Consider the following 131,858-nt stretch of genomic DNA (forward strand, 5'->3'; position numbering starts at 1 on the left):
CAGTAACCAGCGCTCTAGTGTGGCTTTATTTTACGTTGAAAAAGCCTGGTAAAACTGCAACCCACCATTGAATCAAAATAAAACGTTCCTCTTATTTGTGAAATAAGCATGTGACCCGTTTCAACTCCACCCCTCAAAGAATCGGAATCAATAAGAACAGGAATCAAAAGGAAGAATCGGGATTGGAATCAGAATCGTAAAAATCCAAACCAGTGGCGTAACGAGCCAACACCAGACCCCTATGCAGATTATCAAGGTGGGCCCCCCTTCTACAGCAGGTGATGACAGTGCAATGTCCATGAGTAGGCTACCATGAATAGGACAGGATAGGATCATAGAGACACAACAAGTCCTGTTTTTCACCTTTATGAGAAAAAACAAAACAAAAAACGTTCTGTGGCAGGTGGATTTAAAAATGCCACAGTGGCTGGTGGTCAAAAAAGTTAACTTCATGCCCTGTGTGTATATATATATATATATATATATAGTATTTTGTCTCAGACCCACCAAAGCACCATCACACCTTACCTTAATGATGAATTAATTACCAAGACCAATAATTGCAATTTTTATTTTGTCTTCTTTTTTTCTTGAAATGCATTACACATCAGAAAAAACATTCCTTCAGCAGTTCAAACTCTAATGTTAACTCACATAATTTGGCAGTTTGGGCAGTAGCTTGCACAACAGTGAGTTGTGAGAAGCACAAACACTGTGTTGTGGTCATGCTGGCACTTCCTGTCCAGCCTGTCAGGGCTTGTTGTTGTTTCGTAACATAAAGCATTTCTCTTCTCATTTTTTAACATAATAAAATCAAAATCACTACATATCTCATTACATATACAACACATACCCACAAAGCTAGTTAGATGGTTTCTGAAGGACAGTTTAATGCTGACTGTGACCTCTCATTCAATTCCTCCTCAGATTTTTTCCCAGTGAGTTTTAGCACCCTCTTGTATTTTGCTAACACTCTGGTTTTCTTGACATTACAACACTACTGCATGAGACAGCGAGAGAGGTCTCATACCCAGAAATCCAAGAGCCATGAGCAAAGGTGAATAAAGTGTATGAGTGATGCAGCCGCCACATTCTTTACATTGAACTACTGACATGGTCTCTAAAGAATTTCGGAGAAATAGGTATAACAACTCCACATATATCTGGATTGTATATTGAAAAAATCTAAATCTGTCCCTATAAAACCAAGTTGAATTAAATAAATACTTATTCTGAAGAGAACCATTGTATATTGTCTCAAGGCCTATGAAGTGATAGTGTTATCTGACATCTTCTATCATAAAAGGACATTCACAAATGATGACAGGAATCACAAAGAAACATAATTTGTTGTTGGTTTATTGTGGCATGCAATTTCGTGTGCCTTTTTCATAATTCCATCTCTCAGTGCAACACAGAAGCAGTAAGCTGCTCAGCCAAGCTGTCTGTAAGTCAGTCAGTGTAATACAGATGAATTAGCTAGAAAATGCACAGAAGAGTCAGTCAGTCTAACAATACTCAAACCGTTTCATCAATCAGGAATAGCACATAAATCATTATCATCTTAGGTTTGACTTACTCCAGTCCTGCATTACCATACAATCAGTAAAAGGGAAACCTTTCACAATGTGATATTTCCATGGAAATAAATGGAATACGTAACAGTATTATTCATTATGGGGACATTTTCAATATGCTGTCTCTGAGGAGTTTATTTTCCTCATTCTGAAACATTACACAGCTGCCCCAATGACTTAAACATTTAAATATATCTGATTATCACAGGTTGTATAAATGAGCGTCTATACTATAAATCCATCTAATGATGGTGCCTGTATACAATGACGGATGTGTACCATCTCTTAATAGTTCATTTACATTTCAATCGAACAATAGATTCGCAAATAAAATGTCTAATACAGACATGAATAGTCAGAAAACATCATCATCATCATATGTTTCACAATCAACAAACAGGCTTTTTTCCATATAATATAGAATAACGAGACACTTTCTTGTCTAATAAAAAATGTCAGCAAATTCTCAAATTCAAAACAAAGAAGCTGACTTACCGAGATATACCAAGAAGGAAAAATACCACAACAACCCAAATGTGGTAAAAGCAATAATAGTCATAATAATAATAATATAATCTCTATCAAACCAGAATTAATTTTCATGAGCAAACAAGTAAAATGCTGCAAGCAAACTTCAGCACTTGAAGTGGCCACACAGTGGGCATGTGCAGAACTCTTACAGCGCTGGGTGTGTTGTATCACAACTACAGAATCATCAATACTCCTCCGCCATCACAAGAGGGACTATATCGCATGCATGACGCAGGATGCAGGGAGGATAGGGTGGTGGTGGGGTGGCAGAGTGCACCTGCTGGCAGTGACGGGGTGGGAATTAGTGCAGTGCAATTAGCCACTACAGAAGTGCTCTATAGACACTTTAAAGGAAAATGGGAGAATCACTTTGACGTTAGTTCAATACTCACAATACTGTTTTTACATACAGTAGCGCCCAGCCCTTTCCAATGGGAACAGGAATAGCAAAGCCAATATTGATATTGAGAGGCAAAAGTAAACACTGGCAAACAATATAATCTCTGACAAATGTATAGTTTGGGTGAAAGGGTCAGTTATCAGCAAGTAAAATCCAGGCAAATACTTCCACAGAATATTTAAGTGATGAATATAGAAAAAGCCAAAGTAGCTGAGCAACTTAAGTCTTCCCTGAGCAATTCAGACAGATCTAGCCTCCTCTAATGGAACAAAGCAGAACTACACAAGAAGTATCTCACTCCTTAACACGACTGAGCCTTTCCCTCCTCAAATAGTTTACAGTTGAAGAATATGAAAAGCTGTAGGAAAATTGCAGGAATTGGTTGTACTGTACTGTACACAACATGGCACTTAACGTTACATGACTTCCAAGGTGAAGTTGTAAACAGATGTGGAGCGACAGTAGGTAGCTGAGCTAATTTCATGACTTGGAGCAGCAAAATCCCTGTGCCAGCTCTTGCCTTTTCATCTCAGAAATTCAGTTTTCAAAAGAGTATTACACTGAATTGTTCAGTCCAATTCTTCACTTTGTCTCCCTGCTTCGCCCAGCATATGTTGGGTGGAAGATAAGAGAGAAACCCCAAAAAGGTTACCAGTCCACTATTTCATTGTTCATTCGGGTTAATAAAGTAATCCTCACACGTACAGCCATTCTGCCATCCTCTAAAATTAGATTTGATATATAATCTGAGAGGAATATTTTTGAAAAGGTACAGTAATTTAGGTGAGAGGAAATGAAAGAGGAAGCTGGAAAGAATAAAATATTAGTCAGCCCTCCTCTTCTCATTCTACACAAATCTAATAAGATTTAGAATAGGGTGTAAACAAACTCATGACTTTAAATCCTGTATAATGGGTTAATGTTTTCACGTTATTTATTAAAGTCATTAAGAGCCACACATGGCAAGATGCCTCATATCTACTGTATAAAAGGGAGTGAGGCAAGGCTGGGCTGTATGGAAATCGCCAACACTGCACAAAATTACAGTGAACTAGACAGCGTACTGATGACAGCACATCTGATGGCCGGAAAACAGGGAAAAACATTAGACAAGACGATCAATTTACTGTGATGTATAATATAGCAAACAAAACAAGAGTAACAAAGATCCTGATACAAAATACCCCGACAAACAACTTCACAGAAGTTAGCAATGCATCAAATAAAAGAAACCAAAACTTAAAAAAAAAAAAAAAAAAAAAAAAAAAAAAAAAAGTTAAACAAAGATACAGCGTGACGAAACACAAGTAGTGGTGTCCCTCACTTTTGTAGGCTTCAGCTTGAAACATCATGCATGAATATTGTTAACTGTACATTGTACATAAAGGTGACCGGACTGGAAAGCACAGAAAATGCCATTAGCTTACAAAAATCACATGAAAGATAACACCTCTGAAACATGACAGGAGTCTGTCAGTGGGCATGGACAAAAGTCACTGTAGAGCCCAATGTTTAGGTCTGTATATCACCAAGGAGAGAAAGGCCACTGTATTGAATGTTTGTGTCGACTGTGTACGAATGACAGCACACATGTACTGTTTGTTTGTGTGTGTGTGTGTGCGTGCGTGTGTGTGTGTGTGCGTGTGTGTGTGTGTGTGTGTGAGAGAGAGAGAGCAGTGAGATAAATGCTACAGGCACACAAAGATGAAACAATAGTTTTCAAGATTGATAGATGTGGCTCGTATAGAAATCTACTAAATTAGCTCCATCTGCAGCTCGAAATACTATTTCTGTCCCACACTTGGTAATTGGTATTCTTTAGTTATGCAGTACAAGTCACCTTTAATAAAGGTAGTATGGTATGGACTGAAACATGTATACATATCTTTGTTTTGTTGTCATCCCTTCTGACATCCAGTGAGTATGTGTCTTGCACTGATTTCAATGATCATTAACACATTCAGTTTATGACTGTGTCATTGTGTTCTGTGATCTCATGACAGTCGAGGAAATTCAGTCAACATATGACTCATAAAAGATAGAGGTTATTTGAGTATCAGCATACTGAAGACCCCTGTTTTCGGCTGGTTGTTGTATGTGTCTCAGTATTATTACGTCTATCTCTTGATTTTTCAGGGAATACTTATAAAAAATATGTTATGCAGCAATACAACAAAGGCTATACACTAAATCAGGAGCACTGAGCTAAATGAGGGCATTACCATGTATGGGAGCTTACGGAAACAAATGCCTTGACATGTAAAGAGATTGCACAACTTGAAAAATAATTGTCAGATATTCATGAGGTTTTGTTTAATGTACCTTTTGATAGCTAAGTGTCTCTAAACCAGTGCCTGTCTTGGAGGAAACAGACAAAAGCAAGAGAGCAATTACATACAGTAAATTATATTTATTAAAATAATAAAGCAAATTACTTGATGTTGTAATATTTACTATCACAGATACCAAACCTCAGTCCTGGGAGCAAGGCAGAATTTGGTAGGAAATGTTGGAATCTCAGTCCCTGCTGTCAATTCACACTACATATAAAACATGAAGAATAAATAAAGGAAAATTTTAACATAGAAAAGTGGCACCTACTGTATAGGCTTTTGCTGTGTGATGGACCATGTGAAATGATGTGAAAAAAGACCTATCGAACATAAGTGTGTCTCTGTCATGTTGAATGCTAACTAGATGATGTAAACATCAGCAGTGTAATGTCATGTAAAATGAGCAATCATGTGGTGTAGATGGTGTAAGATCTCCAACCTTTCTTCTAAATGTGACCCGGGATTGAAACTGCTAACATGGACGCAAGTCCAGCATCTACTAGAAGGGCAAACTGGACATGTGCCTTACTGGGCATAAACGGTAAACTAAATTCTCTGTGGAGCTACACACACACAAAATCTCCACTCAGGAGGCAGGACAATGTGTTTTTCCTTGCCCCTTACAACGTGGCGCAGCACAGACTGTTGACCCATATCTGTCAAGTTTTATTTAGGCAGCTGATTGACATATATAAAGGCTAAAATGAAATGGTATTCCCTTTAACCAGGATCTGGTTGTAGGCTCAGCTCTAGCTTGCCACAGGTCATTGTTTGACTTTGTGTCCCTTTAGCTTCCATTGAGTAGCATCTCTGTCCCGGGCATTTTAGGACAAGCCCGGGTGGAAGTGTCCCCCAGTCGAGGAGGTCCAGTCCGCAGCACAAGCTTGCCGACACCCAGACCTCCTGAAACTAACCCTCCAGGAGACAGAGACTTCCTGGAAAACAAAAAGAGAGCAAGGAAGGAAGAATGGAATGAAAGAGGCCAAGAAATCAAAGTCAAGTCAAAGTCGACTGAGGGAGGGTGATCCTGTGAAACACCAGTTACCATGGTAATTCACCTGAAGGCCATCTTTTTAAGCAGGTGAGCATCCATCTTTTCTGTCGAAGAACACTCCGTTTGGGACTGCTCCTCCACAGGAGAAGAGAGGAGGGGAGAGGAGCAGGGTGGTGGGCGGAGATGGGAAGCATCCTGAGACTGTGGGGTGGCCAGGTCTAAAGACTCCTGAGAGGCAAAGATGATAAAGAGGTATGGTTCAACTTGAATAGGTTAATATTGTTATTTACAATATAGAAGTCTTTCACTCAAAATGTTTAGACTGAAGTCGGGCAAATTGAACTCTTAGCTTCGAAACATCCCTTCAGAAATAATCCAGCAACATGTGTTTTAACTGTATATGCGCCATCACTCTGGTGTGATTTACATCATTATACCAACCGGAGACTTGATGTCCTGGGGGTCTGAATCCTCCAAGTCAAGAGCGCACAGTTCGAGCTCAATATCTCGATCTGGGTCCGGTTCGCTCTCGGCCTGGCCCCGATCCCGGCTGTAGGCGGTCTGACAAACTTGCAGATCAGACACGATTTTCTCTCCACTGCTTATTGAGGTTCGACAGCAGTGATGTTCTGATGCACAAAGCTGCTCACTAAAACACATGCAGATACAGAGAATTATTCCCTTTTTTTCCAAGTTTAGCACATTCAAATTGTACATTTCTTGGTATCAATATCGTGGGAATAATTAAGGTAAAATAAAATACATTGTGTGTTAATGGCCTGATAATGGTTATTAAAATCACATGTGAGTGAATTGGAAAATATTTTGTTTATAAGAGGCATCAGTGTTTCTTGGCTGCCCAGTGGGTTTTTAACCAACCAGCTAGCAGCAATATTTTTAGTCTGACCACAGAGAGGAAACAACTGTAGCACAGCGAGATAAGAGAGAGGGTTGAGAGAGGACGAGTGAGAGTAAATGTGTTACAAATAATAAGGAGTGAACTTCCATGTGTGCCCAGGGAGTTTTAGCAGATAGAAGTCTAACCAATACTGGGAAATTGCCTTCATCATGCTCACATAATTTTCTGTAGCACATTGTGAACTTTAAGATGGTTTACTGATCAATTTCTCCGTTCTTTCCATGTGGAGTTTGTGTGTTTCCCCATAGTTCAACGAAGGAAAAGTGTGTGTGAACGTGTTGTACCTCTCTAGGAAACTGGAGTGGCTGGAAGAGTCTGATCCTCTGGAGCTCCACCTGTAGTCACTGTGATCTAAGTGGTGGTTGTAATCTAAAACAAATAAATAAAATGTAAACAATGGAGACATCAAAGCAACATTTACCTTATAATAATAATAAAAACATATGTGTCACGTTTTATGCATCTGTATAATTAACAGTTTGCAAAGGGCTTTACAGATATAGGACAGTTCTTAGTAAACCAGATGCATTCTAGTAACAGGATGAGATATTCAACTTTAATATAGAGACTTAAAAATAAACAAGACAAAAACAGATTAAAGCTATAGTGCGCGACTGTTTTATATTAATGAACGTCTAATTCAAACAATTGCCAAATGAGTTGATACAAAGCTAATTAAGCCTATCAGCTTCACAAAATTATTTCTGTATTTCTCTCAGTATGGCTATGTTTACAAAATGGTGTCGTCCGGCCACATTCGCTCGTAGAAGCTCGAGTGATGCGTTTTACATCACAGCTGAGAAAGGACAACAGCAGCATTACGCTTCGGAGACAAAGAGGACATAAAAATCACAAGATAATTACCTCTTCTGAAGAGCCCATCATGCTTTTTTTATCGTCTGTGTTGCCCTTGATTTAATGAGATAAACGTGGAGGAGGGGTGGGGGCGCGATCAGCGAAGGCTTGCGTCACGTGGATGCGCCAACAGTGTTGTTGTCATTACTTAGAATTCCTCACGAGGGTGACAGAAGCTATGCACTATAGCTTTAAATAAAATAAATAAATCCAAATAAAAAACATCATCATGGTGACATATGAATAATAAAGGGCTTTTATCCCTCCTAACCTTTGAAGTTGATGGGTGTGGTGTTGGCGCTGCCCTGGCAGGCCGTGGCTTGGATAGGTTCGGTGGTGTGGTAGCCCGTGCGAGATGCCCTGGATATGGCACCCCACTTGGAGATAATGGGCCCCTCACTAAAGGGAATGATCGGATCCTCGTCTTTCAAGCGCCGGTAGTGATCCAAGGATTGCAGCCATCGCTTCCCGACACCACTACTACTGCCACCGCCTCCGCCACCACCAGCTTCATTACTGTCCGACTCCTGCATGAGAAAAACATGGCTCCTTTCAAACTGAAATACTGAAATGAAAAATGGAATTTGTCTTCAGATGTGTGTCTGCGCCTACTTCTGGGTGTGAAAAGAGTCTCACCGAGTGCTCTGAGCAGGAGTGAGCCGAGGTGTGCGCGAGCGTTTCCGGCTCAAAGGAGCCGAGGCAGGGGCCGATGGTACCACAGGACCACGGAGAGTAGTGCGCTAAACTTTCTTCGCCTCTGAACCTGCACCCCACACACTGGCCTCCACTGCTCTCCACACGCTGAAAGAGAGAGAGACATTTAATAATGATGGTGAGACACACTGCTGTTTGCTCAATACATGGGGCACTATAGGATCATTTTTGCTCTAAATTGCCCACAGGTTTGAATGATGAGTCTTTATGGTTCTCAATGTCACATGAGAAAGGATTATTAAACTTAAGGTGTAAGTTTTAAAGGTCCCGTATCATGCTAATGTTCATGTTCATACTTGTATTTTGGGTTTCTACTAGAACAAGTTTACATGTTTTTTTTCTCATGCTGTCTGTCTGAATAGAGCTGTATTTATCCTGTCTGTACGCTCCGTTTTAGCACCTGTCTCTTTAAGCCCCCCTCCCAAAACGGAGGTCCTGACAGCTCATTTAAAGGCCCAGTTTCTGAATACGGGCTGTGTGCATTTCTCTGTGGATTGAGCGTTTTGATACTTTTACAGTATTTATATGGCACCTCGACCTGCTTTACCATCAAAACAGACATGGTGATCACTCTTTTTGACATACGGGGCCTTTAAAAGGGCTCATACACCTCATACCGATGCCAACTAATTTGAGTTTATTCTCTCACTGCCAGTGCTGACTTGCTGCCACTTTGCTGCCATCCCCGTGGCGAGCCCTGGATATCATATAAAAAAAAAGTATTTTTCACCGACGGTCTTGTTTGCTTATGCTTGTTATGCAGAGGCATCAAAATCATTTCTAAAGCGGACGTCTTCACGAACACATATCTGACGTGCTGTTAAACAAAGCTTTACTTTGCTAAAGGCCTGAGTCACTGCTTGTTAAAGTCTCTCCCCTCACTTTCTCTTTTTCTCTCGCTCACATACACACCCACCCACACATGCACATACACCGCAATTGTGCATCGCTGTGATGTCTCCCTCCACAGTTGCTAAGCAACTATCTCCCCCCTTAAATAGCAATGGGGGACAGCTGAGGTGGAAGCTTTTAGGATAAGAATTAAATCCTACATATTTTAAAAATTTCACACAGTTTCAGGTGTCTGCAGTGACACTATTAACAAACTGGTCATGGTGGCATTTAAATTGTCATCCTTAAAACGCTTTCTGTGTTCATGTGCATAAATATGTTGTCTCTCTTATTTATCTTCTACCTCAGTTCCAAAATCGATGGTGAAGATGGGGGAGGACTGGGAGGGCCTATTGGCATTGTGATGATGGTGATGATGAGCCCACTGTTCCTGCTTCCTTCTGAACAGATCCTCGTAGCCGAGAGGAACACGGCCATAATCCTGACAACAGAGCGTTGGACAAGACAGAATGAACAGATAATTAATATAATATTTACATCATAATATATTTAAACATTTTACATAATTAACAGTTTAGTGACGATGCCATTAGGTAGCAAACACATCTGACTAGTTGACATTATTGACAACTACAATTCACAACCAAATCAGACTGCTAGCAGATACATTACTAATACAGCACTTTGAGTTTTCAGTTGAATCAGATTTGTAATCAATCTTCTCCCACTCTGTTTAGGTGATCTGATTGCATTTCATGTTTGGTGTAGATCTATACATCGGGGCAGACAGACAAGCTTTTTTTGAAGATGTGGGGGGAACAATAAAAAAGCTGGTCAATATAATGCAATACAACAACTCTCCAATAAACAAATTGTCAAGCTTCTGATGTTCCCTTTTTATTTAGAAGCTAGAGAGCTGTTTATTAAAAGAATAAAACTTCCTGTAGTCGTTAGTTGTTTTGTATTAGCTTGTTGTATAATGTAACTTTGTCTTTCCCACCATATACTGTACATATACAGGTGGTGGACACAAAAGGTACAGTATATTGAATATTTTCATTGCAGCACTATTGCGCTGCATTGCATTGCAATGTATAGGTGTTACTATAATAAAATGTTTGTTTTCTCGTGCACAACTAAGAAAAATGTCTTGCTGCAAATATTTAAAAATGGGACTGGGCGATATGGAGAAAATCAAATATCACAACGTTTTTTGACCAAATACCTCGTTATCGATACCGCAACGATATTGTAGTGTTGACTATCGGTGCTTTCACAAAATATTTACACAATGAGGTTTGTGATAAATAATCATCAGTAATGTGGATACAATGACTAAGTGGGTAAATGAAAATAATAAAAGAACAGTAACAACAGTCTGGTAAGTTCAGAAAATGACATCACTTTACTGTAATGCAGCCTTTAAAACCAGTAAAAGACAACACGCCATATTACGTTATCCAAAATCTAAGACAATATCTAGTCTCATATCACGATATATTGATATAATATCAATATATTGCCCAGCTCTACCAGACAGCATTGTAAAATATACTGTAGAACTGCAGAAGTCATACTGGTAATGATATATGATGATGTGAGAAGGAGAGAACAGAGTGGGGGAGGCAGAAACATATTTGGGTGAGAAGTGGGAGGACTACAGAGGATGTTGAAGCTACATACTGCAGCTCTGTGGCTGGCAGGGAAGGTAGAGGTGAGATGATATGTGGGTGTAAAAAGAGAAACCGAAGGAAAGGAAATGTTGCTGAGAATGCAGCAATAAATCTTTAAAAAGTAAGATAAACCAACATTGATTAAAACAGATCTTCAGCAGAGAGCATTATTTTTTAATTATTGCATGGCTCAGAGTGGATTATCTCTCTTATAGTATGACCACTTAATAATTAAAATTACGCTATTATGCTCTTGAAATAGATGCTGTGCTTGCACTGCTACGAACGTTGCAATAAACATCACTCAAACAAGTGGGAGAAGCTGTAGCTAATTAACAGCTGGTTGGTACAGGTTTTGAACGACTATGTGTCGTTAGTGAGTATTCCCCACGGCCAAGACATTGCATTATTTGACCTACCCTGTGTAGCCCTGCGCGGTGTTCAGCTCCGGAGCAGTAGTTGCTGTCTAGAGAGTTGAATCTCTCCCTGAGTGGAGGCTGGTAGACAGAGGAATGCAGCACCTCTGGAGGCAGTGAGTTACTCCTGGCATCCTCTCTGTGGTACAGCTGTTAATGATAAAAAAAAATCATCATTACCAGTGTAAGTTACAGAATGATCAAATTAACAGCAATATGATAATTATCAGAAGGCTCACCTGAGGCCTCCATACTCTCCTGCTGTCATAGAGGGGAGCATAAACACCATGAGCAGGAGCCAGAGGCCCATACTGAGGCTGCCCCGGGTGGTGATGGAAGGCAGTAGGTCCCATCCGATCTCTAGGCGGGTGTGGCGGGTACCCTGAAGAAGAGGAGGAAGGTGGGTGTGGCGCTTGAGGGTCACTGGGGTAGGAAGATGATGGAGGGCCAATCGAGGGCGGCAGAGAGGATTCTGGGACGTTGGTGGATCGAAGAAAGCGAGCCATGCAGGGTTTATGAGGAGGATGAATAGTAGATTGGTAGTAGGAACCTGCTGGAGAGGAGGAGGAGGAGGAAAGAGAAGAGAAGAGAAGAGAAGAGAAGAGAAGAGAAGAGAAGAGAAATTTTCAAATTTCTCAAGACAACAATCAAGGTTTTTTTTAAGCTTTTATTTAAAAATTGACTCACAGGTTGGTTGATAATGGGGTGACTCGTATGCGTGGGGCTCCTGATAGTACAGCTCTGACGCCTGAGAAGGATGTGGTGCACGCAGCACGAACTGACCATGTTTGGGCATAAGAGTGCCACCATCACCCCGCCCAACTGTTGTCAAAGGAGACGATGCTGAGGAGTGGCTGACTGGAGTCCTGGGAGGTGAAATGGGCTTCCTGATAAACAGAATGACAACATAAAGAGAAAGAATGAACATATGAATGAGTTGGACATACCTAAGGTCAGACTGTCCCCACATCACTTCTCTCACAAAATCATATGCAAAATATCCAATGTGTGCAGATCCACATATCAGGTGACTTGTAAATGTGTATTTGACTAGATTCATTCAAATGCAAAGAAAATCACATGTTTTGACACACAAATAATCATTTATATTTTGTTTATTTTTATATTGCTTAATAACTTATTGCGATCTGACTCGACAATAACAGTAATGCTAAACTGGACTAATATTCGGCTGGTCAAAGGGTTAAAAGCCAACCAGAGCAAGCATCAGAGAATAAGTCGATGAATAGTCTTACTGTTCAGTGGACCCTGATGAGTTTCTGGTAGTTAGCCCGTTGCACCCTTTAGCATCATTGGATCCATTTGGCACCGCTCTGTTCATTTCCTCCATCATGTCAGCCCCTCTGGAGATCAGTTGGGCGTGAGTCAGGCCGGGCATTCCCTCTGTCAGGGAGTCTGTGTTCTCCCCTGTGCCTTTGAGCCCCTGCCCCATGCCTGCAGACACATCTGAGTGGATGCTGCCCTCCATGGTGAAGGTTTTACCCATAACCCCAGGTGCTAATGGGAATACGCGGCCTACGCTGCTGCTCTTCTTGTTTCTCAGTCTAAATCTGTAAAGAGAATAAGGGACAACGCAAAATTCAGTACAATGGGGAAGGTTATGTTTTGCTCAAAGGAGAACATCTTAATAAACATGTTGTGATTGCATATTCCCACAGGACCTCCTGTAAATCCTCTTGTAAATACATTTATGATTAGATAAATAAAATCTAATTAAAAAGGGGACTTTGGGAATGCTGTGTAGAAACAGAGAGCGGAGAGAAGACAAACTCTAAAGGCCTTTTTACAGGGCAGAGTAAGTGAATCTTGGGCTACAAACCCTTAATGTAATTTGTTTCATTTTATTCAATTTAAGATTCTTCCTCATATACAGATACTTTAGTTAATAGGTTGTCATTTTGCAGTTATAAAACCTAGAATAACTACCACGGTTGGACAAGCAGACTTCTGTCAAACTTTTCTTTTTTTTTCTTTTTTTATATAACTATAAATGCAAATGTTTCTATCTTGAATACAGTGAGTCTTTCGGAGTGTATGTGAGTGTGCACTCACTTCTCCAGCTCATCCTGTGTGTGTGCAAATGTACAGTTGGTTCCTCTGGGACAGCCTCCCTGCTGACGAAGGTCTCGGCACATGCTGGTCTTGTACTTGCTGTTGGCCTGAGGCTGCAAAATGCACAGATACAATGCACATTAACTGTAAAATAAAACTAATGCATGCAAGTCATTGATAAATGACTAAGATTAACTTATGACTCTTAGTCTAAAGTTGTAAGTTGGGATAGTTATAAAACATGGATAATACTAAATAATGATCAGTTATACAGTAAGTGTAAAGTTCAAGTCAAGATGATAGCTAATGTTTACTCTTAACCCCTAATTAACTATATCCATGGTGATTCAATGTTTTTTTGCAGACTGTTACAACTCATCACTGTAGATGTTGAAAGGGAAAAGTCTCAAAATTTCAAGATGGAAGTCAAACAAATGTCAAAGACAATGTGCTGGCACAAATGAATGATGTCACTTCACACATCAAACTCCACAGACAGGTGTGGACAGAACACCATTAAAATAAATAATATATGATATTTGACCTTTATAATCACCTTTGTGGTACACAGTGTTTTTACTGTAGCTGTATTAAAAAAGCCAAAAAACAAAAAGAAAACCATATATATTCTGAATGTAGGCCTGCTCATATATAGCTTGCAATAATCTGGATTTCTTGCATTTAATGTTTGTTTTAAACTTCATTCTCTGTTTATTGTTTGACAAGAGCTGATACTGACAAACAGGAGCGCTTCAGCCACTATTCACTCCACTATACTGTATGTACTGTTAGTGACCAGTTTCAGTCTTTGTAGCTGCATTATCTGACAATACCATTAAAGACAGCAACATGATGTTTTGAGAAGGGATAATTGTGAATTCTTGAAGATATGTAGTGAGTTAGTAGTACTTATCCCCTTTACTTTTCTGCACTTTTCCACTGGGCAAATATTATGTTTATGATCTCCCACATTTCCTTCAGCTCCTCACATTTCTTGCATTGTTTTGTTGTCTATTTTAAATAACATAACTGTAACAATCTCGTCCTATCAGTGTACCTGGGGAGCATCATGGCTCTTCTTGCTGAAGTTCTGTATGAATTCCACTAGTCCATGAACCACCAACTTTACAGCCAGCATCACACTTTCCAGCTCCTCCCATGATGGTGCCGGGGCATCTGCACACAGATCAATAACAGAGTCTGTTAATAAGAGATTCTTATCACTGTACAGGGTCTCATAAAGGCTTAGACCTAGACAGAATTTTACATGTATCTGACATAAATTGAGATTAGACTTCCTGATACCATTAAATCAGGGCAAACTCTCTATCTGACGCACAGGGCACACACACGTTTGTCATTATATCCATTATACAGTATGCTAACTAAAAAGCAAAAGCAAAGCAAAAGAAGAGTATGTATATGATGGTGCCCCCCGTATGAATAAAGGTTAAAATACTGCAGTGCTTTGAGCTAAACTCTAACATTAGCATGCTAACATGCTGCTCACAATGACAATGCTGTAACATGCCTATGTTTAGGTGGTGGTTTACCATGTTCACCATCTTAGTTTACCATGTTAGCATGCTAATGTTTGCTAAATAGCGCTTAACACAAAGTACAGCTGAGGCTGATCAAAATGTAGATTGGCTCATAATACAAATTAGCCTACTGGACAAATTTTACCAGAGGGGCTACATGAAAAGGGCAACATGGCAATCCATCCAATAGTTGTTTCATGACAATATAATAATTAAGTTTAACCAAGAAACTACAATTCAGAATACATTTCTGAGTGTCATAAGATTTTAAACTCAAACACCCTGCTGTCATTGTACTTTTTTTTTTTAAATAAATATTTAACACACAAAATAAATCTGTATATTTAATCTTCTCTTTTTGCTTGTTAATTGCATTTTGGTATTAAGTGCCACAGCGTGCCTATTTTCTTCACTTTTCAATCTCATTAATGATCTTTGTTTAACAGAACAAGCCCTTTTAAGTGTGAATCATTCAGATTCATTCGCATGCATTCAGATGAATACAGTTAAACAAACAGAATTACCTGGGTTGTGGTCTATATTGGCTAGTAGCTCTAGGTGTGGTCTAAGGCTGGTGAGGTTGGCTGGGTCTCCCGTCCTCTGCAAAACGATCGTCAGCTCCTGAACGCTCTTTGCAAACGACTCTGGAGACTGCAACTGGAGCAGAAAATAGAAGCGGAGAGTGAGTTTTCAAAAAATAAATAAAGAAAAGACGAATGTATTTGCCCTGTGCCTTCATTCTCTAGAGGCTTGTTATACCCACCGTGTAAAATTTCCAAATTGAGTTCATCAATAATGAATGCTGAAACTTATATGGCAAGTGGAATGACAGCCTAACTGGCATATGAATCATACTGGCACCTTGTCAATAATGGACTGCATATGTGACTTGTGGACCAGGTCTCCATACAGCAGAGAAGACCACTGCTCAGGTGAAATTCGTAGGCCTGCCTCCATGGCGATGTGGACGATCTGAGTGTCATGTTCTCTCCGGAGAGCCTCGTACGTTCGAAACTCTTCTTTCAGCTGCATCAGTGAGGAGTCTTCATCACGCTTAGTCACCTGACAGACGATGGACGGAGAGAGAATAAGGAAGAGGGGGAATTGAGAGACAGGAGAGTGTGAAGAAAGACGAGGAAGAGAAGGAGGGTATGGATGGATTATTATCTTTTGTAAGACCTTTGTCTTTGATACAGATTCAGAACCAATAAAAGAATCTTTCACTTCACCCCAAAATGAAACTTCACTCCTTCTTGTACAATACACGACTGATAATTGTACATTTTGGCATATTGGCTGGCATGAAAAGTTAGATTATGTTTTGGGCATTTTTAGGCCTTTATTTGACAGGGCTGAAGACATGAAAGGGGAGAGAGCGGGGGAATAACATGCAGCAAAGGGCCGCAAGTCAGAGTCAGTCGAGTAGTAAACCTCTATATATCGGCGCCCGCTCTACCAACCAAGCTATCCTGGTGCCAGAAGGTAGATGATTTCTTTTTATTCTATTCAAGAAAGTATTTGTTTCTTTGGGCAGAAAATCAGATTTGTTATCTGAGAATATCTACTTATAATGTACTTTTCAAAAATGAATAGGGTGCAGAACTTGTTTGCATTTTGCCCTCAGTGTGTATTACATTACAGCGTTAACCAGTGACATTGGAGTAACTAATGGTATAATGAAATATTCATTTTGAGGTGACTTATTCCTGTAAAATAAAACTTTGGTATGGGAGGCTAAGAGTCATCCTTGCAATTTTCCAAATAAATGTAACCAAATTTACCGACCAGTCAGATTGTACATATGTGGTGTCTTCAGACTCACAAACTCAAATTGAGATCAGACAAAGGGATTCCCCCCTGCTCAGAATCTGCCCTATGAGCAATCATCATAAGACACCAACACACACAACCAGCTGCTGTATCACTTACAGATCTGTTACATTCAAAACCACAACCCAACAGAATCAGATTTCATCATTATTGGAGCTCTTGCTGCTGTCCATCCTCTGTCTGTTTTCTCTCTGTATTCATGCACTATCTTTCTCTGCATCTCTGAGCTGTCTGTCTCTGTCCTGCAAGGCGGGGCAACAAGAGCAAATATAGACTGCTGTTACATCAGGAGCAGATAGCTGGCATTTCTGCCCTACCAGCAATGTCCGTAATCAGATAACAGGCACAGAAATACACACATGCATGCATGGAAAATATATCCACAGATGCTTATGTCCTCGTTACAGTTATGACTTTTATGCAATATATGATATCAGTATGGGCAACACATATATATATGTATAATACTTTAATGTCAAACAGGGTCATGTTAAGAGCTCAATCCACATTTTAAAAGGGTTTTTTCGAAACTCACTCAGACACTTTGACTAATTTTGAGTTTATTAAGTGGAAACTATTATATGTAAACTGACAAGAATAAAAGTTTTGAAAAACTGCTGACATAAAAAAGGTATTCATTTGAAGCACTATCTCTGCAGTAAAGGGATATGTGGTGGTAAATGAGGATCTATTTAAATACCCTTCTTTTAATCAGGTCATTTATTATGGCTTGGGTTCTTGGGACAGCAGCAAACTGAGGTTCTTTTGTTCAGTTTGACGTAGATTACATTTCAAAGAGCTGTGGTTAGCTTCTTTTTTTCATGAAGATTTTAATAGTGCAGCTTGCTCACATGTCGGTGCATGTGCACATATGTACAGTATTTGTTTGATGTGTTTCTATGTATGTATGCTCATTCATGTAGCACGTACCTTAAAGCAGGAAGCCCTGTAGAGAAGCTGCACCACGTGCCCTATGCTGGTTTTGGAGGCCTGGGGGAACCGAGCCTCGAGTTTTTGGACTACAAACAATACCAACACCTTCCTGGACAAAGCTGAGCCATCCTCCAGAGCCAGTAAAACTAGCTTCAGAGCATCTTCTTGCATAGCTGTTGAGGAAGAGATGTAGGGATACAGCAGATGGCAGGGAGAGGTGACAATGGTGGGAGGAGGTGAGAATACAATACATATTTTAATCAACATATCAATCAAACAGCCATCTTAGAACCAGGTGTCCTCAGAAACTAATTGTTATCATGAAGAAAAACAGTTTCCCAGTCAGAATCTACCCTATGAGTAATCATCACAGGACACTGGGTACCAGCACCAGCAGTCAGTTTGATGAGGCAATCTACTGTAAACAGGCAATTTAAAATGCAACCAAATTACATTAGATCATTACAGCAAAAATATCCAAATCAAAGCAATATGGAAATTAACAATGACGTAATACTAGTGTGAATTATATTCTTTGTATTTAAAGGTTCTCTCTACAAGAAATAAATAAAAGCAAGATGACACTTTGTTGTTCTCAAACCTGTCACACAGCTATTATCTGTACATTTTACAGGCTACAAAAGTCAGCATCAAGTGACATCTTTTAAATGATAGTGCCTCAAAAAATTCACAACAGCATGCATCACCTTTTTGTTTGTTTTTTAAAATAATTTTTTGGGCCTTTTTCCACCTTTAATGGACAGGACAGGTGAAAAGGGGGGGGAGAGGGAGAAGACATGCAGGAAATCGTCACAGGTCGAAGTCGAACCCTGGACCTCTGCGTCAAGGCATAAACCTTCAAATATATGTGCGCCTGCTCTACCCACTGACCCAACCCGGCCACTACAGCATGCATCACCTTTAAGGTCGAGACACACTGACCAGACGGCCGACCCTTGGCAGAAAAGGCAGTTGGGCTGATCAGTCTCCCCGAGTTGGTCAAAAAAGTGCCTCGAAACACACCAAAGAGACGAGATGTAATACGTCTCCATAACAGCAGGCGGTGCTAATCTGTATTGTCCCCATAGACTGTATATTGATTGTCGCCCAAAAATGAAAACCGGCAGCTGATTGGACAAACGCTTCACGTGGGTCTGGTTTCTCCGGAAATTCAAAGACAGACTGTCATGGCGGCTTGTTCAGAATACGATCTCATATTTTACTAAAATAGTTCACCAAAACGTGTTTCTGAAAACATTTTAAGCGAGAAACAGGCCATGCAGTTGCTGAATCTGTCTTCATTTCAGATCGACAAAGGTCAGTTTAAACAATTTTTGTCAGATTGTAAGATGCTCATTCAGCTCCCCGTTTCCGGGTTACCACTCTACCAGTCAGATGGGTCATTTGAGTCCGACTGCCGGCAGTGCCCGCCCCGCCGATTATACATGTCAATCGGCCACAATGAAGGCTGACAGGTCCTCTGACGGACGATGGCACGGAAAACACCGAACAGACTCGAGTCACTGACCTCGCCAGACTGTCCAACGGACGACTATCAACTTTGTGTGTCTGGACCTTTAGACACACGTGTAATCTGCCTAAAAATTCATTTGTTACATTCAAATGTCTTACAAATCACATGTATTGCCTTGCCTCACACATCTATGTCTTGGAGCAAGATGTTCATATCACTGAACGGTGTATGCTGTATGTCATTCACACCTACCAGGTCCCAGGAACTGGCAGCCCCGCGCCCTCACTGCTGCCCAGAGGTTGGCAGAGAGCTGCTGGGGGTTCTGGTGTTGCAGGATGAGCTCGGTTACGGTTCGTTCCCCCAGCGACCGGCCTGCCCGCACTGCCCGCACACGGCCCTCCTCCTCCACCAGCTGGCAGTTCACCAAGGTCACCAGCTTCCTCTGCATTGGCCGGCTGAGCACGCTCTGACTCAGATTCGCCACACCTGCAAATGGTGACAGCTCTGTGGTAAAACAATGTGGAACTTCAACACAATTATAACATTTACTTTAGTTATGAGTCATTCTTTTCATTTATTTAATTGATTTAGTCTTAAATTAACTCTTAGTTAAAATCTGTTACAACCAGCTCCGTATGTGGATTTAAAGCCTCTTCATGGAATGGATAATGTTCATCATGCATCTAATCTCCCACCAGTGATTTATGTTTCTTATGGAAACAGAGCATGACAAAGTGTTAATTGCCCAAATGATCGAAATCGCCAAAAACAATGAATGCTACCACAGCACCGTCACCCAGAATTGTCTGATTGAACAACTGGAAACAACTGGTCAATTTCAGGGAAGTAAATCTTTCTTGTCTGGTTACACAGAGAGCTGAACATTCTCTCAGTGCCATACAAATACAGCTTTCAGGCATCATGAGAAATGTGAGAAACATGAAAGCCAAGTTGCACAGGCAGCTTAACTGCGGCCCACGCACATTCAGTACGAAGTGTTTCATTCTCTTTCACAGAGGCAACGAGTCTGAAACTCTAAAGTGTACCATTTAAAACACAAAAACAGGCATACATAACTGCACACACACACACACACACACACACACACACACAAACAAACCTTTTGCTCCGCTGATAGGTTTTAAGTAGAGAGCCAGCTCTTCCACGCACACCTTGCACACCTCGTAGTTCTCAACTTCTGCTGCACTGCTCAGGCTCACCGGCTGCACATCTGGGACCTGAGACACACATGTCATGAGCACACACAAGACGGATACACCCAAAGAATGTTTTGACAATTCTTTCCTCTCAACTCACTTGAGCACCAACCAGCTGCAGCAGGGCACAGTTGACTGGCAGCAGGTCGATATCGGTGCTGATTGGCGTCTGATCGAAGGGGCAGGCCTTGCGGTGCAGTTTGTGTAGGCAGGTCTTACACACCGTGTGGGAGCAGCCCAGGCTGATGGGCTGGTGGTCGCTGCTGTCAAACTCATTGTAGCAGATGGGACAGGACAGGAACTCTGTCCACTGGGCCGCCTGCACTGGCATCCTGACACCACACCACCGAGGGAGGCGTCGCTGAGCTCAGGGGGAGTGCATGTCAACGAGCCCCGACAACAGCTCCTGCTCACCAGTGCCGACGATGACTGTGAGGAATAGGACATAAAGTTATGTAGCAGTGATTTTGTAAAGACACATGTTGACACATTACTGTAAAATGTAGAGCTTGACTAATACGTATATAACCAATTTGTTAATAATAAAAACGCTTGTTCAAATTTTGAAAGCTGATTCTGACAGTTTACTACTTCATTGATCGACAAATTCTTTTAGCATTAACCTGTCATAATAAAGCACTTTAGATAATCCACCACATGGCATGACTGAACATATTAAGAGTCATCACAGTGTGCTTGTCATTACAATAACATAATTTCAATTATAGCTACACTACAAAAGAAAAGCATTACACTTTGGAATTGGCAAAAAAAACATCAAATTTAAATAATGGGAGGAAAATAGAAGAATGTGAAACATAGAATGCGTAAACCTCCACAATTACAACTTAAAATGTAACAATTATAGGGCCCATTAGAATTCATTATGTGCATGTGCACTCTGTTTGTATTTATATTCAGTTGCTTGCCATAAAAGATTTGTCGCTTGCCACCATAGCTTTAAATATCAACAATACTTTTGCTATGATGCATTATCAAGTAGACAAAAGCTATAGGATCTACATTAGAAAATATATACAATTTATACAAATATATGCAGACAGTAAGTGGTAAGGACTTTGTAAAAGCTAAAAGACAATGAAATGGTATCCAGCAAATAAAGGAGTAGCATACACATCATTATTCAAATGCAATAAGCATTGAGCTGAGCTAAGTACAGAGGCAATCTTCAGCCTCTCTCGCCATAAAAGTCATACATTTATTTAATCTGATGTAGGCAATAAAAGTGCTCTCTCCCTCTCCTAAAATAATGAATTGCCAAGTCTCAACACATATTACATTTAAAGGCCTTGCTGTGAACACAATTCGTACAATATTAAGTCCAGGTCTATATTTCTCTCATCTCATTAGCAACTTGGATGGGACACTAGTTAAACATCATAAAAGATCACAATAACAATAAAAGTTTGTAGAAAAACAAAATGTATTTTATAACACTTAATTAAATTACAGTAAACAAAATATTTGAGAGTTGTTGTCTTTCTAGAATGCATAGAGTAATAGATTATTCAAGAATAGTGGTGGAGACAATAGTCCAAAGTTTTTGTTCATGTCAAATGTTCCCAAATATCTTTTACAACTAAAGCTCTCATTCAGTTTTTTATTTATTTTGGTGAGCAGTTTGCAAGACTGTATCGACCTGGGCACAATGCCACACAGTAAGACAGACAAGCTGAAATAAAGATACACAACACTACTTTTAGGAGCTTATTTATAGTAGCATCAAAACGTAAACTTCCATGTGGAAGAAGGAAATGCTAATAAGCAAAGTGAAGTGGGAAAAAAGTATGACAATAATGGGTACGACAAAGGATCCACTGAACAAACAAATGCACAGACAGATATGTGGGAGAAGTTAACATTATAAGATCTAAATCGGCTCCCTTCATGCTTTACTAAGATTGTGAACTTTCTCATTTCTTGCCACTTTTACTCAAATATTCCACTTTGTACATTTTTGAAAATATTTCATACCAGCAAAGGTTCTTCATCTTACATAACAGCGCTGTACAATACGATATTTTTATACTTTTTCCATGACCTCCTGTATGCTATTTGATGCATCATCCAATTAACCAAAAGGAAAACCTTACATAAAATACACACAAACATAAAAAAACATCCTTCTGACTCCATTATGCAAAGTGTTTTACACACAGCGTGCAGACAGGCAACACCTGTTGCTTTTAGAGTCTGTTGCATCTGTTCAGACTGCTCACCGAAATGACAGATGGTGCCCTCAAAGAACAGGCGCCATAATAAACTGGAAAAAAATCTGTTCAAATGGGTTTAGAGATACAGTGAAATACACACACACACACACACACACACACACACACACACACACACACAGTTAGAGTATAAAGGAGATTATTGTCCTAGGACAAAAGGAACTCAGGTAACTGACTACCAGTTCTGAAAATATTCTGCAAACAGTGTGCTTGCGTGTGTGTGTGTGTGTGTGTGTGTGTGTGTGTGTGTGTGTGTGTGTGTGTGTGTCTGTGTGTGTGTATGTGATTCTGACAGCCTGTGCAGCCATGTATCAACATGTGCACAAACTCCCCTCCAACATCTGGAAAGAACAACCTTTTATGACAAATAGATCACATATCTCAAAATATATGAACATGCTAGCAGTCTAATGGAAAAAGTATACACATAAACCCAGGACTTCACAACAACATGCATTTTAATGTGATTTAAATCATAATATGTAGCCAGTTATAATGCCAGTTTTACGCACCTTCCAGACTGCCCACAGCACGCGGTGACCCCCTTGCCGCGTGGACAGCTCCGCTCTGTCCTCGAGCGTCATATTTCCTTCCGCGAGGAGCCCAAATATAACACCGATTATGGCTATTGTAGCCCACAAACTGCCGAACCACCGTCTGAGTAAGAGTGAGGGAATGCTCGATTGAGGAAAGGGGTTCAGGCGAAGTTTGGAGACGATGAAGATGGGAAGTTTTATCTTGGCGTGTAAGCCCGGATAAAACTCTCTTCCTCTGTGTGTGCGCAGATTAGCGAGTGGTGCAAACTCTGGGGGCAACTGTTCACCGTGATTCACTGGCTGTAGTCACGTTAACAGCCACCTGTTCCTGCTCTGAGCAACTGCTCCATCCTGTTTTTTACAGAGAGTCCCTGGCAGAATACACGAGGACTTGACTGGACTGAGTTTGTGCAGAAATTATTCCTGCACACATGGCTGGATTCAAGTCTGTGCATTGTCTCACCACAATTAGATTCATGATATGCATAAGTAGCTCACAGCACGGGAGTTCATAATATCATGATGCACACAAGACTTCCATTACTTGCATGAATGGACCATTACACGTGTATGTAGGCCTATGCAAGCATGCCACACACAAAAAGCCCCCACAGTCATGAATAAGTCTGTTCTTGTGACGGGAGACCTCAACTTCCTCTTCAGGCTCCTCTCCCTGACTGATGAGGAAATAAACCTATGAGCTTTGTTTTTATTCTTTCATGCCTGCAATTCAGGTTGCGTGGTTTTTAGTGTAGGAAAACTTGAGGATGTGCCATTTTCAACACACCCAGGCATCAAGAAAGATGCAGTATATTCAAAATATCCCTAAATTGTTGAAGGAAGGCTTTGTAGACTTAAGCAGTGGCCAGTTGAGCCACCCACTCTACTGAGCGGAGGATGAGAAGTACATTTTGTCTTTACAGCCAACAGTTGGCGAGTTATCATCTGGCTCAGGACAGTGAGTCCTCACTTGGCCCCCTCTGAGTTGGGGAGGGCATCTGGAGTTTCCTTTGGCATGTCTCATAAAGACAGAGTGGGACAGAAAGAGAGAGATTGTCTCAAGAGAGTGATTTTCAGAACATTGAGGTAAGAACATTTTCACAATAGGACGATATTTGGCACATCCTCACTTTTCAAGGGTATTTGGACTTTGGTTTAGGCTTAAGTCACTATCTATCGCCGAATGAGGTAACAAAATTAATGGTGATTGAGCATATGGCCTACTGATGAAAGCCCTTACACGCACAGTTTTACAAACTGGGTTTCTTTGGCGACACAGTATGTGACACGCTTCCCGTCACCCAGCAGTGGTTGGTTCACCAGACACGGCAGACGGAGCTAACGTCAGTCAACTGACTGACGTCTCCAACGAGGACAAAATGGAGATCTTGGAGATTATAACTAAAAGGGTAATGGTTGATGTTCTCACATTGCCAGCAAAAAGTAAGGTAGAAATAAATTAGGTAGACTCATGCTGTCACAGGCTAAGAGCACTACAGTGCCTGCAAAATATCACGCCCGGGGGTAAACATCTTTCACATGGCTATTGTGCAACGATAGCAGTTTTCATTAGCATGACATGTTTGTGAGTTTGAGTCCTTGCAATTAGGGGTGGGAATCACAAGAGGCTCCGTGATACGATATTATCACAATAGTTATGTCACAATACGATATTATTGCGATTTTAAACAATAGTGATATTCTGTGATATGTTGCAATTTATTACCTTTTTCCAACTTCAAATTATGTCCCCAAAGGAAAACTTTGTCAACATTTGTTTAATCTAAAAAGATAAATGTCTCTGTTCATCTCACTTCCATTCTGTTATTAATTTGTGGTTACCACCAGTGGATCGAAAAAGCAATTGATTTTCATTATTCTAGTACCAAAAATAAAATGATCATGTGCAATTTATATAATAAAAGATGGATACTTGGCGTCCGTGTATCGATGCAGAATTGCCATGAAAAATATTGCGATACTATGCTGTATCGATTTTCCCCCCACCCCTACTTGTCATGGCTGTCTCCCACAGAAACAGGGACTCTGAAAACAGCAATGCAACTGAAAGGGAGAGTACAAGGAAGCAGAATATAGCAGTCAGCCAGTGGGAGTCTCATCTAAGTAGTACACACCCTCATGCAGGGTTAGGTTATGGTTGGAGTAAGAGCTAAAGTTAGGCATGTAGTAGTCTATATCCTCAACGTTCCACTTCCGGGAATGCTCTGGAGCTGCAGGAAATTCCGCCGGATGCATGTCTTTTCCCTGTTTCCTTCCGCTTTCTTTGTGTGGGGATTTTAATCTCCGGTGGTTTTATGAGGACTATGGTTAACTGCTCCTCAGATCTCTGCAGGGTAAATTGAGAAAGCTAGCTAGACTATCTATCCAATCTGAGTTTTCTCTCGCACGACTATAACAACTTTTGGACGTACACATGTTCCACCAAAACAAGTTCCTTCCTGAGGCTGTTTTGCAGCGGCTCCGTGCGGAGCTTAGCGCCGCCCATGACGATTGTGATTGGTTTAAAGACATTCCAATAATGGTGTGTGGAGGAACGTCTTGCAAAGCGAGACTATGCATGTAGTAATGATGGATTGATGTGGCTGTGTGTATGGGGTTGTCACACTTAACATGCGTGTGTATGTTGCATTGGTTTCTGATTGTGCTGCTGTGTCATGATGACATTTAACTGTCAGTCATTGTGCAACTCCAGATTGAGTATTTCTGTATGCCCAGTGGAGTGAGCTCGCATAGTTTCTGTACCTCTATCGTACCCCAGTATCTGTAGAGAGACACGTCAGGGAAAGATCCGCCAAATTAACCTGTGTGTAGAGAAGGTGACTAATGGTTCTGTGTTATGCGGAAGGCAGAGCAATTTTAAGCCAAACAATAATCAGTTTATGAAGCTATAGCATGACAAGCATAAGTAGGAAGCATAAGCATATATTCAGTCAGGAAGACTATACTTTTGCATGCTTAGGTCTTCTTTATTTTTCACGCATCTAAATTTAATCCTCACACACATGCTCACAAATTTTTCCTTTCCGTCCTGTCCTGCTCTCCTCAGCTGGTCACATCAGCTGATCTCATCTATCCAATAGCTCAGCGACACACCTACATTGTAAGCCTATCATCCTGCTGCTGCCTCCTTTAAATATGATTCTCTCTCTGCCTTTAGTACATTCATGCTGCTGAATGCGGAATGTTTACGGCTGTTACACCATTTAAATTTCTTTCTCCTCTCAGTTGTTGTCAGCTGTCATTTCAGTGCAAATCATTCAAATGGCAATGCGCTCCTCCACCTCCCAATCACCGCCAGGCTTTGCAGATTCTTTAGCTCCATCAGCTCAGACAACAGAATAATCAGCCACCATCACCACCAGTGTCTGGACTCCAGGGCAGACGCCACTGCGTTACAAATCTCCCTCTAGACTCTAAGCGCCAAAGACTTTCTGCCAAGAAATATCACATATCTGTTAGAAATAAATATTCATCTTTACTTCATTGACTTGTCTCTTCTGATTGAAAAACAAAATGGGAAACTTACTAAGCTGTTATGATGTGTTTGACAAACTGACATCATGTATTAGCTCTGACAACTATGCGTTTGGGGACTCGTCATGCCCTAGTGGTTTAAAACACATTCTGACATGAGGATCTGTGTTGCATGTCATTCCCTCTTTCTCTCTCCTGCCAATGTTAACTATCAACTATACCAAATAAAGGCAAGAAAACATTTTAAATAAAGAATCTAAAAGTTAGTTTTGGTTTTAGTTTGACCAGTTAATGGATCCACAACAATCAGTAGCAGCAATAAGGATGAACTGTCTCAGTGTGGTTGAGCAAGCAATGCATCATCTGACGGACAGTCATCCTCATATCATCCAAAAACCTTTCTGATACATGTGCACACACACACACACACACACACACACACACACACACACACACACACACACACTGCCACAGAGCATGAGTTGGACCTGAGGGAAAGGAAACTGAAGTAATATGAGGACTCCTTCTCACTGTCACCGTGGACCCTGAATTAGAACATTCCATCTGGTGTGTGTGTGTGTGTGTGTGTGTGTGTGTGTGTGTGTGTGTGTGTAGTACAGTAAAATCAGATTATTGGTGTTTTCACTTTGAAATTAAGATAATTCACAAAATCTCTTCAACAACTGAGTTACTATCATTAAAGAAGCACATCAGCACAAAACAAAGGTATCATTCTGTAATTTCAGACAGTACTGCTGTAATCACTACTGCAATTTACTTATTTTGAGAAATATGTGCAGCTCAGACACGCTGTTGAAATGAGTCTGTTATTGTTATTTCAAAATTTTAAATATTTCTCATGACTCACTTTTGTAAATGTGCTAATAAAATACCACCCCCCCTATAATTTATCTATTAAAGTGTATCTATTTATTTCATTTATCACAGGATTACTACAGTTGTATCATGTCTGCTCACTTGTTTTTGAGTGTACAGTGGGGGTATGTGGGTCTGTGTGATTATTTATTCATTAGGCCTGTCGTCACAGTGTGTGGGGGTAGTGAATGTATGGTAGGCAGGGCAACCATACAGCTCACAAGCTGCTGTATTATACAGCACATGTAATATAAGCCTATGTACTATTATGCCTGTGAGATGTCTGCAGTGACAGAAGCACCCAAGAGTTATGCAATCTTAGTTTGTTGCAGCCTTGGATAATATTGCTAGAATATCAGGTTACTTAGCTGCAAAGCAGGTTATTGAGTAACCTCCAACATGACAGGCTGCTCAATACCTAAACTTTATGATGTCAGCGATGCATCAGACTAAAGGCTAACTAATATGCAACACCTGGACTTGGAAACTGTTCTGCTGCTGCTCAGGAGTCCCTTTGAGAGCAACAGTGATGTTCCTCCATAAATATCACATCTGTGCAAATGCCTATCATCACGCCTGGAAGAGTAACATCAATCAAACCACCATTGCAGCAGCATATCTACAATTTCATGTTGCTCTACAGCATTCAATGACTGCTGCAACTCTTTCTAGAAAACCCCGGTTTGCATTCGTATATGGCTATGAGCTATGGGCCCACAATTCCAATACAACCAGCCTTCTTATAATATTCCATCAGCACCAGTTGCAGGAATTGATGATGAGCTGGTAGCCGAATAGTTCCAGGTCTAATGATATGATTTCTGAAATCTGTTGCTGGTAAATGATCCCTCGTTTTCAGCGGAGGGAATCATAAACAAGAAAAGAGTCCTAACCTGACATCAAAATGCCAAAGGCTTTGCACACATGAAACAAAATCTCGATTTGAGGAGCATAAGAAAGTAGCGCGCACCTCTGGATAAGTCACTTACCTCACGCACTACACCAGAGGACCAGAATAAACATATTCAAAGACATCCACGGAAGCGCATCAAAATAAAAATGAAAATCTTCATCAGTTGCAATACAACCGCAGCAGCCGGCCCAGGGAGATAATTCTTGATGCGGGGGCGATATGGCTTTGCATTTCAGAGCATTAGAGACAGGTCCCTTGGTCTAGTTGTGATCCTCTGCCCCCCTTTTCGATTGTACATGACGGACACATTCGCTCAGGTACAGTGAGCCACACACTTTCAGTTTAACAAACCGGGGCTGAGAGGAGATGGTGGTATCGCTCCGCCGGTGATGGTGGCTGAACTGCGTCTCAGACTCACCGGGCTGCACAGGCGAAGAGCTGCTGCACCGCTGTACGCATCACGCATACTCTGCCCGAGACGCGGTTTTGTTCAGCCTCGGACCGTTCAACAAAAATGCTTGTGCATAATTGTCGGAGATGCGGCGTGGGGCACTATTTTAATCTAGTGAGCAAGGATAAAAAGATGTAAAGTGGCAAAGCCGGAACAAGCCGCTTTTCGAGGCGTGGGCTCTCTGGTTTTAAAGGAACAGACCGGCAGAGGATGCGCTTCGACAAGTGCGCCTGTCAAGAGGAAGTTCATACAAACACACGCAGTTCCCGCTCGCTTTGTTGCTGCACTGCGTTTAGAGAAGTGGAGTAGCGGAAGAAAAAACATGCCTGAACTCTGTTTGCCTTCCCCATTATGCATGGCCTAATGTTTACTCTCCCAAAACCTAACCATGTACGTGTGTTTAATTAACTCTTTGCAAAGGCTTAAATAAACAAAAATTAACAACAATTATAGTTGTTGTTGTTGTTGTTGTTGTTGTTGTTGTTGTTGTTATGCTGCTACAGCATTTGATAGTGGCCTAACTAAAGTCAGTCTTATGTGAATATATTCAAATATAATATATGTATTTTATGTAAAATATAGTTATTTTATATTGAGATAGCCTTTTTATAGGCTACGATACTGGTGTATACACTGCATTGTGTTAATAAATGTACCACTGAGGTTAATCCTATTAGTTGGATAGCCTCAGCCTGTACATTATAATGGACTTAGTCTGGTATCTCAATAGGATTTAACAGGCTCTTTGGCCATGTATGCTTCACCTCCAGTGTTTATAATTATGTCATAATAACTCCTCACTGACCTGCTGTTTACCACAGGAGAGGTGAGCCTACTCATTATGAGGACATCATGTGATTACCAATTAACCATATGAAACATATCGGAGAGCTAACTATGTAAACACTTTTTACAAGCATCAGGCTGTTGGCATGAAAAAGTTACTTTAGTTAGTGAAAATAAGAACATGCGCTTGTCTCCGTGGTAACAAGTGGTGCATTTGGCACTGCAAGGAACTCAAACTCAGTTACATAATGAGTCTGGATAATATTAATGTAAGTAAAACAGTGATTGAACTGTCCGATCCGGTTTTATTTGAGTGCTTCATTTATACGTGACTCACTGTCTGGACTGAGCTGTTCGCATTGTCAGAGAGGTGTCCCTAATAAAGTGAACAGTCAGTGTTGCAAAGAATGGGATCAGGAGGTCAGCACACTTTAATATCAATCTGCACCTTACACCTCACCTTTAATTAGGATAATAACACAACCAACAGTACCACAGTGTTGAGAGTCTTGGCCATTATTACATCAATTTACTCCATTTAACAAAAAAAGTGGAACAGTTAGGTCTACTGTATCCTCCCTAATCTCTAATCTCATCAAAATCACAAATCACACACCAAGACCTGGCAGCACATCACCCCAACCCTCATCCACCTTCATTGGCTCCCAATGAAGTCCTGCATCAAATATAAAAATCCTCCTTCTCACCTACAAATCCCTCCATGCCTTGGCCCCACTGTACCTCTCCAACCTCCTCCATCCATACACCCCACCCCGAAACCTGCGGTCCTCAGACACTGGCCTGCTCTCCATTCCCCACACCAGACTCTGTACCTTCTGAGACAGAGCCTTTAGTGTTGCAGCCCCATCCCTCTGGAACACCCTCCCTGCAGATATTCAAAATGCTACATCCCTGAAACACCACCTGTTCACCACAGCCTACAACCTCCTTTAACTGTAATTCTGTAAAGTGTCCTTGGGTTTCATGAAAGGTGCTATATAAATAAAAGTTATTATTATTATATATTATTACTTTTTTATTATTAATCTATGTGACATGACCCAGCCCCTTTACCAGAGCAACGCAGTTTACCATCCATCTCCATCTAGCGATCAAAGAGACAGTGTGTGTGTGTGAGTGAAAAGAGAGAGAGAGAGAGAGAGAGAGAGAGAGAGAGAGAGTGAGAGAGTGTGTGTGTCCATGCATGCGTGCGAGTGTGCATGCGTGCGTGCGTGCGTGCGTGAGCAACTGTGTGTGCATGGACCATGTGAAATTAAGTATTCTGTCTAGCAGATTCCTTCAACATTTAATCACATTTGATATATATTTTGGTATATATTCTTGGATGCCCTGAGTAGGGCAACAACTACTGGTCCATTCACTAAGATGAGTGACAGTTACATTTCTGGGCAGAAGGAAAAAGAGAGAGATGCAAAGGGAAAGAATGGAGCGAGAGAGCGTGGAAACTCTCTCAGCCATGTAGGAGAACGCACTCACTTATAACGTAATGCTCAGCGAGCTGCACAACATTTTAGAAGGGTCAAATGGTGAAGCAATGACTGTCTGTGACCCCGGCCTCTATTTATAACAGGCAGTATGCAGTATAAAGTCCATTCAAAAAATCTGCAAACCAGCCAAGAAATAGTATTTTAAAACTACGAAGGCATATTATTTCTTTTCTCCAGAATTTGTTGCAGTGATTACAGCAGTGTTCACTTGTTCACTATTATTAAATGTTTAGTATTATAACATTCTTTCTCTTATAACTTACATAGTTATCAATGGCTTATCTTCTTGGTGAAGCAGAATAATCTTTGGTTGTAGAGGGAACAGAGACAAACTTGGCTGTGCACACTATACAATGCAAGAGCCCTCTCAAAGGTGTTGGAAACAATGCCTAACTCCAACCTATATGAGATTGCATTCACTACAATACATGCCATTGCAGATGATATAGCATAATGAAATGTGTACATTGCATGCTACAGGTCTTAACTCAATGTATTGTACCGACAGAGATAAACGCTGCAGAAGGCACAGAAGGACCCTTACTACTTTAGCCAGATGTTACAGTGCAGATGCATTAACTCAACGATTCTCCCTCAGTGCGATGGGAGACACTGGTGTTGTGGAAAGTGAGATCATTTCCACTTTGAGATTTTGCTGACTTAAAATAAATCTTTTAAATACAAAAAATAAATGTTTTAATTGAAATACCTTATCTTTATTAAACTCTAAGTCAAGGTCAACTGTAGCTTAATGTCCTTCCTGCTACCATATTTGACATATTCTCAAAGTAATATAGAAACTGCTTATTTATCATCAGTGTACAGCCTCCTCAAACATATTTTGCAGGCTACTCTTACCATGAATATCCTTCAGGTGGCGCCTAAGACTTGGCTTGTGTGCAAAGTGCACAGCACAATATTTACATTCATGGGGCTTATCCCCTGTGTGTAGATTGAGGTGGTCTTGCAGCGTGGCCTTCTGGGAAAATGTCTTGTGGCACAGCGGGCATCGAAAAGGCTTGACGTCAGTGTGGAGGCGTATGTGGCGGGTCAGGTTACTCCTCTGGGAAAAGCCTTTCTCGCAGACCAAACACAAGTACTCTCTGTGCTTCTTCAGGTGACCCACATAGCTCTCCAGGTGCTGGAAGACTCTGTCACACCTCCTGCAAAGGTACGGCCTCTGGACCAATATGATGTCTGAATCTTCTGTCAGCTCATCTCTAGAACAATGACTCTTTGGTAGATGTGCTCCAGAGAGGCGAAACAGATTGGAGTCCATCAGCTCTCCACATTCATGCAGTGGAGCTTCCAGCAATAACACTTCTTCCTCTTCTCTTTGCTCCTCCTCTGCTTCTTCATCTTGGTTCTGGGAACTTGATAGGATGGCTTGTTTGAGTCCTTGGCTGAACCTTGACTTGGACTGAATCTCAACCGCCCCTCCTTCCTTGAAACTTGCTTCCTGGATGCTGTTGCTGGGCTGGGCTACATCCCTTTCCTCCTGATTTTTGAAGCTGGTATTTGGCCAATCATTGTCAGGCTGCTGGATTTCCTTCTCTGAATGTCTCTCCAGTTTCAAGGAAGCCAGTGTGGGACTGAGATACTGGGAGACAGCCTGGGCACACTTCTCCACCACCTGACTCATCTGGAGGGCACTGGCAGCAGTCAGGTAGCTCACCACTTCTCTCAGAGGGACCTACAGTAATAGATATACAAGGGACCCCAATAAATTGATAATAAAAAAGGAAAAAACAACTAACAGTACAAGATTCACTTGTGCATTTTAAACACACACACACACACCTACTCTGTTGTTGTAACAATATTTGTGTTCTTTATTTCTAGATTTGGTAGTATAGTTATATTCTGGATATTCTGCTCTGTTTTTACAGTAAGGAGTTTAGAGAAGCAGTAGATATTGCACCTCTAAGAGCCCGGTGTAGCAGGACAGGAGAAGTCTCTTGCCAACCTCAACACTGGAAACTATACCCAAGCTGAGCTCAGCCCGGCCTTCGTGGAGCAGGAATTGGTCACGTAGGAAGTCTGAGGACGCTGCGAGCACTGCTCTGTGACCGTGGAAGAGGAGAGGCTGCTGGACAGTGGCGCTTTGCGGACCCCCAAGGAGGAGAGTGATATCACAGAAGCGCTGCTCCTCTCTTAGAGTATTGATTTTGCTCAGGATGGAGTCACCGTGGGTGGGGAAACAAAACTGTAGGGTGTCAGAAGAACTTGACATGCTGGTCTGTGGATTTAAAAGAATATTTGGTTCACAGTTTTTTAGAGGTTGAATAGAGAAAAGCTTTGCGCTGCATCATTAAACTGTCTTTTCAAATAGGTCCAGTGTACATTTTCGAAATTTAAGTGTGATTAAAGTTTTGGCACTCCTGGTGCAACTATATACTGTTTAAAGCCCACTGATTTAGAAAATCACAATTGCCACAATCTAGCATGAGTTGTACTTCTGGTCTGCAATTAAGCAAAACCTATGCACCACAGTCAGTCAAATAGCAGCTAGAGAGACCAGACGCACTGACGTGATGATGCAGCCTCACCTTTTACTGCAGACTCATCCGTGATGATGGATCCAGCGGTTTGAAAACCACAATTAACTCAGAGAGAACAGTGAGTCTCTATTCGCCTGTTGTCTGACAGTTACAACAATTACTGACAGAAAAAAAAACGTTAATGGGCTACACATGCAGAAGAATGAGATGGATCTTGCGGTGAAGCAACGGTCATCCCGACTTCCTCCGGCTTTCTGCTGAGGATCTTACATTTAGACAGAATAGTGTGTGTGTGTGTGTGTGTGCGTGTGTGTGTGTGTGTGTTGCCCAGGAAATCGTGAACTAATTAACGCCTTCAGTGCCTCTATTTCACCAGGGTTTCTACACAGACACCGATGGCCCTGATATCATATTGTGTGTAAACCTATAGCATAAATGGAGATAATGAAATTCAGTAGCCGAATAAACGCATGGTGATGATAATGCTAAAAAAAAAAAAAAATGCTAAAAAAAATAGTCTAACAAATGTAGTGGAGTAGCCTAGAACTAAGTAGCACATGGAAGTAATCAAGTAAAGTAGCCTTAAAATTGTACTCAGCCTACAGTATGAGAGTAAATGTACCTAGTTACAATTTAGATTCCAAAACTTGCTTTGACTTTTGACTTCTTCAGCTCTGAGATTAACTAAAGGGAATTCTAGTATTAAAAAAAAGTGCTTCCGTGTCAAATACGGAAAAACCAAAACCCGAGTCACCCAGCGGGTTAGAAAGCAGGCTAAACCGTTTGGTTTGGAGGCGCTCCGCCCTCACCATCATCATCTAACAGTGTAGACTACTATCATCATCGACTCATATGCGGAGAGTGAGTCAGGCTAGTAGTAGCTTGACAGTAGCCTTTTCCACCTAAACCCAAGCGTCATGTCGGGCAAATAATAATGAGCTCGTTGAGAGGTTACCAAGTGACTCGGTGCGAAGCGAACATGAGAACAGTTTAGGACAAGATGTGAAGACCAACGGGATGGCAGTTAACGGGGCAAAAAATGAAGCAACGGTACTTTGGTTGACAACTTACGTAAACCGTTTGGTCTGTGGCTTGCTTAGCTAGCTAACGCCGCGAGCCCACCCCGGTTGACTCTGTGTAACGTTAGGACTTCGAAGACAGACAGAGCTGTGTTGATTTTTTTTGAAAACTCAAGCAACCTCAGAAGCACACCAGAAGACAACACACAGAGTAAGTTGTAAAGTAATGTAATAGTATTCTAATACAACATCCCTGTAATAAATCCTGCTTTTGTTTTAATAATAATTATTTTAGAGGGTTTGATGGATTTTTGAGGCTCCCACCGTACAGTAGCCTACTAATCCGGAGTGTTAAATTGAGTGTAGGCTATATGCCTACCATTTTAAGGGACTACTGGGCTGGGAGCAGATACAGTAACTCAACATTTATCACTGCAAGGCTAGCTATACTTAGTATTTATTTAGGGTTAGACATGCTGTAAATAGTGTACTGTTGTGTAAATTTTTTTTATGTTTCAAAAAGCAGGTAGCCTACATATGTTCCTGCTTTTTACATGATGTGAACTGTTAGTAGGCAGTGTTGATTCATTAAGCTACTTGTCAAAGCACAGCTGATTTAGCATTTTTGTTTAGGTCTTTACTGGAAGAACATCAGTGACAGACATAGCTAGTCAGTATGGGGAAAGTACAGTATAGTTGCTAGTTTAATTCAGGTCACATACAAAGAACTGCACTGCTGCTGTAATGGGAAAAAGTTGAGTTTTTGAGTTTAAAATGGAACAGCAGCAGCAAAAGCTGCACATTGTTCCATGTCACATTTTACACCAACATAATAATCAATGCAATCTTAGGGGTACCGGAACTTAGAGTGACTTGCACTTACATCTGAACCCAAAAGAATGAAAACACTCCACACTGTGGTGTGTTTTAGGGTGAATGTGAAGTGAAATGTGAAGTAGCCCTGTGTTTCCCAGAGTCTTCATTCAGATTCATTTAGTTTTTGAAACAATGTTGGCTAGGACATCTGCATTACTTTTGCAGTCTATTGTGTTTTTTTGAACTAGGAGGTATTTTTCAAAGGATCCCTTTTACCAAAATCTTTTCCATAATGCAGTCTTTTGAATATATTTTAGTAAGTAAGTAGTAAGTAAGTAAGTAAAATTTATTTGTATAGCACCTTTCACAGATAAAAATCACAAAGTGCTTCACAATGAAATGCAATTCAACACAAGAAGTCACAATATGAGCACATTGAAATACAAATAGAAAATGTAACAAACAACCATAAAAAAAACCCATAGACTAAGTAAAAGCTTGCTTGAACAGCAGAGTCTTCAGCTGCTTATTTTAAACACAGTGCCTCTGTCCTTTTAACATAGCAAGAGCCAGCACAAAAAACATTTGCACAAACACACATACATTACTGTGCTGCAGGGAAAGAAAAGTCCGGTGTTTTCCCCATCTGACAAATTATTTTTTATAAGAGATGATAGAATGGTGTGGTGCCCTCAGTAAACTGTTATTACATTAGCTTGGATATCAGTGCCCATTTAATTTGTATTGCACCTTTCATTATGCAAACCCAAAGTGCTTTACATTAAAACAGCATAAAACAAAGCATAAATACAAATAAGAATATAATAAAAGCATCAACATAACAAGGAAATCAACAAAAACAAACAAGTTTTGTAAACATGTTTGGGGAAGTGTAAACCCACTGAAACAACTACTGTGTTGCATCTGTAAGTGCGTGATAGGGCGGCAGCTATCGATTATTTTAGTAATCAAGTATTCTACAGATTATTCCATCGATTAATCGAGTAAAAAGGGATAAGAAATACTTTTGTTTTATTGAAGAGCAATATATACAATAGTTTTTTGGAAAAAGCAACATTTTTATTGCCTACATTGCTTACAATATCATCTCTCAAAAAACTTAACATATTAAGTGCATTTAAGTGCCATATTACATTGTTTTTAAAGAAAACATTTTCTGAAATGCAATAACAACCTCAAACTAAAGCATACATTAAACATACATAAACATTATCTTAAGTTGTGCAACTTAGCTTTCAGAACTACAAGTTTCCACCACTGATCTGCATATAGGCCTATAAGTATATAAGTTATACTCAACCTATTTTCATTTATATATTTGATTACAATGCTACACAGCTATAGCTGTTACACTTATGCTAGTAGATCGTTGATCAGCTGTTTCTCCGTTAAGAGAGAGAGAGTGAGAGAAAATGGTGCGCAACAATCAGCTGTTTTTCCGGCTAAAAAACACTACGTATTTTCTTGTCTTTGTTTTTGGTAGTTGTTGTGTTTGGTGAAGTTTCATCATCCATACGACTCTGTGATTTATTTTTGTCGGGTCCGCTTTGTGGAGTGGATGATTAAGTTAGACTCAATGTTTTCTGTTGAGATGCTGAAGCATTGACGTCGTGCTATTATTGTGGTAAGCTAGTTTGATTTTGCAGTAGACAGACGTCAGAGTTTTCATTTTAATTACGTTTGAACTGATTCCAAACTTTGGACACTTTCTGTCGTTTTCTCCAGCCTGTCTCTTCTCTTTGCCCCTTCATTTTGTAATCTGCGGCGTCAGTCTTCATGGCATGTGTCGCTAGCAGCATCAGGCCGGTGTGCGACAGTAATAATGATCTGTGCGGAAAACCCCGTGAGCGATACAGCGTTGGTAACATTGATTAAACGAAGCTTCGAGGCAAATCATTTTCAGGATTTTTAGTAATCAAATTATTCGAGTTACTCGAGGAATCGTTTCAGCCCTAGTGGGTGTGAGCAGTAAGAAGGACATATACAGTACAAGGACAATATGAACTTTAGGGCTGCAACTAATGATTATTTTGGCAGTCAACTAATCTGTTGATTTTTTTTCAATTAGTCGATAGTCAACGATTATTTTTGTCACGCCCTCAATCTCTGCTTCCTTTGGGGCGGGCCTCTTGGTTACAATCAAAATAAATTAATTAAATAATACACTGTGCAAATGTAAATGTAGCGCTCTAGAAACTATGGTCCTGCGACAAGACCTTGGAATAGAACATCATTGGTCATTATATGACAACTTGTAAAACAACGTAGCTAATATTGAATAAATGTAACAAAGTATTATTATTATTATTATTATTATTATTGTCAATTATAACAGTAACGCCTCAGCCCCATAGAGGGCTAAAGTTAGGCTAATACTAACTCCTTATCCGCTATCATTTTCCTCGCCAATATATGGTCTTTAGCAAACAAAATGAATGATCCTCGGCTGCAGATCACCACTCGTAAATGTATTATGAACTGCAACATCATAATTTTCATGGAAACATGGTAACAACAGCGCACTGCAACAGTATCTGCGAATGATAAGTGTGATGCTACGAAAGCGAGACACACACGTGTAGGTGAAGTTACCTACCCACGCAGTAACTAATCACTCACGGACCCTCTCCCTCTCACACACATTGGCCAACTCTGGCAGACTCGCTCTCTGCTCCTTTTCAAATAAAATAAAAAAGTCATACAATTTGCAGGTTGCACAAGTGCGAGTAGTTTAAAAAAAAATACTCGCACCATCTCAAAAAATACTCGCACCGTCTCAAATGGCGTTTTTCCATTACATGGTACCTGCTCGACTCGCCTCGACTCTACTTGCCTTTTTTGGTTTTCCATTATGAAAAAAGTCCCTGGTACCTGCTAACAGGTACATTTTTTAGTATCACCTCCGTCGAGGTTCCTCGAGCTGAGGCAATACCAAAAGGTGACGTGAAAACCTGCAGACTACTGATTGGTCAGAGAGAATAGTCACTAATCACTGCGTCATCATTGCTAGCGACCAAGGGGGTAAGCTTCGCTTCAGAACTCAAACCTCCTATGGCGCCATTTTGTTGCTAGCTGGCCATCACCTCCCGTTAGCATTCCACTGACTAGCATTCATTTTGGCGCCACTTGACAGCAAATAACTTTACATCTGAAGCGTTTAAAGACTCTATTTGTCCATTGTTGAGTTCTAAAGAAACACGACAATGTATAAAAGGCTCCATTACCTTGTACCTCACGTTATGGCTCCGTAGCAAACGTTTTTGTAAAAATAGGCTAACGATTGTGTCACATAGTAGAGGAATTACCGTATAGTACAGGATAAGCTTGCAGGCAGTTTTGACTTACATGAGCTGTTTAGGATTAATTACTAATGTTAACTAGCATTTTAGTTAGCAATAATTAGCCTGTGCCTATGTTATCTCCTTACACCTACACTCTCCTTCTCTGTAAGATTGGGAATGTTTGAGATTTCTCTTGGCACAGCTACCAGAAGACTTACAACTTTCAGACACGTTGCTAACGTCACATTTACGCTGTCTCTCTCAGTTGGAGGTTGTGCAGTAAAGCTGGCCATCACCGGAAAAGTGCTTCTAATATCCTTCACTGGTCTCCGTCCAGAGCAATAGGGTCTGTTGGTCCGTACTGTCTATGCTAGCGACAGACAGGGGTGTCCTGAACAAACCTGCCATTTTTAAATAGTTTTTTTGCTGCCTCCAGCTTCTTTTGAAACAACATTTTTCTTCTGACTGGCAACAGCCACATGCCGAGAGTCAAAAACAACACACCTTCGACGTTCTGTGTGTGTGTCTGTGTGTGTGTGTGTTGCGTTAGGTCACGGCAGTTTCCTGCGGTGTCGCTATGACGACCAGCCACACTTGCCTCAGGCATGAGGTGGTACTAAATCTGCAATGGAAAATGGAGGACGGGGTACCGCGGTCGAGCCGAGTAGAGTCAAGCAGGTACCATGTAATGGAAAAACAGCATTTGGTCGCAGACTGGAGCCCTGCTCCATAACAAATCTGGAATGACAAGTTGACCATGAAATTATGTGTCGACAAATTTTCATAATCAACGTCGTTGAGTATGTCCTAATGAACTTTAGTCTCTCTTATTGTACTGTTTGCTCAGTGAAGATTATATCCCACAGTGAAACAAATGTTTTGGAAAACCTTTCTTGCCTTCTTGCCCTCTTCTTTTTTTTTAACATGTGAGAATGATATTAAGGGAGGCTTGTATCTTGTCAAAAAAACAAAAGGAGATCACAAGGGATAGCACAGTTTACTACAATAGATGGACGTCTGGTTACTTGTCAAAGCATGACTTGGAATGACAGACTAAAGTCATTGAGTTGTGCAAAAGTTTCTAGAACTTACACAATTAGTAACATGATTGGTTGTGTTACACAATGCAAATAACACCACCTGTCATCTAATGTCCCTAATCAGTCTATCATCAATGAGTCAAAAGTATCACCATCATCATTTTTTGTTTGTCACTGAAATAGCAGTCATTACACTTCCATGGAAAGGGCATATCTAACTATCTAACACTATATTGAGTGATGTGGGAGCCAGAGACAGATGAGCTCAGGACACTCACACAAGCACTATTTGTTTTAGGTAAGATTTATATATTTAGCAGCCTATATGAATTTCTTTTCTTCAAAGAAGCGGTCTCCTCTCTTCGCGTCTCTAACGTAACCTGTCTCGCTCAAGTGAGGGAGAGGTACCGTAGCGTGTGGTAAATGTCGCGGTCGATTTTGTGACAAGACCATATACTACAGCACTGCCGAGATCTATCAACGCAGCTCCGCCGACCGGAAGTACAGGCAAGCGGGGTTAAGACCATAAACAAAGAGAGGAGGGCTAAAGTTAGGCTAATGCTAACTCCTTATCGGCTATCACTTTGCAGCATTTTCTTCGCCAACGTACAGTCTTTAGCAAACAAAATGAATGATCCTCGGCTGCAGATCACCACTCGTAAATGTATTATGGACTGCAACATCATGATTTTCACGGAAACATGGTAACAACAGCGCAGTGCAACAGCATCTGCGAATGATGAGTGTGATGCTACGAAAGCGAGACACACGAACGTAGATGAAGTTACCTACCCACGCAGCAGGGCCGTGCAGAGACCTCTGAAGGGGCAGGTGCTCAAAGTTAAAAAGGGGCATATGGTACCCAATTTTAAAACACCACTAGAGCTGTGTATTGGCAAGAATCTGGCAATACGATACGTATCACGATACATGCGTCACGATTCAATATATTGCAATATATTTCGATACTGTGCATAAGGCGATATATTGGGATTTTTTTAAGTATAATTTTAGAAAAACTAATATAAAAAAAAAGACATGTTGTTCATAAAAGTCAAAGAAGTTTACTTTAGGTAAACCATATAGTACACAGAAAATCTAACTGCCAGTTTGGGATTGCGGTTCACAGGTTCTTAGTGAGTTTATATGCTAAAGTAGGCCAAAGTTCAGCCATAGCTACATTGTTAGCTTCTAGCATAAAGTCAGGCACTGCTAGGCACAGTTAGGCAAGGAAGGACACTAGTGGTGTCTCTCAGCATAGCCACCTAGCGTTAGGGGGTTTAAACACAACATAAACGTGAACATGAATATTTTTGAACGTTTAAAAAAAAATTAGCCTTTTTGAAAATCAATACAGTACTGCAAAATAAAATATTGCAGTACTCAAGTTTATCAATTTTTTTCTTACACCCCTAAACACCACAGCGTTAGGGCTGTGTATAGCCACAGTATAGGTGATGATACAGATGTTACTGTTTAATATATTATGATGTATCACAAAACTGTAAGCAAGGAGATAAAGGAGAAGCATGTCATAGTATAAAGAACACAACACAATGTGCATAAAAAGAGTTAAAGTTTTATTTTTTTAAACAATCATAACAGCGAGATATACAATCTGTGGGATTACTAAGTTATGAAGGAGAGAGAGTCAAAGCTTGCTGACACTGCTAAGAAGTGGCTCACTGTGGCTGACCTATTCTAATGTTCAGCTTACTGGTTACAGCAAAGGCAGAGGGAGATGCTTCCAAGAGCTGCAACTAAACTAAACAAGGCACCAGATTCAGAAAACAAGTGTGGGAAAATAAACTGAAGAGGGGACATTAGTAGGGGGAGGGATAGGGATGAATAGTGATGGCTGTGGTATAGGGCTGTAGCGATACACTAATCTCACGATACGATACACGATATTCAGCTCACGATACGATATATATCACGATATTCAGCCAACTATACGATTCGATACGATTCGATATAATTCGATACACTTACATTATTTTCTGAAAGATTTAAAGGGGACCGAGTGATTTTGGTGACATCTTGTGAGTGTTCCATTTACTTGGATTTAATTAATTGAACTGAAAACATCAATTACACAATATGTCTCTGACTGGACAGAGAGTCTACAGCAGGGATCATCAACTACATTTTTTTCTGAATTTTTCTAAGCACTCTGGCGGCCGGACTTTCAAATAAAATAAAATAAAATGAATTTATACCTAATACGCCTATTCTTTTTCACTTTCTTACTGAATTAATGCTATTTTTTTTTTTTTTACATCAGTGTGAGCAAATTCCTAAAAAACATGGAAACTCCCTAATGATAACTGGCTCTTTAACTAGAAAAAGATCTCAGACTAGGAGGCAGTTCACTGAGGAGTGATGGTTAAAGTCTGTGATTATGGAAAAATTATTGTAGTATGCAGCATCCTGATTGGTGGAAAAGCTTGCAGAAAGAAAGGCTGTTGTCAGGTAAACATGTCACTGTCAAAGAGGCTGAAGCAAAAAGTTGAAGTGGAAAAGCCAAAAGCCCAGCTTTAATGATGAATGGACTGATAAGCAGGCTATGCACTCGTCATGTATGCCTCATTTGCAATAAAACGATGTTGTTGCAAAATAATACAACCAGCATCATCATCATCACTGAACATAACGATCGCGTCATTCACGTGCATATTAAGTAGCTCCAGATTGTCCGCTCTAGCGGAGGGTTTGGTTTGTTCAGCCGGCAGTGAGGTTTACAAGAATTTGTCAACATTTCCAGATTCACGGCAACCTAAGATAAACAGTTAGACTAAAAACCGACAGCTTTTGTTTTAGCTTGTTTATAAAAATTCGCTATTTGCAGAGTAGAGCTGTGTTTGCGTAAAACAGCGCGGTGGACTGAGCAGATTGAAATATCGCTTTCTACATGTTTATGCCGGTCTACACAGGTGAGTGCATTGATAAGTATTGACTTTCTACTCACGACGGTTTAATTGTAGCCTATTTACAGAAAAGAGACAGCGTGAGTTCATCTGCCCCAGCGGCCGTTGGTAACTCTGTATCGTTCCCAGTCAGGGACATCTCGGCTCAGCGGTGTGAGTGGAGCTCGGTCACCGCTGTAGAGAATCCCGGCATGTGAATAGAGATGTAAATACAGGGGGCTGGGTCTTTGCTCTAAATGCTTGAAATGATAAATAACAGAACACATCTCTCTTTCCGTTAAGGGGTCCTTACGTTGAAGACCCCTGTCTTAATGTCTATGGAAACAGCTAGCTAGCTGATTATGATCCTTACCTAGCTACTGAATGTATGTGTGAGTGCCAACAAAGATGATACAGAAGTAAGAGGTTGCACTCTGTAGCTAAAACAGAGAGCTGACAGGGTGAAAAGAGGATCTGCAGCAATGTGCAGTACAACAAAAATATGGTGTTTTTTGAAAATTAAACCATGTAACCTATTCTGGTACAAACTCAAAATGTGGTAAAAACAGGCAGTTGTGCCTACATAATGTACCAGGATGCATGGCACACAAGTGGCGACTTTGCTTAGCTCTGTTTTGCTTTTTAGTTAACTAAATAAACTCAATAAAATGTTATGGAAGGAATTATTCTTACATCTAAACAGAAAAATACAACGTACACCTTTTTGAATTCAATTTGTTTGTCTCACAAACTAAAACAAGATTAATCACCTTGTTAACTCATCATAAAACACACTTCATTCAAACGGGAACTCACCAAATCTGTCTTTCCACTGTTTTAACATTCAGCAACTCTGTTTTTTGTTGAAACAATGTATCCATTAAATCTGGTTTGATCTTTCAATCTGTTTTCCGAAATGGCATATTTATTAAATAATCTTAATATTAAAAATCCAAATAGGAAATGGTATGTTAACCCCTTCACAGATGTCCTCTAAAAAACTACTACAAGTCAGAGGTTTTTCATCAATGAGTTGAAATTGAAGTTAGTGCTTAGTTGTACCTTGTGCAGTAGAAAACACATGAAAAATATTGATTATTGACATTTATCTCTTCACAAGCTGACAGGAACTATGCTTCATTCACCTGTGCTTTCAGAGAACACCAGATAAGGCAAGATGGTAAAGAAAGGTTTAAGAAGGTGAAGAGAACCCTTGGGTTGCAGTTAAGGACCTGTCTAAATATCTCAAAGTCACTAAGGTTGTGATGTATGTCTCAGCAACAAGAGTAATATAAGGCAACGTTGCTGCTCATGGAAGAGCACCATTGTTGCCCCTATGAAATGTATAGCCTTGGCTTCCATCGGCTGGAAATTGCAACCAACAATGTAGTTTCAAATTGATTTAGAAGGTCATTGTTTTTTTGGTACTTGATCCAAACTTTAAAGGAAGTCCAGCAGTTAGTTGCTAAGGGAAAAATATCCAAAAGCCTGTCACACATTGTGGAATTTGTTTTTTATGTCTGAAGGTGTTAACAAATTTATCACAAAAAATATATCTATCCAAAAGCCGATGAAAGAGTTGGCATTAGTGGCCAGCATGGAAGCAGAGCAGCCATTAAGGGCAAAATGTGTCTGAGCTGATAGCTTGGACTTGAACCAGCCCCAAGGCCTAGATAATACGCACAAGGAACTGGTCTAACTCTGCCTGTCTGCTACATGATAAACATTTTGGGTGTGTAAACACACTGACAGAAAGTTAAAGAGCAGTGTTTTCTTGTATTCTTAAATGTATGCTGACCTCCCTCATGTATTTCAAAGGTCTCCAACTAGCTTGTGTAGAATCAATAATGTTCTGCCTCACCTGCTGAGGGCTTGTAAACCACTGCTAAAATGTACATAACATTTGCCATTTGTGATTTATCATTAAATGCAACAGATATAACATTGCAAGACACAAATGCACGAGAAGAATAATATTAATCATTAATTTACAAGTAAAATTAAGTTAGTTAGCCATCATCAAGTTAGAGCAGTACTATCTGTTTGGTGTTGTGGTATTTGATGCAAAGCCCTTGTTTTACTATTATTTGACTGGCTCAGGGTCAGACAGAGCGTACAGCTGCCGGTACGAGCCAGTCTGGGAGACTGAGGTTGCGTACGGTATATTTTGTAGTGATAATAATATAGCCATAGCCAGACTAATTCGCAAATGCGTATTAGTCTGGACCCTTTCAGTTAATTTCAATTAAAAGACCAGGAATAAATGTGCTGTTCTTTCCAAGCTTTACACTTGATCTTCTCCATGTTTAAATATAAGGTACTTTATTCTGTTTTAATTGGGACCTCTGCAAGCAATGCTTCCTCAGCCAAGATCCACACTACAATGCTGACTAAAAATGCCCTTACCTCCACTTGGGAGCATAGGCAATGTCTTCTCCCCATCTTAAATAACTAATTTATAGCAAAGTCTTTTCAGTGTATCCCAGCTGTGGCTTAACATCTTTATTTCAGCATCTACTTCCAGGCTGCATTCTTCGGAAGACATCTTTTTTTATTTTCCTTTGGGGGGCATTTGAGTTTGCCTTTTTGTCACCATATTTTCCCTCTCGCTGCATTGTTTTAAAAATTTCACTTAATTATTTATTATTAGTTATTGGTTTAAGGAAACCTTATTTTAGTATTGAGAGAAAACACAAGAAGACAGATACTCCAAAAGTGATAGAGTAAAATGTTAGGATTAAGAGACCAAATTGTATCCTTTAATTTGATTATAAAAGGTTTAACCTGGCTCTTTGAATAGCATGAAATTGACTTTCAAACGATTCATTTTACAGTGACTGAGGAGTTTAAAGTATTAATTTTAATCGTATTCTGAACATTAAAGTTAACATCGCAAGTGTGACGTATCAAGATATTTCAGCTACTTGAAAATTGTTCTATCAAACATGAAAAGCAAAAAACTATTTTTGTTTTCAGACCTTCTGATTCAAATAATACGCTTTCTCAGACTCTTTATCAGACAAGAAGAAATCTGACATAGATGAGACAGCGTTTGTCCACTAACTCTACAAGACTACACAGGATACAATTCTCATTTTCTGTGACCGATAATGGCTAAACTTGCTAATGGATTTGTTGATTGACATTCCCATCTGCCTCAGGTGTACTTTGTGTTTGGTGCTAATTAGCAAATGTTAGCAGCATGCAAACTAAACTAGGTTGTTGAACATAGTAAACATTGAATCTGCTAAACATAGGTATATTATCCTTGTCATTAGCATTTAGCTCAAAGCACCGCGGTGGCTAAGAACAACTTCACAGAGCGACTAGTGTGGTCGCAGACTCTTACGTCTTGTTAATGTGTAAGCACCTTCAAATCTCAGAAGCTCATTTGTCTACTAAGTCTCATTCTTACCTGTGTTTCTGTCTTTGTCCTTTGTCCACTGACAGGTGGCTTGTTTCAAGCAGCACATGGCCTGTATTCTGCTGACAGACATGGAGCCACCCATCTCCGGCCCCACAGCACATCTTAATGGCCTCCTCCCTGACCTTGACCCAGCCACTGCACTCGACCCCAAGCAGGACACGGATGGCACCTGCCTCACTGTCCACCTTTACTACCCGGGGAAGGATGGAGGAGGGGCTGGTTCCAAAAACGGTTCAGAAAGTGCGCTCACGTTTCCACCTGGGGAGTACGTAGCAGAGGAACTGTGCATCAGTGCAGCGAAAGCATGTGGTGAGTCACAAGAGGATTTCAGTTCTGATGTCTGCCACACACACACACACACACACAAAGTACAGTTTTGTTTACTCATATTAAGTGTATTTGTTTAGCAAATTTATTTAACATCAGTTTAATACAGGCTTCACATGATGAAAAACAAACAATGTAATGGAAAAAAGAACAATGTAAATATAGTGGTGTGAAAATGTATTATTTTATTCTGTTTAATAGGATGTTGATTAACCATGTATGATTTGAACAATTAAAAAATTGTCCGTGCCATGTTCGTAAAAGTTCACTGGTTAGACGACGACTTTGTTGTTGTTACCACATAGCTGGTTGTTTGTGCAACCTTGTGAAGTTCTGCTTTTGTTTGTGTTGTACACCTTGCTGAGGAACCACTCTAACTTTAAGCGGGTTAGTATAAAACACACTTTTTAAAGTCTCAAGTATTACGCTTCCATACAATTATTTTTCATTATACACAGACATTGGAAATGAAAGGCACATTCCTCAGGCATTTTTGCTCTGCTGAACATGCAGTGACACTATTGTAAAGTATTACATTGAACCATAAATATGTGTAAAAGTAGGCAGCAACAGAAAGGCATCGTTTTTATGCAACAGCTTATAAAAGAAATGTTGCATTAAAGCATTTGTCTGTGTAGATCATAGACTGGACCATAAATGGACATAGTGTAACGCTTGTTTGTAAGTTTCATGCATGCTGCCATGTTTGTCAAGAGGGGATGGGGAAGTGGGGGAGTCTGGGTAGTGCTGAGTTGGGACTCAAGGTACACACACTACATTTCCATTCTATATATATATATATATATATATATATATATATATATATATATATAAATATTAGCAATATAATATAAGAAGGAAATGCATGCTCTGGACTCTGACGCGTGCTGGAAAAATTGTGGCTGATCCCTCCCACCCCGGGCACAAACTCCCCTCTGGCAGGAGGCTGAGGAGGTCCATCAGGACCAAAACCTCACGCCACATGAACAGTTTTTTCCTATCTGCCACTAGCCTTATTAACAAGGCTCAGAAACCACCCTGACTCTCTCCACACTCCACCCCTGGAGCTTCATGCCACTGTACTCTCTCTGCTGTAATGCTCTTTTTATTTCTATCTTTATTTTTTATTTTATACACGTGCACCAACAACACCAAAACAAATTCCTTTTATGTGTTAAAAAACATACTTGGCAAATTAGTTAGTCATATGGGCATCAATAAAAGTGAATGGGAAACGGAGCAAATATTCGTCAAGGTCAAGGTGCAAAGGACCCTAGGGGGAAATTACTCCGAACCATCACTTTTAAGTGTAATATGACTGTAACTTTAGCCAAAACTAGTTAGGATGAAATATCTGTCAGTCAAGCAAACACGCACAAAGCATATTTGCCACAGCCAAGACACATATGGGAAGATGTGTTTTTTTTCAACTGAGCCTTTTATATCTTGTGGGGGAAAAAAAGCTTGAATATGTAATTCCCTCTCCACAGCAAATGAGGGAATATCTTTAAAAGAATGTTGTTTGTCCATTTACTAGACTTCAGTGACTTGAAAAGTCTATGCCAAGGAGCACTGACACTGCTGGCCCAACACCTTATTAGGACATGTTATGCTGTTTAGAATCTTTAATTTGCCTGTTTAACTATAGAAAAGCTTGTAGAAAATAAAGTTCACTTCAATACAGTAGGGACATTCTTTGAGCCAACCATCCTGTAGCCATCTAGTGCAGTTTAAGGCTCTGAGCTATGATCTGCTTGGTTTTGATTAATTTGTCATCTAGATAATAAGAAAGTAAATAATCAAATGGACTGCTTGACCAACGTTTAAGAGCATTTGTTGTTTATTTCCATGGCTTCTTTAGGGCTTAAAATTCATCCAACTTTATTTTTAATACATTTCCTGGTAAAGGAATTGAGTTGGACTTTTCTACTATCAGAGCCAATCCAGTGTTTAGCCTATTTTGTGAAAACAGAACTACTGGCTTTTCTCCTTCTCTTTCTAGCAAACAAAAATCAGGAAGTTGTCAACTGTTCTGTCTGTTTTCCTCTTTGCCTTAGCTCTACAGTATCTCTCTCTGCCACACTCTCTTGCTCCCTTCCCTCTTGAGCCGATAAGAAACAACCTCTCTCTCTTTCTCTCTTTTTCTTTTAATCTTCCACTTTTTCTATATCTCCTTAGTTTTCTTTTTCATTTTCAACTTCCTTTGTACTATTGGTTCTCTGTTTTTCAGAATTTACTTCTACCATCTCTATATCTGTCATACATTCTCCCTTTCATGTTTTAACTACAGTCAAACAATCATGCGAGGTATGTGCTTTGTCTGTCTGGTTAATCTTTACACTAAAGTTTGTGCTTTCGTATAAGAGAAATATTTAAAGTTTGCAGTGCATTGGTAGAAAAAGAAATCTGGTTTGCTAATGCAAGTAGATAGGTCGGGATGTCACATCGCAAGATGAAGTCAAACATATTCCCCTTTCCAGAAGTTAGACCTGATATATAAGATGATCAGACTTTGATAGGAGGAAAAGTTCTATCTTTTTTTCATCCTCACACATTAAGGTTTGTGCACAATAAGAAAAAGTCAACTCTTTAGAAGGCAAAGATGGCCAAACTGTTAAATAAACATATTAACATATTTTAGGTGTCCTCCTGTCATCTTGTCCAACGTCTGAATATCTTAATAAAATGGTATGACGCATGTTGTCAAGTTGTATAACATAGTAACTTACTCTGTAGTGCATTGCTTACTTTATTATGTAATACTGTAATAAATAATACAAGGTAGGACTTGCTTATAGATCACTCTTCTTAGTAGTTTGACTTCACTTCCCCTGTTGTGGTTGAGCACACTTCCTCTCGCACACCCTCATACCATTGCTTCATTCTCATGAGTGCGTCCTGCTGTATGACGAAATTTTTTGTCTGCTAATGTGCCACTTGGCCCGACTGATAAAACACCTTACTGCAACAACACATTAAATGGGGGGCAGTCAGGTCTCACAGGGGGTCCGGACTTTAACTATCGTTGAGAACGTAGTTAAAATGCCAACACCACAACGTGACAAGAAATCCCAGACCATTGATAATACATTACAGTACTTAGATTGTGCTTGACCACCAGATCTCTATTCTCCAAAAGTAACAACAAAAAACAGATTCACTTGATTGCTGCCTGCGTCAGAGCGCACACAACAATCCTGGATTAAATTTGACAGTAATCCATTTAAAACAAAACTCCAGGCAGACAGTCAAACTGTTCATGGGAACTTCCGTTTTTATGTGAATATTTATGTTTTTTGGACACTTTGAGCAGCAGGGAAGCAGGGAACCTAATTGCTATTTTCCATTATGCCAACTCCACTGAAATACACTACCAAGTTGTCATGGTCAAAACACAGTTGCTTTCAGTCTACATTGCTACCAAAACACAAGCTGTGTGTGTGTGTGTGTGTGTGTGTGTGTGTGTGTGTGTGTGTGTGTGTGTGTGTGTGTGTGTGTGTGTGTGTGTGTGTGTGTGTGTGTGTGTGTGTGTGTGTGTGTGTGTGTGTGTGTGTGTGCGCGTGTGTGTGTAAACATACAACATATGCATGACTTGTGTATGTCTACATATTGGCCAGTTGTCGTTCTTTATTGGCAGCTAATAATAATAATAATAACAAACTTGAGTATGTGTCAGTTGGCTTCCTTAATTTGAGTTACGGCTATGATGCTACTCACTGTCCCAGTTCCAGAATAAAACTGGCTGTGCTTTTATTATAGTAAACACATGATTGTTTTCTCTCCCTTTCCAGGAATTGCTCCAGTGTACTGCAACTTGTTTGGCCTGATGAGGGAAAGTGACCGGATATGGTTCCCTCCTAATCACATCTTTAAACTGCAGCAGCCAGCCAATGAGAGCCTGCACTTCAGAATCAGGTAGATCTTTTTAGTATGTTTTTTTCATTTCCTTATTAATACGTTTCAGACTTTTTATGTGTTGTTTTATGCTTGGAATTATTTTCTTACTGGATCTTCTCTGGCATTTTTGGTTCAGATACTATTTTCCTGGCTGGTATAACAGCGGAAATTCATTGTATGCCCATCGCTATGGTGTGTCCAAGGTGACGGAGAGCTCCGTGATGGATGATTGTGTCATGGCATACCATTTTTTTCAGGTTAGTCTTCATGACTGGCACCTCATATCATTGTTTTATTGTCTATTTTCTTCTGTATAGGGTCATTTGTAGCATACATTTATTCTATTTCTTTGTATTTGTGATTTAAAAAAATAGAGTACATTCTAAATCTGGATCATCTATAGGTTTTCCTTAAACCTTGTGCAAACTATATATAACGATAAACAGAAATGTTGGGTGGGGGAGATAAAAATGCTTGCTTGCTTCCCTCTTCTCTGACTGACAATCTGTCTGTCATGTCAGTCATTGTGCAAATTCAGAAAACAGGAAGTGTGGTAGTAAGTGTTTAAAAACAGCAAATGGGGAACAAGGGTATGTCAGGGTTCTCATCACTCGGCCTGTGTTTGTGCATGCATGTGTAAGTGTGTGTTTGTTTGTTTTTTAAATAGTTGCTGCTTCTTATTTTCTTTCCCACATGCTTGTGTGAACTTGACATATGGAGCTCTGTTCAGCTTTGTTTTTATCTCCACTGTCACATTGACAACATGAGCTGTTTGTCAATAGATTAACCTACAGTATGTTTGACACTTATGTGTTGGAGAAATATTGAATAAAAGTTTCCTCTTTAAAATACACTTTTTTTTATTGTAACATATTTTCATGTGCCATACAGAGATTATAATCTGATTATGTCTGATTTATGTTAATTTGGTTGATAGATTGAATTTGACATGTGAAGTAAGTAGAGATGTTCCAATTCTGACTAAAACGCTGGTATCGGTATTGGGAAGTACTGGAGTTTATGCATCGATCCGATACCAACTAATAAAGCCCTAAAGAAAATCTACATTAAAGTAGTTTATTTATGTTCTTTTTCCGTTATAACTGACTGTCAAACTGCAAAATAAAAGATTGTTTGTGTTTGTTTATGTTTCACAAAGAGGTTAACCTGAGCCAGACCGACAACAAAGATAGAAATAATATCACATCCATACAGGGATAGTAGTATACAGCTGTTAAAATGTAATAAAATAAATGACACACTGGTATCGGATCGGTACTCTGTATCAACCGATACCCAAGTTCAGGTATCGGAATCGGTATTGGGAAGCAAAAAAATGGTATCGGGCCATCTTTAGAAGTAAGCAAATATTCTTCTACTTCTTTCCTTCATGGATATGATATCATCCAATATGTTCCTCATCCAGAGCCGTAGTGACTTTCTAAGTGGCTGGGTTCATATTCCGGTGAGCCACGAGGCCCAGGAGGAGTGTCTGGGCATGGCGGTGCTGGACATGATGAGGCTCGCCAAAGAGAATAATCAGTCACCTGTGGACATCTACAATTATACCAGGTAGAAATGAACGACCACATGTGATATCATGTTATTCATACATTATGCAATCTAAAGCAGGGGTAAGCAAAATCACTAGTAATGTGGAAATGAAGGGTAACCTGGTAAAATCATTTCTCTACTAGAAGAGTCTAATACTGTGAGCCTATTTAATTTATACGACAATTGCATCTGAATGAATTCTCTCTTTGTATGAGATCATGTTTCAGTTAATATCTGATCTTTACAATACTAATGCACTGTGTCCACACTTCAAAATATAAACTATCCTGTAATTTCTCTTTCATATATAATTCATCATTAATGATTTTTTTTCTCTCTGTGTCTTCCCTGCTATTTGTTCATCATTCTTTTTGTCATTCTCAACTCCATCTTCACCTAACCATTCCTTCCCGCTCCCCTCCCCGCTTTTAGCTACAAATCCTTCCTGCCGAGATGCATGCAAAGCCGCATCCAGGAATATAACATCTTGACGCGGAAGAGGATCCGCTATCGCTTCAAGAGGTTCATCCAGCAGTTCAGTGAATGCAAGGCCACGGTGTGTAACCTTAAGTTCAAATACCTGATGAGCCTGGAGATGCTCCTACCCTCCCTCTACTCTGAGCGCTTTCAAGTCACTGACCTCTCTGCACGCGAGGTTACCATCGTTGTCATGGGCAACACGGGCATCCAGTGGTCTAAAGGGAAAGAGGAAGAGGGAGCAGAGGAGGTGAGGACCAGGAGATGGGTTCATGTTGCCGTGGTAATGCATTTGTACACCAGTCTGCCACAGTGTGATGCCATGCATGGCTGTTTTTCTACCAATAGATGAAGCTCTAGCAGTTGGTTAAAATCGCCAATAACAACAAGAGTGCATGCGTGTGCACACTTCTTCATCGAATACAAACCACTATTTTGTATTCTTTTTGTGTCTCCAGGAGCTACAAACATACTGTGACTTCCCAGAGGTGATCGACATCAGCATCAAACAGGCCAATAAGGAAGGCTCAGTGGACAGTCGCATAGTTACCCTCACCACACGGGACAACCAGATCCTGGTATACTACACACACACGTCCTCTTTGAGCTCAGCCCTACGTTGCTCTATTATCCCTTTTTAAAATTAATAGTTTGTTTGCTTGCTTCACTCCAATTTTAAATACTGTCTGTAAAACAAATTTCAAGCAATACTCTCCAATGTGTTTAAATCACCACACACTTGTTGTCAGTCAAATTAGTTACAGGACATAAAGATAAACATTTTAACATTTATTTCATTATTTTAAAGTATTATTTTAAATATGTAATTATTTATATATGTGTAGCTCGCCAGTAACGCGTAGACACATGCTGTTTAGTGAAAAACAGGGTGATCTTTATTCCATTGTAGACCATTAGTCCCGTGAAACTGCCAACAAAACAACGATTATCACAGCTGCTTGCTGTAACCACACTGCAACACTAGCTTACTACATTAACAAAGCAAGCTATCAGGCTAAGTTAACTAAAACATGTAAACATTCTCAACGTACCTCGTTGGCAGCTTGTTACAAAGGAGCTAAACCCAGATCTTGTATCCTCAACACGTCTCATCACAACTTATCTTCACACAAATCCAGTGTAGTAACTTAACTTAAAGATATCATTACTCTTTCTTGCGGAATGCGTTTAACACGTTACATCGCAGCTCTTTCCATTCATGTGTAACCTCAAACTGTGTCCCACGGACAGTGTACATGCAAATTAGTTCCGCCCCAAGCTATTCAGAACATTATGTAGAGACATAACATTTATACACATAAACTATATAATAACTGTACTGAAATTAAACACCACATAAATGAAATCTAATGCATGTCAATGAACTGACAGCAGTTACAATATACATAGATACACAGATTGAAAGTTTAAAGTAAAAATGGGTACTGAATGATTTATTTTTGTCCTCTTTTGCATCCCCTCTCTATACTCTGTGTCTCTGACCACAAAGGAACTGGAGTTCCATTCACTCCCAGAGGCTCTGTCATTTGTATCTTTAGTTGATGGGTATTACAGACTGGTTGCAGATGCTCATCACTATCTGTGTAAAGAGGTGGCTCCACCAAGACTTCTGGAGTGCATTCAGAGCTACTGCCACGGCCCTGTGTCGTAAGTATCACACAAATGCACAGATATAGCACATCACAACATGCACTATGCACACACACACACACACACACACACACACACACACACACACACACACACACACACACACACACACACACACACACACACACACACACACTCTCTGTCTCTTTGATCACAGGATGGAGTTTACGATTGGTAAGCTGCGTCGCTCTGGTAACCACCAAGGCCTGTACATCATTCGCTGCAGCCCCAGGGACTACGACAAATACTTCATATCCTTTGTGGTGGGGGTAAGCTGTTGATCTAGGGTAATTTAATGTGAAGTACTTCATTTCTCACATGAATAAACTGAATAAAAACAGGCTCATTCAACACTCTTTGCTAATTGGTAGACATCACTAACTTGCTTCTTCAGCCCATGATCACATGCATCACAGCAGACTGCCAGATTATCACTTCCATTGGTCTATACAATGTGTAACAACACCCAGGGCCATTAGACTATAATGTAAATACAATGTAGTGCTTTGCTTTAATAATGGTTGTTCAAGGGGCGGCCTCTAGCTCACCCAGTGAGAGTGTTCGCCCCATGTTGGCTGAGTCCTGCAGCGGCGCGGGTTCAAATCTGACCTGCTACCCTTTGCTGTGTGTCATCCCCCATCTCTCTCCCCCTTTCATGTCTATCCACTGTCTCTACTACTAATACAGGGAAAAGACCCAAATAATGGTTGTTCAATTAAGTATCAAAGTCACAGTAATCACAGGTGCATTTAATAAAAAATATTAAAAAAAAACATTTAATTGAGTGTTTGTTTCTGAAACTAAACTGTTTGTTCACAGTTTTGCTAAAACTCATCATAAAGGTGTGCTTACAACCTCTTAAATATTATAATATTTTCAACCACTGGAGGGAGCAATAAGGTTTGATTATCACATCAAATTAACAATCCAACTGCTATGCAATAACATATTGTGACTGAGATGTTTAAAAATGTACTGTAAGTCTTCTGCTTATAATTGAAATTACAGATTTTTAAGTTTAAAGTCTGTAATAAAACATAGCCAGGTAAGTACCCAAATGCAAATTGAAAGATGTTATTATTCCTGCAGTTCACACGTGGCCTTTCAAAGATCCCTTCCTAATGCGTTTCTAATGTGGTACAAAATCCTCAGTCCTAGTTCTGTGTGTAGATAAATTCAAAAGTTTTGTCTTTTTAGTACCAAATTTCCTCTCTGTTTCTGTCCCTCCACTGGAGCTCATCTGCAGCACTATCCATGAAAACCAAAAAAGTGGGACTGTAACTCTGGAAGATACCCACTTTAACTGATTATGAATTTATTAACTTCTGACAAACTTTGTAATGCATATTTGCACAAAAAGTGTCTCTTATGTGTATACTCAATCACAGAGTGTACTTTTTAGTCTCTTAAAATGATATTGTTGGCATGTTCAGCACAACGTAACTGTAATCATTTCTATTTTCAGCATGATACTATGGTGGAGTATAAGCACTGTCAGATTGTGAAGACGGAGTCAGGAGAGTACAGTCTGAGTGGTGCAAAAAGGAGCTTCAGCTCACTCAGGGAACTTCTGCACTGCTACCAAAAGGAGGCGCTGCGGACTGATGGATACACATTCCAGCTGACCAGTTGTTGCTCACCCAGCTTTAAAGGTAAGCAGTCACATACACTAACAAGAACACAGTATCTATACCCCACACACCTATTAACACGAACACGTTAAAAAGAACACGTATACAGCAAAATGCAGACATTCTATGCAATTCAAATATTCTCCAGGACAGTTTAGACCTTTCACTGAGATGGACCTACTTGTTTTGTTAATTGTTTCTTTGTCCATAATGCTGCAAAAATAGGCAACAGCATCCGTTCCATGATATATGGATGAACTCATATTTTACCCAGATCAATTGTAACACTTTGAATGAGTTTAGTTAAAAACCATTAGTCAATTAATTACAGAATTCTTTTTTGAAACTTATTTGGAACAATGCTTTGTGCACATTTTACACAATGCAGAGATTACGTGACCTGCAGAAAATTGTCCTTCATTTTTGCATCACATGAATGATGCAAGCAGTTAAAGTTTTCTCTACAACATATTTTAAAGCAATGATTAGACAATATAAGAAAGTTCCATCAATGCTTCCAGTTCAACATCCTGCAAGGCAACCAATTACAACCAACGTTTCTTAATCCCTGCTGCAGCTAATTACCCATTTTCAAGCTCCTGTTTAAATCAGATGCCTAGTTTTTGAGTCTCGAACTTTTTTGAATTTCTGTTCAGCCAGTGAAGAATACAGACTCTCTGTCTCTTGACCTTCAGTTTCAAGCCAGATGTCCCTAATTTTCGGCCGGGTGTCAGTCATCTTCCGCTTTCTTTGTGTTGGCATTCTAAACTCCAGTCGATTTATGAGGACTATTGGTTAACTGCTCCTCAGATCAGTTAGTATGATCCTTCCAATGGGCAGAGAGTATGATTTTTACTGCCCTACAGTACATGACCATTATATCTCTGTGGGGATTTGATAGAGTTGCTAATGACCGTCTCTAATGACTGGACGGATTTCCTTATGGCAAAACTCTTGTTTCTGAGAAAGGTTACCTGTCTCTAAGGGCCAATAAAACAGACCACTTAGATTTTTGTTCATGGTGATATTTATGATTAAGAACTCTAAATTAAGCAATCTAATTTTACAATTGGTAGCTGTTGCATTTTTATTAATATTTTCCTGTATCACACATTGAAAAGCCGTAAACCTCCTGTAGCGATAATTCAATGTAGTGTCAAAATGTGAGTTTCATGTGAGTCCATCCTACCTACCTTTCTTCAGATAAATCCAACCTGGTGGTGTGCAGAAATAATCAAGGGGCAGATGTTCCACTGTCTCCTTCGCTCCACAAACACAACATCAGCCAGATGGTCTTCCACAAGATCCGAAAAGAGGACCTCGTCATCGTAAGATAGTCCTCCTCACTGTAGCTTTTCCTCTAATCTGAAAAAGGCATACAAGGATTCATAACTAGGCAATTTCTTCAGTCTTAGTAGGTTGTAGAAGTGTACAGGGTTTGATGCATTGTTTTTGTACATATATTCTTTTTGTAGAAGCTTACAACAGAATGGAAAAGGGCCTTGTGTACAATTTCTTGCCCTGAGCAGATAAGTTATAAATTAACAAAGGTGAACTGTACCTACGTGGGTGGCCAGTGTCTTTGTAATTATAAAGTAACACTGAATATAAAGCCAAAAAATACCTTTTGTAGACAAGGTGACATTGTAAACTTGTCAATATGAATAAGCGTACCAGAAGTTTTGATCAGAAGGGACAAGAAGCACTCCTGTGGGGTCTGTGAGGTCACTACAGTTAAAGAAAAACACTTCCTCTATTGTTCCACCGACTGTAACTCAGTGTCACTAGCAGTCTCTGTGGACACGTCTGAGTGCATTGTGTGTGTCCGTGTGACAGTGTGTCAGCCATGCTCTCACCTCGGTGACTGGTCCATTTTCGTCTCAACATATTTTCTGTTATTTGAGCACTTGGTAGTTTTGTACTGTATTGCAATATTGTCTTCTCACTCATCCCTCAATAGAATAACAGTTTCAGTTTTTTTTCTTTCAGTGTTTTGTTGTGCATTTATTTAAGAGCTTTTGAGCTTAAATATTTTTTTTAGTCACTACTATCCAAAGCCAGTTGGTCAGATAAGGTCTAGCTGGCAGGCACAGCTAAGTCCTGTTGGAAGCATGACAGCAGTGGGCTTTATTCAGTTTGGTTTCTGGGCTGCAAGTGAGAAAGCTTGTAGCTTTCAATACGTCTTTGATTTGGAATTTTCTGCTTAGGAGAGTTCCAGTAACTTTGTGGGAGGAGTGTATTGATCAAGGAATTATCTCTTTTAAAAAGAAAAGTGGGGGAAATTCATTCAACTTTCTTTCCAAAGTAGTTTTCAACAAAATAAACTGTGTTGTAGAATGAGAGTCTTGGCCAAGGAACTTTCACCAAGATCTTCTGCGGTGTGAGGAAGGAGCTGGGAGACTACGGAGAGATACACCAGATAGATGTTGTTATCAAGATCCTGGACAAGGCTCACCGCAACTATTCAGAGGTTTGCTTTTTGATTGATTGGTTGATTGATTGAGGGAGTGGATCTAATTACATAAATTCTGAGGACATGAGTTGAAAGGAGACAATGTAATAGGATCTCTTCTCTTGTTTTCTCCCTTACAGTCCTTCTTTGAAGCAGCCAGTATGATGAGCCAGCTCTCCCACAAGCACATACTTCTCAACTATGGCGTGTGTGTTTGTGGCAATGAGAGTAAGCCTACAAAACACACAAACTCACACTACTGGACAGAGATAATTTAAGATCTTAGATGAGATGGATATGGAGACCAAGACAAAACAGAATGTGTGTTACATAGAATACAAAGGAAAAGAAGACTGCAAATTAGTTTTTACACTAAAAACAGCTGTGTTTACATCACATGAGGTCAAATGGTGTCCCTGTGGGTGTCTGAGACAATTAAACAGAAAGGAAATAAGGTTTCTGACCTGCTGTCTGCTGTGCCCTGACCCTTCCACTGTGACTGAATTAAGCCATTGGGATCAGCAAGTCACTAATGGGCCACTGCAGTCTTCATCTTTACTCCACCTGAAACTATCCGAACACGTCAGAGCAGTGTGTCTGGAAACCTTTATCATTCACATTTCTGAGTGTAGAAAAAATAAATAAATGAATCAGGCATATGGTGCACTGATAGCCTAATAGTTCCGAAGAAATTGAATGACCAAAGCTAGATTTTTCATGTGAGACAATAAAAACAGAACTGTGCCAGATGGGTGCGGAAAGTGTTTTGTCTATAACTACTGTTAAAGTGTCTTTGAAGACACTACAGGACATCCGCTACAGTCAACCACAAACTGGTGATATGGGAGTTTTAATAGGAAGCAATTTGTTTAGAAGATTTTCTATATCAATAGTAGTGACTAATAAAATTATCTCACTCACTTCTCCCTGTCAGACATGATGGTGCAGGAGTATGGTAAATTTGGTTCCTTGGACACCTACCTGAAAAAGAATAAAAGCTGTGTTAACATCACCTGGAAGCTAGAAGTGGCCAAGCAGCTATCCTGGGCTATGCACTACCTGGTAAGACTGCCCCATAATGCAGTCTGCCCCATACAGATTCTTCTGTTTGTATGGGGCAGGCACATTTACACACATACTCAAGTTCAATGTTAAGAGAAATACCTTCAACTAATGTGTCAATAAAAGTAGTTGAGTGCTGAAGCAAGGTACCCCACAAAGGTAATTTATGTTGTCCCTGTCACATCTGCACGCAGGAGGATAAGAGCCTCATTCATGGAAATGTTTGTGCCAAGAATGTTCTTCTGATCAGAAAGGAGGATCGCAAGACGGGCAGCCTGCCCTTTATCAAACTCAGTGACCCGGGTATCAGCATCACCGTGCTGCCCAAAGAAGGTGAGATACATAGAGTGATGTAACGTCCTGCTGTGAAGAGACATGTACCTCACACCAGGCATGTGAGAATAATGTTAGCCAACATAGTTTTGCTTTGGTGTGATTGTCTCAGTTTGCATTATCTTTTTCTCCCTCCTCGCTGTCCTTTACCTTCCATTCCATTCATTTAATTCTCTCTGTGCTTCTGTCTCCTCATATTCGTCCATCAGTTCTGGTGGAGCGTATCCCATGGGTGCCCCCTGAATATATTGAAAACCCCCAAAACCTGAGTTTAGCCACAGACAAGTGGGGCTTTGGGACCACCCTTTGGGAGATCTGCAGTGGCGGAGACAAACCACTCAGCACCCTGGACTCCTCCAAGGTCACAAAAACAGAGAATGCATTGAGAGTATTAACTTACTGAAAGTGATCCGTATTAAAGGAATAGTTTGACATTTTGGGAAATGTTGAATTAAGTTGGTTGCCTGGCCTCTGCTACCGGCAAGAAATGGTTTCAGTGTATCTTTTAGTCTATGGTGTTCATTAGTGAGCTTCGGAGGTGCTAGTAGGTTTTTATTAAAATTGTTTACTTTTGGACAGGCCCAGGCTAGCTGTTTCCAGTCATAATGCTAAATTAAGCATACCGGCTGTTGGCTGTAGCTTCATATTTACTGTACAGAGTGGTATAACTCATCTTGTCTAACTCTTGTAAGAAAGCATATAACCGTATTTCCTAAAATGTTGAACTATTCCTTTAACTCATGCAATTTGTTTTTAAGTGAGAGGGACACAAAGTTATTTAAAACGTATTGTATTGATTATTTTAGGAATGTCTGGCAGCTTTGTATCTCCATCATTTCCCAATTCAGTTTGGAAAACATGCAGGTTCTGACTTTTGTTCTTTTGCTCTGCAGAAGAACTTATTCTACGAGGACAGGCACCAGCTGCCGGCTCCTAAATGGACAGAGCTGGCCAATCTGATTAACAGCTGTATGGACTATGAGCCCTCACACCGACCCTCCTTCAGAGCAATTATCAGAGATCTCAACAGCCTCTTTATACAAGGTAGGAAAAGAAAATGAATGCGCAACCTTCAGACAAATCCATTGATCATGTGGATACACTAGTACGACACACACACACACACACACACACACACACACACACACACACACACACACACACACACACACACACATACACACACACACTTAATATAGGGTATTATCAAGATCTTCTTTATAAAAAACTATTTTGCACCTTGTTGTGTTGCAGACTATGAGCTGCTGGTGGAGAGCGACATGGTGCCCAACAGGACAAGAGGCTTCGGCTTCCCGTGGGCCTCCGAGAGCCAGGACCTCGCACAGTTTGAGGAGAGGCACCTAATTTTTCTCAAGCTACTGGGCAAAGTGAGACATGCGCATGCACGCACACTTTAATTTAAAATCTTCTTTTTGTTTGACTCTTTTATCTCCTTCATAGTGTTTAAATTATGTCTAAGTGTGCATGTTTGTTATAACTTATTAGCTTGATCTTTCTTTTTGATACCTCTCTTTAACTATTAAATATTAATATTTTATTTGTTTAAGCATTATAAAGAATTTCATTGAAAGAGCTGGATACAAATCTGTTAAAACGTCCTCAAAGTTTCTTGCTCTCTTGAGGTAGTTTGTGTTTTAGTTAGTGTCTTTATGTGGGTGTTGGAAATGCATCTTTCAGATCAATTATGAAACATTCAACCCACATGACTAATCAGCAGTTTCCGCTATTATCTCAAATATTTGCATGATACTTTCCGCACAGCATGAAATTGCTCAGCACTATTTGATATGAAAAGGATGTGTATTGTTTTCTTTGTGGGATTAAGTATCGCACTGATGCCATCCTAGTTAAATGGAAATGAACAAACCTATACTTTAGTACGTTAGAAAAGCTCATTTAATGTGAGCTCAAAACCAAGATGAAATCATAGCTGTCGTTTCTATATCTCTCTTAAATCTGCTCTCCCTCTGACCCCACGCTTCAGGGAAACTTTGGCAGCGTGGAGATGTGCAGGTACGACCCCCTGCAGGACAGCACAGGGGAGGTGGTGGCCGTGAAGAAACTACAGCACAGCACAGCCGAGCACCTCAGGGACTTTGAGCGTGAAATCGAGATCCTCAAATCACTCCAGCATGAAAACATTGTCAAATACAAAGGGGTCTGCTACAGTGCAGGTATGAGCACATTGTTTGATATCTATATGAGCAATAATGTTGTATTTTTATTTTTTTTTATATATATAAATGGTACAGAAATCCCAATATAGGGTGTGATTATGTATCCTGTTGCTCGTCGTTGCTCAGTTTTTAATCTGTATAACTGATTTGGTTTATTATCAAAATATGTCCTAGTAATCAAAATGAATGCCCCATATTCTTTATATAAATCATAGTGATATAAACTATGTTTCTACATCAGTGGTTCTAAGATGATTAAAGGGATACGAAGACATTTGCTGACAAAGGGAAAAGATGCCACCTTTTACACAGATTTGATTCCAAACCAACAGTTGATCACGTTAAAGTGTAATAGATAATAAAATATGTTTTCTTATATTGGCATTGAAGTATCTTTTTTTTGTTGGCATATTTAGATAAAGAAAATTATTTGTCTGGTTAATCTTAATTCTTACGTGAGAGGGGCTCAGTGTTTTTTTTTCCCCCTGTAGTGACAGAGCAAACTTTCCTGATCAGCTCGTTCAGCCTACAAGCTGTTGTTGATGTGATAATACCACCCCGGCAGATTTTATCATACATAATACTGTCTGTACAGTTCCCACATTTGCTGCCTAGGGCGTTAGTGAGCAGGCCCATGAAACAGATAAATCTTGATTTTCTCAGAGGCCTCCACTCCACTGCTCACGTCATATTTTTGTCCCTTAAGTATGGCTGTTAACTTCTTTGTTTCTGCAGGTCGAAGGAACCTGCGGCTGATCATGGAGTATCTCCCCTACGGCAGCTTGAGAGATTACCTCATCAAACACAAGCACCGCTTTGATTCCAACAAACTGCTGCACTACGCATCACAGATTTGCAAGGTAATGTAGTGCAGAAGGTGGTGCAGACCTTGGCCCCCTCCCCCTGTTATATTAAGTTATTTTACATACCTGGAAATTTTGTCTTACCCATCTTTCCTGTGTCTGATACCATTGAAATAACCTTTGGACTGAATCATACTAATATTAAGTTAGTGACACAGATGATTGTGAGATGTTGGAAATCACAAGGGAGTACATCGTTTCAGGACCGGTTTACGGCGTTCGGCAGGATATGGCTGCATATGAAAAGATAACTTGAGAGAAAGATTTATTTAATTATATGGGTTTTTATTGCAGTGCTAACACTGTGCAAGTAGATGAGTTATATATATTTTCTCTTGTATTGTTTTTATTTTATTACTTTGAATGTGCTTTGGTTTTTCATAAACCCCTTTTAAAAGGCAAAATCAATAAAACAAAGAGGACTACGGCTTTGTGTAACAACATAAGTACATCCATAAACCGGCTCTCTTTCTCTGTGTGATTATATTCATCCTTCAGGGCATGGACTACCTCGCCACTAAGCGATACATCCACAGAGACCTGGCCACGAGGAACATTCTGGTGGAGAGCGAGATGAGGGTGAAGATTGGTGATTTTGGTCTGACCAAGGTGCTGCCGCAGGACAAAGAGTACTACACTGTCAGAGAGCCTGGGGAAAGCCCCATCTTTTGGTGAGGATGACACCGCACGTCTTTCTTAGAGATTCAAGAAGTATTTTCATATTTTTGTGATTGAAAATTGACTCTTTTAGAATTTGACTAGCTTTTCTACAGTTGTGGTAGGTATTTGGTAGGTATCGTTGTATTGACTGTTTGTGACTGATCTTTTAACAAAGATAAGTCATACATACATTCATATCGGTCTGCTTGTAATGAAGGATTAGTGTTGACTGTTACAAGATGTGTGCATTATTATGTACAGTACAGGCCAAAAGTTTGGACACACCTTCTCATTCAATGCGTTTCCTTTATTTTCAAGACAATTTACATTCTAGATTCTCACTGAAGGCATCAAAACTATGAATGAACACATATGGAATTATGTACTTAACAAAAAAGTGTGAAATAACTGAAAACATGTCTTATATTTTAGATTCTTCAAAGTAGCCACCTTTTGCTTTTTTTGATAACTCTGCAAACCCTTGGTGTTGTCTCAATGAGCTTCATGAGGTAGTCACCTGAAATGGTTTTCACTTCACAGGTGTGCTGTGTCAGGGTTAATTAGTGGAATTTGTTCCCTTATTAATAAAAAAAGCAAATGGTGGCTACTTTGAAGAATCTAAAATATAAGACATGTTTTCAGTTATTTCACACTTTTTTGTTAAGTACATAATTCCATATGTGTTCATTCATAGTTTTGATGCCTTCAGTGAGAATCTACAAAGTAAATAGTCATGAAAATAAAAAGGAAACGCATTGAATGAGAAGGTGTGTCCAAACTTTTGGCCTGTACTGTATATGTATGTACTGTATATACAATGTGCTGTGGTATTTCCCCAGGTATGCTCCAGAGTCGCTGACAGAGAGCAAGTTCTCTGTGGGATCAGACGTTTGGAGTTTTGGTGTTGTCCTCTACGAACTCTTCACATACAGTGACAAGAACTGCAGCCCACCAGCGGTACTGCACTTCTTTCTTTCTTCTGACTTTTGTTTTTTTAGTTTGACAAATTGACTTTCTTATCCTTCCTAACTGCTTTGCCAACTTAATCAAGCTATAAAAGAATGGCAAGTATAATTAGTGGATAATGTCGTCAAATAAATCAGTTGATTGAGCATTATAGAGCGATGTACTCAAAAACAGGAATCACTTACTACTAAACTTTTACTTTTCACTAAAGCCAAACAAGAACTACTCTTATCTTTTTTTTCCAGGTATTTATGGACAAGATGGGAAATGAAAAGCAAGGCCAGATGATTGTCTACCATCTGATAGACCTGCTGAAACAGGGATATAGGTTGCCTGCTCCTGATAATTGTCCAAAGGAGGTCAGTAACTCTTTATAAAGTAGAAGAAATTGCAAGACACATTTTTCCTTTCAGTTTTAGTTTTGTTAATAAATATGACTTTTGGTTCAACATCAACTCACCACGTATTTGTAAATGGTGAACAAACCAGGCTCTCATTTCATGAATTCACAAGTGTACCAACTTCGGTTCACCGGAGTCTACCAGCCTTAAAGTGATTACCTCACCAGTTACCACACCACCGGCCAATCAAAAAGAAAACCCTTTTGTAAAAATAAATTTGAAAACCCTGGCTGTAAAGTAGAATAAAATAATTGTACCTGTTTTATTCCCCCCACCCCGTGTTAATGTCCGTGCTCTGATGCTTCCCTTCAGATTCACAAGATTATGACAGAGTGCTGGAGCAGTGATCCGAGCCTGCGTCCTACTTTCAAGTCATTAATCCACAGTGTGGAGACTGTACGAGACAGCAATGACGGATGAGCCGCATTGAACCCTGAACCTTTGACCTGTAGGTGTTGACCCGTGGGAGTCAGAACAATGAATGTCTTTGTGACGTCTTGGTTTACTGCAGTGATGCAGTCACTAGTACTGAAGTATACTTGTTTTTCGTTGGGTGCTCTGCATTTCTGTCAGCCTATTTAACATTTACTCAAATAAGGATAATTGGTACTTTCTTAGCAGTTTACCCACTTCTTTCTGTGATGTAGCAGATTCATAAGTACACTACATCTGACTCAAACAAAAGATACATCAGATGCCTTTTAAGAACATTTTATTTTGGGATAAATTATTTGTACATGTTGTTTTACAAATTTTATTTGACTATTCATGGAGTGGAGCAATGTAACTTGTGTTGAATGTTTAAGCCTACACCAACTAGCAGCATTTCTTTTGTTAATGCTCAGACCTTTGATGTTGTACTTTCACTGTTGTAAAATGAGCAGAAACTTCTTTTGTTTAACCGAAGAGGCTGTGGGAATCTCAGCAGCAGCATCTGACTGCACACCTGAACCTCACTGCACTGCTCTTGTGTGCCCGGACTTTTAAATCCTGGAAGTGAACAGGGATCATTCTGCTGACACCTAGACAGACTTGACTAGCTTGGTAGTTTTAAGAAGATAAAATACAGAACCATAAATGTAAAGCCCCAGCTGTCTTCTGTCACAAGGATACCCATTATAAACACCGCTACAGGTGGTTTGGAGTCACATTTCTGCTGTTTGAGTTTTACAACCTATTTATTGCTCATTGAGGATGATTCTGTGTGTTTTCTGAGCTGATGAAGCAGCAGCAGAAGCACCCAGAGTTCTTTTTTTTTAATGGCGTTTGTTATGATTATACATTATTCCACATAATAGAGGCCAGACTTTACACAAAATCAACTGTTATCTGTCAAATACATAAGAGACACAGCAATAACTGCTCAGAAATCTCTGTGTCTCTAGTAGTGTCATATCATGGACAGTATTATTCTTTTTTTTAAACTGGAAGTTATGTTTCCTTTGTTAGTAATGGGTCTACAGTTTACAAATACAGTGTTTTCAGTGTTATAACGCTATACTCTCTGCCTGTAGATACCTTATGTGAAAAGTTGAAGTTTATTTTCTGAAGGTAGAGAAAAAAGTAATGAAGGGAGATGCTTTTATTTTGCGGTAGCTTGTTGTTGCAAGAGATGGTTTTATTTAAAACTTCTTTGACTTTTCTTGATGTCATTATTTTTCCATCCATTCAAAGTTGGTGTTTGTGTATATGTTGAATATGTGTATGTGCTAGGATTATCAGACACCAATGTATCAGTGATTACAAGTTTTTATTTTATTTTTTTTTAACCTTGTGTACGTTATGTTACTAACTGAAGGAGGGGGGGTCAGTCAATCTCAGTCCCTGTACAGAATCTAATCCGTGGAACAGCATCTTTCCTTCTAATTTTGAAACTTCCTAGGTTTTTATGCCATTAAAGTCAGGCAGTACACGCATGCATGCACAAAATGTCCAAAGGATGGATACCCTCTTACATCTCTAGGATGATTCACTGTAAAGACCAACGTTTTCTCACTTACAAACAGACAGTGTGTCTGTGAGCTACCACAGTCTGACCTCTGGGCAGTATTACACCGGTCTGAATGTTATTTTTTCACCTGTGCAGGAGTCTGTTGTGAATGGGAGATTGTGAGTTTCTTCAGAGTTGCTAAATAATGCCAAGATGGAAAATGTCTTTTTTTTTTTTTTTTACTCATACAAACATTATTGTGATTGAATGTACATTGGTGTGTAAGACCAAATATGATTATTTTGTGAACTATTTATCATTCAAATCAAAAGATTTCCAGCGAAAACAGGACTTTTAACTGGTAGTTATTTCCATTAATTTCAATTTGTTGAAGTTTGTTGACGTGTGAATGACATTAAACCTGGTTCTGTCATCTGATGGAAATATGCAGCTACCTTTAATACATTTATGTGTAGATAGATGTAAATAGTGAGAGATAGAAATGCAAGTATATTCCAGGTGTATATACTTTTATTAAACAAAACTTGCAGTACTATGGACATGAAAATCGTACTTTTTTAATCTAAATGTGGTTTGCTTTTCAAATAAAGCTTCATCGTATTGTATCAAAGAGCTCATAGGTCTTTCAAAAGTTGTTGTTTTTCTGTTCACGACAAAGTACATGATTTCTACATTTAGACACAAAAATGATAGTGTGAGATTTTGTGCAAGGGTTTAAGTGTATTTATTTGTTTTATCTGCAGAAGTGTCCTTTCAGATGTTAAGAGTTAATTAATGTGTGATATTGGCCTGAGCTAGTATGAACGTAGTTTAGTCAGATAGTCTGCAGGCGCCACAATGGATGCTGTCTATTGCTCTAAATCCAGCATATGAACAAGTGTCGAAGACAACATATGATACGGCTCCACATTTCATATTAACACAGTATTTAAAATTTATTTTCAATGATGCTGATAGGGTGACATACATTACATACAGAACATGACATTTTATACAAAATAAACAAATGGGGGGATGTGAACTTGCTCTCCTTCATATTTAAGATTTCCACAACTGTCACACCCCTCTGATCTCATCCATTACATCCCTTCTCCTCCCCTGCCTCAGCACAAGCGTCCTATATCATTCTTGGTACAGCCCTGGCTACAGCACTTCCCTGCCACACCCAGAGAAAAGTTCCGTTTCTTTTTGCTCGGTATGGCCCAGTCAGCTGTAGCTGGGTTCCCGTCTTGCTCGCCTAAAACTGTGGACCGCTGAGACTTCTCCAGCAGGGCCAAGTCACTCAGCGACGGCTGCTGCCTGTCTCCTCTGGCCCCGTAAAGGGCCAGGAGGTCTGCCAGGGAGTAAGAGGAGCCAACATGGAGAGGAGAAAGGTTATCTGCTGTGAACTCTGCGCCTGACTGCCAGGTGTGCTGGTTGTCTTCCACTGTAACATCACTGAGGGAACGCCACTGGAAAGGATCTGGAGAAAGGAAAAGGATTGATAAATAATAACAGGAGTTGAATATAAAGCATACAGTATATCATGTATCAAATGCACTTTTAGTCATAGTAAAAACAAATTCACAGATCAGAATATGTTAATAAAAATGGGCTTTTTGGAAGACTATGATGAATGAAGGATAGCACTCACTAAGGTTTTGTCCAATTAACAATGTACATGAGCTGACCACAGGTGCTGAAATATGAGGCTGTCAATCAGATGTCCTACTGAAATGTGGTGGCAGATTAAAACTCTGTGGCGGTAAACCTTTTGATGTGCCTTCTTGATCTACAGCAACATGCTCGCTCAAACTTAAAATAGGAATGAAGAAAACAATTAGAGTTCCTCGCCTGTGCACCCTTTCTTCTTCCCTTTAATGGTCATTAGCCTTAATGAGAAATCCATAATTCTTTCAATATACCTTGGCTACACCAAAAACCTGTGTATTTAAAGACATGATTCAACAAATGTTTAAAAGTAGATCTTACAATAAGTCTATGTTTTGAAGCATGTCTGTATACACATTTTTTTATACTGCTATTTGTAGATATACACCAGTGTAATTAGGCAATTAATGAGACGGTAATGTTGACTCACCTATGTTCCCCTCTGTGGATCGTTTCCACCGGGAGCCGCCGCAGGTGAAAATGACTGCTCTGATGAACTCTCTCCCGCACAGTTTCACCCCATAGTCCCTCGGTATGATCAGTCCGCTCATTACATCAGCCTTCACAGAGTTGCATATGCCACCGACGCACACCACAGCCACAGCAAGAGTTAATCTCCAGAGCATTTTCACTTGAAAGTAACAGAACGAGCCGGCTGGTTTGCGCTGCGCAGGAGGGTCACGCTGAGCTTCACCTCAGATCTGATCAGTGTTTCAAATCCTGTTAGTTTCCTTGTTGCTTTTTTTTTCTTCTTCAGAGTTATGTTGCAGCCTGTTGCAGCCAAATGCTGTAGTTGAAAAGAATGCTTCTAGTCTTCTGTCTCGTGTTGTGAGATCTCCTCTTTTTGTTCTCTCTATAAACCTGGTCACTGGTTCACTCACCAACATGTGTTCAACCCCCACCCCCTGTCCCCTCTCTCTCTCACTCACACACACACACACACACACACACACACACACACACACACACACACACACACACACACACACACACACACACACACACACACACACACACGTCATTCAGATGGATGACAATGACGTACTTGGATTTATTTTCTTTATTGTAATATTAAGGGAATATTGTTAAGCGTTAGTGTGCACATTACTCATATACTTGATGATTTTGAGACAAAGAATATGAAGGCAGGTATGACATCTTGTACACTTCATTGAAAAAGAAATTAAGACTATACGTGCCAAAGGTTTCTTAACACTGTCCATCTATGCAAAAAAATATATATAAAAAAGTGGTTTTGTGTTTGTACAAGTTATTGGCTTTAGAGCTTTGCATCAAACTAGCACCTTGTCACAAAATATGATTGTAGAAGAGAAAGTCTTGGCAATATTTCTTTTTATTGGATTTTCAAATACAGTTTCCATGATGTCAAACATGAGTTAAAATTATGGTAAATACACAATGCAAAAATATCAGCACCCTGTAATATTTTACATCCACTGAATACAAATGTGATAATAAAAATAAAAGTTACAGGCGCACCACTGCTAACTATAGCTTTGGTATAAGGCATAGCACTCAAATTTGACTTTGGCAAATGAACTCTTTCAGCCTGCTGTCAGGACAAACGTCTGCAGTGTTGATTATATTAACATTTGGATCAGTCTGTAGCTGCTTAGATTAGTGTACTAGTTAGTACAGCTACATCTAATGTAAAAAGAAGAAAAAAAAGTTAGGCATCTGACACGTCAAAACCAAACGAGATTGTGAGCCAAACTAGGCCTAAAAAAAAATGTGAATATTGCATTTCTCCATGTCAGGTGGTAAGAAAGAGATATTTTCATGTTGTTTTGTGTCTGCCTAATGTGCTAGTATGCATCTGTTAGCTAAAACATCAGCCATACGGCCTTGATAACCTTAGACTTTGTATGGGTTATGTCACTGTGGGTGTGTTTGAAAGTCATTCTGTCCTCTAGTGTTCAAACAATAAAGCTAGTGGTTAGCTTTAACTAAGAACATGATTAACATGCATAAACACAACCTGTTGAGACATACGCTGTGGCAAAATTCCATTTTACATACTGAGGCTAAGCTGCTTTTTAGTATGTGTTGTGTTCAGACTTGAAAAGTGACAAAAGAAAGTCAAACCAGACAGCATGCATACTAAAGATGGTTGATTATTGAGTGTGCTATTGATTCACAATATTCTCCCACAATGCAATGCGCTAAGTAAATTGAGCTGCGCCAGCTAGTTAAAATAAATTGTGGGAGGTGGTGAAACAGCTCAAATCTAAAAAAATCTAAGATTTTAATACTAAACATTTGGATGTCTCTTAACTGACAGTAACCTTCCAAAGTTGCAGTTTGATTGACATCATGCATATTGTATCATATATGGTAAAGTATGTTGATATTTTTTTATATACTAACTGGTAAAAATAGTTACAGATTAGTATGTACTACATACTTACATACATATAGAATTAGTATGAAGTCTGGATTTAGGACACAGCTGTAGTCTCAGTATACAATAATCTGAGTGAATTGCGTTACAATGGTTGAATGTAATTGATGCAAATATTCGTTTTACAGATTTAATCCATGATATACTACAGTACTGACAGTGTATTACTTACCTATTTGAGTATTTAGTTTGGCTAAGTATACATGTTTGGCTACTGATGCACCTCTAATAACAACACCAGAAAATACATTCATTCATTCATCATTATTTTATATTTATTAATATTATTGAAACTAATTTCACTCAAGGTCCATGATATAGAATTAGTGCAAACCATAGACTCAATAATGTCAAAAAGAAGGTTTTTGACAGTTTTTTAAGCAAAAGCAAAATGGGTGAATGCATCGACTGGACGGTTATGATTTTGTCTCAAATAACCAACACATCATTTCTCCAAGAAGGAGGCAAGGCTGCTTCTAGCGCGGCGGGCTTTCTCTATGCTATCAAAAGTTGGAGTCCCGTGAGGCAAGTCCAGACGGTCATGTTCAGATGTCATGATACTCTCAGCCTCCCCTGAAGGTACAATGGAAAAAAAATACAATGTGTGGCATTGTGGCAAATGGGTGTCTGTGAAACCAATTATTTTGTGTCCTATACATTCAGGAGTTGTGTTCTCTCTTGAAATAAGCCAGATCATTTATTAATGTGTCAGCTAATTATTGGGTTTCTGCCTCTCTGATCACTAATGGCAGAGAAAAAAATAGAGGGTTAGAGATGAAGTTTAATATATTTGTATTATATCTGGTTTTACATGTTGTTGATACTCCCAAAAAAGATGTACGCACATGAGGTATTAGGGACGATTAGATTAATTTAATGGAAAAACAGCTAGTCAGTGAAAATGACTTAAAATGGCAGGAGCGTGTGGCTATATTTCAGAAATACACAGAAGTTTAAATATTACACATGCTAATGTCTGACCGACCATTTAACTGCATTTATATGTATTTGCGATAGTGCTGCAGAATAACACTTAACTTTTGTAATAAAAGGCAATTTTATTTAATAAACCTTTGATAATTGTGATTATTAGCTCTCATAAATGTTGAAGCAAATGTGGCAGAAATATAATGGATTTCAAAAAGATAAAGGTAACAGATAGGATAACACGTTTTTTTCTGGATAGCGTTAAAGCCGTGTGTGGGGTAATGATGATAACTTCTTGGTCCTACCTCTAATGCGATAAATAAGCGTGCCGTAGGCGCTGTCCATCTGGTAGGCAAATATGCAGCCGAGAGGGACGATGGGAGCCAATAGGAATGGTTTCTTTCTTTTAATGGCACTGAAGAAAAGTAGAGACAAAAATCTTAGTATTTTCCACTGTAATTATGTGATAAAAAAAGATAAATAAAAGCACTCAGAGAATGCATACTTCTATTTAGGCTACACAATTATATTTAATTACAGAAAGTTAAATCTGCGATATGCATTAAAATACCCACAGACTTTTTGGAATTTTCCCATCCTTGGAATATAGAACGATACATTGTGGAAAATTTCAAGTGCCACCTATAGGTGTGATTTTTAGCAAGAATGTAACTGCTACACTGTTAAACTTGATGTGACTGCTGTGTCTAACCCTTACAAAACATCATACATTTAGCTGCACCAGTAAAGGCTACTAGACTGTGATTCATTTAATCCTCAAGCTGTGAAGACTTGCATATACAAGCTGATACAGGTTGTTCTCTCACTGTGCTGGGTGTTTGTATGTGTACGTTAGAAACAAGAGATCATCTCTGTCTGGGTATGTAATGTAGAGCTGACCTCTATGAGCAGTTGAATTCAAAACTCACCCAACAGTGAGTCCAACTGTTACCACTGTAAAGAAAGCCCCAAAGTATTTGAGAATCTCTCTGGACCAGGCCACCTGCATAGCCATCTGTCTCTCTCTCATCTGGTTCTGCATCAGGATCTGACGCTCCATCTACACACACACACACACACACACACACACACACACACACACACACACACACACACACACACACACACACACACACACACACACACACACACACACACACACACACACACACACACACACACACACACAAAAGACGTCATCAGGCTAAACAGACTTTTAAAACCAAATATGGACACTGCCTAGTGTCTCTCAATGTACAACTTTATAAACATGAAATATTTGATGTTCAGAAATAAATTGTTTCAGGTATTCAGAGAAAACAAAAAGAATAACAAAATGATATTACCAGATAAATAAAATACTAGAGCCTGATATTAGCTTATTGTAGATATATCGGCATTTATGTTGGCCAATAGGAAAAAAAACATTTCAATACCACAAATGCAAAATATATGTTTGAGGTAATACAGAGTTTGTCCACCAGAGAGAACTGACAACTTTATTTTTCAGATGTAAAATGTCCCACTCAGTACATATCTTGTCACGTACATATTAGCTTAGAGCCAAATATAAGTGTATGCGTTTATGTGAAAAAGAATATCTAATGTCTATATAACCCTGGATATTAAAGCAGTGAGACATAGAGGCATAGAGACAAAGACAGGGTCAAAGAAATGAAAGACAGCTGGCCCCGTCTCAGAAACACTGCGTCATGCTGATGAACCTCAGTTAAATATATCTTTTGTCTGCTGTTTCCTGTTTGACATTCACTCAAATATACATGCTCTCTGCATAACGATTGCTATTGAGCTGACTGGGTGACATTCACATTCAAAAAGCCTTTATCTCTTAAAAAAGTCAATGTGTCAAAGATGAGCTTTTATTTCCACTTAAGGACCGTGACATTAACTCAATGATGACGCAAGTGGATGACATAAATTACAACATGTCGGAAAAGCAACATTTTGATTTCTGCCCATATTCACCAACAGGTCTGTATATCTGCATTAATGGCTGAACATTAATAATAATAATAATAATAATAATAATAATAATACGTTTATTTAATATAGCACATTTTACAGGACAAAGTCACAAAATCACAAGAGTAAATTTGTTAGAAATAATAGCATTAAAATGTATATAATAACAATAGAAATAAAAATAATAAAAAACTAAAACAATTACAAACATGAGACAAAGGCCAGTAAAATAGGCAAGTCTTTAGCTGCTTTTTAAAAGCGTCAACAGAGACCACAGAAAGTATGACAATAGGAAGGGTGTACCACAGTGTTGGAGCCCCCACTTCAAAGATCACCTTTTGATTTTAGTTGAGCGTGAGGGACAACCAGTAATCCCAGGTCAAAAGACATAAATGACCTACTGGTTATAATAATAATAATAATACGTTTATTTGATATAGCACCTTTCACAGACAGAATCACAAAGTGCTTCACATGATAAAAATTTGTACAAAACATAGTAAATTATACAACAATAAAGATAAAAGACTAAAAACAGTCATTAAAAGACAACATTTTACATAAATGAATCAAAAGCAAATTTAAACAAGTGCGTCTTCAGCTGCTTTTTAAAAGCTTCAACAGAGACTGCAGAACGTAAGGCAATAGGAAGCGCATTCCACAGGTTCGGACCACCGCTTCAAAGTAACGGTCACCTCTAGTCTTTAAACGGGTGCGTGGGACAACCAGTAATCCCTGGTTAGAAGACCTGAGGGGCCTATTAGTAGTGTATGAATGGAGCAGGTCCGAGATATACGCTGGAGCCTGACCGTGCAAAGCTTTATAAGTCAGAACCAAAACTTTAAATTTGATCCTGTAGTTAATCGGAAGACAATGTAATGAGTATAAAACTGGAGTGATGTGCGACATCTTGCTAGACCTGGTTAGCAGCCTTGCAGCAGAATTCTGGACTAGTTGTAAACGGTCCTGGGACGATTTGCTGAGACAGGTGAAAATAGAGTTGCAGTAATCAAGCCAAGATGAAATAAAATCATGAATAATCATCTCAAGCTCAGAATGTGAAACAGTTCCTCTAATTTTGGCAATGTTTCTTAATTGAAAGAAACACGTCCGGGTCAGAGATTTAATATGTTGATCCAAGTACATGTTATTATCAAATATTACACCAAGATTTTTCAGTTTGGACTGAACATGTAAGGAAGGGGCAGGTCAGAGATGTACACAAGTGCTGGACAATACAAGGCTCTATATGTCAGAACAAGAACCTTAAAATGAATCCTGAATATGACAGGAAGCCAATGTAAAGAGGGTAAGATGGGAGTCAACCTGCTGGACCTGGTCAACAGCCTTTGCCAATACCATAACATGGCATTCAAGCTAATGTGAATGAAACTTAACTCACACTTACTCAATACTGCCAAACTGATGCACATACGCTTACTCACACTATATACACTCTCATATGCCCATACATTTATACTACTGTCCCTACTGTCCTATAGAGTATTCATACTTATACCACTGTCTATACTGTACATATCAGTTATATAGTGTATACACAGCATTACATGTCTTACTATTATCAGTACTTGTACTACTTTCACTTTCATATATATATATTATATACTTCTACTTATACCTGCACTGCCTACTGTAACTGTTGCACATGTTCATTCATGTACTGTTCATACTAAAATTTGAGCCAGTCAGCATCCTTTCAAAACAACGAGGCAAAACATCTACATGTAGGTAAGAGAGAAGGAGGAGCAATTCATCAAGCTAGGCTGTAAGGTGCAGGAGCCTCTAAAACAAGTCAAGAGTTAATTTAACAATGTTCTATGAGGGAGTTGGCTTCGTATTGAACAACTCCCAGCACTAAATGTGTTTAACTTGTTAAACAAGATAAATAATGGCAAGACTGATCAGTCAACCCTCCCTCAGGGCCTGACCGTAGGCATGAGAAATTATCTCCAGTCATCAGCTGTTCATTGATGGAAAATTCAGCTATATGACAAATATAATTAAAATTTCTACAATAAAAATGGTTGGAATGGTTTAACATATTCTATATGTAGCGTAGTTAATGATTTCACTATCACTGTGTAATAATTTCAATTTACATTTATATGATTTATTATCAGTCATCAGTTAATTTTTATACGGTTAACTGTCACATATTATAGTGTTTTATATCTTGTTTTGAATTAGTTTATTTTCCTCTGCTGCGCCCCTGCAGACTTTCAGTCTGCATGTGGAGACTCCTTGGTAGATTGCCTTAACATTAGCTTCACTATATATTTATTTTATTCACCTTCTTATGGGTAAAACTGTGTTTTGTATTCATGTATCTTCAGCTTTCAGTTACTTGACTTAATGCAGTATGTCGATTTTGTTTCTTTCATTGTTTTAAATGGTGTTTTTCTATTAATTTGTTGTCAACATGTATCGTTTTTGCAAGTTTCATTTTAGCTTAAATTGACTACATTCTTATTTGTTTTAGCATTCCTTGTAAGACTGGCTATAACAAACTGTGGAGAACTATGTAACTGTTATCCTGTGTTACTTACCAGGTAATAAACGGCTGGTTGGAGCCAAAGCGAGCGTTTCATCAATATACACAATGCACAGGAGTACACAACCACTAGATATATAATGACAAAGCTTTGCCCAGACAGCCCGGTTTGCAACATTCAGAAGTCCAGTGAAGATGTTATACTGCTGCATCTCGTGTTTATCCAGGTCTACGTCACCTGGCAACTCTAATAACAGAAGCTGTTATAGCACTGGTCTAATTATTTTGACGGAATCAAGTGGGGTGATTGGCTAACGATAAAAGTAGTAGAGGAGAAGGAAGGTGTTTAATTAAGAAAATAGCTCAGGAGGGTTAAGCTGTAATCACCGGGCTGAGACGCGGCTGGCAAGTAAAATACAGTAAAAGGCACTTCAGTTAATGAAGCACTATCAACTATAAAAATGTATTCAAATGTGTTTTTTAAACATGCTGTTAGACTGATTGTGGAGAGTTTAATCAACATTAGTGAACATCAAAAGCTCATTTTTGTCAAACGCCATTAAAAAAAAGAAGAAAAATCACAAAAAATAAAGTACAGTATATGTAGACATAATTATATTGATGAAAATGGGTTTTTTAATGAAACCGGTTATTGAGCAGAACTTAACACAACTGTGCCCCTATTGTGTGAGACAAATGTCACAACTTCCTGTCTGCTTGGAGGAGGTAGAATGAAATTGCTGCTTATCTTCTGCAAACTTCAGTTTAACCAAATGTCTACTGAGCCTAGACAGCTAACTTATCATAGGACAAATAATTTTATTTTACACTGTATTTCATAAAAGGTGGCTGAAATTGAAATTCTTGCCTGGTCACATTTCATTATAGTAAAAATCAGTTACAATCAATCAAAAATTGATTTTAGAGCTGAAATGATCTACTTATTAATCAATTATTTGGTCACATATGAGAGTTAAAATATCTTTGGATTTTGTGAAGTGTTGGTTGAACAAAACAAATAATTTGTAGATGTCACCATGGGCTCTGAGAGTTTTTTCTGAAATTTTAAATCATAAGCTGGGAACACAGGTATACATTTCTGTGTACACTTGCTTTTGTTAATCATGAAACTTTGAAATCGATTCCTGTCACCATGATGACTACCCTCACCAGGAAGGAGGAGGCTACAAACATTTTAAGAGTGTGTCATACTCAAGAGCTAGCCTCTGGCTGGAGTAATGTTTCCAAGAAATAGAAACGGCTGTTGCAACCAACAGTGCTTGGTCTCTAATGATGGGGTCCGCTAAGCTAAATTAGTGAACAATAGTAAACTCAAGGATTCCTCATTAAAATGAGACAAAGTTGAAAAAGAAACCAAATGCAGCAGGCGTTGTTAATGAGTCAATAATTATTATGTTTTGATTAGATATCTTTCCAAAGACAGCAAGGGGAAACTACCCATTATATTATATTCCTCAGGAGCGAGAAATTGTAATGAAGGGTTTCTGGTGACATAGTTAAAGAGACGTCACCTCTCGTGAAGTCATCACTTCTCTCATCTGGGTTGCAAAACAGAAGTAGAACAGAAATACTGGATCTTTGATTTTAATAATCTATCTGGAAACTACCTACTTCCTGTCAATGATAATCATCGTTTCCCTTGTACGTGGCTTGTACGTTTATTTTAAAGAGGGTACACAATATTCCAATGGAGATTTTAAAAAGATTTCTATATCTAAAAAGATATAGATATCATTTTAGTGGAAGCTTAATCTGAATATAATCAGTGTAATGTGCTCAAACAAAAGCAACACCTCTCACTGTCTCATGAAAAGCCTGTTTGAATGATGCATTCAAGTGCAATCTACTGCAAAAATTACTTCCCTAGTCAGAAATTTGCTTGTGAACGCAGTGCTGTTATTATTTTTGTATTATTCCTTTAGTCTCCGAAATGTAAAAAAAAAAAAAAAAAAAAGAGAGAAAAAAATACCCATTACAAAAGTCCATTGTGACATCTTCAAATGTCTTGTTCCTGAAATGTTCAGTCTACAATGATATATGATGAGAAAATCAGCAATTAATCTCATTTGAGAAGCTAACCACAAAATGTTAAGCATTTTTCCCCAAGGACTGAAGATGCTAATTACAGTTGAAACCAGATATTTACATACACTTAAAAAAAACCCACAAAAACATTTATTTCTTTACTGTCATACATTAAATCAGAGTAAACTTTTTCTGTTTTAGATCAATACATATTACCATATTTTTTTATGCATATAAAGGCAAACCTCACACACAAACACAGAGCCTCTTTCTTTGACATCATGGGAAAATCAAGAGAAATCAACCAAGACATCAGGAAAAGAATTGTGGACCTCCACAAGTGTGGCTCATCCTTAGGTGCAATTTCCAGATGACTGAAGGTCCCACGTTCATCTGTTCAGACAATAATACGCAAGTATAAAAAACATGGGAATGTACAACCATCATACCGCTCAGGAAGGAGATGGATTCTGAGTCCCAGAGAGGAACGTTTTTTGGTGCGAAATGTGTGAATCAATCCAAGGACAACAGCCAAAGACCTTGTGAAGATGCTAGCTGAAACTGGTAAGACAGTGTCATTATCCACAGTATATGAGTCCTGTACCACCATGAGCTAAAAGGTTACTCTTGGAGAAGAAAGCCATTACTTCAAAACCAGCATAAAAAAGCCAGACTACAGTTTGCAACTGCACATGGGGATAAAAATCTTAATTTCTGGAGACATGTCCTGTGGTCTGACAAAACAAAAATTGAACTGTTCGGCCATAATGATAAACGGTATATTTGGAGGAAAAAGGGCGAAGCTTTGAAGCGTCAGAACACCATCCAAACTGTGAAGTATGGGGGTGGTAGTATAATGTTGTGGGGCTGCAATGCTGCATAAGGGACTGGTGCACTTCACAAAATAGATTGCATCATGAGATAATAAAATTTTGTGGATATATTGAAGCAACATCTAAAGACATCAGCCAGGAAGTTAAAGCTTGGGCGCAAATAGGACTTCCAAATGGACAATGACCCCAAGCATACCTCCAAATTAGTTACAAAGTGGCTTAAGGACAACAAAGTCAAGGTATTGGAGTGGCCATCACAAATCCCTGATCTCAATCCCATAGAACATTTGTGGGCGGCACTGAAAAGGCGAGTGTGAGCAAGAAGGCCTACAAACCTGACCCGTTTACACCAGTTCTGTCAAGAGGAGTGGGCCAAAATTCCAGCAAACTATTGTAGAAAGCTTGTGGAAGGATACCCAAAACGTTTGGCCCAAGTGAAACAGTTTCGGGGCAATTCTACCAAATATTAAGGAAGTGTATGTATACTTCTGACTTTGATGAAAGAGATAAAAAAAATACATAAAAATTCTCCCTCGCTCGATTCTGACATTTAACAAATCCAAAAAATATGTTAATATGTATTGATCTAAAACAGAAAAAGTTTACTCTGATTTAATGTATGACAGTAAAGAAATAAATGTTTTTGTGTGTTTTTTTTTAAGTATATGTAAATATCTGGTTTCAACTGTAGCTAAACATGACGTTACTGTTGTAATCTGTAAATGTAAGAAAACAAAACTGTATTGCTTACTCTTGAATGTCAGAGCCCTCAACCAACTGATCAACCCCCATGGACATAATTTTGGTCTCTGCTTAAATTGTGCTACTGTATGTCAATATATTTTATACTTTTTGGATGAATTACAAATTAATAAAGAATTAGCTTAATTGACATTGAAGAGATGGCCCAGACAAATGCCTGTGAGGGATGATTCCAGTATTTTTAACTCCACACCCTCAGCATCATCTGCAGTGACGCAGCTGACATGGAATTGAGATTTAAATATGCGAGAATCCTCCTGGACATTAAACTCAGCTTTGATGAACACTCCAATCATAAACACCAACTCTGCCAGCAAAAGCTCTCCATCATTCAGAAACTGTTGCACCCCACCTACCGCTCCACTTGTGTCAAAGCATCAAACAGCCAGTCCTGGTCTATTGCTGCATCTGCCACTTTACCACACTCACAGTCACCAACAGGAACACACAGCCAATAAATCCACTTCCAACTTCACAGATGTGAACAAAAATGCTGCAAACATCCAAATCACTCAATATCTGGTAACACTCACACAATTGCCTTGTCAGACAATTTGTGCCTTCTGTCGACACAACTGGAAATTGGGTATCATTTGAAAGTTTCCAATTCCAGCGCAGACACAGAGTTTTGGTAGCGATACAAAAATTATATATAAACATGCTTCTTTTATATAGGACAGTTTTAGATGCTTGTTGCAATAGATTGGTTTATAGCAGATAAGAATTGAGGTGTGATACCAAGCCATAGCAATGTGCCTTAACATGATGACTTAGTCAAAAATACTTCAGGGACTTTGCATTTCTCAAGTGCCGACATGTCTCAACCCATGTACGATCAACTGAGTTACTTACTGTAGCAAAATAACAAAGCAATATAGGCTTTTTCGGACTAAACTGTTCGGTTCCCTGAGAGCAACTGCCCACTGCTGAGATCCCCCGAGAACTACATACTGTACCTTCGACGGCTTTTTACTGTTTGCATTTGCACCGTCAATAGGACCGCTGATGTAAGCCGGCTGGTGGTTGGTATAGCAACTAGGGTTGCAACGGATCACATAACTCACGGTTCGGATCACGGTTTTGAGTCATGGATCGGATACATTTTTGGATCAGCACAAAAAAGGGTTGACAATATACAGTATATTTGTTTTAATGCTTTCCATTTATTACTTAAATAACATAAAGCAGAACATCAAACACAGCACATTCAAGCCGGGGAGCGGTGTTTGCTTTACCAGGGAAGGGACTTTACCCCGGAAATGGATGTTCCTTGGGAGTGTTGAAATCCAAAACATAATCTTTTTCCTAAACCAAACTAATCGTTTTGGTTCCTAAACTTAACCGTTGTCGCCACATAAAACTCACTTTTTGTCGCCTAAACTTAACAGTTAACAGTAGACTTACCTTAAAGTGACTATATGTAACTTTCAGTTTGTGTGGATTTCGGCGACCCTTTTGGACAAAAGCGGTAGTGTTTTTTACCACACCTACTGTCGTTAAGGTCTAGGAGTTAGCGTTACCAGGAGGTCATATAGTTGTGATGAATATTTTGCTCAGACATAAAATCAAGACTGACAAGGGATGACCAATACACTTTAGAATTGAAGGCAAGCATGGACAAGCAGCAGAGATGACAGTGATTGGAAAGAGCAGTGAAGAAAAAGTGAAAAAGAAATGAGCCACAATGAGTTCACTTTGAAAGTGACAAGGTGAGAGTAGAGCTGGAACGTATGTGGGAAATTCACTGACATTTTCTGAAGGCTACAAGGATACGCAGAGAGGGACAACACCTGAAGTACTGATACACACAAATCATCACGGTCTACATACTAAAAGAAGAAGATGTAACAGAAAGAGAGAGAAACCCACAATAAACACACACAGATACAGTATATGGCTACCATGTTATTTGTATATGTCTTAAATGTCCGAGTATTTTTTCCTGACAATTTGAATACATTGCATCATTTGTAAGTGTTTTATTCATTCAAAAATAATTATTTGTGTGTAAAAAAAGTTTGATAATGAAGCAACAACAATTATGTTTCCATCAGGAGTTACTTCTACATGTGTTTTGTGGATTTGGAGAAGGCGTATGACCGGGTCCCCCGGGAGATACTGTGGGAGGTGCTGCGGGAGTATGGGGTGAGGGGGTCTCTACTCAGGGCCATCCAATCTCTGTACAACCAAAGTGAGAGCTGTGTCCGGGTTCTCGGTAGTAAGTCGGACTTGTTTCAGGTGAGGGTTGGCCTCCGCCAGGGCTGCGCTTTGTCACCAATCCTGTTTGTAATATTTATGGACAGGATATCGAGGCGTAGTCGGGGTGGGCAGGGGTTGCAGTTCGGTGGGCTGGGGATCTCATCGCTGCTCTTTGCAGATGATGTGGTCCTGATGGCATCATCAGTCTGTGACCTTCAGCACTCACTGGATCGGTTCGCAACCGAGTGTGAAGCGGTTGGGATGAGGATCAGCACCTCTAAATCTGAGGCCATGGTTCTCAGCAGGAAACCGATGGAATGCCTTCTCCAGGTAGGGAATGAGTCAAGTGAAGGAGTTCAAGTACCTTGGGGTTTTGTTCGCGAGTGAGGGGACAATGGAGCGGGAGATTGGTCGGAGAATCGGCGCAGCGGGTGCGGTATTACATTCAATCTATCGCACCATTGTGACAAAAAGAGAGCTTAGCCAGAAGGCAAAGCTCTCGATCTACCGGTCAGTTTTTGTTCCTACCCTCACCTATGGTCATGAAGGCTGGGTCATGACCGAAAGAACGAGATCCAGGGTACAAGCGGCCGAAATGGGTTTCCTCAGGAGGGTGGCTGGCGTCTCCCTTAGAGATAGGGTGAGGAGCTCAGTCATCCGTGAGGAGCTCGGAGTAGAGCCGCTGCTCCTTTGCGTCGAAAGGAGCCAGTTGAGGTGGTTTGGGCATCTGGTAAGGATGCCCCCTGGGCGCCTCCCTAGGGAGGTGTTCCAGGCACGTCCAGCTGGGAGGAGGCCTCGGGGAAGACCCAGGACTAGGTGGAGGGATTATATCTCCAACCTGGCCTGGGAACGCCCGGGATCCCCCAGTCGGAGCTGGTTAATGTTGCTCGGGAAAGGGAAGTTTGGGGTCCCCTGCTGGAGCTGCTCCCCCCGCGACCCGACACCGGATAAGCGGACGAAGATGGAGATGGAGGAGTTACTTCCTGCCTGAGTTTGGGTTTGAGTTACTTGGGGTAGGCCTACCATTGTGATCCCATTCTGATAAAACTGAAACGTTACAATTTGTCCAGAGACCTCAAAGCTGTTTTGACATACCTTCTACTCTCCATTCAAATTTGCAGTGCACAAAGTCCTGTAGTGGACAGTTAGGCCTAAATAGTTTTATTGTGATTCATGTTAACATTTTAATCAATACAGTACATCACATAACTGGTTAATGCTTGCTTTTTCATTACGGGGATATAGCTAATATTCACATTGCCTTTGTTTCTTGCTTTAGTAATGACCAGGCTTTAACTAAGATCAGATCATAGCCACTATACACTGGTTCCAAGGAGAGAACTTTTTTGACCAACCCCAAGGAGGTTATGTTTTCGGTTTGGTTTATGCATTTGTTTGTTTGTTTGTTTGTTTGCCATTCAATATCGGAGTGGATCCAAATCATGGTGCAGATAACACAAAATAATTTTTCACTTTCGTTAACATTTGTGCTGCATTCATTTGGTGTTGGAATAATCAGAAAAATGTGTTCCTGAGTGGGAAAACTCATGCTGGATAAACATTATGAGATAGGGCATGCCTTGGCGGAGGTCTGTGCTCTCAGAGTGCCCTTCTAGTATGATTATTTACACGGCACCTCATGGCAGAAGCCTCAGTGTTGTCTATCTATCATTTGACCCGGGGCTTTTAGCTGTTCTCCTAACCTAATTTAAAACTACAGGATTTATTTACAGCAATGTTGCAGCAATGACTCCCATCCAAACGGTGAGAAACTTGGTGTTTTTTTCTTTTTTATAATTTTCACCGGTTGTATTCTATTTACTTTATTGTGTGTTTTATTGTGACTTTTATTAATAGTTTTATACCTGATCAGCCTTGAGCTTTTTTTTTTAAATCACCCTGTGTTCTATTTTATGACAAATATTTTCATTTTTTCATTTCATTCAGTTTTTTTGTGTCATTTCTGGAAAGTCATTTTTAGTGTTTGCTTGGTCTTTAGAAAGTGAGGATCACAGTGGTCAAAGAACTGTGAAAACAGGGATAGAAAACATATACAAAACCTTGTAGGGAGGTCCTACCTCTCTTACCTACTTCACATTCACAACCCCACTCAAGTTCAGTGACTGTGAACAAAAAGCACAACCCTATTATTAGCAACCAAGACCCCTCTTAAATATAAAATGAACAAAAGGTCATTTTCCCAGCTGTCATTTATCCTCAGGACATGCGTCATACAAACACACCCATATCCACTATTTTTCCAAGTAATGTTTAAGATGGACACTGTGATTCAAACACAAAGCCCAATGACTTAGTAGTCCACAAGGGGAAGAGTGTGGAAATGATCAATTAGCTTTGACTAATGTGCCTTAAAAACACTGGCAAGCAATCATCTTTGACATCTTAATGCACGGGGAGGCAACAGCGTTACTATATACATATATTCGGAAAATTGCCAGGGTCAATTTTATTCATTAAATTTGGCGATTTAAAGATGCAATTTCACCACTGAAGATGAAAAAGCAGCAAAATGATTTTTGTTACAGACAGTAACGTAACATTTGACCATTAGCGACATTGAAGAGCTTTGTTTGACTCTATCACAATTAAGGAAGGTTTTTTTCAGCCAAGATAGGTTAAATGTTAGGGGTGGGAATTACAGGGTACCTCAGGATACGATTTGATGAAGCACGAAGAAGAACAACCATATATTGCCGTATCAATATTTTGTCCCACCCCTATTAAATGTATTACCGGTAATCAAAATCACAGGTGAATAGCGTGTGCTACTATGCTTTCAATTTATTTTAAGCATACAGACAGATGATGGTAAAATGTCTTATTCATTTGTATAAAATGTGAATTATAAACATGAAACAATATGTAGTAAGTCAATGAAACAATGTAGATCCACTACAGCAATGCTTAAACAAGTACCCAATATTTACCTGTGAGTCATCGTCATGACCCAAATGAGGGCGCTCTAAAACTCAATTGCCAAACCTTTGCCATCCCTGAATAATATTAGTCATTCTCTACCACATTTGCAGCTGGGGGAGCAGGAGAAAATTACGGGGCAGAAAACACAACAACCTTTTGGGTGTATTTGGATAATGTCATTGGTGTTATGACAGCCACACATCCCACCTGCTGCTCAGCAGCTTACAGGCATGAATAAATCACAACAAATTGGCCCCAAAAAGGAGAAGAAAAAAACAATCCTTTGTTCAAATGAAACAATAAGAGTGATAAAGCATGTGGTCTCTAAATGGAAATTCTGAGATTCGAGGTGCAGCTTGTATCCCTTGCTTTGACACTGTGTGATTCAAAAAAGAAAGACAGAACGCCAAGACAAGACAGATAGATAGGATAGATTAATGTGATGGCCAGACTGATGGTCTGTTTTCTGGAAAAACTGCCAAAGTTGTGGTCCATGTAGGCTGGTTCAATGGTAGAATTGATGGATTATCCTGGAATATTACTTAGCCTCATGTTTGCTGTGTAGTAATTACATTAAAAAGATATTATGTTAGGTTTCATGTTTGCTGTGTAGGGCTGCACAATAAATACATTTTTTTAATTGTCATTGCGATATTAACTTGAGCAATAAACACTGTGACACATTACAAAAGACAAAGGATTTTTTTGTTAGTTAAAAAAAAATATCAGTGAAAAACTGCACTAACCATTCTTTTTCTTTAATGGTGCCTTTTGTGTTCAGTTCAATGTTTCATTTGTTCAATTAAAAACAGTTTGAAATGATTTCCTTTCAGTTTCCACATCAATTTCTTGCATTTTAGCAGAATACTAAAAGCAGCAAGTAATAACGTTATCGCTATATTCAACATTATCGCATATCGTATATTTTGCTCATATCGTGCAACCCTATTGTGTAGTTATTATGTTAAAAAAAATGCCATTTGAGGAATATACACAATGTTAAGTACAGTAAGTACAGTTATCATAATATTGTGATAGTGTGTTGCAAATTCCCATATTCCTAAACAAAATTACAACTCATCAAATTGCCACCCAGTGAACCTGGGGCTTTTGGGGCCTTGTGTCCGTTTTCTGTTTTGCACAGTGGGTAATCAAGCCTTACTGGTATGTGATTGATTGAATTATTTTTATTATTAATATAGTGTCATGCATAAATAATGTGCCCAGCCCAAACAGGCTTACAAGACACCATTATTTAGAAAAACAAACATAAATTACAAATAATACTAAACAAATAAACCATCCTGACGTTTTTTTCCAAGCTTTATAAACAAATGTTAGCCCACTGATAAGCATATACAGTAGTACATTTAGAGTAAGTGAGCTGGCAGACACTTTTGTTCAAAGCAACATACAAATTAGATACAATCCAAGCCAGTGGATCAAGGACAAGCCTTAAAGCATCACTCTCACTTGTTCCACCTGACACAGGTACCACATGGTTGCAGGTGCATGAAGTAAACCATGAATGAATAGCAAATTACATCTTCTGAACAATGTTTGTAATACCATGTGAGTGGGTGCACGTTCACTTACCTGCAGCCGTGAATTGTGGAGCATTAATTCTTGCTGCTTTTTAAAGTTTGCATCCATGGGTTTAGACAGTAGAAACCCCATGGTGGCGCTCACTGTTGACCTAAAGATGCAGTAACGTTACTTAAAATGATGCCGCAACCAAACCTTACAATAAAACGCACAAATACTTAATGTATAGAGTACAACCACCGTTAAACAGTGTTTACTTGAACATGTAAGTTTATCGCACTTTCACTGCAGTGTAGCTTTGCCTTATTTCACTGCTTCTGTCTAATAACTTGATGCTAATGGCGTTACCGTCTAATAAATGTTGCTATTATAGGTGCTAGCAATGCGTATAACGTTTGTAAACAACTTGGTATGGTCTAAATAGTCTCTGATATGGTTCTGTGCTTTTTGGGCTCACCTGTTATTTCTGGTTAAGGACATTCGCTAATATAACGTTACATGCAATAGCTTCCATACTTCACCCGATAAGCTACCTAACCTTGCGTGGTACGTTAGCTTGGTTAACTAAAAATGAAAGCTTTAACGTTAACATTACATACCCAGTAACGTATACTTTGAAGACGGTAACGTTAGGCTAAATACAATAATGATATTCGTCACCAAAGCAGTATTGACGGATATTCAAGGGCGCATGTCTCTGAAAACAAAACGTATGCACAGCATGGACGTATTGCACTGTTACACACCTGGTATAAATAAACACTGTACTTCCGGTCAAGCTTTCAAAATAAAACAAAAAACATGTTACATCAATCATAAACAAGAAGGATGCTTTCCAAATATCAAAACTAATATTATAGGAGCATTACAATGACAGTCCAACACCAAAATAAGTCATTGTAAACTGACTATAAAGCAAAGGAATATCATGGTAATTTTCCATCAGGGACAAATTACACTGATCATTCAAAGGAATTCATTCAAACCAATTATTAACACGCTGCTGCTCTAAGTAAGGGAAACAAATGGGTTGGGAAATATACAGTTTACACAGTGATTGTGTTATAAAGAGGTGTAGTGCGGCTTGTCCCATCCAATGGTCCCATCCCACAGTCCATGGTCCCACTTGCAATAAAATAAGAAATGGCTCCCTCTGTTGGTGTTTGTGGGTCTCAGTCCATAATTATTTTACAGTCGGTGCCTTGTTTCCATTTAGAATCAAATGTATAGGCCTATGTCTCAGAATTAGAAGGACTTTCTGAGGAGCCTTGATCAGTCAAAGTGAAAATCTCCATGCTGCAGTGAACCATATCAAGCCAAGCTATCTTTTTTTCATCAATGCATTACAACAGCGTTGGAGAATCCTGGCCAACTTTCACCTTCCCGGACACCTGATATTCCACCGGTTCACAACAAATTCAGCATAATTTATAACACAATAATTGCTGTAGGAAATAAATGCACACTTTTTTTTAACATCCTGGTTACACCCCAACAGTACAATTCTGCAGTATACTGAATGCTTTAGCACTACCTCACATGTATATAAAACGTGTTTTCCCGAGATCTGTATCACACCTCTCCTGCAATGCCAGGTATATACTGTATCTGTTTCATCTTTGAGTTATCTGGGTTGTAAAATCCATACAAATTCACAAGGGGTTTCCGAAATGTTGGAAACTGTGGCAAAAATAAACTCCTTAGTGACAAAATCATTGATAAGCTCAGACGTGCACCACTATCGTATTTTTATTTATTTATTTATTTTATTTAACCTTGATTTAACCAGGAGAGTCCAATCAGATTAAGATTTTTATTTTTCAAGTGAGACTTGGCCAAGACAGGCAGCAGCATAAATACAAACAGTTACAGACAGAAAACACAAAAAGAGATCAAATAAAATCAAGCAAAGAGAACTCATATTTCAAAAGAGAAATAGAAGAGCACTTTCTGCGTGATGAGGACACATACAGTATGGGAGCACACCAATAATTGCCTTGTCCTAGGTGTACCAGTGACAGAGCCTACAGTAGGCCAGAGCAGACCAGTGATGAGTCAAAGCTTTACAGTAATGTATTTCAGGTATTCCCATTTTACAAAAAATAAAGTTGTGTGTGAACACGTAGCCTACAACATGTGGGAGCCAGTAAGTGAACTGATGGAAAGTCCACAAAGGTTTAGTACAGTCATACAGTATGGGACAGTGTGGTCTCTGCCAGACATAGCTGAAATTATTGGATGCATGCCCCCCTCTTGTATATGGGAATTTCTCCTGGCTGGTAAAAAAATGTTAAACTTCTCTCTCCGATATGTTGTGAATTTCTCACATTCAAATTTCCAGCTTTCCCAAATGACGTGTGTTGACTTATGTGAACATGAATGTCTTTGTTGTTGAAAGCATATTTATATATCAACACAGACTAAAAAAAGTCCAGTTTACTTGCTGTTGCCAACTGTAGTAGAAGAGCCAAGAAGTGGTAGTAGGCCTACTAGTGATTAAATTATTAAATTATCAGTGATAGAAAGAAACTAAGTAGGCTACATTTAATCAAGTTCTGTGTCCAATTTTTATTTTTTAAATTGTACTTTACTTGAGCATCTCCATTTTTTACTTTATACTTCTAATCCACTGCATTTCAGAAGGAAATATACTCCACAAATGTATTTGACTGCTATTGCTTTGTAGAATAAATATTTACATACAGAACATATGACAAGTTTATAAAATATGGTGCATTTGTGCAAATTAAACATAAAAAAAAGTAATTACAATTTGTTCCACCTCAACCAGATACAACATCAGTAATAGTAATCCAGTAATATAATATTTAATAAAGTAAATCTGATAGGGGCCATTCTGCTTCATAACGAGTAGGCTTACTGAGTAATAGGCTACTTAATACTGTAGGTATTTACATTGTGTACAAAAAATGTAGGGTACTTTTCATAATAATAGCCTACATTTGTGATTTTAAGTACTATTTTGAATGCAGAGCTTTTAATTGAGAATGTTGACTTATACATGGATACGGTTTACTTAAGTAGCTAGCTATAGGATCTAAAATACTTCATTTTACCACTGTTTTACCAAAACTTTGGCAGTTGCAGTAAATGCTAAATTGAGCCCCAAACCACTGACATCAATACATCGTATAGAACTGTAAAACAGTTAATCAGTTGGGAGATAAGTTATTGTGAAGGTTTAACCAAAGCAACAGTCATGATACTTTGGTGAAACTGTACTGTACACGTGACGTCATAGGGAGAGGAAACTAACAGAGACAGAAACAGAGAGGGAAAAACAGACCAATAATCAGTTTCAAATATATCTCTGATCGTCTCTGCATAGCCTAATTTGAATTATAAACGTATATTGGCCCTACTGTCGCATAATAGGCTACTTTCTTCTGTTGGTATAATTGCCCGCGCGACAGACAAGCAGCCCTCTGCCAATAAAGTTTGACGGTTTGGCGTGTCCTACCAGATACTGGATTTAAGCCTTTGCTGATAGAGTTACAGCTGTTTTATGACTTTTCATGTTAGAACAATAGCCTATTATTAAGAGTTCCGCTGTTTCCTTATAGCATGCAGGTAATCTAGGCAATATATAGGTAGGCCTAATCGTTGTGCAAACCCGAAATGTTTATCAGTCAGTGTTCTTACCCTTTACAGTAAGCTGTGGTTTTCTACAGTTCAGTACTTCCGTGTCTGTCCAATCTCCTTTATATGCTGAGCTGTTCCTCGCACTGGGTTATGGTGTAATACTGGGGCCGGGATAATGACGTTTTTTATTGTGTTTTCTCGTTAGTTGTATTCGTGTGTGTGTGTGTGTGTGTGTGTGTGTGTGTGTGTGTGTGTGTGTGTGTGTGTGTGTGTGTGAGACACACGAACGGGATTTCCATATTTCGAGGGCCGTCCTTAATGTTGTAGGCCTATAACAACAGAAGAATGCAGAGAGACTTCAGATCAGTCAGAGTGGTAGGAAGAAGGAAGCACCAGATGAAAATACAACTAGCTGTTGCATGACCTGCAGGTAAGAATATACTTTTGACTGATTAACATTCGGGTTTTCACAACTATTACACTTTAATAATAATAATAATAATATCTATGTATCTATTTTTCATTTGTAGATTTGTATTTATCATTTTTTTCATATTTAAAAATAATTTAGCCATTTATCACCTTTTTGCCAAGGGTTTAAATCTAGCTCTGTAGCCTGACGACAAATACAGTTATCTTAATTAAATATGCTTACCACGGGTTGTTGGAGTAAGTTCAACTGTACCTACTTTGTACTTCACCAAATAAGTACTGATTTTTATTTTCAATTATGCCTATTGTGAACCAAACAGTTGGCAGAGCTTGACAGCTCACCCATTCAAAGTCATTTATGTTCTACAGAACTGCAAGTGTCATTTCCATTTTACAGGAAATTTGCAGAGAAAATGACTAATGTGCTTATCACTCAACAAATGACTTCTAACTAAGAGTCTCATGATATGGTTCCATGTAAATAAAACATGCCTTTTTTGTTGGTAGAGTGTTGCCCTAAAAGGATAACTAATCGTGTACAATCATGTTTACGTAAGGCACCTTAGATACTGATTAAATCCTTTCCACTGAAGTATGATTTGCTAACATTTCCAGATAAAATGTGTTTATAAAGAGTAAAACAGCTGTGTTGTCTGTTGACACAGCTCTAGAGTCAAAGCATCATTGTTGCTATTTTTGTTTATTTGTTACATATTAAGCAATGAGGAAGCAAATTGCTTTACAGAGCTGAGTCATGCTGAGATTAGGAATAATGTTTGACTCAGAAACATGTGATGTGTGTTTTTTCTCAGTCATGTAATTTTTTTTGCAGAGTACAGACGTTAACAAGATCAAACTAGTTGTGGCTTTAGAATTCACATCTGGCTTTTTCCAGTAAAATGACTCATGTTTCTGACCAACATGGCCAAACGATTTCAACATCTGTAACATCTGTACAACTCCCTTCTGTTTCCTCCTTAGGTCTCAATGGACTGGGCCCTACTTATAGTTTTGCAAATCATGCTTCAGCCATCTCTCTCAGGTGTGTAGTAAATAATCTCTCTTTTTGGTGTGTAGTGGGAACATTAAAGAATAAATAAGAGCACGAACTGGAGAGAACTTGCATTTACATTAAACATTTATATTTTTATTTGACACACAAGCCATTTTCTAGTGGGCTTGATTTGATGTTGTATATTGCTTCAGGGCTGTTTAGAAAATTGACATTACTTTGTATTATTTTCCTGCAGTGTTGTTCACTGTTGAAGCAGAGCGAACCACATACGTGTCAAAGTTTGGAGGAGATGTTGTGATGGGCTGCAGGTTTCAGCCTAAACTATCAAATTCTCATGCTCACCTGAAGGTGACCTGGCACTGGATCACCACCACTTTGGCTCGGGATGTGTATCGTATGGATAACTGGAAGGAGAACTTGGCGTCCCAGGATCCAGACTATCGGGGCCGAGTGAGGCTTCTCACTGAGGAGCTGCAGAATGGCTGGGCCAAGTTACAGGTCAATACTTGCAGTGATGTGTTCAGATTTACATAAAATTTGTAGGACACGTTATTTCCTGTCAAATTCCCTCTAAGTGATGTGGAATAATTGAGTGTCAAATTCTCCAGGCATAGGATGGCGTATAAACTGGATTTCTCGCTTGCAAAAGTATCATATTTATCTTCCCATTATTATCTGTGTTCATGGTGTTGTATTAGTTACTAAAGTACCACTTTCAAAAAATAGAACAATATGTGGACCAAGAGATGTGATAAGACCTTGTATTAGAGATAGAAAAAAGGGAATTATGCAACAGATTTTGGATCATTTAAACCTCTAGTTTATGAGGGCATAATGTGTAATATGACCATGAGCACATCTAAGGCATCTACTTTCTTCTTTTGTCACTTTACAGGTCTCCAGGCTCAGGATCAATGACTCTGGGACCTACCAGTGTTTTGTGCAGACAGAAGAAGGAGCTGATTATAAAACGATAACTTTGTCCGTTGTAGGTAAGTACTGAGTCTGTGACAGCGTAACAATGTAACTTTTTAGGTTTAGGCAAAGACTTCAGGGACTTTGTTCCTGGAAGGATCTTGCTCATTCGCAATAGCATGTGGTCATTTCTGGGCAGTCACAGAATAACTCACAGTGAAAATGAAACTAAGACCACTATTACTCAATTTGGTAAAAAGAATGTGTTTGGCTCATTTAAACTTCCCTGAAGATCTTCCCTTTATCATGCAAGATCTCTTGATCATAATAATAAGATTAAATGATAGTGATGCTATGCTAAAGTAAGTAAATAAGTAAAATGTATTTCTCAAATATTTATATTATAAATAAATATTATATAAATATTATAAATATTATATTTTGTGTTGCGTAGCACAGCACAGCAGAGGAAAAAGGCCCAAATATTTTGCATTATTGTGGGGAAGACCTTTTTTGGAGCAACAACTTAAACATGGTTATTATATTTTCTTCATTTCTTCTTCTCCCCCTAGCACCGTATGAAGCTGTGACTAAACACATTCGGAAGGCTGAAGAGGGGGATGAGGTGCTGCTAACCTGCGAGTCAGAGGGATACCCCAGCTCTTCTGTCATGTGGCAGGATGGACACCAGCGGAAACTCAGTTCAAATACCACTGCGGTCTTAACACCAGACCAGCTTTTTAAAGTCACCAGTGAGATACGCGTCAGATCAACAGACAAAAACAACTACACGTGTATCTTTACAAATGATGACTACTCTGCAACATTTCATATTCCAGGTACATTTTTATTTCCTTTAAGGCTTTCTACTCAAAATATTTCCCAGAGAGAAGATGCATGCAGACAGGAATTTTTATATGTTGACCATTTAATTGCAAGATCCCCAGGTCAAGTCTGGCAAAGTGAACTTTATTCCATGTCCACATCCCCCCTCATTTCTTGTCAGCTCTTGTCTGCTGCCCAAAAAACATACCAAAAGATAAAATAATCCAATGAGATGCAAGCAGAACAGAAAAGAAGTATGAATTTTTTTCCAGTGATGGAATGTAACTTAGTACATTTACTCAAGTACTGCATTTTTACTACTGTAAACTACTACTGTACTGTATCCATTTCCAGTTTCCAGCTGCAACATTAAAGTGATGCTTACACATAATTTATCACTGTTTATACTCCAATGATATAATATATATTATGCATATTTATTATTAGTATTTTTACTTTTGGTACTCAAGTACATTTTGATGAGCACTTCTTCCACTGACTGTGTTCCTCACACTATTTTTGATTCTCTATGTCCTCTAATGGCATCAACTTTAACCTCTTTTCTACGAAGGAAACAAAACTTAGTCAGAATTGTACTAATTTGAACTTGCCTGTCCCATGAAAAAGCAGCTGAGCTGGCAGAATTAAGTTAGATGAAGCCTAGGACTTTCTCATCTAAAAACAGGAAATATAATATTATCATTTGCTATGCTATCACCGTTCATTGCCGTTTCCTGTTATGTTCACATATTCCTTTTGATAGAGATATCTACGGTCAACTGTACTGTGATTTTGTCCTATGTGGAAATCAAAAAGCTGTTTTTTGTTTGTTGTTATTTTAGTTTTTGACCAGGAAGGGGAAGTTTGCAATAGTTTGTCTTTGGTATATTTGGTTATTTCCATAGTGGTCAAACTTATCAAAAGAATGGGTATAACTCACAAAATGTCAACACTTGGCATCGTCCTTCTTCCTGAATTAGGTTTTTTGGCACATTTTAACACCAATCTTTCTTTACTCTTTTCACAGATGAAATACCTGTTCCTCATGTAAAAAACGATGCTCTCATCATCATATTGAGCATAGGAGTGATGATGGTTGTCATTATTGTTGTTGTGCTGATGTACCGACGACAAAAAGGTAACCAGTCACTCAATTCTTTATGTGTAATATCCAGCACATAACAAATTCAGGACATGTAGCTTACAACAAACACAACAGTACATAAAATACAGGTGTAGATTGGAAGAAAAAAATATCCAAATCATACTCCGAGGTTCAATAACTTCTACATCACATGGAAATTTGTGTTTCGCTTAAACTTTATATTTTATGTTGAACATTTAAAACAAAAAAAGCATAATAAATAACAATAATATAAAATGATCGATAACTCCATACAAAAACTTAATGAATAAATGCTCATAAACAGCACAAATTAAATCTTACATGTTGGAAAAGGAGTGTAAGAAAGCATACTATTGACATTGACATATGAGATAACGCACACAACGGGCACGACGATGCATAACAATTCCACATGCAGCTATGGTGAAATATTAAAGTGACAAACGGCAGCAATTCTAATGACAAATGGATTTTTTTTTTCACAATAACATATACATATGCAATATATTAATAAAAAATATAAGCCAATCGTCTTGACGACTGGGACGTTCAATCTGTAGCAGGAGGCAGTGTGTGCAGAATATAGCTCACTGCAGGATTTCCCTTTAGAAGAAGAAAATGGTGTGGAAAATCCCTTTGTCTATTGTGTTCATCTTTTTATTCTTCATTATTTCCTTATTGTAATTATTCACATTGGTTTATTTTCAACTGTTACAAGCCATTTGAAACAAATAACAATATACTGCAATAACTTTGGACAGAGTCAAATAGAACTTTTTAATAGATCTATTATTGTCCAACCAGAATAAACCTCTTCAGTCTCACCTCAAACAACTTACAGTAGTGCTAAATGGATTAGTCAGCATCCAAAGTGTATCCTTTCTGTGTCAAAGCCAGAGCGGCCTAGCAGTGTTTACTTTTTGTCTTTGTCAAATGGGCAGAGGAATTTGTTCAGTCAGTAAACAGCTGTGTAATTTCAAGTGAAGAGACAATGTTGCCTCCCATACAGAAAAGAGGAAGTTATTAAACGTTATAGCATTTAGATCACCTAGTCACCTTAATGTTTGCAATCTGTCTCTGAAAGAAGTTTACTGTCATGTGACTAGTCATGCATGTTTTCATGTGAGCATGACTAAGCTTTTTCGCCTGCCTGCATGTTTCACAATCCCCAAGTTTGGAAACACCCAGGTTGGTCTTGGGTTATGTGACAGGGGAATTTGAGGCTATTTGTAAACGCGTGGGTGGTTTTTCAGTGTGGCACGTTTGTTGTTTGTATAATCCCCCATACAAAGACTTCCATCATTTCAATAGTAGGCTTATTACACGTTTCTTCGTATATGAATGTGTGAACATGATAAGAAGTGTTACTTCAGCTGCTGGTGTGCAAACGTATGAATGGTATTTTTAGCTGGTATCAGGTCTCAATTTCTACAAAGTTCTTGCACACCATAAACTCTTAATTACAGGTGCGTAGGTAAAATACTTACAAGAACACAAAAAATACATGACAAATATAGGATTTACAAGCGACACCGTATGCACAATGAATAAATAAAAAGGTACAAATTCAAAGCCAATACATTATAATACCATACCACCCCAAATATATTACCTGTCAAACATAGAGAAAGCTAAGTTAATGCCTTTCAAACAAAACTTTTTAATATAATTTTACTAAACTGCATGAATTAAACTATTTATATACAGTGTCAAAAACTTCTACCCTTCCATCTATCCATACTTACAGTAAATACATACACACCGGCTGTACCAACACACTAAATTAATAGCAATGTTTTTTTCTATAGGATCCAGGACTCATAGTACCAGGAACCTTTTAGTCGACGGTCGAAGGTCTGTTCCTGCTGCTGCCTGTGAGTTTAAACAGCTACACACACACACACACACACACACACATATATATATATATATATATATATGTGTATATATCATAATAGAGCTCAGCTTTTCTCTATGGATCAGAGGCGATGCAAAATTGTTTGCAAGGTAACATAAAACGTATTGCGAGGGAACAAAAAGTAGTTCAAAAGTAGAAGTGAGCTTTTGCAGGGCACCCCAGATTCCACTTGTGCCGTAAAGCCCTTAGCAACATTGTTTTTATGTTCTGCAACAAATCACGCTTAAATTGCTTTTGATGCATTTATAAAATACAATACCAATAATTCTACACAAACAACGAAAGACGACCACGGTTTACGTATATCACTCTCCATGAAGAAGGTTGACACCATACATTTAGTGGAATCCTGAAACTATTGTCATCATTTCCTTATAGAGCGCAATGATTAATTCTACTAAATATCATCGACTTTCCGCTTGCCTCGCTGTGCTGCCTCTTTCTCACTGAGTGGATTGGTTGATATTCTGTGAATGTCATGCTCATTTGCATGTACTTCACTCTTTTATCTCTTCAGCTATGCAATGTGCAGCAAGTTACTTCTGGAAAATGAAATTGGTTGTTTAATGAATCATTTGCAAGCATAGCTTAACTGTAATGACTCTACAGTAAAAGCCCCGCTAATGCCTTGTAAAGGCTGTGCTGATTGCAACCATTGTTGTTTAACCAAATCCTTACCAAGAACGCAAGCAAGTGTAAAAGCAAGTTTGAACTGTGATTTCACAAGAATGGCTAAAAACTCAAATCACTGCATGCATTTTTACAAGTTACAAATGAATAACACCTAGTAATACAATAAGGCCTAAAGTTAAAGTTGTACATGTGAAATGAAGGTGGCTTGACTGAAATATAGCCATTCAATAAATTACCATATACATCGACAGTGTGTGAAAGCTGATTTGTTACATGGATTCAAAACACTTATTCTCCTAAATACAGAAGTGTGAGATTAATTTGATTTAAACTTGCATTGAGGTGTATGTGATTGGATTTACGCTACCACAATTCCTCTAGTCTTGTAGAGTCACTGTAGCAATGATTGAACTACTTAATTATTAATAACATTGACTGATTCAGTACTTCTGAGAATGTTACTCTCTTCTGTGTTAGTGTTCTAACAAGGCTGTTCCTTTCCAGCAGGCCAACAAATAAATAAAGACAATGAGGAAGTGATAACTATTTTAAATGAAGGTAAGTAACTTTTGTTTACAATTGTTTATGTTTTTCAGTTGATGTTTTTTTACACTCACAATTTCCCAAAGCCCAAGGTGATGTCTTCAAATGCCTTATTTGTCCAACCAAACCCAAAGATATTCAGTTTACCACCACATAACATAAAGAAAAGCAGGAAATCCTCACAATTTAACTGCTTGAAAAAGTAATTTTCTGTCAATCGACAAATTGACTCACTAAAAACGATTATACATAATTAATTTGCAGTGGCACTGACTAAAAACCTGTTGGCTTTTGTGTTAGACGCCCTTAGATGTTTAACACCGTCCTTAAGACACCCACAAATTCAAGGTTTTGAACAAGCCTCTCAAAAAAGTAAGACTTCTTTCCGAAATCTGTGGTCTACATCAATTCAAAAATGCCCTTTACTGTAAAAATATCAGTCTACAAACTCTACGTCGGTATTATCATATAGGCAATTTCCTGTTTCACACTGTTTGCTTTCTGTATGATCAGATCTGTCTTGTTGTCTGCAGGTTGCATGGAGGAACATCTGGGGGCGTTTCTGAAAGCCCATTATTCCGATTTCTCCTTCAGCACAGAGGTGAGACGCCACTGTGACGCTTTCGGTGTGGAGGAACTGCCTCACAAACTCCAAAACAAGTGAGTCACAAACACAAATTTCCACATTGATCATAAGGGTGCCATACCTCTATGATCTCATTTCCAGTAACAGCAAAAAGTCAAGTCTCTTTGATCTATGAGCTAGCTAGCTTGCTAAATGCTAGTTAACAAGCTTTAAGTTACAATCTCGAAGATCTCCATTTCATTCTCTTTGGTGCCACATATGGTGATGAAGAGTAATTGCAGGTGTGTTTTGGGATCTTACTTTTGACTTGTTTTAGAAGTATATCGTCTGTAGTCATAGCTCTTTTCTTTGTTCGGCCATAGTAACCGTTTACTCGCAACGCAGACATATCTGTGCTATCTCCTGTCTCATAACACTCTGCAAACCATTCCTCTTTCGTGGAGGAAATTCGGATGATGCAACACGCCTAATTACGATAGCTTCCTCCATTTTGGACTGCCAAGATGGCCAATGGTGTAAATTTGTGAGTCAAAGTTCACCAAAGTTGACCTCAACGTGAACAATTTTGGCAATTTTCTTTACCCCCCGCGAGCTACTCCACAGATTCCAGCAGTGATTCCATTGAAATTTGTGATTTTTGTAAAATGTCGTTGTTGTAAATGCTGATGTGACCAATATTTGTACGGGCCTGTGTAGCTTACAATCATAATTCTTTTTTTTTTTTTTTTTTTTTTAGTAAGGACCAGCCTGTAAATCTTCAAGCTTTACTCCCAGAAGCTGGAGAGACACTTTTTCTTGAGGGACCTTCAGGAAGCGGGAAGACAACCATAGCTTACATCCTGGTCTCTTCTTGGACTGGGATGCCCAAACACGCCCTCTCTAACCTCCTCGATCTCAGCACCCTTAGACTTCTCTTATATGTCGACTGCAGCAAAGTGACGGGTGACTTGTTTCAGGAAATAACGATTCAACTTTCTCTCACGGAAAAGATATCAGGGGATGAGCTGAGAACTGTGTTAACCAGGTCCAGCGAGGCACTGCTGTTGTTGGATGGGTACAGAGAAGGGAAGCACTTTTTTCGATAAGTCCTTGAGGAAGTTTCTAACGGAAAAAGGAGGGTGCAGGATGCTGGTCATGGCCTGCCCCGGACACTGCCCCACACTCAAGGACATAGTTGGGACAGAAGGGGTGCTGCAGCTCCAAACACAAAGTATGACATAATGAGGACTTAAAACGTTTGTGACCAACAAAGACAGACATTAAGCACTTGTTAAACAAACGTTTGTATGATGGTAATATGTTTTTATATAAAATGTGTGGTTAGATGTTATTATAAGCTGAAATATGCTGCAAAAGTGGTTAAATTTAAAGTGCTCATATTATGCTTTTTGGCTTTTTCCCTTACCTTTGTGGTATATATCTTTTTTGTGCATGTTATTGGTTTACAAAGTGAAAAAGCCCAAAGTCTATTGTTAGTCTAGTGCTCTATTGTAGTCCAGCCTTAACTTCCGTGTCGAACGTGCGTCACTTTGTAACACACGTTATAATGCTCGACTAACTGCTAGCGTGGCACGCCCCCAAACTCTGCTTCTGACTGGCTAGCAGTGCTTACCTTGGTACTGTGCATGTGCGACTCCCAACAAAGATGGTAGTGTGATGCCTCATTCTGTAGCTAGAACAGAGAGCTCAACACTCAGGGTGAAAAGAGGAGCTGCAGCAATGAGCAGTACGACAAAAAATATGGTGGTTTTTGAAAATTAAACCATGTAAACCTATTCTGGTACAACCTCTAAATACAATTATGAACCTGAAAATGAGCATAATATGAGCACTTTAATATATGTAAATGTACTTTTATATCCTTTACATGACAGCCCTGATTATTGTTTTGATTAAAATTATTACATGTAATAATTCTTTTTACGTTGTTTTTTTTTTAAACAAAGTACATCATTTACCCCATCAGCTACAGTAAGAATGGAGAAACTCAACAGTACAATCGGTAATCCATCTTCAGTGTTGGGAACGTTACTTTAAAAAAGTAATTAGTTATAGTTACTCACTACTTGTTCAAAAACGTAACTGAGTTAGTAACTGAATTACTCTATAATAAAAGTAACTCGTTACCAGGGAAAGTAACTATTTGCGTTACTTAAAAAAAAAAAAAAAAAAGTTGCTATATGTCAAAGAATTTGGATTTTTTTTAGCAGTTTTCACAAGTCAGTTGAAATGAGTAGAACAGACAGGTGTTTAACGTACATAACTTTCGATATTTATTGCACGTCGACAGACAGCAAGAGATTTATCCTGCACTTCAAGTATTATCTTTGTAAGAAAAGTAAACAGTTACACCATATAAACTTATATGACACATATACTTTTAACACCTGCCTGTCATACGGTTGACTTCAGCCTGTGTCATAGGTTTTTGTTGTGAGGCAGAAAGATCTAGCTTTTGCTGCTTGGAGGACTTTGCTCCGAGTCCTTCTTTGCTAGCAGATGGCGAGCTATCATCTGTGGTGGAGGTATCGCTGGTTTTGGCCACTAGCTATGCGTGTGTCGTTGTGAGATGCTTCATTAAATTAGAGTTGCTTATAACGGATGTCGACAAAGTCTTCGCTCCTGAACATAATGTACACACGCACGTTCTTGCCTTTGACCACAATTAATTTGAAGTAGTGCATATCTCCACCTTGAAAATGCCAACTTTTCATCGGATTGCTCCTGACTCGCCATCTCTGCCTAATCTGTTTAGCTGTGCGCGTGTGCTGGCATGTGTGTAAAAACACTGGCTCTGATTGGCTACCATGAAACACGACTCTGCCTTAGCCAATCATAAACGCTTACCTCGTTATTAACCCACCTCCTCAGTAGCCGTTAGCAAGAGATGCGTTCGGATTACACAGTTTATTCAATCAATGCATAGTAACGCACCGCATATAACGTCCAGTAACGTTAACGGCGTTGTAACGACGGGAAAAGTAATTAGATTACCCCGTTACTTAAAAAATAACGCCGTTACCTTTCTTACCATTTCAAACACTGTCCACTTTAGCTTTGTTTGCGCTTTTCATGAAACTCCTGAAAGTGATTTTAGCTTCACCATCAAACTCTCTGTTCCAACAGATCAGATAGTTCAAACACTTAACTAATGATTGCAGTTGTTTCTGTTTCTGTTTTGTGTCAGTCCAAGAGAAACAGAAAGGGCATTATTAGGGTCATTTGCAAGACTGCAAGCAAGGCACGAACAGCTTCTATGTGCTATTAGTGAAAAGGGAAGTGACTGTATGATTACCGACAAGAGAGCTCGCTGATTCCAGTAACATTTGATTTTTTTTATTTCTGTATGTTCTCCTTTCTCCAGTAACTGGAGCATTTTATCTCACCAAGGTTATGAGTAATTCAGATTTTCATTCAGTCAGCATGTTATCCTGTGGTATTTTGCATGTTTGACTAATTTTTCACCCACGCTTGTTGTATTGCAACTGCAACATACTGTAAACGTTCAGGTAGGTGTAGAGAGGTACCTTTACTGAATGCTGAATTGAGTGTTTTCCCACTGCAGTCAGCAATCATCAGCAGGTTATTTCCTTTCTCCCACTCTTCAAAATATTTCTGTATGAGGGTTAATTTGCCTTATAAATTGATAAGGACTTAAGTCTAACTGAGGTAGAATAGATATTTATTGTGGTCGACATATGTTGCAGATAAAAGAATATGATGCCATGTAGGGTCATGAGCAGACAGAATGGATTCAGGAAATGTTATACAGTCCGTAATCCAAAAACCCCAGCCCCTGCAGGAGACATGGGGTTTTTCATCTTCACACTTATATTATTTTTGTGTTGCCACATACGTAAATAGAGCATGCAACAGCAACCTTATTTGTGCACATCTTTTGCAATATAATAACTGGAATTGGACTGAGGACAGCTGCCAGTAACTCAACATAGGGGTTGTTTGGTTTTAGAAATCTGGTTACATCAGACAAACATTGGGCAGTGGTGACCTAGAGGTTAGAGAAGAGAGCTTGTGACTGGGGGATCGCCGGTTCAATCCCCAGACCACCCAGATAAAATCTGGGTGGGGAAAGTGAAAGAGCAGCACTTGTCCCTCCCTCATTAATACCACTGCCCTTGAGCAAGGCCCTTAACGCCAACCGCTCCAGTGGCCAGCAGATCAGACTGTGGTTGTGCTGGGCAGCTTCCAGGTGTGAATGTGATCTGGGTGTTCTCAGTGAACCTCCCCTGAATAAATAAAGGTTAAATTAAAAAATAAAAATAAAAACATCAGAAAGCTGACTTAAAGCAACACCAAATCCTCTTCGGAAGCAGAATTGTGTCCATTATGTCTCATTTGAACTACAGATCCGCTACCCGATCAGGCAAACTTGCATAGTGCGGTCATCCAATTCTGCAACTCCTCTCAGCTCTATATTGAGCATTTGAGCTCATTGTTTTGGTTGATGTAAATGAACTGTATTTATATAGCACTTTTCTAGTCTTAACGACTACTCAAAGCGCTTTCACATAGTACAGGAACCATTCACACATATTCATACACTGTGGCCGAGGCTGCCATGCAAGGTGCCACCTGCTCATCAGAAAAACATTCACAGACACATTTACACACTGATGGCGCAGCATCAGGAGCAATTCGGGGTTCAGTGTCTTGCCCAACGACACTTTGACATGGGACTGCAGGGCCAGGGAACAAACCACCAACCTTCGGATTGGTAGACCACCTGAGCCACAGCCGCTGTCATCAACTTTGTTTCTAGTTGCAGCTGTTTTTATTTTAAAAAGCACAGATAAACTCACTATATACTAACTGCCTGGCACCAAAAGTTAGTGACTATCTCACATAGTGAAGCATTTAGCCACTAAAGAGACAGCGGTTTCCTTCAGGAGTTGGCGGAGAGCAAAAACAGAGCTTAAACAAGAGTGAAATTGGACTTACATTCATTGTGTGGCCAGAAACACAAGTCCAAATGAATGCTAATGTTGCCCCATATCTGCTGGATGTGTAAATAAGACAATCTTTGACAACAAGTTTACCATAAGAACTTTATATGGTGATAATAGGTCAATAACAGGGGGTTCCTTCCTTTAGAGAACTTAGTTAGTTGTAAGTTGGTAGCAAACAAACCATATTCTCCTGTAAAGAGCCAAGGGAAAGGTTTAGGTCATCAAATTATCATACACACATTGTTAAAAATAAGCATACAACATGTATATACAGGTGTATTGCAACATATTGTGTATTATTAATAAAACATACATATTTAACAAGGATTGTGTGCCTATATTCTGTGCTGTTACTTTAAATAAAAAAAAGAATTTGTTTTCCAAAGTGGATGATTTGCCTCCATCAGATGTCGACTGCTGGTTATTTATGGCCAACTTTGTCTAACTAATACTGCAGACAAGACTTGTGCATTATTTTGTTTATCCTGAGATTTTCTGCTTTGCTCAGCAAGTTAATGAATACATCCTCACAGCAGTGACTAATCGTCTCTCCTTGTGTTTGTTCATGTGAACTGGTGGAGATTAGATATACTGGCAATCTGGACAGACTTTATGAGTCATTTAAATTATCAGAAACAGAAACTTTTGCAAAAAAGAGTCATCAGTTAAAATAGCCTCTTTCTTTAAATATTCCAGTGTGTAATGGTTACACTGTGGAAGTTTACTGCTGCTCTTAGTAACAGCCCTAGTATGTATAATTAAAGTTTCTCACTTGGCTTAAATCAATACATCGTCATTCCAAATCACAATCCATTCATTCATACATCTTCATCCGCTTAACCAGGACAAAACTAATTTTATTATTACACCTAAACATAATGTGCCGTGATCACAGGTCTTTCAACATGATCACAAAAGCTGGGGCTTTTCAGGCAAAATATCTTGGTACTGTACATTATGTAGATTTGAGGATTACAGTAAGAAATCGGCATAATCGGAAATACCGGATGGGTTGCGATATTTTGGAAAAGAAGTCAGTTTGGTATGTACTGATGGACAAAAGAGAAGTGGTTTATGATGCAAGAGTGGTTTGACAAGTATCTCCTGAAGTTTACAAAAATGTTTTATCCAAACATAAAAACGAATTGAACTTATGACAGCCGCTGTTCTCTGTCTAAGAGAAAACAACTAACTCTTAACATCCACCTTTTAAGCCTTTTGGATGGGAGTGTTTGATATTTAAAAGATTACATTTGGGTGAAGTATTGCTGTAAGCATGTTTTATTATTCTCACTTTCAACGAAAACATTTATAAATGACAGAGTAGGCCTATTAAATATTATTTAGTAGTAAATATATATTTTGCTGTTTTTCTTATTTAATATCTTCAAGCACTATATTTCTGGCAGTTTCAGTCCCTGTCTACATCATTGTTTCACTAGATGGTGCAATCCTCCTTTACATGCAGCCTCAGTGTGAGAGCTGTACTAGGTTTCTGATGCCAGCTGATTATGAACCCATGAAATTTACTAATGTGGAAAAAGGTCAAAGGGAAAGAATTTAGACACAAAATATACAAAAAGCTATTTTTGCTGGCATTGATAAAAGGGAAGGTTCCTACGAGGCAACTTTGATATCTTTTCTTCTATGTTACTGATTATGCTTCGTTATCTTATTGTAGTCTTTGATGTCGTTTTATTGTTTCTTGTCTACAAAATTGTTAGCTCTCAGTAAGGCTCAGTTGGTATGTGTGCGTTTGTCTGAATGTATCTCTTTTACACGAGTGGCCAAAATACTGTAGCAGCAGCACATAAACAGGAACATTTGAGCCCAGTTTTTAACTTTTTCTTGTTATGCTTTTTTCTCCTGCATTATAATTTTCTTTGGGGCAGAGTAAAAATTCATAATTAGTGATTCTGTTTCCGAAAATACAACTGCTTCGTCCAGCTGTCCAAGATATTCTCATCATGCATTTAATCTGAGAAAAATGCTTCCCCCTGAAACTCAACTCCCAAACATAGCTGATGCTATACCCATCCCCCCTTTCTAATAGCCACACACACACACACACACACACACACACACACACACACACACACACACACACACACACACACACACACACACACACACACACACACACACACACACACACACACACACACACACACACACACACACACACACACACACACACACACACACACACACACACACACACACACAAAGTTAACCCCATCAAAAAGGACGGTCTCCGACATGCACGGCCCCCATTTCCTACTTCAACCTCAACCTCCCAGACCAAAGAGGCGGTTTCATCATTTGGTAATTAATATTCTAGAGAAGAGGAGAGCATCAGGAAACAATTATTCAATAATGTATGGATGTAAATGCACACTGTGTCCACACAAAAACACACACATACACAAGCACATATACATCACCATGATCGACTCTTCCTCTATTCTGAGATCAGGTTACTCTACATGTAACACAACTGGAGTGAATGTCATGAATGTGCTGGATGGAGGGTGCTGGCTTATACACACATTGTGTTCTATATTCTTACTAAAATGTTTACGCCAGAGAATGTTACTAAACTACCCCGCTATGGTCAGATTCCAGCATAACTCCTGCTTTTATGCAGCCAACAGGTTTTACAAGTTACAATAGGTTGTTATGTTACACTGATGCAACCTATGACAATTGTAAACAAAATAAATAAGCAAGCTGTTACAACTACAAATATATGTTCCAGTTTTAACAGGGTGTGTTCCAGACCTGCCTAGAGTACATATGCTTATTAATTTTATAAAACAATATAGAGGAAATAGAAGTTAAAAGTAGAGGATCATAGACATAAACTGACATTAAAGGACAAGATATGAGAAGATGTGGTATAACATGACATTTTATAATATTAAATAATAGGCTATGTCAACTTTTCCATCTGAACAGTGGCTAACTGTCATGAAATGAAAAAATAAGACAGGAAGAAGACAAGATGATGACATGTTATTTATGTGACACGGCAAGACTTAACATGACACATAACATTAAAGGACACGTCCTGATGTATAGTATACTATATGTTTATATGTAAAGCACTTCAAAGTGTCTTGTTAAAAGGTGCCATGCACATACATAAACTGTAGACTTATGCCTTGCCTATTTTTGTGGTACAGTAGATAGTAAGTGCATTTATATGTGCAAAAGCAGTGACATGGGTGAATGTTGTATTTCTATGCTCCAACTTGGCAGTTAGATAGATGTCAAGGTAGCTTTGTGGCTAGATTCCCATTTGAGATAAGGCACAGGTCTGTTCACCACAACAGCTTTATGCGCCATTAAAATAACCCTAAAACCCACGCATACTCACTGATACTAAGCCATTTAAATCAAAAACGTAAAATATAATTGCAAAAACCATACTGGTTACAGACTTGTTAGATTACAAATTATTTTTTCATAACTGTACTATGTACTGCACAGTGAAAGGGAGGATGGGGCATTGTGGGGCAGCAATGTGTTGATTTAAGATAAAAGGATGCCACACAACTTCAGTCTGCATCCCCATAGTCTCTGCTGGCTCTGACCCAGTCTGTCTGGTAATTGGGATCAGATGAGTGGCAGCAAAAGCGAGGCGACCTGGGTTCTCCAGGACTCACACTAACCTGGAAGCATTTATTTTATGGAAAAGATGTTTAGTTAAAGTGCAGCGCTGCAGCCCAGCCCCTCTAATGACTCTCCAGCTCTCTTGCCCAGGCCTGCAGACAGAGCCCTGTGATGGATATGACTGGTGAAACAGGAACACACACACACACACACACACACACACACACACACACACACACACACACACACACACACACACACACACACACACACACACACACACACACACACACACACACACCACACACACACACACACACACACACACACACACACACACACACACACACACACACACACACACTTCCATCACTGTGCACTGTGATGGATATGACTGGTGAAAGCTCTGAACACTGTTTCCTGAGTCCTTCACTTCCTTCCTCCCAGGCCTCGGTCAGCCAAGCTGAGCCGGGTTTCACTAGACTCGGGCCGGATTGGATTGCAGATTAACTGGCTTCCTGTCCAATCCGTTGGCTGCGTTCATCTGCTTTCCTAACGGTCACTTTTATTTATGAGCAAGCGGTGACGTTATAGAGGATGAATGAGTCTCTTCAGGATGGATGAGATCCTGGACGGGGTTGTTGATTTACCGAGGAACAATGTTTTTTAGAAGTGAATTGGGGAAAAGTTTTAGGAAATATATTAACATTTTTCTCAACAAAGACTCAATGAACAAATCCAATAGAACGGTGTGTCTATGCATGTGTACATGCGCATGTTTTTCCTTACATTCAACAGCTTCCACCCCTCCTCATTTGTGCAGTGTATATTTTCTCTTGCTACACTACAGCAAATGGCAGCGGAAGTTTCTTGAAGCGGTTATTGCACTGCAAAAATCTCCACCCGACCAAGTCATTTTTGTCTATTTTTTAGCCCTGAAAGTCTTATTTTCATAAGACAAGTGAGTAGTGGGTAGATTTATTTTGTACATTCTTCTGCCTTTGCCATTTTCATTCCAGTACAAATTAATAACTTGAATCAAGTGTCTTTTTTGTGATTCTAGTGCAGCCATCTGTCTAATTCTGTCTTGTTTCAATAAACTCACTTTTCATTGGAAACAAGTAGAAATAATGCCTCTGCAATAGCGGATTTTTAAAATTAGTTTTACTGCATGAAAACGTGACTTTTGGCCTGAATAAAAGAAAATTACTTGAGATAAAATTTCACCTATTGTAGCAATGATACGAAACATTTTCCTACCAGTATTTGGTCAAAGACAAGTGTCTGTTATAGTTATTAAATGTGCAAAAAAAGAAAGAAAATATATCTTGTGGAAAAAAAAAGTCCAGATATAATGACAAAAATCTAAATGTTTAATATTTCAATAAACAGCATGTCATGCCAGACAGATTTTTACTATTTTTCTGTTTTCGTCATTATTTCTTTAAAAAAGACTTGGCTGAGTACTTTAGTATTTTTAAGGACATAAATTTGGTCCATTGTCATTCCCTCCACCATCCCATCACTACAGGGCTCCAACACCACCCACCCCACACCTCTCATCCTCCTCCCTCCCTCTCTTTTTCTCCCTCTCTCCTGCTGGCAGCCCTTGATTACACTACACGTCTCCTGGGGGAAGGTTTAAACTCCTCAGAGATAGTAATATCGAGGGCACTACTGGCTAGTCACTTCAGATCAGGGCGGGGGGAGGAAATGGCGACGGACATAAAGCTAAATATATAATTCCTCCCATGCCGGTAATCACGATGTCCAGACGATTTGAAATGACAGTTAAACCACTTTAAACTGAGGAACGCTTTGTTCAGATTTGAGAAGCAGGAGGTGTGTGCTGAAGCGTCTGGTGGCTCACTACGATGGTTGGGGAGCCTCCTCGTGGGTATAGAGGCAATCCAAAGGGGCCCGTGTGGTCCTCTCTAAATGCACGTTTAAACTCCATTGACTTAAAATGGCTCGCAGACCAGACAGGAGCAATTCTGTGAATGACTGACATGCCAAGAGCTCCGGAAGGAAACACTCTCACCGCCTGGTATTAGTTCACCTGGTTATTAGGATATCCAGCTTCCTCCTAAAATGGCCGGCCATTTCCCTGTTAGAGGCAGTAAGGGCACCCACCTGGATTAGGACTAAACGTGTTCTGCATTACACCAGGCACAACAAGGCCTCATGACACGCAGCTCAACCAATTACATCTATAAATATTAATAGGCTAATCTGCACATATTCTTTTCCTGCGAGCCTGTTACTACATCCCTGAAAGGGTCAGAGATACTCTTATGAACATCAAATCCATTATAAAAAAAAAATCTTCAATTTGCATATGCAGAGATTTTCGCTCCAGACAGGCTCTCTCGGTGTCCCCCATGATAATCACATCGCAAGAGGAGAGTGCATTTTGTATTCACACGCTGATTGGATCCTTGATGAGATCTTCAGGGTGGCTTCACACACTCTGACACCCTTTACACTCCAGAGGTGATGAGAAGAGAGAGAGAGAGAGAGAGAGAGAGAGAGAGAGAGAGAGAGAGAGAGAGAGAGAGAGGGGGGGGTGGCAGCTGAACGGCCTCCTCAGCAGTTCAGCTGCTGCAGGAGCACCGCAGCATGATACTCAGAGTGTAATCACAGGCGGCACAAAGGGAAGACAGAAAACAGAGGGGAATCGTATATAGCCTTTCTTTCTCTTTTTTTCACACACGCAGTGGCTATACAATATAATGTAGGTTGTGTCGGAAAACTAGTATTAGACCATGGTATTGAGCTTCTCTCAAAAGATAATGCAATAAAGGAATCTGCATGAAAAGTAGAGACATTGAGAAGTAGAACAATGCTAAGAGGGGAAGAATGAAGTAAGAGAGGACGGAGAGACTGAGATAGAGAGCAACACTCACAGGACAGATTTTTTTTCTTATTTTTTTAGTTTAAATTGTACTCTCCCGTGGCTGTATCTGATATTTGTGCTTTCTGAAAACAGTAAAGGGATGAATTTGGATTTAATAAGCACTCTGCAACACGCACAACTTTCGAAAGAAGAAATAATGAATTCTTCCTCTTACAAATGAAAACTAACTCAAAACAAACTCTTGCCCAATTGTTCTCTTCTCTACTTTTACATTACGTTTTAGCATTCACCATTATCCCATAAATGTCTCCTTTGCCCCCTTTATTAGCAAAAGTTATGTGTCTCGTTTTAATTCTTGAGATAAATGGATTTAAATGCAATGTTCCTTGGTGCCCTGAAATTCTGTTTTGAACATCACATTTGCATTTTTTGTCACGCAAGAATCATACATTGGTGCTTTTTTTTTTTTTTTTTTTTGTAAAAATGTAGCTTAGAGTTGTGAGTAAAAGCAGTAAGTCCAAAATGTGTAACTAGTTATCTATCAGTTAGACTATAAAATCAAATGTTTACCGAACTAATTTGTATATTTTTGTGAGGAATCACCAAAGGACACACCAATACTTCCACAAAGACAAACCTTGATTGCTCTCTTGCTCACACACACACACACGCACAAAAGGCGGTGCTAGTCGTAGTAAACATTTGAAAGGAACAGGGGTAATTCACTTGATAAATGTCAACCAAAATGAAGCTATCAGCTGAAAGCAATTTCCTTGTGCTTGCCTGTGTTCTGCGCCAGGGACTTGGGAGATTTTCACCCCTCCATCGATCATGAAGCCTCTGTTTTAGGCCAAGGTACACAATGCCCTCAAATTGCTGACATATGGACCCAGAATCACCAGAAAAACCTGCCATTTCCACCCCACCCCTCCTCTGTCCCGACCCAGCCACTCCTCTGCTAAACTCTTGTTTATCCAACGACTCTGGTCTGTTTAGGCCATTAAAGCAAAGCCATTCAGGGAGACAGAGGGCCAAGGCAAATGTAATAAAGCCACAATCTGTAGCGTGCAACTTGGCGCTGCTACCAGCTTACACCAAAGATGGCACAAAACCACCATAGAATCTGCATCGTCACTAATCCTCAATTCATTTTGTCCATTTAAAAGAGTTGGGACAGCATATTAATTAAGACTGAATTAGTAGTTTGCAATGTCACAGTACTGTAATCATCAAATGCCTGGTTGGTTATAAGAGCAAGTGTGTGGGCAAACCTTTAAAATGAAACCTGTCTGCCATGTGGGCTGCCTGCGACCAGTAGCAGAGGAAGCAAAACAAACCACGATGGAGATGAACACACCGACCACATAATAGTACAGAAAGCCTCTAGCTGGTGTAAACAGCAGAGAGATGAAAGCAGAGCCATGTCTTTGTTGCTGGCTAGGTTTCCCATTCATACATTTCTCGTTATCGTTCCTCTCTGTAGGACTACTCGTACTCCAATTCCTGACCGTGGCTTTAAAAGTGCAGTTATTTAAAGACAAAGAGGGCCAAGTGCACAACATTAAAAGCCTCTTTTCCCAATGGACAATTGTGGTGCCAGCAGCCAGGGCCTGGAGGTCTGTACACAGGAAAAGTCCATTATCACTCTGACTAATGGAGGAGGGGGGCGACTTCAAACCAAAAGTGGAGAAAAACAAAACAAAACAAGAGAGAGAAAGATGACGCACATCGTACAATGTCCTTTAATGGAGTCCATCAATAATGTTACTTTCCCGACTTTTTTGTCGAGAGTGTAGCCATATTATCAATCCTAGACACAGGCAGAAATTAAAGTTCTTTTTTTACTCCAAGTGCACTTTTTTTTAACAGACTTTGAATCAATGTGAAACAAATGTTTGGCAACACGCTAATCATATCCTGCGTCTCTGGAACAAACCCTCTCTCCCTTTTTCTCTCGCTCTTGCCACCAAGAAAAAACCCACAGCCAGTTTACATTCAGACGGGTGCGCTTGTTTTATATAAACAGACAGCCCTTGTGGCAAGGGGTTTGATTAGGAGGAGGCCCACAAATCCCATTAAAAGTCAATTCGTCCCTCGCTCGGTGTTTGTTTGAAGACAGGAAGAGTAACAAGGGAGGAGGGAGGTGACGGGCAGTCTGTCGTTGTTGTTTCCGTGCCAATTTGTGTATATGCACTGATGGTTAAACACAGCTATCACCCAGCAGCGAAGAGCAGATCTTTGCCAGTGATGTGGGCAGGAACAGTTTTTGCCTAAACATGTACAACAGGACCACGACTTGTTCATCTGTGTGAAACTTTCGGACTGAGATTTAAGAACTACCTCCCCAACGCGTGATTGAGTCACTGGCTATGATAAACATGATAAGAATTACATGTTGCTTCTGTCATGTGTGTCCATCTGATCATCATCATCATATGTTCAGCTATAAACTAAATATCAAACATAAGACCTTTTAGTCAGCCTAACAGCTCCTTGGTCTTGGCTGCAAGCTGTTTGTCAATGTCCACTGCAATGTTGTCCGCCATCTGCTGAATCTGTGAAGGGAGACGGAGAGATAGAAAAAAGGATTTTAAATACACCACTGCCTTGGGCTCCTTTTTTTTTTTTTTACCTGTCTCTAGTGTATGACTGGTAAAGGATGTGGTTGCCATAGTTTTGGATATTAGTAGGCTCTAAATATCAGTTACCTCCTCTTTTCAGTTTTGTGACTCATCTCTTGCATCTAGCCACTCATCTCAACCTTCCTTTAAACTCCCCCTCCTCAGACTGACCTAGCAGTTAAGAAGCTTTATGAAATTCACTCCGTCTCTATGTGTAATAGCACTGTTCTTTTTTCTTCTCCGACCTGTTTTTCCACGAGTCGTATGGTGTCCTCCGAGTGTCCTTCCTTTGTCTTTTTGACCTGTGTGACAGCATTAGATCGCACTTTCCTCAGTGAGTCTTTAGCCTTGTTGCCGAACTGTTTGGCCAGCTTGGCGAGGTTTTCTCTATGTTCCCGCGTTACTCTGCAGGGAAGGGAGGAGATGAGGGAAAAGAGAGAAATACAAAAGATAACAGAAGAAAGAGAACAGAGAAGATAAGAATCCATGGAAGACAGGTAAATGGATTATACCAAGCAAAGGTCCACACACACAAACTCATCTGTGCCCTTTTCATGTCTCCGTTTGCAATTTGAAGAGAGGATGAAGGATGTTATTAGCTAAGCTCGACTGTGGGTTCAAGTAGCAGCTCCTCTCAAAGCAGGACAATACACTGTAGCAAGTGATGAAATAATTGCTAAGATGTATGTAAAAAAAGAAAATGTTAATCTATCAGAGTTGGATAAAGCGTACTTCTTACTTTTGAGAGGAGTTGCTACAGGAGAATAAGACAAACCAATCTAAAAACTCCACTTACCAAGACTCTTGCTAAAAATAAAACACAGAAACACATAACTATGCAGAGACAAACTAATGAAAAAAACAATGTCCTCACTTGTGCAAATGAGAATGTTAAGTGCTTGTAAGCATCAAGTCTAATCATTTTAGTTCTGACTCGAAAGCTAACATCTAACAACAATCACTTGTCGAGGTCTCAGACCAGAGCTGAACCATCCGTCATCCAAACAACTTTGTATTCACTTTGCATTTGTTAATCACTCAGAAAATCCTACTCCCTCTGTGTCCTTAATTGGCTTTTTCCCCCGTTGTTTTTGCCTTGGGGACTATTTGCAAACAATCCAAGTGCAGCGTCTATTTACCACCAACAATACGGCCTAATTACTGATTCCAGGGCCAATCAAGGAGCGCCTTCTCTTTGGAAATGCAAATGGAGGCTTGGAGCGTGCCGAGACTGATTGCAGGGGGAAAGCAGTCTGACTCTTGTGTCCCTCCTCTGCCAAACTAACACCTGCTGCTCCCCACACACACACACACACACACACTCACACACACACACACTTACATGCCAATGTGTGTATATGTAAAACGCAAAACACACTGAAATATACACACACACAGAGTGGTTTAGTGAGTGACGGATTGTTTTTTGTGAAGTTGTTTGACTGGGCAGAGAGAAATAGAGATGTAGAGAGAGAGGTCTAGTCAGAACAGAGAGAGAGAGAGAGAGAGAGAGAGAGAGAGAGAGAGAGAGAGAGAGAGAGTGACCCGACCCTCACATCAACACACTGGGGGTATACATCTACAAACAAAAGTCCATAAATCTGTCAGTTACAGGTATTTATTCATGGAGAAATTCAAAACCATGGATGAGACTTACGGTTAGGTTTATAATAATGTAGACTGTGTATTGATTATTTCATTGATTTATTGGTTACTTATTTGGTCTATAAAATCTCAAAAATGTCAAATGCCTGTCACAGGTTAACAGAGCATAAAAACTGATGTCTTAATCTTTTTTTGTCAAATAACTGTAAAGAACAAAACAACTTAATTGTACAAAAAATATCATCAATTAACATTTTGTCAATTGAGTAACTGACTGATCAGATCACCTAATCGTTTACAGATTGTTTGTGTATAATAATAGTGGGACAGAAGAAGAGCTAAAGGTGCAAGGAAAAGATAAAAAAAATTAGGAAAGCGTTTCTGCCCATGGGGCGGTGTGTGTGTGTTTCAGAAAGAGACTCACTTTGGAACGGGCACCTTGATGATCGTCCCGTCCACCTCTGGGTTAAGGTTCATGCTACTCTCTCTGAGGGCACGGGTGGCAGCCACTGTAGCCTGGGACACACACACACACACACACACACACACACACACACACACACACACACACACACACACACACACACACACACACACACACACACACACACACACACACACACACACACACACACACACACACACACACACACACACACACACACACACACACACACACACACACACAAATGTGTGGTTGCTTCGAGCACTGGTGTGAATGGAAAAGCAGCACTGCAACCGCAGGTAGTGGCCCAGCTCCAGCTGGTAATCATTAAGGTGGGGTGTGTGTGTGTGTGTGTGTGTGTGTGTGTGTGTCTCAGGGGAAGCCCATGCAGTGTGGAAGTGCCTTGGGCCACTGTCAGCGCTCGGCCCTGTGGGACAGGACTGAGAGGTTGCAGGGCAGGGCGTTGACCCATGGTGACCTCACAGGCGAGTCTGCTTGTGTTTGCGTATGATACATGGATACACACAAACACACATGTGCTTTGGAGTTTGTATGTATTCATTTTAAAATCTTTATTTCTCAATATAAAAAGGAGCAAATTGCTTGTTCGTGAAGATGGGAAATGGTAATTATCTTGAGGTGAGCACATCTACATGTATGTTTACTTTAACTAAGAGAACATATCTTGTATTGTGGTTATGTGGGGGTAAAAGGGAGGTCTCTACTGTGTTTAACCAATATGGAAGGCAGAAGTCAACACATTTGGAGATCCGAGGCATTTAGGTTACACGTTGATATTTTTTGGTCTTTAGACAGAGGCAGGCACCATGACTGTAACATTTTCACATGGTTGAACCACCAATACATTCAATGATGCTTGCACTACTAGGACTTTTAAAAAGTTGAGTGTCGTTAATACTATTTCCTTAGTAGGCCTCATCACAGAACATATTTTGACAATTTGATTATGAATTTGATTTCTTCAGGATCCTCGTATTGTTATATGACATCAGAGCCATTTTAATGTTTTACCTGTGCTTTTCCATCTATGTTCACTGTTGCAAAAAGTCACTGTCTGCAAGACACTGTATGCAGTGTTAGATCAGCCTCATGTCTGTGAAAATGGACATTAAATTCTGTTAAAATCTGGCATCATCATACATGACACTGTATGTGATGTAACTGAATAGAAATATTGGTGCAAATGTAAAGTAGACAAACGGATGATCTGATCTACAGCCATGTTCTTAAAAGATCCAAGACATTTGCCCACACTAAGAGCAAAAGGGAAAATGTATGCAACTACATCAACAGAAATAAATAGATGGACATATATTTGGGACAAAAGTATTACTCAAAATAAAAACATCTGCAGAAAATTTCATTTTCAGCTGCTGTCTACAAATGGCTTATTGAAAAAGTTGGAAAAAAATGCAACTAATATTTCCCAAACACCATCTGTCTTCTTTTTAAAGGGTGGAGATAATCAGAGGGAGATGAAAAGAAGAGCATTATGTTTTTTGTGATTGAACAAGTGATTGAGTGTCAATGTGGACGCTGGCTGGAGAGGCAGCTGTGCTGTAAATGCTCAACGATATCTCACCACTACGCAGGATCAGATACACTGTTAAGCGGTTCTGAGAAGTGTTGGTCCACAGTCACACAATACTTTGATATCAGTTAATTAATATCGTGGCTTCTTTGGAATTTTATGAAAAAGTGTATTTGTTTGGTAGGCATGCAGGCAGGAAAAAAGAAGCTTACATGTAACTCAGTATTAAAACAGCATTCACATATGTTAAACATAAAAACTTGATCCACCAGATACAATAGTCCAGCAATTACTACATAAGAACCAGAGAGCTACAGTTAAACAGTGCATACGGACAAAGGGGAGGAAGCCAAATCCTTCGAATTATTGAAAACAAAGTCACACTCCTCAAACCAGTTCTGAAACCGCATAACAATTCCCTTAGCTGAGCTTTACAAAAGTGTGCAAATGTGCAATGTGAGGAAAAAGAGCATATCATTTCCTCTATTTTTTTTTTGGCTTTATCCGCTGGGGGGAAAAAATGGCAGCGAGATTAAAGGAATTTATTTGTGTGCGTTAAATTAATTCATGAGGTTTCTTTTCTTTTCCTTTGTCAAAATCATCCGGAGCACAGGCCTCTGGTTGCTCTCTTTGAGTGTGGGGTGATAGATTCAGCCCATACCTATGTTTGATTGTTCTCAGCATCAAATTCATCCCCGTTTCCTCTCTCTCGACGACCACTCCGGTGGTTATGGAAAACCGAGGGCAATTTCTCTAGATAGGCTGGGCAGGTTCTGGTTAATATGTTGAAGAGGAAGAGAAATTACACTGAAGTTCCACATCAAACGCTTGACGGCACGGTTCAAAGCAAAGAGGCGAGCGTAGAGGAATGTGTGCGAGAGTCCGCGCATGTGTGTTTAAAAAGTCCTGAAGAAAACACTTCATGAACAAAGTGGTGGGATGCTTTAACATGAATACACACTCATCCTACAACACACACACAAACACACACACACACACACACACACACACACACACACACACACACACACACACACACACACACACACACACACACACACACACACACACACACACACACACACACACACACACACACACACACACACACACACACACCAAATTGCCTTCTGATCTAAGCATGCTGGTAGCTGTTGTTAGTTTGACTGTGCCTTCCCAGGCCGCCCTTAATGAATGAATAGAAAACAATGGTAGGGCCTCTGGAGTGCCTGGTAATGGATAGGCATCATTATAAGCCTATTAGCTCTGGGTACTGAGGACTCACCTCTGTGCGAGACATGGGTAATGTAGGGCACGACAAGGGTAGTGTGTGCGTGCATGAGTGTGTCTGCTAGTGTGTGTGTGGTCTGTGGTTGGAGCTTCTGGAAAGAAAATACACTCACCAAAAGACTATTCAGCCGGATTCAGGTTGAAGATTTAAGATGCTGATAAATACTTCGATTTGCATGTTGTTTTGAGATATCGGTACAAAAGAGAACAAACAGGTGAAACCACACCTTCCAGGTTCACAAAAGGTGACCGGTAGGAAAATAGAAGGTGGTGGAAGATGGTTGCAATGTTTTTTGTTGTAACAGACAGGTGCTTTCCCAAAAAATGAAAACTGCCTTTGAATGTCATCTGTGCTTATTAAAACTGGTCAAAACAGGCCACCCAATCATGTTAAAATGCTTCTTTTTTTTTTTCAAACTTACTTGTATTGTCCTTAAGATGTTAAGATCGTTTTTATTGCCTCCCCTACTTATTTTATTGTGTCTGGCTAATATTTTTAGCCATGCTAGCAGCGCAGCTGGTTCAGACTAAAATATCACAACAATCTGTATCTCAACCCTGACTTTTCCTCGAGCACCACAATGAGGTTGAGATATCTGAAATGCTCAACAACTATTGGATGGATTGTCAATAAATTTGGTGAACAAATTCATTTATCATTCAAAACATTATGTTTTCTTGCCTTCCTGTCTATGATTCCTTATTTTAGATATTTAAATAAAGTTATGCATGTGTGTTTGTCACACCTTTAGCATACTATACAATGCATATAAAAAAAAAAATGCTTATTGGGTGGAATTTACCACCTCAACTCTATATTTTACATAATTCATTTTGCATAGTCTCTTGATTTGTGTAATTTACACAAAGACTTTGTTCAGTCATATGAGCATTCCAACAAGTTTTTCACTACACGATACATATGTATAACTTTGTAGTAAAAACTAATAATATTTACACAGTTGCATTTCAAGAGAAGAAAAGCATAAATAAATAAAAAACCATAAATACAAACATTTAAAAACAAAGCACTATGTAGCTGTATATCAGCACAATGGCTAATAAGATCAAAGAGAACTAAATCCTCAGTGATGACGGTCTGTGGATATATGATTGCATAATGCCGTGTTAAATGCTAATAAAAAAGCACATTTAGATTCTCCAGACCACCAGAAAGTCTGGCCACTAAAAATGCGAGTCGCCCCCGTTGACAAAATTACTTTCTGGAGCTCTGATTAGCACAGTGTTGTATCATCTAAGAAGGAAAAAAGGAAAGAAAAAGGAGTTACGAAAAGAAAAGAAAAATAATCCGTTCCTTCCTAACCTGGGGGTAAAATGAGGTCATTTCCTATTCTGTGACAACTCACATGCAGACATAACCACATCTCAGTGCACGCACACACGGAGTTTGGGTTCATGTTGCTATCTTTCACCCCAGAACAAAGGGCTACCCGAGTGATCAATCAATTAACATCTGAGACACAGTTGGGGAGAGAGAGGCCGGTCAGGTTTCATTTACACAGAGATGTGGGTTTAGAGTTCTGGCCTGGCTCACATTTTCCTTCTGTGAGGACCGTCTATCTGTCAGTGCTTCGGATTATTTTTTATAAAGCTTTTAGTTACTGTGTGCTTGTCTGCGTGAAACAAACAGACACCGGTAGGATGAACCTATACATGTGTGTCCTTGTGTTTGTGTGTGTGATCGTCGTACCTCTGGGAAACTGCTCATGTTGACCATAATGAGCTGAGGGGATTTCATGGAGACCTGACCCAGTTGGTTGAGAGGGAACTTCCCATCTTGTGTCGTCACCACAATGTGATCCAGAGCTCCTAAACAAATACAGACACATGTAATTGTTTATTTACCATTCTATTTAAGTATTCAGACAATTCAAGGCATAATTTTACAGGTGACATGTGCAATGCACCATGAATTTGTGCATCTACACATCTGAAGACCAACTTTATCTGCTAATATTAAAAGATTATGCATATTTGACTTTATTTTTTCTAAATTCAAGTTGAATATCATTATTTAGTTCTATTTATAGTTATTTAAGATAATTTAAATTTCAACAATGTCGACTGCTCGAAATTTACTGTGATCTCATATCTAGTTTTATGTCATAAAACCAATGAATATTTTGTTATATATGATCTATATAGATGATATATTATACAGCATATTGTTATCAGATTAGTTTTATTTTCAGTATCGGCCCCAGTATTGGTCGTGCTGTGGTAAATATGGCAGCTTTTCTGGTTTGATGACACTGTTTCCATGCAGACTGAATGACTGACTGTATGTTTTCCTTTATATTTACTCAGACAGATTAACAAATAAACAGACAGACAGATGAATGTGCAGCAGAAGCCAAATTCTGCATGAGTAAGAAAGAAAAAGAATGTAGAGACCACTGTTACAGTGTTAAAAGTTTCCATGATCTACTGTCTCTCCTCACTGTCAACACTAAGAAACAAAGGTAAGTTTGCCAACATGAGTGTACTTCTGTCCCCCTCTCCCTCTCTCCCTTTACTCCCTCACTCCATCCATCCGCCCCTCTCCCTCTCCTCCATCTGGCTAACCTCAGATGCAGTTGTTTCCTCCTTCTCCACCTCTGCCTTACATCACTCGCTCTCTGCTTACCCATTTGGGGTTGTGCTGGTGGCGTGTGTGGAAAAGGAGGTGTGGGTGTGTGTGAAAGGGAGGTGAGCCCTATTTATTGTCTGATTTCAAGGGCAAAAGAGACATAGGCATACCAGTCAGAGATTTGATGTAGAAGAAGAAATTAAAAATAAAAGGTTGGTATGATGTGATGAAATGGATACCTTTGATTTAAAGGCAGCAACCCAACTGATCACTGACATATTGTCTACCTGTCTGTCTGTCTCACAGTGCCTCTCTGTGTATATACAGACTCTTCATGTCCATATCTCTGACCTTCTGCCTGTCCGTCTTTGTTACCTGTGCCTTGACAATGAGCACCTACACATCTGCTAATACTTTAGTAGGGCGGGCAGGCAGGCAGGCAGGCAGACAGACAACTACAAAGGTGGAGGGTGAGGAGGAGAACGGGGTTTGAGAGAGAAATGAGGAAGGTCAGAGAAGGACGACTAAGAAAGCATTTGCAAAATTGTTCATCAAAATGTGTCGGTCTACTATACTGACAATATAATGAATACAAAATAAATGTTGTACTAACATTAAACAGGCCATATTATTTGTAAACTTCATATACTAGAGATTAATCAATAGAGGATTTCTCATCCCCCTAGTCTATATACACACAACGTTCCACTTCTGGGATTGCTACGTTGCTGCCAGAAATTCCGCCGGATGGCCCTCATTTAGGCCAAATATCCGTTACCTTGGGCTTTCTTTGGGTTGGCATTTTAAACTCTGGTCGATTAATTAGGACTATGGTTAACTGCTCCTCAGATCTCTGCAGGGTAAATCCAGACAGCTAGCTAGACTATCTGCCCAATGTGAGTTTTCTGTTGCACGAATAAAACAACCTTTTGAACGCACACACGTTCCCCCAAACCGTTGCTCCGTACGGCGCTTAGCGCTGCCCAACATGATTGTGATTGGTTTAAAGAAATGCCAATAAACCAGAGCACGTTTTTCTCCCATCCCGGAATGCTGCGTGGACTCGCCAGAACCTCCTCCGCAGCGCTGTGGAGGGAGGTCTGGCAAAGCGAATCAGATTTTATTCTGTGCAGTTGTTTTGGTCTGCACTAGAGCTCAAATGACAGCGCAACAAGCTGTAAACACAACACTGACATACCATCACCTTTTACGTTGACATGTTGTTAGCGTGCAGTTGCTGATTTAAACATCCAGCAGTTACAGAGCAACATTATCATTAATTTGGAGTTGTGATTCTGGCCGCCTGGTGACTGTATGTCCAACATTCACACTGCTTAGAGCGGTTTTTGGTCACCAACTCCTATGGGGAATATCTGTCTCTTTAGCAGCTAAATGCTAAAACTATGCTCGCTTACTATGTTTGCTAACTTTGTCCGTCAGCTGTTGGGTGCTTACAGTTGGGTTTTTTTCTTGCTGAAAACAGCTGTCTGCTGTGTTTGAAAAACGGCAAGAGTGTGGAGTGAAAGTGAATCAAAAAAGTAAAATTGCGGGCCGTGAAACCAAAACAATAAACTGAAAGATGCTGAAAGCCGTGGAACCGCTAAGTCAGGTGATAGTTATCTGTGGGTTTGTCACTACGAGTGATCCCTTTTACATACAAGTAGTCATTTGATCCTTTCTTAGTATACAAAATATTGATTATGGCAGCTTTAAAAACCGGTGTTGAATTCTAAATGTAAGAACATCAATTGGCAGTTTTACAGGGGATTACCTTACCTTTTTCTCTTAATACATCCATGGGGATTACTTGCCTGAACTATTTCCTGGTCGGACCTGTGACTCGCCTTGATGTTGCCAGGCAACCAGCGCAGACTCAAGTCACTGGCTTGGCCAAGAAATTGTTCCAGCAACTTGTCATTTTCACAGTTTGATGATTGTACAGATTAAACAAACGAGATATGACATGTTAATTAGTCATCTTTAGAGATGCTGGTAGATGGATTTGGTTTCCTTGAGACAGAACCAGGCTAGCTCTTTCCCACTGCTTCCAGGCTTTATGCTAGGCTAAATTAACCAACTGTAGCTTTATCTTCAACAAAACAAGTGTGATATCGGTTGTCACATCTAACTCTCTGCAAGGAAGTGATTAATAGTATTTCCCAAAATGTCAAACTATTCCGTTAAGCTCCAACAGCTCTTATCTACAGTATAATAGGAAGACCTATTGGTACCTGAAGTATTTCTAGGCATAATCTTAAAGTGTTCATATTATGCTCAATTTCAGGTTCATAATTGTATTTAGATGTTATATCAGAATAGGTTGACATGGTTTAATTTTCAAAAAAACACCATGTTTCTGTTGTACTGCACATTGCTGCAGCTCCTCTTTTCACCCTGTGTGTTGAACTCTCTGTTTTAGCTACAGAGTGAGGCATCACACTTCTGTACCATCTTTGTTGGGAGTCGCACATACGCAGTAGCTAGGTAACCTCTGCTAACCAGTCAGAAGCAGCGTATGAGGGCGTGCCACGCTAGCAGCTAGGCGAGCATTATAACGCACATTCGTCACTGAAGTAAAGGCTGGACTACAATAGAGCTGTTTGGAGCAGTTTGTGAACAGTGTTTTCTGTTGGAGATGGTAAGTCCCTTTGGGGTGGACTTTGGGCTTTTTCACTTTGTAAACCTATAAGGTGCACAAAAAAAGATATATAACACAATAAAGGAAAGGGAAAAAGCCAAAAAGCATAATATGAGCACTTTAAAGTTTCCATGGAAACAGCTTGTTTTCGGGCTAGATTACCCATCTGTGATTAACCACAATATGGCGGTCACAGCACTGATCCCCTCTCTCTGCATCTATCTATGACTTTCTGCTACACGTTTGCCACACACAAACAAACACATGAATGCACACATACAGTATGCATTCATTGCAACACACACAACAGCACATACAGTCATACCCACACACACACACACACATGTGCTCATAAGCCTAATGAGAGCCAGATGAGAGGTTCATGGAACAAATACACACACACACACACACACACACACACTTGCACAAGACAAATACACATATTCGGACAACTGACGTCATTCCATTCCACCATCTCATCTCTCCTGTCAGCTCTAAGTCCTGCTGCCTCCCTGGATTACTGTACAGCTGGACAGAAGAGAGGAGGACGGATGAAGTGGAGGACAGCAGTGAGTGGATAGAGAGATGGAGCGAGAATGACAGGATGGAGGAAAGGAGACAAAAAAATGACAAGAGAAACAGAAGGAGATGGAGGGAACTCTTGCCCTGTGAACAAATGTTTCCCTGTGGGGTCAGGAAGAAATTGGAATCAAAAGTATGAGACACAGATTGAAATTATCATATGGGCGGAGGCCAAAAAATAAAGCTGGGAATCGTTGGAAAAACAAAAGAGAAGAGTAAGTAATGGAGAGATGTAAAGGGAGGGACCAAAGATATAAAAAAGACCAAGAAATTGCTGAATGATGAGTGGAAAAAGAAAAAAAGCTGAAGGGAACATGATGAAGAATGGACAGACAAATGAATAAAAAAAATAAATAAATAGTTGGGAGGAAACCGACAAGACAAGACAAGACAAGACAAGACACTGAGGTGTTAACCATAAGAATATCAAAATAGTGTTTATGCTTCGGTTATTAAACTCTCTTGCATGTTGTGTAAAAGTAAAAAGACTGCACATGCTGCAGATCAAATGTCACAGAGACCGCACTTTCATCTGAGGAGGGAAAAGGAGTCAAAGCCCAAACACTTTAAGTTTTGAAGTCTGATTCTAACGGCAGCCTCCTCCCTCGGGAGCTTCCATTATACACCCCACCTCTGACTCCTCCGAGCCCAACTCCCATTTGTTAGAACCCAGAGGCAAAAAGGCCAGGACCTGGATGTAGTTGGGGAAACAGAGGTCAAACTGGGGCTCACTCTTAGTCCTTTGGCGCTTTGTCAGGTAGATGCAAACAAAAGAGGTTTTACAAACTTTTATCTCAAAGTAAAAATGTGCCTTTGATGTGCTGTTGCCTCATTTGTACAGTACATGATGCAGTTGAAAAATAAAACCAAACTGCAACAGTCAATGTACAATTCATGTAGGTATATCTTGTCAAATTCAAGGCAGATATCAAAACAATAAGCTAGCCCCATATGTGACCTCAGCACTCTGTATGCTACTTTGTGATTCATACATGATATAGTGTTGTCTATGCCAACATTATGGAAACAAAAGTTTAAAGGTGTTTAGAGCCTACTCATGGGTGATCTCATGCCAGTCAATCTAGATGCAGAATGATAAAACGTTTGTCGGGATCAACGGAAGTATATTTCCAGGATAAAGCCTGACATCAGATGGCAGGCTTTGCCCCTCACCTTCCGCTACAACAACAATAAACTTTGAGCTAGGAAGCCACATGCTGAAAATCGCAAGTTTTGAAGAAAATTTGGATCATGCAACAAGACAGGCCTGCTTGGTTCTTTTGGTGAATGATTGTAAAGATTTACAAAGAATATGTTTACGGCATTTACTATCAAACTGGGACATTTTGGGACAGACTGGAGAGAATTGTTATGGACAAAGTAACATTACACACAGTGATACACTGGTAAAAGCAAATTATGTATCTAGCTAATTTAAATAGCTCACGTTACTGTATTGTGTGAACAGATACCTTCATTTATTATTTGATGCGCCATTGTCTTTTGCGTGGTGCAAATGTTGCACCAAAACAAGTTCCTTCCCGAGACTATTTTGCAGAGCCACCGTCGCTGCGTCTGGTACTTGTGATTGGTTTAAAGAAATACAAACAATCTAGAGCGTTTTTTTTTTTATCCTATCCTAGAATGTATCTGTGGTGTAGCCAGACCTTACTCCACAGCACTGTGGAGATAGGTCTGGCAATGTGAGACTAATAAAATGAAGTTCATTCTGGGCTAGGACAGAGGACGTAACAAACAAATAGAGAAGAAGAGAAGACATGTTGGTAGAGATCTTACTTCTTCAACATTCTTTTAAATAAACTAGATTCAAACATTGGTTTCGCTCTGCGTAAACATTTTATCATTCTGGTTGGACTGCAGACATCTGTGGGATCACAGACATACCTTTGCAGATTGAACCTCCTGCTGAAATATATATAAATACTAATTTAACCTGTATGTGGTATGATATTCAATTTACTGCATTTGTTCTATTTTACTGGATTTTTTGTATTCTTTAACCCTAAACAATAAAAGGGATACAACATGGATGAACAAGAGAAAACCAAACAAGAAAATATATCAGTTATACATGTATCTCAAAAAAATATCTGCTGCACCGGTAGCTATTCTGCCAAAGTGGGAGGATTTGTTAGACTAATGTTCCCTTGCACAGCAGCTGGATTCTCGCCATATCACAAGAGCCCGTGAGAATCACATAGAGATTACATATCACACGAAAATCCATCTTGTCAGGCCTCAAGTAATGCGTTTGTGTCCGAACTACCAGCTTAGGGCACGGTGACGAGCTACTGGCAGCTATAGGCGTGGTTAAGGTGTGTGTGACGGCCGTGACTGTTGGTTCAAAACAACAATGGCGGACGTGATAGACAGATGGTTCATCCAATCACCTGGCAGGTATTTTTTGAAAGTGCCTGCCCATTTCCAAACAGTTTCCAATGACAGATTCTCAGATGGCTCCGTGTAACAAAACATCTGGATCGTCAGGTTAAGACAAGTGTATCCCATAGGGGAATATTTTTACAACTACCTTTGATTTTATCATAAATTTTACAACTAAAACTAATTAACAGATACTTGACTACTGGGAAAATGCTTAAAAATGGGGCATTAAACAGTGTGGCTTATGTAGATTTTGTAAGGGGGAAGAGGAGTCAGAGTTTCATCTATTTTAGTATTGTAAAGAAGTAGCACTATTCTGGATTACAGTTGAAAAATGGATCTCTGTCCTTTAACCATGTTTGGCAATTTAAGGAATGATGAAGAAATAAAAAAATCTGAACATTAATTAACATTAATTATGATGGGGAAAGCATATATATTTAAAACTACAAAAAGAAAACAATTAAAAATTTAACATTTCCCAATGTTTCTGAAGTATCAGTCGGTTCTTAAAAAGGATGCTAATAGGAATAAAGAACAGAATTACATTTGATGGGATACTTTGAGTCAGGGTGAAGGCTGGAGTTAGAAATAACATTGGAAGTAGATAAAGGTCAATTAAAGGTAATATGTATTGCACTCTGTAATTAACAATAATAGAATGCAATAATGTTACTTAGCGTTGCAAAGGGAAGCGCCCCCCCCCCCCTTAATTATTTATTTATGTATTTATTTTATTTTTCTCTCCTCTAATTAGTCGTTGTTTTCAGCTGGTGGTACTTTCATTATGTTCCTTTATGTGTGAGTGTGTGTGTATCATTGTGTAATAAATTAATAAAATGTATTTAAAAAGTAAAGGAAATAAGCTGAGTAATAACTAAATTAAACCCTTACATTTATAACAACTGTCACAGTTTTTTTTATCCTGCCATTTATTTCCACATCAAATGAATACCTGGCACTATTGGACAGCTATTTATGTGAGCTTTTATCGGTTCTGTTTGTCTTCTGTAAAGTTTGAGAAAGATATAGAAAGTGATGTAAGGAGACACAGGCAGACAGACACCATGAGAGGGAGTCTATAGTAGTAGCGATAAGCTGAATACCTGGCGAGGTTCGGATGCTGAGGTTGCGTGTGAAGTCATCTTTGAGTGCATTGAGAACAGCTGTCATGTCCCCCTTCACTTCATCCAGACTGATGATGTCTTCCACTAGAGCCGAATTAATATTCACCTTAGACGACTGGCCCTTTGCCTTGGCTTGGAAGATGAAAAGAGGGAAAGAAGGAAGAGTGGAGACTCTAAGATAGATAATATCTAATCACGTAACCCACACTCATGCCAACAGAACCACAGGGGTTATACACATGTGAACTCCTGTCACTGCAATCTCCTCACTGACCTTTCGCCTTCTTGGTGGCATAGAGTCTGGCGCATGCAGCGGGGTAGCAGGTGGTGTCGGGGCACAGAAGTGGTGCACGGACCCTGGAGGTGGCCACGAGGGGAGACCTGACCTGTCGCACCAGGGACTGACACAGCAGGGGGCGCAGCAGACTCAGGTGGTTCAAAGCCATAACTGAAACAGAAAGAAAGAATAAATAAATAAAGAATGATGTTAGAGGAAGTATACAAACACAATACCACTGAGTTCAAACACCATTTGATTAAATTTGACAGTACACAGATCACTTGACGGCACCGCTGGTAATATTCATCAAAATGAAGTAATAGCTCATATCAGCCAGTAGGAGGTAGGCCTACATCTTGAACTGACATTTAAGTACAATGCTTTCTTTTTCTCTTAAAAATGTGATGATCATTTCTGACAAAAAACATTATAAAAAAAAAAGAGAAACAATAGAGCCAAACCTGTCAATTCTATTTACAGTAAAAAAAAAGTTTATATATATATATATATATATATATATATATATATATATATATATATACTGTATGTAAAGTTATATCTGTGATATAAATTACAAGTATATTCAAATACAGTAACTCAAGAGATTGACTAATCATCATCAACAATATCAGCCTTTTTTATGTTATACAAACCTTCAAGATGTTAACAAACCTTGCACATAGAAGTGGGGTTGCAAGTAACAATTATTTTCAATATTGATTAATCTGCCAATAGACATTATTCACAGCAGACATTTTGGCATGTCATAGCAGGAAAAGCACAGGTGTAAATAATAACATTAATAACGAGTGCATTCCACTTAGGTGAGGTAATTCCAGGGCTCTGGTTTTGTGCGTGCTGGCTCACTGACCTGACTTACTGGAACACTTAATGGAATTGAGCCATCGTTAACGAAGTAAAAAAAAATAACTGCTGTAGAAGAACTTTCTGCACTCAGCTGTACAGGCTACATTACACGCAATTACACTTAAGTCACACACACACACACACCATCATTCCCTTCCTCTCACACACACAAATCTATGTATAGGCCAACACAAAGTCCACACTCAGCCCAAGCACAGTTGTTTGGGCATTCCTGAAAGGGAACCTCCCATTCAAAAATCACACAACAATATGAGACCAACCACTCCTTTACTATGGAATAACCACCTCCCACCTCGCAAACTGGTTCTCTACTGTGAACTGTGTCACTGAACCTCGGAGTATGCACAAGCACAGACAAACTCTAAGATTTCTAAGCCCACAGACACAAAGACACACTAAAGTCGGTCTTTCACAGCCAGTGGCTGTGAAGAGCTCATAGTGCACTGCAGCCTGACTGAACTCCGCTATTGTCTGGTGTGTATTTATAACTGGTAGCTGTGAGGAGAAACAAACTGCTGCTTTAAAGACAGTTTGGTTACAAGTGAGAAGAACTTTCCCAAATTCATCACATTACGGAGATATTTTGTCTGTAAAACGATAAAAAACAGCAATTATTTTCAGTTGTGAGAAAAATGTATAACAAGAAAATCTAAAAGAAAATATACTCGACTTGCGACTGTAAAACCGAAGATCAAATGTACTCAAATGTGTTTTTTCTTCACCAAACCTAAATGTCGTTTGAATAAAAAAAAGGAAAATAAAGACTTCTCACCACCAGTCATAAATCCAAACACCTCCTTGTGAAACCGACCCACTGAAAAAAGTATGTGAGATTTTCTGGCTATTTTAAATGTATTCATATTTTTGATATTTACTTATTCTTTTAGCCTAACTGTTAGATCAGAATTGTATCTCTCTACATCATGCTCTCAATGTGGTTTCAAATATTTCTCCATCACTTTATTTATCAAACTTTAAATGTACTTATTGTGTCAGAAAAAGACACATTTTGGAGTTTTTGTTAAACAAATTTTCATAATCTGTCTTTTTGTTTAAGTGTAGATTTTAAACTCTTCCTCAGGTCATTTAAAGTCTGAAAATGCCAGATACAATATGGATCTCGGTGTCCTCGACAGGGAAAAAAATCAAATATCACTATATTTTTTAGCAAATATCTCAATATCTATATTGCGCCGATATTGTAGGGTTGACAATGGGTGCTTACAAAAAATATTTACACAATGAGATTTTTGATAAATAATCATCATTAATGTGTATATAATAAATAAGTGGGTAAAGGCAAATAATAGAAAGGCTAGAACAGTCTGGTAAGTTAAAAAAAATGACATCACTTTACTGTAATGCAGCCTTTCAAACCAGGGACAGATATCACAATATTATATCAATATACTGCCCAGCCCTATCCTCAATGGTTACTACAGCCATGCCACAAGTCCCTGGTGTCAATCCAACATTGACACCAGAAATCCAAACATATTCCAATGGCAATATTTAGGCTAGACTGTGGAACACCACCTACAATACAAATCCCTAACAGGCATCCATGGCTGGCAGGTTTCCTGACAAGCTGATATGATACGGCGCACTGTGGCAGAGCAGATAGGCTCAGATGTGGGACGGTGACGGATCTCTTTAGAGTGGAAGTCGAGCAGAACAAGTGAAGTACAGGTGTTCAGTGAGATACTGTAGCCTTATATCCTGTAGATTTCACACACAGCAGCAGCTGCAGACACACCTCTCCTTCTTCCAGTGGCAGAAGCCAGCTGGTGAGCCCGCATGATCTCTCCTCTGCACACTTTACAGTTTGAGCAGAAGATAATACAGCAGTGTATTAGATCATGTTTTTCCTGGATCTGCCTCCTCAAACAAACTGTTCAGCCTAAAGGGCTGCCATTAATGATTACTTTAAATAGCAATAACCTCTGAATTATAAGAATTATTCTTTGTTTAATTAATTACCTGTTTAGTCTATAAAAGGGCAACTTCAGATTTCAAGCTGAAGATACTCATAATTCATAATGTCAAGTGCCACCAGGTTGGTTTTTATAACTGATACTCGAGAAAAGCAGGAAAGACGAGGCTGTCGAGGCAGATAATATATAATTAACAATAGAACGTAGGCCTACATAATAACAAGACAACTGACTGGTCCCAACTCTTTATGTAAGTGATGCGGTGTGAAGGTCGGTGTGATGGGGGCGTGCAAACAGCACTTCTTCGCCTTTTGCCGCACATACCACAGGCAAAAAGTAAACATAAACCGCAACCACGTAGTTACTAAACATAACACTGCCGTTTTGGCTACGATCCGGCAGAACCCTACCTTCAACTGTAAATGACCCCAAACAGCATACTTACTTTCAAGTTTACAGCCTTTACAGAAGCATGTTAGCTCGGAAAAACCACATTTGACATCTATGTCATCATCATGACGCGCCGACACTTTGAGACGTCCGCTTATGCGTTTGAAACTTTGTATGGAGTACACCGAATAGGCGGGGTTCCTGTCTCAAAACTACGGCCCAAGGTGACTCGGAGTCTCGCGGAGAGGGATGCGGAGATGCCGAACAATAAAACAAGTGCCTCCTCTCGACTGCACAGGCAGTTAAACAAACTACAACATCACCCTGCGCCTTTGTTGTGAGACATTAGCAAGGCTAAAATCCTCCGAGCTAGCTAACCTGGTCAGTTTTATTGGAGGAAAACGTGAAAATTGATTGAAATGATTAGTTTCGCGTTTTGACGCAACTGAATCCTCCCAAAGTGGGATCCGCAGCACATTAAGTTTAGGAAGTCAGCCGCTCTCAAAGAGGAAGTTTGACGGATCGAGGAGGTAAAGTGATGCTATCTAAGCTAACTAGCTAACCGCTAGCTAGCTAGCTATCCACTACTCGTCCAAAACAGACTGTTAACCGTTTAGTGGGTATATTTAACTCATCTTCAACATCTCACCATCTGAATGACCGAGATTATTTTAATGTTACACAATCGAATTAACCAGCAAATGCTTACAACGTGCGGATATTAGTCAATCGATCAACCTGCGGTTAGCTAAGCTAACGTTAGCTAACGTTATTAGTAAGTCAACGTTTCCATAGAGTAAACATAGTTCTTCTTCTTTATTTATTTATCCTACCTTTATTATTATACCAGAACCATTGTTTGCTTGACACTGTCAATATAAGTAACTAACCTAACGTTACATGATTTCCTTATCCTGATCAATGGTTACTGAAGAAGCTAGCTAGATATCTAAACTATAAATGACAACAAAAGACCACAATCTCGCCACTGCTTGTACATGTAGCTATGTATACATAAATCAAATGTATAATGAGCGAAGTATTTGACATTTATACTATGACATTTCGGTTAAACTTCAGACAATGCGCTCATTAAATACCAAAACACGGGAAATTAACCTGTCTGTAAACTGAGAAATGGCTGACTTTTAAATATATTGAATTGTACTAAATCTGATTGCCTAGGCCTTTAGGCACTGTACAGCTGATGCTAGCACCGTCTACATGCTATTAACACTACCTATGTGTACCGTAGGCATAACTGTTTGACCTATCTAGGCAATTCCTCTTATAAACACTTTCTTGAACTTGCACTTGATGTCCTTTATCGATTTCCCAAATTGTGCTTTTTTTTAATAATGTTTTTCTGCTGCTTGTGCTTTATGTTATATAATGTGCTGTACTGTATGGTTGGTGATGTTCTTTTGAAATTCTTTTATGCTCTTTCTGCAAAGCAGGTGCCATTTAATTATTCATTCATTCATTCATTCATTCATTCATTCATTCATTCTTTCATTAAGATTCCCAGCACTGTCTGAGGTTAAATTTCTAAATGTGGTTGACATACAGTAGGTCGAATGGCTGGATAGATCTTTTCTGATCACTTTTTCTTAATTTTACAGATGCCTTTTGATCAATCATGTAAGCCACAAGGTGCTCCAAGACATATAGTTAGTATAGTATAGATAGTATAGTTTCTCTGTAAGGCAATATTTTAGCCTTCCAACTAACGTCTTCCTTAATGACTGCTAATTAGCTGACACAAATGCAAAAATGTGAACTTAACCCTGCCTTTCCTTTGTAAACCTAAATTCTCTGTCTTCTATTCCTGCCTCCCACAGAGTACACATGTCGTCTGCGGCAGAGACAGTGGAAAATGCCTCCATCATGTCAGAGAGTGTGGCCCATGATGGAAACCGCTTATGGATAGGCAACATTGATCCCAAAATCACAGAGTGAGTAAATCCACTACTGGTTTCACCCCACATTTTGGAAAGGTGTGTTCAGTCTCTATTATTTAACAACATCTTTACATCATAATGAGTCTGCATTTGCT

General features: G+C 39.4%; 7 protein-coding genes and 1 pseudogene across 16 annotated transcripts in view; 3 read left to right on the forward strand and 5 right to left on the reverse strand.

The window, feature by feature from the left end:
• Nucleotides 1-1,341: 1,341 nt before the first annotated feature.
• On the reverse strand, nt 1,342-29,038 carry rc3h2 (ring finger and CCCH-type domains 2). Of its 5 annotated transcripts, XM_028601117.1 has the most exons (21): nt 23,097-23,370; nt 22,573-22,628; nt 20,433-20,761; nt 20,236-20,353; nt 19,368-19,601; nt 17,639-17,814; nt 15,740-15,940; nt 15,403-15,535; nt 14,395-14,513; nt 13,338-13,450; nt 12,521-12,835; nt 11,952-12,151; nt 11,504-11,817; nt 11,268-11,414; nt 9,519-9,656; nt 8,246-8,410; nt 7,881-8,136; nt 7,039-7,123; nt 6,277-6,484; nt 5,900-6,063; nt 1,342-5,776 (listed from the first exon to the last, which is right to left on the reverse strand). In XM_028601117.1, the coding sequence occupies exons 3-21, from the start codon at nt 20,661-20,663 to the stop codon at nt 5,629-5,631; spliced, it is 3,465 nt and encodes a 1,154-aa protein (XP_028456918.1). In that variant the 5' UTR covers nt 20,664-20,761; nt 22,573-22,628; nt 23,097-23,370; the 3' UTR covers nt 1,342-5,628. The 5 variants fall into 5 exon arrangements, 4 of the variants coding, with proteins under 4 accessions (XP_028456918.1, XP_028456917.1, XP_028456920.1 ...); XM_028601116.1 differs by lacking the exons at nt 22,573-22,628; nt 23,097-23,370 and adding an exon at nt 28,481-29,038; XM_028601119.1 differs by lacking the exon at nt 22,573-22,628 and having other exon boundaries at nt 11,504-11,814.
• Nucleotides 29,039-31,719: 2,681 nt separating this feature from the next.
• On the reverse strand, nt 31,720-46,328 carry LOC114570646 (zinc finger and BTB domain-containing protein 26-like). 2 transcript variants are annotated; one of them, XM_028601047.1, is made up of 3 exons: nt 46,149-46,328; nt 33,071-33,388; nt 31,720-32,842 (listed from the first exon to the last, which is right to left on the reverse strand). In XM_028601047.1, exons 2-3 carry the CDS (start codon nt 33,380-33,382, stop codon nt 31,964-31,966), a joined length of 1,191 nt encoding a protein of 396 aa, XP_028456848.1. In that variant the 5' UTR covers nt 33,383-33,388; nt 46,149-46,328; the 3' UTR covers nt 31,720-31,963. The 2 variants fall into 2 exon arrangements, with proteins under 2 accessions (XP_028456848.1, XP_028456847.1); XM_028601046.1 differs by lacking the exon at nt 46,149-46,328 and adding an exon at nt 33,699-33,788.
• Nucleotides 34,395-67,216, forward strand: jak2a (Janus kinase 2a). Its single transcript, XM_028601043.1, has 24 exons — nt 34,395-34,880; nt 46,184-46,469; nt 50,279-50,402; nt 50,521-50,641; nt 51,811-51,956; nt 52,371-52,665; nt 52,874-52,993; nt 53,926-54,083; nt 54,244-54,355; nt 55,552-55,738; nt 56,921-57,045; nt 58,053-58,187; nt 58,310-58,397; nt 59,104-59,231; nt 59,426-59,564; nt 59,774-59,925; nt 60,458-60,608; nt 60,819-60,952; nt 61,570-61,759; nt 62,498-62,622; nt 63,124-63,296; nt 64,125-64,242; nt 64,497-64,610; nt 64,965-67,216. Exons 2-24 carry the CDS (start codon nt 46,205-46,207, stop codon nt 65,070-65,072), a joined length of 3,408 nt encoding a protein of 1,135 aa, XP_028456844.1. The 5' UTR covers nt 34,395-34,880; nt 46,184-46,204; the 3' UTR covers nt 65,073-67,216.
• A 343-nt stretch (nt 67,217-67,559) lies between these two features.
• Nucleotides 67,560-69,118, reverse strand: rln1 (relaxin 1). Its single transcript, XM_028602434.1, has 2 exons — nt 68,684-69,118; nt 67,560-68,065 (listed from the first exon to the last, which is right to left on the reverse strand). The coding sequence occupies exons 1-2, from the start codon at nt 68,877-68,879 to the stop codon at nt 67,707-67,709; spliced, it is 555 nt and encodes a 184-aa protein (XP_028458235.1). The 5' UTR covers nt 68,880-69,118; the 3' UTR covers nt 67,560-67,706.
• A 470-nt stretch (nt 69,119-69,588) lies between these two features.
• plgrkt (plasminogen receptor, C-terminal lysine transmembrane protein) lies at nt 69,589-90,185 on the reverse strand. 3 transcript variants are annotated; one of them, XM_028601496.1, is made up of 5 exons: nt 90,086-90,185; nt 86,474-86,573; nt 72,532-72,662; nt 71,908-72,017; nt 69,589-71,248 (listed from the first exon to the last, which is right to left on the reverse strand). In XM_028601496.1, exons 2-5 carry the CDS (start codon nt 86,552-86,554, stop codon nt 71,121-71,123), a joined length of 450 nt encoding a protein of 149 aa, XP_028457297.1. In that variant the 5' UTR covers nt 86,555-86,573; nt 90,086-90,185; the 3' UTR covers nt 69,589-71,120. The 3 variants fall into 3 exon arrangements, with proteins under 3 accessions (XP_028457297.1, XP_028457296.1, XP_028457295.1); XM_028601495.1 differs by lacking the exon at nt 90,086-90,185 and adding an exon at nt 87,022-87,165; XM_028601494.1 differs by lacking the exon at nt 90,086-90,185 and adding an exon at nt 86,880-87,165.
• Nucleotides 90,186-90,282: 97 nt separating this feature from the next.
• On the forward strand, nt 90,283-99,454 carry LOC114571412 (uncharacterized; annotated as a pseudogene).
• Nucleotides 99,455-111,181: 11,727 nt separating this feature from the next.
• On the reverse strand, nt 111,182-129,951 carry mrrf (mitochondrial ribosome recycling factor). Of its 2 annotated transcripts, XM_028601281.1 has the most exons (7): nt 129,858-129,951; nt 126,585-126,758; nt 126,290-126,442; nt 118,682-118,800; nt 114,108-114,199; nt 112,324-112,483; nt 111,182-112,012 (listed from the first exon to the last, which is right to left on the reverse strand). In XM_028601281.1, the coding sequence occupies exons 2-7, from the start codon at nt 126,754-126,756 to the stop codon at nt 111,935-111,937; spliced, it is 774 nt and encodes a 257-aa protein (XP_028457082.1). In that variant the 5' UTR covers nt 126,757-126,758; nt 129,858-129,951; the 3' UTR covers nt 111,182-111,934. The 2 variants fall into 2 exon arrangements, with proteins under 2 accessions (XP_028457082.1, XP_028457084.1); XM_028601283.1 differs by lacking the exons at nt 111,182-112,012; nt 112,324-112,483; nt 114,108-114,199 and adding an exon at nt 114,506-116,646.
• A 22-nt stretch (nt 129,952-129,973) lies between these two features.
• The window catches only part of rbm18 (RNA binding motif protein 18), a 15,704-nt gene continuing 13,819 nt past the window's right edge, over nt 129,974-131,858 (forward strand). Inside the window, exons 1-2 of one of the 2 annotated variants that reach the window (XM_028601284.1) lie at nt 129,974-130,332; nt 131,644-131,757. In XM_028601284.1, the coding sequence (XP_028457085.1) occupies nt 131,651-131,757 (107 nt within the window). In that variant the 5' untranslated portion in view covers nt 129,974-130,332; nt 131,644-131,650. The remainder of the gene's footprint in view (nt 130,333-131,643; nt 131,758-131,858) is intronic. The other variant, XM_028601285.1, reaches the window with a different exon arrangement.

Source organism: Perca flavescens, chromosome 16 (genome assembly GCF_004354835.1).
Source record: "Perca flavescens isolate YP-PL-M2 chromosome 16, PFLA_1.0, whole genome shotgun sequence".
Lineage (NCBI taxonomy): Eukaryota > Metazoa > Chordata > Actinopteri > Perciformes > Percidae > Perca > Perca flavescens.

Bases quoted from the DNA above. Each gene is read 5' to 3' on its own strand.
- rc3h2 (XM_028601116.1), bottom strand. From the start codon at position 20,663: ATGCCAGTGCAGGCGGCCCAGTGGACAGAGTTCCTGTCCTGTCCCATC. The intron at 12,152-12,520 runs GTAAGACTATTC...TCTGTTTATCAG, and splicing joins TCATCAGGGTCCACTGAACA to GAAGCCCATTTCACCTCCCA. The intron at 8,137-8,245 runs GTGAGACTCTTT...TTTCTCATGCAG, and splicing joins ACTCCTGCTCAGAGCACTCG to GAGTCGGACAGTAATGAAGC.
- LOC114570646 (XM_028601047.1), bottom strand. From the start codon at position 33,382: ATGTCAAGTTCTTCTGACACCCTACAGTTTTGTTTCCCCACCCACGGT. The intron at 32,843-33,070 runs GTGCAATATCTA...CTATTACTGTAG, and splicing joins GCTACACCGGGCTCTTAGAG to GTCCCTCTGAGAGAAGTGGT.
- jak2a (XM_028601043.1), top strand. From the start codon at position 46,205: ATGGCCTGTATTCTGCTGACAGACATGGAGCCACCCATCTCCGGCCCC. The intron at 52,666-52,873 runs GTGAGGACCAGG...TTGTGTCTCCAG, and splicing joins AGGAAGAGGGAGCAGAGGAG to GAGCTACAAACATACTGTGA. The intron at 55,739-56,920 runs GTAAGCAGTCAC...ACCTTTCTTCAG, and splicing joins TTGCTCACCCAGCTTTAAAG to ATAAATCCAACCTGGTGGTG.
- rln1 (XM_028602434.1), bottom strand. From the start codon at position 68,879: ATGCTCTGGAGATTAACTCTTGCTGTGGCTGTGGTGTGCGTCGGTGGC. The intron at 68,066-68,683 runs GTGAGTCAACAT...TCCTTTCTCCAG, and splicing joins ATCCACAGAGGGGAACATAG to ATCCTTTCCAGTGGCGTTCC.
- plgrkt (XM_028601494.1), bottom strand. From the start codon at position 86,902: ATGTCCTTAACCAGAAATAACAG. The intron at 86,574-86,879 runs GTGAGCCCAAAA...CTGCATCTTTAG, and splicing joins TCCTTAACCAGAAATAACAG to GTCAACAGTGAGCGCCACCA. The intron at 72,018-72,531 runs GTGAGTTTTGAA...ACTTTTCTTCAG, and splicing joins ACAGTTGGACTCACTGTTGG to TGCCATTAAAAGAAAGAAAC.
- mrrf (XM_028601281.1), bottom strand. From the start codon at position 126,756: ATGGCTTTGAACCACCTGAGTCTGCTGCGCCCCCTGCTGTGTCAGTCC. The intron at 112,484-114,107 runs GTGAGTCTCTTT...CCTTCCCTGCAG, and splicing joins ATCAAGGTGCCCGTTCCAAA to AGTAACGCGGGAACATAGAG. The intron at 112,013-112,323 runs GTCGGAGAAGAA...CTCCCTTCACAG, and splicing joins TACGACTCGTGGAAAAACAG to ATTCAGCAGATGGCGGACAA.